This window comes from Hoplias malabaricus, chromosome 6, assembly GCF_029633855.1.
Source record: "Hoplias malabaricus isolate fHopMal1 chromosome 6, fHopMal1.hap1, whole genome shotgun sequence".
In the NCBI taxonomy this organism is placed as follows: Eukaryota; Metazoa; Chordata; class Actinopteri; order Characiformes; family Erythrinidae; genus Hoplias; species Hoplias malabaricus.
Genome location: NC_089805.1, coordinates 42398753 through 42542931, shown reverse-complemented (window position 1 = coordinate 42542931; position 144179 = coordinate 42398753). Strand labels below are relative to the sequence as shown.

Sequence of the window (144179 nt, the reverse complement as noted above, 5' to 3'; positions counted from 1 at the left end):
ATGTAAGAACATAATGATAACATTAAAGTGTAGTTAAATGTAGAGAAAAAACACTTCCATTAGTTTTAGTTTTGCTGCTCTTTGCTAAATTCTTCATACTTTGCTTAATGTTCTTGTTATACTCTATGAGGGGCGGGCGATATGGCCCTAAAACAATATCAGGGTTTTTTTGGTGATAACCATATTATTGGCGATATGAAAAAAACACTGAATATAATTTTATTCATTTAAAGAACACACTATTGCAACAAAATAAATATTAATTATATTAAATTAATAATAGATTTAATTTCTTAATAATTTATTTTAGTACAAATCTAACAAATTAAAACATTCAGAAGAAACAACAAACAAATGTGTAAACATCTGCTTATTTTGTAAACAACCGTAACTTTCCAAGATTCTGACATTGTATAAAAAATATTTATTATACAGTGGAACTTCGGTTAATGACCACAATCCGTTCCAAAGTTGGTCGTAATCCGAAATGTTCGCTATCCGAAATTATTTTTCCCATAAGAATTAAAGGAAATATATATTAGTGAGTCCCCAGGGGCTGGCAATTATTTCTAAGTGTTAAAGGTGATATAGGTATGTTTTTTTTAAATGAGAACAGTTATAATACAGTTCATAAAGAGTTAAATAAACATACTAACATTAAAGAATCCGATACATGCATGCCCCGTTCAAACTTAGACCTTTACTACAGGTACCCTGCTACTAGTATCACTCTTAACCTTCTTTGGAGCCATGATTGAGGGCTAAATAAAGCACTTGAAATCACAAACGAAGTAACACAGAAGGAAGCAGAACGATAACGAACCGAACACAACTGTGTCTCGAGGCGAATGATGCTTGGTTTGAGATGAACGGACGCGCGGGGCTAACGCTATCTGTACGCAACCCGAAATTTTGTTCGCTAACCGGTACAAATTTTTGGTCGTAACCCGATTGGTTCACTAACCTAGGCGTTCGCTAACCGAGGTTCCACTGTATTTATAGTTAATATACAAACCACCTCCAAACGACTGAAGTCACACCTCTCACACCTTTCACAGAGCAAATTTCCACCGTACCCGTCGCTGTGCCTAACTGACTCACGTGATGAATGTAACCACGATATTATTATTTTTTTATCGTTTAAAAACACTTTGCGATATTATTGCACACAACACGATATGGCACAGCCCTACACTCTATGTTATGAATTTTTCTTTGATTATCAAAACTATGGCAGTGTTTTTCTGAATCTAAGTCTCTAGTAAATGTGCTGAAAGCAAAATACCCCAGAAACCACAACTTGTGTTGAATACATTTTGTATATTACACTCTTTCCTCAGTGACTGGAGAAATGTAGAGTAAACTCACCTTTGATGGTTGCACAATGACATTAGTGGATGGGTGTACAGTGTTTGTGAGCTGCATCTTTTGCCTCTGTTCCTCAGGAGTCTCCCCTGGAAAAGCAAGGGGACGCTGGTCAGAGCAGAGCAAAGACATTTTTTTAAGTGCCACCTCTGTGCTGATGAACCTCACCATTTTCAGTATCACAGTTCAAACAGTACACACCACAATAATGCTTAATGCCTACATATGAAAACATATTAGTATTAGTATTAGCAACTGTCATATTATTCAACAAAATATAACCTAAAAATGAAGCAGTTTGAAAATGGTTGAAGAATGACTTATTGGTCACTGAATACTTTATGAATTGCACACATAACAAGGCAAGATCCAGTTTGTTGTTGACTGTCTAAAGTTATACTGCAAGTGATCACTCTCTAAAACCAACATTCTTAAGAGAAATAGAGACCATTTTATGAACATTGTGTGCGCGCTCCTGACACTCAGGCTGTTCCAACTCTTAGATACTTCTGCTGCTACTGAGACACCTTAATCTCGCTGAATTTGGAGGCAGCATCAAACTGTTCCTCAGCCGCGAAGGCAATCCCAGGATGCAACACAAGCACAACTCCCATCTATTTCGCTCTTCCCCCAGAGCAAAAATCGTAATAAAAACAGGAAAACCAGACTCCACAGCGCAGAAACACCGAGGCAATGAAAGCCGCTGAGGTAAGTAAAGTGGGAGGGAAGAAGCCGTGATGCAATTGCTCTCCAACTACAGGGTCTCAATCTGCCTCATGAGGACAGACAACCGTTAGAACGCAGCCGACTTTAACCGCTGTCTATGTAGTCAGTGCCTACTTGGGCAGCCCTCTAAGACCTATAATGTGTATCTCAATCCATGTCTTCAGCACACGGCAAACCAACTGTACGATTGGATTACCTCTGTCCTGCACTTCTCGGTGTTTTTCAATACTTCGGGTGAATTAGAGCAAGGGAAACATTGACGTTTCCAGACCAGGGAGAACTACAGAACTTGGTTTATTTGAGTTTATCGTCCCTTTCAGCTGCAGTAATTAAACATTTCTGCTGGATGTTGTTAGTGGGCTGAGACTTGCCAAATCTGATGCCATTCACAAGAGCGGTTTTATTTTCTCCTTCTGCAACCAGGTCAACAGTGCGGATTATCTTGTGCTTAACAAATGGCAATCTGATCACATTAATGGATTACGAAGCATTAGTTCTCCTGGGTACAACCAGGGTTACAAACACAATTCAATCTGGAGGATAATAGGAAACAGCAGCAATTCCTCATCGCCCATCAGAATGTTCCCATTCCTCCAGCACAGTTCTGTCAGAGGAAAGGTAAACTACACAACCACCATGTTCACACAATGCTCTGGAGGCTTTAATATATCTCATATAAAGTCACCTGGAAGTCCTCTCTTACAATGAAGTAAGAGACTTTAACCCAATAGTGCTCTTCTGTATTTACAGACATGGCTTACTCTCTTCAGCTCCAGACCACTTCTCTCAGCTGATGATTAATTGCTGCAAAGATTTTCCCAGGCACACGTTATCGTTCTGGGGCTCCACACATGGTGACTCAACCCACTGCCCAATTATCTGTGGCGAGGTTTTGTTCACCACAACACCTAACAACCAATAACTGCACTCTCTGGTGTCCACGGTGGCAAACCTGGAGCAAAAAAGCTCCATGGATGAGCCACAGGACCCAAGTGCCTTCCATAAACAGCAGCAAAGGGATCTAATGATGTCCCAGACCACAGCGCTCCAGGATTAGAGGCTCATTTCCTCAAAATCATGTCAGGATGGAGCACACAATGCAAGGTGTGGCAAAAAAATATTCAAGTCACTTTTAAAAACTCCACACACTTTTAAAAACTCCAAAGCCAAATACATGAGCTGGTGTTGAGGGCTGGATTGTTGATAATATCTCGAATAAACAAATACATACACGGTTATATAAACACATACATTGATAAATGATTACTTCTTTTCAAAGTGTATGCTCAATTAATTAAATGTAAAATAAATGAATGAAAATAATAATAATAATACTTATAAAGAATATTCATTAACTCATTTCCAATTTCAAAGTTGGAAACAGCGTTTTTTTTTTTCAAAATGACTTTTCAGGATGAAATGGGAAATGATTCTTGTAAATCCTCATCCTCTGATTATTAAAGGCTAAGCACCAGCTCTATGAAAGTGTCAAACAAATAAATACAGTGGAGTTTGAGTTCCTAACTTGTGTTTATTGATCGTCAGAAAACATGTTATTTCTTACTAATTGAAGGAATAAGGTTTAAAAGACCGTTGGTCCCCCCCCCCCCCCCCCCAACGGTGTTGAGAAACTCTAATAGGCGTCTTGCCTGTGACGTAGATGGTGGACAACAACTCTAGAAGTTGCACTTAATTTAATGCAAAATGACGAAAAGGTGTGTTGTTTTTGTCTGCAATCATTCAATGTACAGTGGGACATCTGTGAACAAATGGCCCAAAGATCCCAAAATATCCAGAAAATGGACTAAATTTGTCAACTTTAAACGGGCACTTTGGAAAGGACCATCCGCTCACTCCGTTATCTGTAGCTCATTTCACTGGCGCTTTTCCAACAATATGGGCATGTAAGGACACCAACGAAAGGTGTTCAAGAGCCTCTGTAACATGGAGGTAAACAGGGTAAGGACACTCACTTCGCCTGTTTTAGTTGGTGTTAGTTAACGTTAGCTTGACTCGCTAAACTCGGTGGCTCAGATTATACGCGGCTACGTAGCTGCATTACGGAGGTTTATAGTGTCGGATGAATTCGAGTTCGACTTCGATCACATTTACAAGAATAACGGTACCTCTACATTTGAGTTTAGCTTATTGCTAGGCTATTGTCATGAATAATGTTGGTTATTTAGCTAGATACTGTCATAACCGTCGGTCATAACGGTGTTTTACCGCGCCGTTGTTCAGCTGTTGTCCACCAGTGACGTCACGGTCGCTTTCAAGAATTTCCGTAGCGAACTCGGGTTTTTCCGTCAATTTAATAAAATTGTCAGTTTTAAAGCAAATTAAGCTGCTATTTTCATTTTAATTCATACTTATATCTGTCAGTAACTACAATAATGTGAAATATTCATGGAGGTGCATTAAGTGGTGCTTAGCCTTTAAACAGCACTAAACAAAGGAGCGTGTTACGTTTGACTAGTACCTCCATTCAAACTAGAATCCAGGAAGTATTATGGGAACACATTCTATATGCAAGTAAACCGAGTAACCAAACCTCTTCTCTCTTATCAGTGATCTGATTTGGCTTCTTAGATAATCACATTAATGTTAATAACAACACTGTCTTGTTACAGATGTCTGAGTGCTTATAAATGAACAGGGCCTTTTTTTCTTTTGTTTCCTTTAACAAGGAAAGCAACTGTGTGATTAATACATAGAAAGAATAACAGTTTTTTTGGTTTAAACCTGAATAGTAAGATGTTAGATAACATTGTTTACACGTCTTGTTCACATGGGCCTGGCTAGGTGTGCATAGTAATGCGTACATAGCAACACGAGCTATTTACATAAACAGTCAGTTGGGTCTCTGTTGGAAACAGTCAATTTTGCCTCAAGCTAATCCAAAATAAACGTCATAACTTTATCAAGACACATAAAACTTCATACAAGATTGATATATGCCTAGAGTTCTTACACTGGGGCTTCCTTCGTTATTAATATGATAATGAAATCACTCCGTGTCCTGCAGTACTTTACAAATCGCAGGTATTTTTTTCAGTAATGCAAAGTTAACAGCAAAGAAGGTTCTAACTCAAAGAGAACGGTATCTGCTGTGTCGATAAATAATGCAATGTAAAGTAAGTCCAGCCTATATTCTCGTCTTTGCATCCTGTCAGCACTTTCAACACAGCCTCGTCTCAGGCCTTAACCACAGAAGACCCAGCAACTGTGTGTCTGTCTGACTTCTTGTGCTGACGTTCGTGCTCTACACAGAGCAGAATTATATAGGGCCAAGACTGCATACTATTTCCTTCCAGTCAGGACACCTACAGATTTTGAAGTGCTAACCAGGAACAGGGTCAAAAATCCAGCTTGGGTCACTGAGCTAATCCACTTAACCCTACGCAGACTGCGTGTAGAGCAGTGGATCATCCAGAGAAATCTCTCTGAACCTTTCCAAATGACACCTCGCTACACCATGGTCCTGAGCACGTACACTTAGCCAGTCAAACACAGACTACCTCAAATGAAAGGAAAAGCATGGCTGTGCTCAGGGATGTGACTCAGATTCACAGTAATCACTCAAAACTGTATTTTGGAAATACAGTCACTGCTTGACCAGCTTCTAAATCCTCAAATTCACTTTATAATCTGAGAGTAGAGATTTTCACTGTTAGAAAAAAGTACACACTTTACAGTGTGTAAAGGTAAAACATTTTCGTTAAATTTACATTTTAAAGGAAGTAGGTTTTTATCATGTGCCAATTGCCATTTTAATATTATACAACATTCAATCATTCATTGTCTGTAACCCTTGTCCAGTTCAGGATCACGGTGGGTCCAGAGCCTGCCCAGAATCACTGGGCAAAATGCAGGAACACACCCTGGAGGGGGCACCAGTCCTTCACAGGGAGACACACTCACACACTCACAATTATGGACACTTTTGAGTCACCGATCCAGCTATCAACGTGTGTTTTTGGACCGTGGGAGAAAACCGGAGCACCACACGGACACAGGGAGAACACACCACACTCCTCACAGACAGTGACCCGGAGGAAACCCACGCAGACACAGGGAGAACACACCACACTCCTCACAGACAGTGACCCGGAGGAAACCCACGCAGACACAGGGAGAACACACCACACTCCTCACAGACAGTCACCCGGAGGAAACCCACGCAGACACAGGGAGAACACACCACACTCCTCACAGACAGTCACCCGGAGGAAACCCACGCAGACACAGCGAGAACACACCACACTCCTCACAGACAGTCACCCGGAGGAAACCCACGCAGACACAGGGAGAACACACCACACTCCTCACAGACAGTCACCCGGAGGAAACCCACGCAGACACAGGGCAAACACACCAACTCCTCACAGACAGTCACCCGGAGGAAACCCACGCAGACACAGCGAGAACACACCACACTCCTCACAGACAGTCACCCGGAGGAAACCCACGCAGACACAGGGAGAACACTCCACACTCCTCACAGACAATTACCCGGAGGAAACCCACGCAGACACAGGGAGAACACACCACACACCTCACAGACAGTCACCCGGAGGAAACCCACTCAGACACAGGGAGAACACACCACACTCCTCACAGACAGTCACCCGGAGGAAACCCACGCAGACACAGGGAGAACACACCACACTCCTCACAGACAGTGACCCGGAGGAAACCCACGCAGACACAGGGAGAACACACCACACTCCTCACAGACAGTCACCCGGAGGAAACCCACGCAGACACAGGGAGAACACACCACACTCCTCACAGACATTCACCCGGAGGAAACCCACGCAGACACAGCGAGAACACACCACACTCCTCACAGACAGTCACCCGGAGGAAACCCACGCAGACACAGGGAGAACACACCACACTCCTCACAGACAGTCACCCGGAGGAAACCCACGCAGACACAGGGCAAACACACCAACTCCTCACAGACAGTCACCCGGAGGAAACCCACGCAGACACAGCGAGAACACACCACACTCCTCACAGACAGTCACCCGGAGGAAACCCACGCAGACACAGGGCAAACACACCAACTCCTCACAGACAGTCACCCGGAGGAAACCCACGCAGACACAGCGAGAACACACCACACTCCTCACAGACAGTCACCCGGAGGAAACCCACGCAGACACAGGGAGAACACTCCACACTCCTCACAGACAATTACCCGGAGGAAACCCACGCAGACACAGGGAGAACACACCACACTCCTCACAGACAGTCACCCGGAGGAAACCCACTCAGACACAGGGAGAACACACCACACTCCTCACAGACAGTCACCCGGAGGAAACCCACGCAGACACAGGGAGAACACACCACACTCCTCACAGACAGTCACCCGGAGGAAACCCACGCAGACACAGCGAGAACACACCACACTCCTCACAGACAGTCACCCGGAGGAAACCCACGCAGACACAGGGAGAACACCCCACACTCCTCACAGACAATTACCCGGAGGAAACCCACGCAGACACAGGGAGAACACACCACACTCCTCACAGACACGAAGCGGGACTCGAACCCACAACCTCCAGGTCCCTGGAGCTGTGTGACAGCGACACTAACTGCTGCGCCACCGCACGTATTATACAACATAAAATGACAAGAGTGTGGGAGAATGTTCATTATATAATTCATTTATTCACCCATCTTCCGCAACTACTTCATGATCAGGGACGTTGTGAGACCAGAATCTACACGGGCTCATTAGGGGCAAGGCAGGAACAAGCCTAGGACAAGGTGTGTGTCCATCACAGTGTTTGGGATGAGAGCAAATTAAAAACTGCAACTGCTACCCAAGTAAAGATAAAGGAATCACCGATAACATTCTTTCTCAACGTGTAGTGTAGTTCAGTAAGACTATGACTGAGGTTAAACCACTAATATATTACTTTATATTAATTTCAAATAAATTTTAAAGCACAAGTGCAATGTTAAAGCCAGCCGTATTAGCAGGCATTTTATTTCCAGCTTACATTATCAACCACGTTGCCACGAATTTTTTTAAGAGGGAACATTTCATCTAATAAAACTAAGCTCACAAACTGCCCAAAGATGAGCTAAACCAATGAGAAGCAACCAAACACCCAAGTGCTGTGACATCGCAAACCACATCTCACTGTTGGTCTGGCACACTATGCTCAGATTCCATGCCTCTAGTCAGAGAAAGTGGATATTCCTGCCTTCTTGGACCTCAATTAACAGAAACCACTCACAACTTAAATTACATCCACAATATTGGCCTTAAAAAAAAAAAGGCTCCATGCCCCAAATCATTTACCCCTTAGTTAAGAGAGAAAGAGTGTGAAGACCCAAATGAAACCTCAGAAGAGACACAGCTCATGCTCATGAGTGTTTGCAGGAGTCATTGCTCTTCAAAGCGACAGCTGCCATCCTGTAGGTTACAAACGACAGTAGGGTGAAAGTCATAAAAGATTTTGCAATGATTACAGAATATAGAAAGTCAAACGTTGCACAATGTATGCTGTGTTTACACTGGTCTGATACGACAATGAACCTAGCTTGTTTAAAGGTGTTACAAGGGCGTTCTTTAATAACTTAATTAGTTTTAACAAATATTTACTTAAGCCAATATTTAACACCCGACATCCAGAGCATCTGTGATTGGTCAGGATAATCACAGCTCACAATAAAAACGTCTGTGATTGGTCAGAGACTCATTTGCACACTACAAACGTCTGCAAGGGCTAAAGCCACAATGACACCGTGCAGCCTTTCTGCTTTTATTAAACTGACGGAAAAACCCGAGCTCCCCACGGAAATTATTGAACGCGACCGTGACGTCACTGGTGGACAACGGCTGAACAACGCCGCGGTAAAACACCGTTATGACGGACTGTTATGACAGTATCTAGCTAAATAACCAACATTATTCATGACAATAGCCGAGCAATAAGCTAAACTCAAATGTAGAGGTACCGTTATTCTTGTAAATGTGATCGAAGTCGAACTCGAATTCATCCGACACTATAAACCTCCGTAATGCAGCTACGTAGCCGAGTATAATCTGAGCCACCGAGTTTAGCGAGTCAAGCTAACGTTAACTAACACCAACTAAAACAGGCGAAGTGAGTGTCCTTACCCTGTTTACCTCCATGTTACAGAGGCTCTTGAACACCTTTCGTTGGTGTCCTTACATGCCCATATTGTTGGAAAAGCGCCAGTGAAATGAGCTACAGATAACGGAGTGAGCGGATGGTCCTTTCCAAAGTGCCCGTTTAAAGTTGACAAATTTAGTCCATTTTCTGGATATTTGGGGATTTTTGGGCCATTTGTGCACAGATGTCCCACTGTACATTGAATGATTGCAGCCAAAAACAACACACCTTTTCGTCATTCTGCATTAAATTAAGTGCAGCTTCTAGAGTGTTGTCCACCATCTACGTCACAGGCAAGACGCCTATTAGAGTTTCCCAACACCGTTGGGGGGGGGGGGGGGGGGGGGGGGGGACTAACGGTCTTTTAAACCTTATTCCTTCAATTAGTAAAAAATAACATGTTTTCTGACTCTCAATAAACACAAGTTAGGAACTCAAACTCCACTGTATTTATTTGTTTGACACTTTCATATCGCTGGTGCTTAGCCTTTAAACTCTCTCCCCTCCCAGGTGCTCGAGTCAAGCCTGTTCACAACATCAATCCAGAGCTGAACGTAATCTGAGATTGAGAAACGCTGGCGATTCAGTGACCTCCAACAGACACGTGTCTAGCAGTTTTTGGATGGATTTCACTGTGGACAACCCCCTAAATAACAAGGTCTAGGTGGAATGGAGAACCACAAGGAAAACTTTATTCCAGACATTCACTCCCTCCCTCCATCCTCTTCATATTCCTGCCCTCTACCTTAACATCGCTCTCCTTTCACAGCAGGAGATCTGGAATCTGCTTGCCTCTCTGAGCCTGCACTCATCTTAACTGTCATTTTGTGGCAAATTAAACCCAGTTGAAATACACATTTGGGTCTGACCTAAATACCATCAACCTGTTATTTAACAGCTAATGAAGGTACAGCAGTTTTATTAACATTTAATTTAACTTTTACACAGATTCAGCTCTGCAGGAGCAACGTGAAGTCCAACATTGTGCAAATAAGCAGCAAGTCGTAAACGCAGAAACGTTATGTGGGACAAAGGGTACTACATTTGGTATGTTTCAGTCTGAATGTATGGCATCGGCTGTATCCACCAGGTCAGCTGATCAGTGGTCCAGTCTTTCTCAACGAGACAGATCACGTCTAGATGCTAGACCAGAAAGTATAGTCCCGCTAGACACGGTGTAATTTAGGCCAAGATTGGGTTTAATCTGTCTCTGGAAAAACATGGCCCAAAATTCCTGTGGGCAAAGTTAGTATGTTGCCTTCATGTGGGAGAAATCTGCTGTGGGAGAAAGAGTCCACAGCTTCAGCCAAAAGACACAAGCAGACCCCCGGCCAGAGCCAGTCGGGTCTGAAGCCGCAGAATGAGAAGTAAATTATGCCACACTTTTAGCGCAGAGGGGGCTGAGGAACTTGGATGCTTGACCCCTATATCAATATTTTCATTATTCGGAGCTTCAAGGAAAATAAGGTGAGCTTCACTTTTACTCCAGGAGGCTCTGGTCTGAAGGTTTAAAACACTGCTGTATTTACAGTACTCCACACACAGGGACCCTCCAGACCCTGAAGGAAATGTGAGAGTTCAGCACCAGTCTATAAAGGAAATGAGGTGAAGGACAACATGCAATAATAGACGTGGAGGAGGAACGGGCTCTCCGAGTGCAAGCACTGAGAAAAATCTGAAAGTTAAAGATCTGATTTCATTTCCAGCATTCGATTACAACAACGGGCTGTGGATTTTCCACTGAATCACAAAGCACTGCTGTATTGCCCTCTAATGGCAGGTCTGTATTACAGAGGTAACACTGTAAACCCGAGGGAGGATCTGCCCTGAAAAGCCCTGAAACTTGTTGATTTTTTGTGGCCATTTTTCCTCAGACGACTTCACAAACCTGTCACAAAATGCCAGCTCTACGCTACAAATACGTGTACTCCAACTGTGAAGAGCTGAGTGTCCCTGACTCCGATTAGACTTTCATTTTCATCATCGCGCTTTCCTCGTGTGGATCATGTGCTCCGTCCGTGTTACTGCTGTCATTCTGTGTTGGGTAATTCACATACACACTTCCTTGACTTCTCCAACACTTCATCTGACGCAGGTTTATTGTGAACCCACAGGATCACTTCCAGCTCAGATGTGAGGGAGTGAGTAGGAAACAAAGAGCTTGATAGAATTTTAAAAACCACTTTAAACTTAATACTCACTTTGATAAGCACATATCCAGAGTACAGACTGTAGCATTTTAATATAAGAACAGATCATTGTCTTCTTGTAGCTTTACATTTGTAAAGACATTGTAGCTACTAAATGGCGGCGTACTTTCCTTGTGTGTGTGTGTGTGTGTGTGTGGACATATAAGACGTTTATAGTGTACAAATGTAAGTCATTTTATTTTCGCCATTTTTCATATTAAATTTACTTCCTTAAAGAACTTAGAGTTGTTATATCACAGTAACAACAACATGTTGATGAAGTATTGGGTTCTTTTCCCATTACAGCTGTTGAACTGTAAGGAGTCGTTGGTCTGTATCACTGCCGCTTGATATGGAGCACCTTGGTCCATGATGTCTAAATAGAGCTGGCTGTGCTGGATCTGAGGTCTCCAAGGTGGTAGATCTCCAGAAGTAGGATTGGGCAGCTCTGGATCATGAAGGCTCCACTGCTATCAGTTGCCGTCAACGCACCTACCACCTTCTGACACAGAGGCTGTGGGGCTCTACCCGTGGCTACAGTGTGCTCAACTGGGCTGTATGCTGTGGTCATGCTGTCTCTTCTAAGTGGGTACAATTGAGCACAAACACACACACACCTGTGGACAGCTTCACACACTGGTCTAACGGCGTTCCCCGTCAACAAGCCCAAACTCACCGATGATGACAAATCCATCTGTCTCTTTTTCGGTGGGAGACTTCTTTGTAGAGTCTTTCCGAAACCCGAAGAAACTCAACATCTTGCTAAAAAATATATAATATATAAAGAGGAATTTAATTACAGGTTTACGGCAAACTTTTAAAAATCTCTTTTAAAACTTTAAAACAGCGCTGAAATGAGTTTAACAACGTTACTGTAATATGTTCCAGAAAATTACAGGCATCATACTTTTATTGTTCTTTAATCTTCGAGGTGTAGTTTTCGAACTAATCCGTTCCACCTTAAATGATTCCGCTCTTATATGTCAACTGCCGCCCCATTTAAGGTGGACCGGAAAACTCGAGAGAGAATTGAACTCCGTATGTACTCACCGCGACGGCTCCTCGCAGAGTCACTGGGAATAACAGCGACAGGAGCTTGGGCCGAAGGAGATATTTCTCTACAGCGCTGTTACTGTCTCTCCGCCCGCGTCTAACGAGGTTTGACCTCAATATTTCACAATTTTCCAAAAAAAAAAAAAGGGAGCTCGGAAAGTTCCTGAAGTATCTTTGTTTACGTTCGGAGCTTTCGGCTTCACCGCATTCACCGTCCGACCAGAAACAACAGAAACAAGCCTCACAGCCCGCCGCTCCGCACTGGAAAATTATATAACGTTTAAAATTACTGCCTGCATTAATCACGCATTGTACGTCTCAAAAACACAAGCTTTTAATCTTTAAAATATTTTTAAAAACATATTCATTTTTCAATCCGTGTTTTATTAAAATATAATTATAAAAATCACACATTATTTACGTCATTACGCATAGTCTATAGATATGTGTGTGTGTGTGTGTGTTTTTTTTTTTTTTTTGATGTTGGGCTTATCTGGCTAAACTAAAAAAATCCTGCATTGTGAAACAGCCCAGATCACTCTTGATTATTAATATATTAAGTGTTTAAAAAGTTAAATCTTCGTGCGAATAACAAATTTAAAGAGCAAAAATACTTTATTAATAATTATATATATATATATATATATATATATATATATATATATATATATATATATATATATATATATATATATATAATAAAATATAAAAAATAAAATATTATCTATATTAATGCTATAATGGTTATTTCGGACACAAAATCTATTAAATAGATTTTTTAAGTATGTGTTTAAACGTGTTTAAATGTTATTTACACTGTTTAAAACATTTCTTAAAATATGTCCAATTCTGCTTGTTGTCGTGGAGGAACTAAAACAGCAAGACACTGGGTGCGTCCTAAACCGCATACTGGTGCACTAAATAGTATGTGTGAAGATAGGGCACCACTGTTAGACTCGCCTCCGCTAGTGCAGTGTATGAAGGAAAGACGTGTGTGTGGTTTGAGATGTAACCGTCGATAATAACGTTTAAAATCTGTTGATGTCTGCTCAGGGAGAGGTGCGTCCCAGATTGCACACTACGTCACTAAATAAGATGTATGTAGAAAGATACATGTTATAGTGTTTAAAGGGCACCCGCTTTAGGTCTGTCTTCTTAACTCTAGGCACAAGTGAAGTTTGTGGTTTGGGACGCAGCCGCTGGTTCACTTCTGCGGAAACACGTCAAGAGAGAAAGTGGGTTCCGAGGAATGACCGAAATTTTGGCGCGTTCGTTGGTCCTCTGATGTTCTTCTCTCTTCTTTGGGTTTTTACGTAGTTTAAGACTTAGTTTCCGTGTTAAAGCTCCGAGATGACGGGAGTTTTCGAGTCTCCGAAGACCAGAATCAGCGCCGAGATGATCTCACAGTTCGTTAATAAACCTGTGTGTTTTGTTGGGCGAGTGGAGAAGGTAAAAACACAAAAAAGCGACACCGTCCGTGTTTTAATGTAGATTAAAGCTATTTAGCGCTTAAAGTCATCTTTATTACTGAGGTCTGAGTGGATTCGTCCCTGGCTGGTGGAGCAATACGGAGTTTAACTTGATGATTCACTCGAATTATCTGTTCCACCTTAAATAAAGAGTCAGACGCTCTACTGTCCCCTGTGCCAGAGCAGCTTCGGCACTATTTAAGGTGGAATCGGAAAATTCCAAAACTATACAAGTGTGTGACCCCCACAATACTTATTTTTACACTTACGATCCACTTTTATCAGCTCCACTGACCTTACAGGTTCACATTGTAGTTCCACAGTGTAGTACAGCTGTTGCTCTGCACACTTTGTTAGCCCACTTTCACTCTGTTCTTCAATGATCAGGACCTCCACATGACCACCACAGAGCAGGTGTGATTTGGGTGGTGGGTCACCCTTAGTGTTAGTGTGTGCTGTCCTGGTACGAGTGGATCAGACACAGCAGTGCTGCTGGAGTTTTTAAACCCTGTGTCCACTCTCTGTCCACTCTGTGAGACACTCCTCCCTCGTTGGTCCACCTTGTAGATGTAAAGTCAGAGACAGTAGCTCTGATCTGTCGCTGCACAGTGTGTGTCGCTCGTCCTCTAGTCCTTCATCAGTGACACAGGACGCTGTCGGCTGGGTGTTTTTGGTCGGTGGACTGTTCTCAGTCCAGACACTGAGGGGTTTAAAAACTCCAGCAGCACTGCTGTGTCTGATCCACTCACACCATCACTACACACTGTCAGCATCACTATGGGACTGAGAATGATCTACCACCACAAATCATGTGGGGGTCCTTACCATTGAAGATCAGGGAGAACGTGGGGTCATTGGACCGGGCAAAATGGACAGTGACTGTAGAAACAACGTTATTGTATTGTTCTGACTCTTGGTGGTATTTTGCAGTGTTTTTTTGCCAGTCAAACACTTTATGATTTAAAATGATGGAGTGGAATATCATCAGATATCGTCTGTGTGTTCATCTCCAAGAGTGTTGAACCGTCCAGTGATACGCTGTTAACAGCAGCTCGTCTGAGCCTGGGAGCCTTGTGCAGTGGGGGGAGACCAAGGTAGTGGAAATGGAGATTAAATAGGCAGAAAATACAGAGTGATAATACCTTAAAAATCCTCTTAAGAAGGACTTGACTGATGGCTTCTCATACATTGTTTCATTAGGTTATTATCAAAGCCTGTGAAACAACATTTTGTAGTCTTGTTTTTGAGTCTGCTAAGCATTGCCACTAGGCGGCGCAAGTGTAGCAGCTACAGAAGCACACTAGGCTTGGTGCAGGAGGGCTTTAGATCCACATGAACCTTCTCCATAAAATGGTAGTGTACTTTTACCAACATCTCTCAGGGTTTTTACTGTACACAGATTTAAAACACGTGAGCTGTTTCCAAGCTGTTATACAATTCTAGTTATACTGTATCTCACTTCATTCACCAATGCTTACAGTTTGCCTTTAGCAGAGAGCTTCAGGTAGTAGCTTTGAAAGAATATTTGGAGTGTCCCTGTCTTTATGAACAAGCGTTGAGATTTGGGAGTCCCTGGTGACATCCCGTGGCGCTTTTTCACTGCATGGTCCCTACTCTACTCAACTCGACTCTAATGCAAAGGCAGGTAGTTACGTTTGGTCCTGATATCTAGAACTGGGTTCTTTTGTAGTACCTGATCTTCTGTGGATCCAAGTGAGTAGAGCACAGACTACATGTGATGTGTAAACCTTACAGTGCTCTGATTGTCCAGAGAGACTTTACAATCTCGGTGAAATGCAGACGTCCAGCACAAACTTGCCATCGGTAAAATCTCCAGCTACAACAGAGATCACGTTCATTTTTATCCAACTCACAACAGCAGCTCGTAACACTACACTGTGGTGTTTTGAAGAGGTTCTAACGATGAAGGAATCCGACAAGAACTCTACTGAACTGATGACGGAGCTGTGTTCAGTTCCAAACCACAACACGCCAATACACCTTGAGAAAACAATGCTTAACTTAACCGCTGGTGGTTGATGTGGTTTCCAGAGCCTGCTGTTCTCATTAGAGACAGGGATTTGTGACTTCAGCAGCTACAGAGAAAGCAGTGGGGAAATGAGACGGGTACCGGGGACCAAAGAGCGAGTAGAGCCAAGCAGCGTAGGTACCACGCAGCGGAAAAGCGCCATTAGCCTCACGTCTGCCGAGTGATTGAGTCTGAGCCTTTACCTGAAATAGAACTGCACATTGTTCCTCTGCCTCACACTCCATCCATTCATTATCTGTAACTCTTATCCAGTTCAGGGTCACGGTGGGTCCAGAGCCTACCTGGAATCATTGGGTGCAAGGCAGGAATACACTCTGGAGGGAGCGCCAGTCCTTCACAGGGCAACACACAGACACAAACCGGAGCACCCGGAGGAAACCCACGCAGACACAGGGAGAACACACCACACTCCTCACAGACAGTCACCTGGAGGAAACCCACACAGACACAGGGAGAACACACCACACTCCTCACAGACAGTCACCCGGAGGAAACCCACGCAGACACAGGGAGAACACACCACACTCCTCACAGACAGTCACCCGGAGGAAACCCACACAGACACAGGGAGAACACACCACACTCCTCACAGACAGTCACCCGGAGGAAACCCACGCAGACACAGGGAGAACACACCACACTCCTCACAGACAGTCACCTGGAGGAAACCCACACAGACACAGGGAGAACACACCACACTCCTCACAGTCACCTGGAGCGGGAATCGAACCCACAATCTCTAGGTCCCTGGAGCTGTGTGACAGCGACACTACCTGCTGCACCACCATGCCGCCTCTGCCTCATGCTGTAATTAATAAACACAGCTCTTTACTCATTCATAATACACTGCTGTCTGTTTATACACTGCCCCAGAGGAGGATGGGTTACCCTTTTGAGTCTTGGTTCCTTTCAGTGGTTCTTCGTCATGCTCTGAGGGAGATTTTCCTGCCACTGTCACATCCGTGGTGCTCACCTGGGACTCAGACCCGGAATTCTGTAAAAGTGCCTGGTATTAACAAGTGATATGTGATATAAGTGATAAACGAAAAAAAAAATTGAACAGATGGAAAAAAAATGCATAATATTTCTGGATATGTGCTGGTTTATGACATTGACAAAACCATTTAACATTTCCCGTGCTGTCAGTGTTGTACGAGCAGAGCCGAGGGGGTGTTAAAACCAAGGGAAGCCTACAGCTGAGGAACATAAACACAGAAATGGAGTTATCCGGGTAATCTATAAAGTCCAGGAGGCGGCCCCACAAAGCAGGAGCTATGACTTTGAGTTGGATAGCTCAAATCCGTAGTTGAGGTCTCTACTTTAGGAATCTCCATCAGCTCTCTTCCGAATGGACACGTATGACCCTGGGGCTAAACTGAGAAATCCTGTTTAGTGGAATATCCACTGGGGGCTCTTCCATAAAGCAGGATTTATGATTCAGCCAGATAAACCTAACCCTCTAAGAATATTGTTCTGCTCTTTTCCTAAAACCGGGAAATCCTGCTTTGTGGAATACCCCTTTTGAGTCAGAGTTGTGTACGGTCCAAAAAAAAGTAACGTTCCTCACCTCTTTTCCTTTGGGACTTATTGGGCTTATCTGGCTAATTGGAGAAACCCTACTTTGTGAAGTGCCTCTTAGATATAAACAATCCAATAAAACAAGCTACGTCAGGTTTAAGACATTCTTTCTGCAGAGCTCTTCATCACTAAGGAAGCAACAGATTACTTACACTGCCATTACTTCCAGCTCCCCACGTCAGATTCACTTTACCTGGCCAAGTGTGTGTCTCTCAGCGGGTACGAGTACGGATAAACCTGAATCCGTGTTGTAGGACACCGCTACAGCCGACGTTAGACCCGCAGAATCCTTCATGAACTCTCACGGGAGTCTGAACTTAAAGCCCTTGTCTCTTCTTCAACAGGTCCTTCCGACGGGAAAGTCCTTCACCTTGTCAGACGGAGATGGGAAGGTCGTGTCTGTGGAGCTTAATGAACCTGTAGGTGGCTTTTCCAAAGGAGTGTCCACTCTGCGCTAAGTTTTAAAGCACTCATTAACTGTGGCTGCTGACTTAGACAGGAGCAGTGTATAGACGGAGCTGCTGTAATCTAGACACCAGAGAGTTGTTAAGATATTTTATTTCTCTGTTGTTTCAGGAACAAATCAATACACAATTATTGCAGATGTATAATTACAGTACATTAAGTTATCTTCAAGTTTTGGCCACCAAACTTTTAGAATCTGAATATTAATTTTATTATACCTTTATTACAGGTTGGTTATAGACTTATCAGTCACTGTAGAGTTATCTACATTTACAGTTTCCCAGTCCTAATTCATGAAATGGCAGCGTATGCTTGTGAATCTAACTTTATTTTTGGTCTTTGATAGCCTCCAGTAGAGAAAGATGAATTGTTTTACACCAGTTTTGGTTGCAAGAGTTTTATATCTAGCCTGTGCTATCGACACTGTCAGAAAACGTGTTTTTAAATTTAACTTCTGTCACAGAGTTCAACCAAATCAGAAACAGCCAATCACCACACTGTGGAAATCGCATCAGTCACAATTAAACGATAGTGTAGCTGTCTACGTTCAGCGCTCAGAGTAAGAGGCAGATCTTGGTCATAAACACAGGCCTGGATATTTAGTCATTGAAAATAAATGCAATTTAAATCACATTTGGAAAAGTGGTGCAAAGTCACAATTAGATAATTTCCCCAACCCCCCTGAGCCTAAAGCTGAGAACGATCAGACGAATCTCCCCTGCCTTTTACCTTTCAGCTGGATGAAGAGTTGAGTGGAGTGGTGGAGGTTATCGGGATGGTGTCCAACAAAGGAACGATCATGGCTACGGCGTACATCTTGTTCAGAGACGAGAAGGGCATTCAGTTCGGTAAGGACCTCAACTTAGCTGTGCTTCCAGACACTTTCTGCACAAGCTATAAACATTCATTCATTCATTTATTCATTCATTCATTATCTGTAACCAGGACAACACACACTCACATAGTCACACACTCACACCTATGGACACTTTTGAGTCGCCAATCCACCTACCAACGTGTGTTTTTGGACCATGGGAGGAAACCGGAGCACCCGGAGGAAACCCATGAGGAGAACACACCACACTCCTCACAGACAGTCACCCGGAGGAAACCCACGCAGACACAGGGAGAACACACCACACTCCTCACAGACAGTCACCCGGAGGAAACCCACACAGACACAGGGAGAACACACCACACTCCTCACAGACAGTCACCCGGAGGAAACCCACGCAGACACAGGGAGAACACACCACACTCCTCACAGACAGTCACCCGGAGGAAACCCACGCAGACACAGTGAGAACACACCACACTCCTCACAGACAGTCACCCGGAGGAAACCCACGCAGACACAGGGAGAACACACCACACTCCTCACAGACAGTCACCCGGAGGAAACCCACGCAGACACAGGGAGAACACACCACACTCCTCACAGACAGTCACCCGGAGGAAACCCACGCAGACACAGGGAGAACACTCCACACTCCTCACAGACAGTCACCCGGAGGAAACCCACGCAGACACAGAGGGAACACACCACACTCCTCACAGACAGTCACCTGGAGGAAACTCACGCAGACACAGGGAGAACACACCACACTCCTCACAGACAGTCACCCAGAGGAAACTCACGCAGACACAGGGAGAACACACCACACTCCTCACAGACAGTCACCCGGAGGAAACCCACGCAGACACAGAGAGAACACACCACACTCCTCACAGACAGTCACCTGGAGGAAACTCACGCAGACACAGGGAGAACACACCACACTCCTCACAGACAGTCACCCAGAGGAAACCCACACAGACACAGGGAGAACACACATCACAGACAGTCACCTGGAGGAAACTCACGCAGACACAGAGAGAACACACCACACTCCTCACAGACCGTCACCCGGAGGAAACCCACGCAGACACAGAGAGAACACACCACACTCCTCACAGACAGTCACCTGGAGGAAACCCACACAGACACAGAGAGAACACACCACACTCCTCACAGACAGTCACCTGGAGGAAACTCACGCAGACACAGGGAGAACACACCACACTCCTCACAGACAGTCACCTGGAGGAAACTCACGCAGACACAGAGAACACACCACACTCCTCACAGACCGTCACCCGGAGGAAACCCACGCAGACACAGAGAGAACACACCACACTCCTCACAGACAGTCACCTGGAGGAAACCCACACAGACACAGAGAGAACACACCACACTCCTCACAGACAGTCACCTGGAGGAAACTCACGCAGACACAGAGAGAACACACCAACTCCTCACAGACAGCCACCCGGAGGAAACCCACGCAGACACAGAGAGAACACACCACACTCCTCACAGACAGCCACCCGGAGGAAACCCACACAGACACAGAGAGAACACACCACACTCCTCACAGACAGCCACCCGGAGGAAACCCACGCAGACACAGAGAGAACACACCACACTCCTCACAGACAGCCACCCGGAGGAAACCCACACAGACACAGAGAGAACACACCACACTCCTCACAGACAGCCACCCGGAGGAAACCCACGTGGTTTTATATATTATACAAAAAAAATTTTGTTCCGTGTAAACTTTTTGGCTTCTCCAGCCTCTGCATAACCCACTGAAATGTTTTCATCCTTCCTTCCTTCCTTCCATGGAGTTGTAGTTTAGTTTCTTTGTTTAGTGGCAGTTTTCTCACTCCTCTCTGAAGAACTAAAGTGTCAGGATTCTTCTTAAAATCAGCTTGATTTCCCCAAAGAAGAAAGTGGTTTCATCACAGGTTTTCACAAGATTTTAAAGCTTTTTGACAAAGTGTGAAGACATTTTCTTATGAAGGGATGGGAATGCAGCTGTACATTGGCAGGCTTTGTATCATATTTTTCAGAAAATCCATCTCATTGTTGTTGTTTTTTTTTCTTCTCTCCTTCCCTCAGATTTACAGCTGTACAATGAGGCCCTGAAAATCATTCACGACTTTCCTCAACATTACCCCTTCGGATCTTCTAGTGGTTAGAAAAAACGATGAATACACACTGTTTTCTTATGTGTATTTTGCCTTTTGTATTTAGTTTTTTCCTGTTTTCTTGGAAACTGTTTAAAAAAATTAAAAACTGTATAAAATGAAAATGTCGGTTTTGTGTTGTTCTTTAGAGACATGGAGTTCACTGTTGATCTGAGGCTCATCACAGTTTTGTTGGTTTACAGATGCGGGACGTTTTAAACTGGATATCAAACCAGAACTGAATTATTTAAATATAGTGTTACTCAGTACTGGTGTTGGGTTTTATCTGTTTTCTTATTTATTTTCTTTCATTCATTCATTCATTAATTATCTGTGACCCTTATCGAGTTCAGGGTGGCGGTGGGTCCAGAGCCTACCTGGAATCATTGGGCGCAAGGCGGGAACACACCCTGGAGGGGGCGCCAGTCCTTCACAGGGCAACACACACACACACATTCACTCACACACACACACCTACGGACACTTTTGAGTCGCCAATCCACCTCTAATTTATTTTATTATTTTTTTATGTTATTATATTTAGCTCTTTGTTCTTCTGATTTAAAGACGAGTCCAACTGTAGTCCCCCCACAGAGCAGGTATGATAACAGGTGGTGGATCGTTCTCAGAGCTGCAGTGACACTGAAGTGGAGGTGGTGTGTGTGTGTGTGTGTGTGTGTGTGTGTGTGTAGTGTGGTGCGGTGCTGTATGGAGTTTTTAAACCCCTCTGTGTCACTGCTGGACTGAGTATAGTCCACCAGCCAAAAACATCCAGCTGACAACTTCCTGTGTCACCAATGAAGGACTAGAGGACGACCGACACACACTGTGCAGCGATAAGGTGGACCAATGAGGTAGGAGGGTCTCACAGAGTAGTTATAGCTATCAATAACCACCTTACGCTGCAGCTGCTCCCCATTTTTGACTTCACATGTATCTGCCCACAGTTGTGCAGTTACGAGTTCCTTCGTGGAAAATAGTGCTGCAAAAGCATCTGCATTGATTTATGTTCTTACACTCTCAGAAAAAGTGTCACTGGTGGCACCATCAAGGGTTAATTTATTTTGTTCCATATTCTACAATGACTACATCAGTTGTGTTGATTTCATACGCCCCATTACATGTACAGAACTTGTATATATACATTTCTATAATGAAAATGTGTGTGTGTATATATATATATATATATACACACACACACCCTCTTCCAAATAAAGGGAAGAAACCTGAGCGTTAACACTATTGTTGCACCTTTAAAAGGTACATTTACACTGTACCTTTAGAAACAATAACATACAGGGGTTGGACAATGAAAGTGAAACACCTGGTTTTAGACCACAGTAATTTATTAGTGTGGTGTAGAGCTTCCTTTTGCGGCCGATAGAGCGTCAGTTCGTCTTGGGAATGACATACACAAGTCCTGCACAGTGGTCAGAGGGATTTGAAGCCATTCTTCTTGCAGGATAGTGGCCAGGTCTCTACGTGATGCTGGTGGAGGAAAACGTTTCCTGACTCGCTCCTCCAAAACACCCCAAAGTGGCTCAATAATATTTAGATCTGGTGACTGTGCAGGCCATGGGAGATGTTCAACTTCACTTTCATGTTCATCAAACCCATCTGTCACCAGTCTTGCTGTGTGTATTGGTGCATTGTCGTCCTGATACACAGCACCGCCTTCAGGACACAGTGTTTGAACCATTGGATGCACGTGGTCTTACTGGTGCAGTGTGGAGTTAATGAAGATTAGCCTCCAGGCTGCTCCAGTTTAGCCCTGAAACCTCCCACACCACAATGACAGGTGTTTCACTTTCACTGTCTAACCCCTGTATCTGTAGGGTAAAGGTTTTTCTGAGAGTGTGTGTGTGAGTTTTGGTTTAGAGGATTTAACGACAGCGATTTCAATGCAGCGTATTAATACACAATTTTTGTTATATTTTTTTGTTTAATAAAATGTGGTCATTTTTAATAATAAACAGTAAACAAAGTGACAGAGCGGGAGTGTGTCTGAATTTTTTATTACAAATTTTTATTTGTACACGTATTATAATCTCCATGGAAAAGCATTGACCAATAACGGATTATTCCAGCATCTTTAGCTGACTTCGCCCATGCTCACATGGCTGAATTCCATCACATCCTCACAGCAATGTTCCAGCATCTACTCCAAAGACTGTAAGGCAGAGAAGTTGATGGCCTTACTACTCCAGAAGTGTCGAATGAGCAGGTGTCCACATACTGTGGCAGGTCAAACACAGCCTGTTAGTAGCTCCAGAGAGAGATTTCCATCACTCCTCAACCTTGGTATGCTGGGAAAAACCTAATGAATTTTTTAAGTACATCCATCACCCGACATGACAAAGCACCTGGTGGAGACGAGGAGCCCAAATACTTTCTTCTGAAGCTTCAGTTGAGTCCTCATGTTCCCCTTTCCCCCTCTGATGAGACAAATTGCCTTTGACTGATAGAATCACTCTGTTAAACAAAGTGCTGAAGGATCCAGTGTGTTTTAATGGCGGTGTTTGGCGTTCTGTAACGCCAGGAGAAAGTGTTACTCTGAGAGGTTCTAATCGGGGAGAGGTACCCCCAGGCCCAGCAGCTGCCATGTTCCTGCAAGTCCAGGCCTAATGCTACTGTCATTGCTTGTGGGAAGAGTGTAGAGGAACGATACTCTTCTAACAATGTGCTTCTCACATCAACCTCAGCGTCTGTAGGTAATTTGTCAGCATAATTAAATCTGTGTAACAGGAAACAGCCTCAACTTTTATGGTTTTACAGTTTGCTCAGTTCACAGTGTTAAAACATTTCCCTGATGCAAACAACCAAGTAGGGTTCCATCTGTAGGACGTATATTTTAAATTCATGGTCTTTAATATACACTTCTATCCAGTGCAACACAAATTCTAGTCCTGTTACGGATGTAGGCTAATGCTGTGAAATATGTGGTGGCTAATAATTGGTGATGCATACAGTTGTCCATTTTGGTGTGTTTAGCTAACAAAGGGAACAATTGTAGTGGTTGCCAGAGACTGGGCAGGGATGGGACTCAGAGGGGAGCTCCCAGCATGCACTGCAGCTCCTCCATTTGTTGTTTAGGGGTTGTCTTTGGTGTTTTAGTTGGTGTTTAGTGAGATTTGAGATTGACCTGTTGTTGGATGAGGGCTCACAGACGGCGTGAATGGTGTCCACTGGTGTGTGGTGCCCATGGATCTCACTACACAACCAAAACCAAATACTGCCTGTTCCCTTAGATGACCGGACCTCTGGATGGACAGCCTTGTTTTTCAGCTCAGTCTTCTGTACTGTGCAACGCTTGTATGACGCTTACTAGTCCTCTTTCTTGGAGCTAACTACTTAAACATATGACTTTGGATTCATTTTATATTTTGTTTTTGGATCACACAAATGTAAGAACACTTCATATTATAGGTTTCAGCACTATATGACATTGTAGTTAATCTACAAGCTACTGCAGGTGTTCTCTCGCAGCGTATTTTCAATAAGGAGTAAGTACAGCATGGAGAAATAAGTGGAATCGTGCATTAACCTTACAGAAGGATGAGCAGATATGACACCCACCAATGCCCCATCCCCACTTTAATCCTCTGTCCTCTTTATTCAGGTCATGGAAGAGGCTAACCTACTGTTCCCTTGCTTCCTTTCTCTCTTGTGCCCTTTTAAGGGCTCAGTAAATGTCACTTGTTTGCAGAATAGCTGTGTCTCTATTAAGCCATAATCTGCTCAGAGTGTTTAATTAAAAAGTTATTCTTATCACAGCTGTAATTAGCCTTTCCTCCATTTTGGATCTACAGCACTGCTGTGGAAAGCTATGCTAGTCACGCTAATGGTCAAGGACTGCCTGTGTTCTCTAGCCTTGAACTTGGCATAGTTCATTCATTCATTGTCTGTAACCCTTACCCAGTTCAGGGTCGCGGTGCATCCTTACAGACAGTCGCCCGCCCGGAGCTGTGCTCGAACCCACAACCCCAGGACCCTTATTTGTTTGTACAATGTATTCTACACAGACATGTGCATGACGAAATCTCTTGTGAAAGGGAAGAATGGGATTTTATTTGTGTTTCACTGCGGCTTTAGGAGTCTTGCCCAAGGACATTTATTGGTGTAGTGTTTTAAAAAGCCACAAACTCCTTCCCAGACAGCGAGCATATATCAGTCCACTGGCGTAAAATGGCTGTCACACCACTGACTGTAGACCACTGCTGGTCCACCATCGGAGCACTCAGATTACTGTCCTGTACAGGATATAACTCATTTATAATCTCCTCACACAGATTTTACATTCACAGAGACTTTTATTTTGGAAAACACACTAATACAAATATTACCAACAACTATGAGAGATATAATAATGAGTATAAGCCTGATATAAAATGATTAAATGATGAAAATGTTGACACTGCGCTGGACCCAATGAACTGAACCTAATGAAGGTAAAAAATGTAAATTGGACTGTGAATGCAAAAGTGCTAAAATGTGGCATTTTGTCTAAAATTCTGTTTAATCACCAGTGGTCCGCCCAGAAAACGCTGTGTAAAACACTAGTGGACCTCCAACTTTGCCCTCAGTCACCAACAGTGGTCGCAGTCACCTTGCTCTCAACCAAGAGGCACATAAAGGCTTTTACATTTAAATTTATGGCATTTAGCAGACGCTCTTATCCAGAGAGACTTACAAAAGTGCTTTGTGTTTGGTCAGAGTTTGTATTCTAGCTCAAACAAGTAGGTTAAAAACTAAAATACCCTTGTGCTCAGACAATGCCAGTGCTGACACCTAGAATGAGTAACAGAAAATCAAACACAACACAAGTGCGATACCTAGTCAGTGTTTATACCTGTCAGTGCACATAGAGTTAAGTCCATCATACATTCATTTGAATAAATACTTTTTATATATTTTACACCTTACAAACACCTTAATAACCCCTGGTTATTAATAATGTTTTAAGCACTGATGAGTTGAAAGTGGAACAAGTTGAACGACCAACTTACGTCTGGTAAAAACAAGGTGGAGTGGTCTGTACCGAACAGGGACCGAACTCCCCACTGAATGGAAAAGGTAATCCCTGGCTGTATATCCGTTCAGGGAAACAAGCTCTAGAAACATTATAGATGCTACCCCACAGAAACATTTTATTGCACATAGGTTGCTCTGTAATGGCTCAGGACTTTCTCCTAAAATTCCTCCTAAAGTAAAAGAAGCATGAGACACAATAGGGAGATGATCATGGAGATAAAGGGGAGTGTAGGGTTTAGTACATCTGGCAAATCTAAGCACACTGAGATTTGACTGAGGTCTCCATTAAAACTCAAGGGGAGACATGTGTGAGATTGCTGAGGACTAAGTCTCAGGAGACACGTTTGAGCAGTAAGAGACTCTCCTTTGTTTTTCCATCTGATCTCACTGTTGTCTACGAGAAACTACAGAGACGTTAAAAAGATCTCTGTTTGATTCTTCTTTCCTCTGGGACTGGACTACAGTGTCTGTAGAACTGAAGAGTGTCACATTGGAAGCTCTGGAGCAGCTACATACAATCCTTACATTACTGTGCTCAGTGTGATAGAGGGGTGTAAATCCCCCAGCACTGGAACTGTGTTCTCTGGAGTGTAATCGTTTGGTCGATTTGTGGTCCAGTGGTGTTTGTGGTGCAGTACTAATCAGTCAACATCAGTACCTGACCTTACCAATGTTTTCAAGGCCTAATACAATCAAACCCTACCAGGAATATTGCCTGGTTTCTTACCCTCCCCAAAAAGTTACATAGTGTGGTTTCTGCAGTGCTCTATTCTTCTTATTACAGCTCCTTGGAGCATCACAATGATTTTGAAGCTAAGTATTTTAGGTAAAACTATATTACCTAGTTTTCCTTTTATACCTTCAGTTGATGAACAGATGTGCAGAACCCTTTGGGTCTATAGTATACTTTATGACCTGAAGCCTCTTTTATTATCCACCCAGACCCAACAAAAGTCACTACAGTTTCTGCACTGTTCGGTGAGGTGTGTGGCCTCCTCTCTGACCTGTGACACAGGGATCCCATCCCTCTTTCTCTGACAAGTTTAACAGGCAATGCAGTTCAGCTAAAGCCCTTCCCTGAGGGTCAGGAACACGGGAAGGAGAAGTAAAACTGTCTCCTAGTTTTACACTGCTGCAGATATATGCCGTACCTTGAAGTCAAGTGCTGTGTGAATACAACGCACCGGGAAATCAGAACGAGGTCAGTGTAATAGTGTGAGGGTCAAGCTGCCACACTTGGTGTATGTACTTGCCCCAAGGCACGGGACGGGTAAAAGAAAGGTCACTGCGGCAGAATGTGCCCTGACGTCTCTCTGGATGAAGCGCCCTGGGCTCTGATTCTGAGGAATTTACGCAGGATCAGGATTCTTCTATGTGCCATTCCTAAAACATTTCTGAGCAGGAAGACCTTAAAAAAGATCCAGTTATGTGCTTTAAAACTAAGAAAGCCCAGCTCATAAAAGATATGGCTGAATCCAGGTGTGTGAAGGCCCTGACCTCTCTCAAAGGCAGTAAGCCATTCTTGGTAGTTAACCATGAAAGTGGGAGCTGATTCTTTAAACAAGGACAAAAACTCGACTCGGCACGGCTCTTTTGCTTTACCACTGGCCAAATCTGGTACCTGCTCCCTGGTTTTCAGTTCCAGCTCGCTCCGGGTTCCATCCGAGCCGAGTAGGTACTAAATGATGAGGTGTTAAGCCCGCAGATCCAGCACAAACCACTGCTTGTAAAATCTCTTAAGTTACAGCAGCTTTCACATTTATTTTTATCGGATTCACAACGGCAGCTCGTACCTTTACCTCGAGGTGTTTTGAAAAGATTTAAACGCTCCTTGGGCTGGTCGGCGACAAAAATTTCCAGTGAAAGCCGAATGTGCAACAAGTAAAACTGATCTGTGAGAACTGGGTGCGGAGCCGTGTTCAGTCCAAAAAACAAAAACAACACACGAATACACAATGAGCAAACAGCACTTAATTTACCAATTGTAATGCCATTGTTGTGGTTTTCAAAGTCAGCAACTCCTGTTAGAGACAGGGTTTTGTGACATCACTGGCTCCAATTCACACGGGAGCCCTGCCAGTGGAAAAGTGCCAAGCTTTAAGCGTGCTGAGTCGGGTCGGGTCTTGTAGAACCGGTCCCATGCGGTGGAAAAGCACCAAAAGGGCCTTTGGTGCAAAGCCCTGAATACCACACACCTTGTGGAGCAGTTCCTCAATGTGATTGTGTACGTGAATTAAAAACCAGTTTTTAAGTGATCAGCATCTAAAAAAATTTAAATATATAAAGAAAAAACAATATAAACTGAATTATATTATTGCATTACTGTGTGTTTTGAAGCATCTTCTACTAAGCATGTGATAAATAATAATCTGAGTGTTCACTGGGTGAGTGTGAGCAGATAACTGGATGGACAACCACATCAGAAGCTTACTGCCTCTTACCCTCTTTCTGCTGCTCACAGAAAGACTTTGCTCCCAGAGAAAATCTCACCAGCAAAAAAAAAAAAAGGTCCCACCACTGGCCCGAAGCTGCTGTCCAGCTCTGTTGGTTTAACACAGACCCACCTCCAGAGCACAAAGCCCAGCCAGGGCTTTACCAAAGACAGGGCTTATGTCCTGAATCAACACTGTGGCGTTTATGGTATTACAGTTTTACACCATAAGAATTTAACAAACACAGTTCTGAAATACTTATCAACTGCAGGCTGATGTGTCCGACTCTGGTATGGAGGGTATAGATCAAACTGAATCTACTGTGAGTAATATACATCAGTTCGGAGCAAAATCTTTGGAAAGATTTGGTCAAAAGATTCAAAAGTACTGAGAAATACTGGATAGAAATACTGGTGTTCCTAAACCAGGATCAGAAATGTTACATATATCATAGGATCCTAGTCCATAGGTTTAGTTCCTAGGATGACATTTTAAGTACAGTTTAGAAAAGGGATACAATTTTACAGTGCTATATGTATTTCTTTGAAGCAAAATGATATTAGTGATCTAAATAAACTTAAGTATCATTACACGGTGGCGCAGCAGGTTAGTGTCGCAGTCACACAGCTCCAGGGACCTGAAGGTTCTGGGTTCGAGTCCCGCTCCGGGTGACTGTCTGTGAGGAGTGTGGTGTGTTCTCTCTGTGTCTGCGTGGGTTTCCTCCGGGTGACTGTCTGTGAGGAGTGTGGTGTGTTCTCCCTGTGTCTGCGTGGGTTTCCTCCGGGTGACTGTCTGTGAGGAGTGTGGTGTGTTCTCCCTGTGTCTGCGTGGGTTTCCTCCGGGTGACTGTCTGTGAGGAGTTGGTGTGTTCTCTCTGTGTCTGCGTGGGTTTCCTCCGGGTGACTGTCTGTGAGGAGTGTGGTGTGTTCTCTCTGTGTCTGCGTGGGTTTCCTCCAGGTGACTGTCTGTGAGGAGTGTGGTGTGTTCTCCCTGTGTCTGCGTGGGTTTCCTCCGGGTGTCTGTCTGTGAGGAGTGTGGTGTGTTCTCTCTGTGTCTGTGTGGGTTTCCTCCGGGTGCTTCGGTTTCCTCCCACAGTCCAAAAACACATGTTGGTAGGTGGATTGGTGACTCAAAAGTGTCCGTAGGTGTGAGTGTGTGAGTGAATGTGTGAGTGTGTGTGTGTTGCCCTGTGAAGGACTGGCGCCTCCTCCAGGGTGTGTTCCAGCCTTGCACCCAATGATTCCAGGTAGGCTCTGGACCCACCGCGACCCTGAACTGGATAAGGGTTACAGACAATGAATGAATGAGAATACAGAGAGAATGAAAGAGGTTTAAGAAGTTTGACTTCACAATCAAAGGAAGAAAGAAAAAACCATGGGGTAATATTTGGCTCCAGTTAAAGTTTTAAATCTCATATTCACAGGGTAACATTGTATAAAAGAAGAGAAGGTGACATGGATGTTATAGATCCTAGTGGCCTTATAACACACATACGGTTAAGGCATTGCCACCTACTTGTGGCATCTCTAACCAAGTTTATGGGCAGCCGTGGCCTAATGGTAAGAGAAGTGCTGCTCCCTGGGCACCAGGGATGGCTGCCTGCCGCTCTGGGTGTGTGTGCACTAGTGTGTGTGTGTGTGTGTCCACTGCCACAGATGGGTTAAATGTGGAAGACATTTGAGACGTTTTAAGTGTTGTGATATATGTAATTACTTATGTTTCTTAGTGCAATACCTGTTAAGGCTGCTCTTGTGAATGTCATGTGTACAGAACTCATATTTATAGACCCTCCTCAATTTTAATACATTAAGGTTCAGAGCATTGTTGTACCACGTTTATTTTTACTTCTACATCCCTGCTCTATTTATGGTTCCACCATCTTGCTTAGAGAAAGCTTTGTGGGCTGTGCCAGTTTCATTGGGGAGCGCAAAAAAAATGTTGGTAGGGCCCAAGTTTCCTGAGGCAGAGACTATACGCCGTCCTTAGGGTGAAAACAGGGCCTTGAGAACTGCAAAGCAGAGCAGTGTGTGGCTTCTTTCTCCGCTCCTGATGCTTTAACACCACCACACCTTTACATCGGAGCGAGTCGTTTAATGATGTATAAATGTGTAAAATCTCAAATCTTCTCTCAAGCTGCAAGATGCTGAGAAGCTGATTGATGCTTTTGTTTTTTCACGACTGGGTGATTGTAGGGTGTTTTTCACTAGAAAACACAAAAACCACAGTTGACAGACTCCAGCTTGTTCAGAACCCTGCAGCTAGAGTCCTCACACACACACACACACACACACACACACACACACACACACACACACACGAGAGTGCATATTTACAACTGTTTTAGCTTCATTACACTGGGTGTCTGTCTCCTTTAGAATAAAAAATTTGCATTCAAATTTAACCGCGACCCTGAAATGGATGAGTGGTTACAGACAGTGGTTACATGAATGAATGAATGAATATTTAAATATATTGGAATCTTCCCAGAGTTTTCTGATTTTCTTCACACACAGATCTGGATCTCAGACATCACCTGTTACCAGTTTAAAAAGTAAAAGCAGCTGGAAACAATTTTTAGCTTAGCGTATTCTTAATAACTGCTTTTAATCAGACGTGTCTCTTATTGATTATACATTTATGATTCATGTAGTGATCTGTTTTTTAGTTAAAATGTCCTTATATAAAGTTCTTTCTTTTAATAAAATTCTGAGAATGTGTCCTCACCATGTTATGGTTACGTGCTTGAAACTGGTCTAATGTGTTTATGAAGTCCCAGTATAGAAAAGATGAGGATATTGGTCTATTCCTGCTCTGTGGGTGGGTAATATTGACTTTGTTTGCTGTTTTGGATCAGTAAAGGTGGACTCCAAATTCAGGAGGTGGCTAATTGCATTAGTGAAAGTGCTACAAAACTAAACAACTCGAGTTACAAATGATTTTTTTGGGAATTCAAACTGTAAAGAAAACTTACAGACAAGTTCATTTTCAGCCACGGACAAACATTGTTATTTTTCACTCAAACACAACATTCCACCTTTAAAGACTTAAAAGAACTTAGAGCTGCATTTCCCCACAATTGTAGATGTTCAGTTTAATTCAGAGCCAAAAAAAGTTTAGGCTGTTATTCACTTCTTGTGTGAAGTGACTTTTTTGGTGACGTAAGGTTCTGCATTAAAACATCCACTGTGTACCTTTTATTTATTCATTCCCCTTTAACTGTGTCAGCCTGAACAGGGCAGGGGTGTGTCCAAAGCCTACCTACAATAATTGGGCACAAGACGTGAATAAACCCTGAACAGAGCACCAGGACATCACACACTCACCCAGTCACTCACACACTAACACCTGTGGACAGTTTCACACACTCACCCAGTCACTCACACACACTCACACCTGTGGACAGTTTCACACACTCACCCAGTCCCTCACACACTCACACCTGTGTAGTTTCACACACTCACCCAGTCACTCACACACTCACAACTGTGGACAGTTTCACACACTCACCCAGTCATTCACACACTCACCCAGTCATTCACACACACACACACCTGTGGACAGTTTCACACACTCACCCAGTCCCTCACACACTCACACCTGTTGACAGTTTCACACACTCACCCAGTCATTCACACACTCACCCAGTCATTCACACACACACACCTGTGGACAGTTTCACACACTCACCCAGTCCCTCACACACTCACACTTGTTGACAGTTTCACACACTCACCCAGTCATTCACACACTCACCCAGTCATTCACACACACACACCTGTGGACAGTTTCACACACTCACCCAGTCCCTCACACACTCACACCTGTGGACAGTTTCACACACTCACCCATTCACTCACACACTCACACCTATGGACAGTTTCACACACTCACCCAGTCCCTCACACACTCACACCTGTGGACAGTTTCACTCACTCACCCAGTCCCTCACACACTCACACCTGTGGACAGTTTCACACACTCACCCAGTCACTCACACACTCACACCTGTGGACAGTTTCACACACTCACCCAGTCCCTCACACACTCACACCTGTGGACAGTTTCACTCACTCACCCAGTCCCTCACACACTCACACCTGTGTAGTTTCACACACTCACCCAGTCACTCACACACTCACAACTGTGGACAGTTTCACACACTCACCCAGTCATTCACACACTCACCCAGTCATTCACACACACACACACCTGTGGACAGTTTCACACACTCACCCAGTCCCTCACACACTCACACCTGTTGACAGTTTCACACACTCACCCAGTCATTCACACACTCACCCAGTCATTCACACACACACACCTGTGGACAGTTTCACACACTCACCCAGTCCCTCACACACTCACACTTGTTGACAGTTTCACACACTCACCCAGTCATTCACACACTCACCCAGTCATTCACACACACACACCTGTGGACAGTTTCACACACTCACCCAGTCCCTCACACACTCACACCTGTGGACAGTTTCACACACTCACCCATTCACTCACACACTCACACCTATGGACAGTTTCAAACACTCACCCAGTCCCTCACACACTCACACCTGTGGACAGTTTCACTCACTCACCCAGTCCCTCACACACTCACACCTGTGGACAGTTTCACACACTCACCCAGTCACTCACACACTCACACCTGTGGACAGTTTCACACACTCACCCAGTCCCTCACACACTCACACCTGTGGACAGTTTCACTCACTCACCCAGTCCCTCACACACTCACACCTGTGGACAGTTTCACACACTCACCCAGTCCCTCACACACTCACACCTGTGGACAGTTTCACTCACTCACCCAGTCACTCACACACTCACACCTGTGGACAGTTTCACACACTCACCCAGTCACTCACACACTCACACCTGTGGACAGTTTCACACACTCACCCAGTCACTCACACACTCACACCTGTGGACAGTTTCACACACTCAACCAGTCACTCACACACTCACACCTGTGGACAGTTTCACACACTCACCCAGTCACTCACACACTCACACCTGTGGACAGTTTCACACACTCACCCAGTCACTCACACACTCACACCTGTGGACAGTTTCACACACTCACCCAGTCACTCACACACTCACACCTGTGGACAGTTTCACACACTCACACCTGTGGACAGTTTCACACACTCACCCAGTCACTCACACACTCACACCTGTGGACAGTTTCACACACTCAACCAGTCACTCACACACTCACACCTGTGGACAGTTTCACACACTCACCCAGTCACTCACACACTCACACCTGTGGACAGTTTCACACACTCACCCAGTCACTCACACACTCACACCTGTGGACAGTTTCACACACTCACCCAGTCACTCACACACTCACACCTGTGGACAGTTTCACACACTCACCCAGTCACTCACACACTCACACCTGTGGACAGTTTCACACACTCAACCAGTCACTCACACACTCACACCTGTGGACAGTTTCACACACTCTCCCAGTCACTCACACACTCACACCTGTGGACAGTTTCACACACTCACCCAGTCACTCACACACTCACACCTGTGGACAGTTTCACACACTCACACCTGTGTAGTTTCACACACTCACCCAGTCACTCACACACTCACACCTGTGGACAGTTTCACACACTCACCCAGTCACTCACACACTCACACCTGTGGACAGTTTCACACACTCACACCTGTGTAGTTTCACACACTCACCCAGTCATTCACACACACTCACACCTGTGGACAGTTTCACACACTCACCCAGTCACTCACACACTCACCCAGTCACTCACACACTCACACCTGTGGACAGTTTCACTAACTCACACCTGTGTAGTTTCACACACTCACCCAGTCATTCACACACACTCACACCTGTGGACAGTTTCACACACTCACACCTGTGTAGTTTCACACACTCACCCAGTCATTCACACACACTCACACCTGTGGACAGTTTCACACACTCACACCTGTGTAGTTTCACACACTCACCCAGTCATTCACACACACTCACACCTGTGTAGTTTCACACACTCACCCAGTCATTCACACACACTCACACCTGTGGACAGTTTCACACACTCACACCTGTGTAGTTTCACACACTCACCCAGTCACTCACACACACTCACACCTGTGGACAGTTTCACACACTCACCCAGTCACTCACACACTCACACCTGTGGACAGTTTCACACACTCAACCAGTCACTCACACACTCACACCTGTGGACAGTTTCACACACTCTCCCAGTCACTCACACACTCACACCTGTGGACAGTTTCACACACTCACCCAGTCACTCACACACTCACACCTGTGGACAGTTTCACACACTCACCCAGTCACTCACACACTCACACCTGTGGACAGTTTCACACACTCACCCAGTCACTCACACACTCACACCTGTGGACAGTTTCACACACTCAACCAGTCACTCACACACTCACACCTGTGGACAGTTTCACACACTCACCCAGTCACTCACGCACTCACACCTGTGGACAGTTTCACACACTCACCCAGTCACTCACACACTCACACCTGTGGACAGTTTCACACACTCACCCAGTCACTCACACACTCACACCTGTGGACAGTTTCACACACTCACCCAGTCACTCACACACTCACACCTGTGGACAGTTTCACACACTCAACCAGTCACTCACACACTCACACCTGTGGACAGTTTCACACACTCTCACAGTCACTCACACACTCACACCTGTGGACAGTTTCACACACTCTCCCAGTCACTCACACACTCACACCTGTGGACAGTTTCACACACTCACACCTGTGTAGTTTCACACACTCACCCAGTCACTCACACACTCACACCTGTGGACAGTTTCACACACTCACCCAGTCACTCACACACTCACACCTGTGGACAGTTTCACACACTCACACCTGTGTAGTTTCACACACTCACCCAGTCATTCACTCACACCTGTGGACAGTTTCACACACTCACCCAGTCACTCACACACTCACACCTGTGGATAGTTTCACTAACTCACACCTGTGTAGTTTCACACACTCTCCCAGTCACTCACACACTCACACCTGTGGACAGTTTCACTCACTCACCCAGTCCCTCACACACTCACACCTGTGGACAGTTTCACACACTCACACCTGTGTAGTTTCACACACTCACCCAGTCACTCACACACACTCACACCTGTGGACAGTTTCACTCACTCACCCAGTCCCTCACACACTCACACCTGTGGACAGTTTCACACACTCACCCAGTCCCTCACACACTCACACCTGTGGACAGTTTCATTCACTCACCCAGTCACTCACACACTCACACCTGTGGACAGTTTCACACACTCACCCAGTCACTCACACACTCACACCTGTGGACAGTTTCACACACTCACCCAGTCACTCACACACTCACACCTGTGGACAGTTTCACACACTCAACCAGTCACTCACACACTCACACCTGTGGACAGTTTCACACACTCACCCAGTCACTCACACACTCACACCTGTGGACAGTTTCACACACTCACCCAGTCACTCACACACTCACACCTGTGGACAGTTTCACACACTCACCCAGTCACTCACACACTCACACCTGTGGACAGTTTCACACACTCACCCAGTCACTCACACACTCACACCTGTGGACAGTTTCACACACTCAACCAGTCACTCACACACTCACACCTGTGGACAGTTTCACACACTCACCCAGTCACTCACACACTCACACCTGTGGACAGTTTCACACACTCACCCAGTCACTCACACACTCACACCTGTGGACAGTTTCACACACTCACCCAGTCACTCACAGACTCACACCTGTGGACAGTTTCACACACTCACCCAGTCACTCACACACTCACACCTGTGGACAGTTTCACACACTCAACCAGTCACTCACACACTCACACCTGTGGACAGTTTCACACACTCTCCCAGTCACTCACACACTCACACCTGTGGACAGTTTCACACACTCTCCCAGTCACTCACACACTCACACCTGTGGACAGTTTCACACACTCACACCTGTGTAGTTTCACACACTCACCCAGTCACTCACACACTCACACCTGTGGACAGTTTCACACACTCACCCAGTCACTCACACACTCACACCTGTGGACAGTTTCACACACTCACACCTGTGTAGTTTCACACACTCACCCAGTCATTCACACACACTCACACCTGTGGACAGTTTCACACACTCACCCAGTCACTCACACACTCACCCAGTCACTCACACACTCACACCTGTGGACAGTTTCACTAACTCACACCTGTGTAGTTTCACACACTCACCCAGTCATTCACACACACTCACACCTGTGGACAGTTTCACACACTCACACCTGTGTAGTTTCACACACTCACCCAGTCATTCACACACACTCACACCTGTGGACAGTTTCACACACTCACACCTGTGTAGTTTCACACACTCACCCAGTCACTCACACACACTCACACCTGTGGACAGTTTCACACACTCACCCAGTCACTCACACACTCACACCTGTGGACAGTTTCACACACTCAACCAGTCACTCACACACTCACACCTGTGGACAGTTTCACACACTCTCCCAGTCACTCACACACTCACACCTGTGGACAGTTTCACACACTCACCCAGTCACTCACACACTCACACCTGTGGACAGTTTCACACACTCACCCAGTCACTCACACACTCACACCTGTGGACAGTTTCACACACTCACCCAGTCACTCACACACTCACACCTGTGGACAGTTTCACACACTCAACCAGTCACTCACACACTCACACCTGTGGACAGTTTCACACACTCACCCAGTCACTCACGCACTCACACCTGTGGACAGTTTCACACACTCAACCAGTCACTCACACACTCACACCTGTGGACAGTTTCACACACTCACACCTGTGTAGTTTCACACACTCACCCAGTCACTCACACACACTCACACCTGTGGACAGTTTCACACACTCACCCAGTCACTCACACACTCACACCTGTGGACAGTTTCACACACTCACCCAGTCACTCACACACTCACACCTGTGGACAGTTTCACACACTCAACCAGTCACTCACACACTCACACCTGTGGACAGTTTCACACACTCTCACAGTCACTCACACACTCACACCTGTGGACAGTTTCACACACTCTCCCAGTCACTCACACACTCACACCTGTGGACAGTTTCACACACTCACACCTGTGTAGTTTCACACACTCACCCAGTCACTCACACACTCACACCTGTGGACAGTTTCACACACTCACCCAGTCACTCACACACTCACACCTGTGGACAGTTTCACACACTCACACCTGTGTAGTTTCACACACTCACCCAGTCATTCACTCACACCTGTGGACAGTTTCACACACTCACCCAGTCACTCACACACTCACACCTGTGGATAGTTTCACTAACTCACACCTGTGTAGTTTCACACACTCACCCAGTCATTCACACACACTCACACCTGTGGACAGTTTCACACACTCACACCTGTGTAGTTTCACACACTCACCCAGTCATTCACACACACTCACACATGTGCAGTTTCACACACTCACCCAGTCATTCACACACACTCACACCTGTGGACAGTTTCACACACTCTCCCAGTCACTCACACACTCACACCTGTGGACAGTTTCACACACACACTCACCTGTGCAGTTTCACACACACTCACACCTGTGTAGTTTCACACACTCACCCAGTCATTCACACACACTCACACCTGTGGACAGTTTCACACACTCACACCTGTGTAGTTTCACACACTCACCCAGTCATTCACACACACTCACACCTGTGGACAGTTTCACACACTCACACCTGTGTAGTTTCACACACTCACCCAGTCACTCACACACTCACACCTGTGGACAGTTTCACACACTCACCCAGTCACTCACACACTCACACCTGTGGACAGTTTCACACACTCACACCTGTGTAGTTTCACACACTCACCCAGTCATTCACACACACACTCACACCTGTGGACAGTTTCACACACTCACCCAGTCACTCACACACTCACCCAGTCACTCACACACTCACACCTGTGGACAGTTTCACTAACTCACCCAGTTATTCACACACACTCACACCTGTGTAGTTTCACACACTCTCCCAGTCACTCACACACTCACACCTGTGGACAGTTTCACACACTCACACCTGTGTAGTTTCACACACTCTCCCAGTCACTCACACACTCACACCTGTGGACAGTTTCACACACTCACACCTGTGTAGTTTCACACACTCACCCAGTCACTCACACACTCACACCTGTGGACAGTTTCACACACTCACCCAGTCACTCACACACTCACACCTGTGGACAGTTTCACACACTCACACCTGTGTAGTTTCACACACTCACCCAGTCATTCACACACACTCACACCTGTGGACAGTTTCACACACTCACCCAGTCACTCACACACTCACCCAGTCACTCACACACTCACACCTGTGGACAGTTTCACTAACTCACACCTGTGTAGTTTCACACACTCACCCAGTCATTCACACACACTCACACCTGTGGACAGTTTCACACACTCACCCAGTCACTCACACACACTCACACTTGTGTAGTTTCACACACTCACCCAGTTATTCACACACACTCACACCTGTGGACAGTTTCACACACTCTCCCAGTCACTCACACACTCACACCTGTGGACAGTTTCACACACTCACACCTGTGTAGTTTCACACACTCACCCAGTCACTCACACACTCACACCTGTGGACAGTTTCACACACACACTCACCTGTGCAGTTTCACACACACTCACACCTGTGTAGTTTCACACACTCACCCAGTCACTCACACACACTCACACCTGTGGACAGTTTCACACACTCACCCAGTCACTCACACACACTCACACTTGTGTAGTTTCACACACTCACCCAGTTATTCACACACACTCACACCTGTGGACAGTTTCACACACTCTCCCAGTCACTCACACACTCACACCTGTGGACAGTTTCACACACTCACACCTGTGTAGTTTCACACACTCACCCAGTCACTCACACACTCACACCTGTGGACAGTTTCACACACTCACCCAGTCACTCACACACTCACACCTGTGGACAGTTTCACACACTCTCACAGTCACTCACACACTCACACCTGTGGACAGTTTCACACACTCTCCCAGTCACTCACACACTCACACCTGTGGACAGTTTCACACACTCACACCTGTGTAGTTTCACACACTCACCCAGTCACTCACACACTCACACCTGTGGACAGTTTCACACACTCACACCTGTGTAGTTTCACACACTCTCCCAGTCACTCACACACTCACACCTGTGGACAGTTTCACACACTCACCCAGTCACTCACACTATTACACCTGTGAATCATTTTGTGTGTGGCAGTTACATGTAGCAGAACTGTGTCATGTACATGTACCTTTGCCATGAATTCTACTGTAAACTACACTCTCAGACATCATTTATCATTCAGAACCATTTTTATCCATATTTATCAACAATTTTATAGCTTTCGGAAGCACATGTCTGGCTCCATTCACCACCTCCGCCATCAGGCCAAATACAGAAGTAGGCGGAGTAGCCCTGTGTCAGGGCTGTGGGCAGACAGTTCCCGCTTTGATCACTAGGGGCGCTGCTCTATGGCTGTTTCTATTCACCAACTCCGTCATCAGGCCAAATGCAGAAGTAGGGGGAGTAGCCCCTTCTCTCTCTCTCTCTCTCTCTCTCTCTAATAACCTTTTCTCTCCCTCTCCTCCTCTTTTCAATGGCACCTCAATCACTGTCTCTCACTTCTTCTCTGTGGACTGACCCTCAGGATTATCACTGACCTGAACTTTCTGGACACAGATTAGAGAGTTATCCAAGGTACAACCCTTTTCTCTGAGACTGTAGGTAAGTTTCCATCTAATTCCATAGCAGTTATAGCAGGTGGTGAGAAGTGTTTGAACTTGGTCGTGTTGATAATGGTTTAAAACATGTGTCCAGATGTGTGACTAAAATTCCACAGCCTCATAAAGTGTTAATTGACTTCAGTTCTCAGTAATAGCTCTAGTGTTGGGTTGAATGTTATTCTACTCTTCATTGTTGCATGTAGTCCCTATATAATCAGCTGTGAGGGTATATTTCCAGCAAAAATTTCTATTTGACTAATGTCTAATTTTCATAGCTGTTGATTGATGTTGCAGAACAAGGCAATAATAAATGCAGAGATGTCCCTCATCATAACTAGTCTGAAAGGGTTAGGGATCTCAGTTATATTTAATATATAACAAACACTATAATATATGGACAGTTTTTGCATAACTTTATGCTTTAGAGGAGTTAAACTGACTCTTATAACCTATGTATGTGAAAATATACACACTAGAGCGCCCTCTAGTGATGGTCCACTGTTCAGAGACTTTTCCCCTGGATTACACTGGTAATGTGTGTAGTGTGTATAGTGTATTTACCCAAGCGAAGAATCCAAACCCAGCCTAGCACTTCAGGGGGCAGCGTTGTCACCCGCTACTCTTAAAAACATTGTTTAAGTCTCAAAGCTTGTCCGAGGCGCCTGACCGAACGTAGTTACAGTAACTAAGCAGCAATTGGATCAATATTTAAAGGAACACTATGTAATAATTGACCTGTAGAGGAGAGAATAGAGCCTCTGTCTGGCCTCAGCACTACAGAAACTGCACTGTGTAACTTTTGGAGGAGGGTAGGAAACCACCCTCCCCCTCCCCCACTCTATTAATTATAGTACTGTGCTGTAACAATTAATTACACTAGGGGGAGCCCCAGGACCAAACAAAACAAAACAAAACAATAACAACAACAACAAATAATCTTACCCAGTTTTCCTTTAACTGAGGGATTTACTGAAAGATGTGCTGTCATTGGCTTTATTCGTTTATTTTTTAGAGAAAAAAGCTTCATAAATTTTAATGAAAGTCTCAGTATTTTAAAAATGTGGTATTTTGCTGTGAATAGAAGTCAAAATATAAAGGAAATACTGTACACCACTCTTTATTTGTTTACTTTAAACTGAAGGGATCAGGAGAAAGTGCACATCACTCTCCAGTTAAAAAAATGTATCTCACAAAACAGTAACTTCACATGAAAAACTTTACTTTCAGTGGAAATGAAGGTAAAAACATTTAGTTCCAAAGAATTTTGGAGCATTTCTATTGGGCCATTGATCATGACATTTTCACACAGTGTGAAGAACAGCTGCTGGGTCCAAGTGATGTAGTAAAATAAACATCTACAAAAATGGAGATACAGGTTTTGAATTGGAGAGCGACGATATGCATCAGTATGATTACATGTTTTGTAATGAAATGTGACCAAACTAATTATAGAATATCTTGTTTTTTCTGTAGGTTTTGTGTGTGTGTGTGTGTGTGTGTGTGTCTGTCTGTGTGTGTGTGTGTGTCTGTGTGTGTCTGTCTGTGTGTGTGTGTGTGTGTGTGTGAGAGAGAGAGAGAGAGAGAGAGAGAGAGAGGGAGGACAGGATGCAGTGCAGCATTTTGCTGTGTTTTTTTCTGCTGATTTTCTCGGAGAGAGCGAGAGGTCAGAGCAGACGGAAAGGCAAACCGAAGGCTGGAAATCTGGTCGTCCCAAACGAAGTCAAAAGTAAGAGTGTTTTAATCCTAAATACTGTGTAGAAAGCTCCTAGAAAATACTGCTTTCTCTATCTGATTTATTCCATGTTTGTTTGATAGCTCTTAATAAACCCCACATACAAAGGGCTTGCCAAGGACAGAAAAAGGTTCACTTCATGTGTCCCCTGTAATAAATGTAGGTTGGTTTAGTGTGTCTTCTCTGCAGAAAACTAGGGATCATTACATGATCAGGTAGTCACACCACACTACCTTTAATGTATGTGAAGACTTATAGGGGCAGTATTTGGTGTTTTTCTCCTAGGCTCCGCCTAAAGTTGCAGAGTGTAGTTCATTTTTCAGCGCTGTCCTGAAACCCAGGTGAAATCACCTCCTCCAAATGTTCCACAGTGCAGTTTTATAGTGAATCACAATGATTTTGTAGCTGTAATTTCGAAGTAAAAACGCTACCTGTTGTTGTTCTAATGATATCTATAGTTGGTACAGTGGATAACACCACTGCCTTCTAGGCTGGAGACTACCCAGTAAACATTTAGCCGTTGATTCAACGTTGAAATAACGTAATGACTGCCGTCTAATCAACGTTCTCTTAAGGTTGAAAAAGAAAGTTGAAAAGACGTCCAAACACAGACATTGAAAAGACGACTATTAGACGTATTTTGGACGTCCACTGACGTTATTAATTGGTCCCGAAATAAATTACTTGTATAAAACGTCTTTTGGACGTCCACTGACGTTATCGATTGTCACCACTTAGCTAACTTATTAAGATGGAATTTGGACGTCCATTGACGTTTAAAATATGTCATTGACGGACAGACTACTTTTAGACCTATTTGAAACGTCCAGGGACGTTCCTTGTTTACTGGGTAGGTTTTGATTCCTTGCCCGTGTAACAACAACATACAATACCAGTTGGAGCCCCTGGGCAGGACTCTCAACATTTAGCTAAACGATCATTATATGACATACTGTAGATTATTATACAAACTTAGCGGCATCGCTGAAAAAAGAATGACAACAAATGTTATTAATTCAAGCACAATAGCACCCCTGCTGTGCTCAACTGTAAACATGAGTGAGTGAGTATGTATGAGTGAGTTATAAGTTAGCTTTATGAGGTGCTTTGGATCTGAAAACACCTAATATCTGAGGTGTCAGTTGGTCACACCTGACCTGTGCAGTTTTCTGAGGTAATGGCCAGAGGATTACCGACAGATCCAGTTAAAATTTTGGTGCTGTTAGTTAGCTTTGCGGTGAATTAACATCTTAGCTGAGATTAGAGTATGGCAGTGACAATGAGGAAACATTGAAAAGAGAATCAGTAGCTTTTCTTTGTGTCTTGGGTAAAAGACTATGTATCTACAGTACTTTGTATCTACAGTCAAAGCAGCAACGCTTTTGGTCGAGGAAGTGAAATTGCATGTCACCAAACTCCCTCACTCGCTCACACACTCCCTCACTCACATCTAGCAGTTTAAATTTGTCCACAAGGGGCGCCATAAACACTGTATCCTTGTTTCTTTTTTGCCCAGCTCTCATCTGTCCAGTGGAGTTGGCCTTTCTGGTGGACAGTTCAGAGAAGGCCAAGACTCTGCTGTTTGAGAAACAGCGGGAGTTTGTGACGCGTTTTGCGGTGCATCTGCTGCAGCTGCAGGCATCCGGCTGGCGCCTGCGTCTGCGTCTGGCTGTGCTGCAGTACAGCAGCAGTGTCTCCATGGAGCACAACTTCCGTGACTGGCAGGACGTGGACGTGTTCCAGAGCAGAGTTGCCAGCATGTCCTACATCGGACATGGCACCTACTCAGCATTCGCCATCTCCAACGCCACGCAGCTGTTCTTGCGAGAGACTGCGGCCAGCAGCCTTAGGATCGCTCTGCTGCTGACTGACGGAGTGGACCACCCTCGCAGCCCCAGTGCAGTCGCTGCTGCAGCAGAAGCCAAACACAACAACATTCGCATCTTTGCCATAGGCCTCTCACCTCCCACAAGGGATGGACAGAGCTACGCACGACTGAGGCTACTCGCCAGCGCCCCCGCACAGCAGAACGTCTTTAACCTCGCTGACGCAGAATTGGACGACAAACTTCTCACTGAACTGGTGAGTGTTTAAAATCACTGACATTTTGATACCTTTTTCATCTAGTCACAAATAGGCGGAGTGAGGTCCCAGTCCGGACCCAGAGGCCGTCCTATTCGAACCTGGACCTGTAACTGATAAACTATTAAGAGCTGTTTAACTTTGAACTTTGAACGTTACGGTTAAGGTTTAGCGCTCCAGGAAACTCAGACTAATCACATGGTTTTCTGCATATCACATTTGAGGATACTCAGCCAATCAGATTTGTGCATTATAATGAGCACTGTGACTCAAATGAGTGATACACAGGGCAGGGCACCACAGGGGCCAGAAAAAATAGCCCAAAGGACGTGATAAAAGCTCTTTTGGGACACGTTGCTATGACTACAAGGTTATTTTAATGTACAGAATATGTCACTGATCATAATTCAGGTTATACATTAGGTTCCGGACCTAGGCTAATTAATTACCCCAGAGCTAGTATTTCATGGTACTCTCTGTGGGTTGGTGGCAGTTTTCAGTGTTTTCAGCACACACAAACCGTGGGGATGGGAATTGAACCAAGGACTTTCTGGATCTACTATGTCAGCTAACAGATGCCTGGGATGGCTGGCACTGTGCTGAGTGATTGGGGAATAGAGAGGGTCATCCTACCCACCCAGGGAGAGAGTGAGGGCAGTTACAGGGGGTGGGCTTATTATGACCAACTTATTATTATTAAAATTATACCATTATAATTACGATTATCGGGGGGTGTGGGTGTAACCACACATTGCCTCTGTAGCTTTCACCTCAGCAAAGCAGCACTACACATGCTTTTTTATGTCTATAACACAGTGCTCTTCCCTTTTTCAGACAGCAGCTGTTGACAGATCGGTGAGTACATTTCTCCATAACCTTCTCAGAGGTCTCTCCTCAGGCTTAGTGTCCAGTCTCACTCAGTTTGGTCATATCTGGATTTTATTACTTAAAACTTATAATCATTTATTACGGTTCATTTCTATGGCCTCTGTTGCAGTGTCCATCGCCCAAATCCTGTCAGTGTGATAAAGGAGAAAGAGGACCACCTGGAAACCCAGTGAGTGAAACACTCCAGTTCCCACCAAGTAGATTGACTTCTGATCTCATCGTAAATCTCATCTAAAGACTTGTAGCTACCTGTGATTGTATTTCCAAAACATCCATCTTACAAGAGATGGAAAAAGATGCCTAACCTTTAAATAGTTTATTAAATACTTTTGATGTTGGGTGATTGGTTGTTGATCACAAGCTCCTCTCAAGCTCCTCTCAAAGGTATTGGATGGAGATAGTTTGCCCCTGAGAACACAGTTCCACTGCAACTCAGCCCAATACTGGAGGGCTTTACACCTCTAGCACACAGTTGGCATTGAGAATGGAGAAAATAAGCTCATGTGCCGCTGCTCCACACTATTGGATTTCATTCATTCATTCATTATCCAGTTCAGGGTCATGGTGGGGCCGGAGCATACCCAGAATCACTGGGCACAAGGCAGGAATACACCCTGGAGGGGGCGCTAGTCGTTCACAGGGTAACTCCTCACAGACAGTCACCCGGAGGAAACCCACACGGACACAGAGAGAACACACCACACTCCTCACAGACAGTCACCCGGAGGAAACCCACTCCGACACAGGGAGAACACACCACACTCCTCACAGACAGTCACCCGGAGGAAACCCACGCAGACACTGGGAGAACACACCACACTCCTCACAGACAGTCACCCGGAGGAAACCCACGCAGACACTGGGAGAACACACCACACTCCTCACAGACAGTCACCCGGAGGAAACCCACGCAGACACAGGGAGAACACACCACACTCCTCACAGACAGTCACCCGGAGGAAATCCACGCAGACACAGAGAGAACACACCACACTGCTCACAGACAGTCACCCGGAGGAAATCCACGCAGACACAGAGAGAACACAGCAACTCCTCACAGACAGTCACCCGGAGCAGGACTTGAACCCACAACCGCCAGGTCCCTGGAGCTGTGTGACTGCGACAACTACCTGCTGAGCCACCATGCCTTTACTGTAGAGATTGTACAAAAAAGCTGAGCCCACTGATTTAAAGGGGTATCTTCAAATGTTTGGACATATACCATCATCAAAGTCTGAGAAAAGCAGCAGTGCAGCGTTGTTCTCGGGAAGGACAGTGTACCATCCAAGACCTTCGGGATGAGCTGGAGTGCGATTTGTGATCCAGAACTAATCTGACCATAAAATCCCACTCTGTTTCTAGGCTCTATGGAAGGGTTAAGCGTGTGTAAAAGAAAGCGTTACGGTCAGAATGTTTCTGACCTCGTCTGTGTGTGAAAGGGCAGTAATCTTGGCTCTGAGCTGGAGTTGGGTTTGGCTGGAGAAGAAAGCCAGATGTTGTGTGATCTCTTCTCTGTTCTGAGGCTGTAGGTTTGGACTGGAGCAGGTGGGTTCAGTGTGGACAGGAGAGAGTGTTTCCCACACCGTAAGTGTAGCAGGTGCTGAGGAACATAAAGACCCTATTTTCTGGGCCTGTGCTTCCAGAGAATTTCAGAATGAAGATCCTGGGTGTGTGGGAACCTGAGGTCAGAGGTCAAGGACAGAAGATTAGGCTTGGACTAACAAATCCGGGATGAGAGCTTAGGAAGATACCTTCATGTCTGCAGTCAGTTTTCTCTTCATTTCTGCTCAGTTCAGTAATATACTATAGATCCACCATAACATTATGACCACTTGCTTGTTTCTACACCCATTTTCTCGATTCCACTGACCACACAGGAGTCCTTTTGTAGTTCAACAGCTGCAGAATGGAGTCCATCTGCTGCCCTGTAAACATTGTTTGCCCCAGGTATGATGTGGTGGTGGATCATTCTCAGCGCTGCAGTGACACTGACGTGGTGGTGGTGGTGGTGTTAGTGTGTGTTGTGCTGGTGTAGAGTGGATCAGACACAGCAGTGCTGCTGGAGTTTTTAAACCCTGTGTCCACTCACTGTCCACTCTGTGAGACACTCCTTCCTCGTTGGTCCACCTTGTAGATGTAGAGTCAGAGACAGTAGCTCATCTGCACAGTGTGTGTCGGTCGTCCTCTAGTCCTTCATCAGTGGAGACAGGACGCCGTTGCCTGGATGGTCAAAGTGCTCCTGTGTGGTCTGTAGAGCTGATAGGTAGGGGTTCCTAATGCAGTGATCATTCCGTGTATATAGCAGCACTGAGAGTGTAATGAGATCAGGTACTTGTGTTGGAGGATTAGTTCTGAATAACAAACACCACTTCATCCATCCATTTCATCCAAAATATGATGAAGGGATGGAGCTCCATCACTTCAGAGAATAGTTTACTTTCAGAATCAACAGCACATGTTTGACAGGGTGTGTTACACATGGTCTAATGCGCTTATTCTCTCTTGTCCTTTCTAATTAAGGGTAAACCTGGCAATCCAGGCCTTGCAGGAGCTCCTGGACCAAAGGGAACCAGGGTGAGTCCAGTTTTGACCCCCATCAAATGCAGTAAGACAGATATAAATATTTCTTTCAGGTTTAGAACTGTGTTGACAAAGGTGTCTCCGATGTTGTTCCTGCAGGGTGAACCCGGATTGAACGGACGGCCAGGAATAGAAGGTGATGCGGTAAGAGTTGAAGAGGGCGATGTTACGATGTATGTCTATATATTATTGTGTAATGTCATATTCATGTGTGGATTTGGAGAGATAACCCTGCTGTTGTTTACTGGGTTACAGGGAAGACCAGGAGCCAAAGGGGAAAAGGTGAGGTCTTTCTTCTCGTTTATAGATGATTGTTAAAAGGAATGTATTGAAAATATCACAGTTTGTTTAATACCTCAGGCCCTGAACACAGTGTATCCAAAACCTCATATCTCCATTTTTATTTTGGTTTATACATATTCGAGATATAAGATTCTGCTGATCCAGTGTTTCTTTGGTTAGAAAACGGGCTTCATCTGATAATTAAAGTGGGAGTTACTGTTACAGGCTCTGGAAACTTTATCAAAGCTGAAAGTGTGAATTATTACATTCATAATCACAACTGATACAATTTTTCTCACTGCTTTGCTCTTTATATAACCCTCTCTGTTTCTCTCTCTCTCTCTTTCTTTCTATCTCTCTCTCTATCTCTCTCGATCTCTCTCTTTCTCTCTCTCTATCTCTCTCTCTCTCTCTTTCTCTATCTCTCTCTCTATCTATCTATCTCTCTCTCTATCTCTCTAACTCTCTCTCTCTCTCTCTCTCTCTATCTCGCTCTATCTATCTCTCTCTCCCTCTCTATCTCTCTAACTCTCTCTCTCTCTCTCTCTTTCTTTCTATCTCTCTCTCTCTATCTATCTATCTCTCTCTCTATCTATCTATCTATCTATCTATCTCTCTCTCTCTCTCTCTCTCTCTCTCTCTCTATCTACCTCTCTCTCTATCTCTCTTGATCTCTCTTCTCTTTCTCTCTATCTATCTCTCTCTCTCTTTCTCTCTCTTTCTCTCTCTATCTATCTATCTCCCTCTCTATCTCTCTAACTCTCTCTCTCTCTCTCTCTCTCTCTATCTATCTATCTCTCTCTCTCTCTATTTCTCTATCTCTCTCTAACTCTCTCTCTCTCTATCTCTCTCTCTCACACACACTCTATCTCTTTCTCTTTATCTCTTTCTCTAACTCTCTCTATCTCTCTCTCTCTCTAACTCTCTCTCTCTCTCACTCTCTCTCTCTCTCTCTCTCTCTCTCTTTCTCTATCTCTCTCTGTAACTCTCTCTCTCTCTCTCTCTCTCTCTCTCTCTCTCTCTCTGTGCTGCAGGGCGAGAGAGGAGAGTGTGGCGCCCCGGGGATGAAGGGAGATCAAGTAGGTTTTGTGAATTGGGATAGATGAATGTTGCTCTAGCACTTAGTGTGATGATGATGATGATGATGATGATGAAGATGATAATGGTGATAGTGAAGCTGAAGACAATTAAGATGATGGTAATGAGGAGAATGATGATGAAGAAGATGGTGGTACTATTGTCTCTTCCTGCAGGGTGGAGATGGACCTCCTGGACCTCGTGGACCTCCTGGAGAACAGGTGACCTTCTGCATTTCATACGTGAAAACATTCATGTCTGCCATCATGGCCAAAAGTCTGTGGACATTCGGTCATCCCATATCGGTTCTAAAATGAGGGGTGTTTATTAGTAGTGTATCCCTCATTTTCTGCAGTAAGAGACTCTACTCGTCTGAGAAGGCTTTACACTACATATTGGAACTGTTTCTGTGAGGATTTGATGGCATTCACCAAAGAGAACATAAGTAAGGTCAGGTGCTGGTGTGGCATGATAGTTTTGGATCAGAAAACAACACTCCAGCTGACACCAAGGGTATTAGATAGGGCTCCATCACTAAAGAGAACACCGTTCCACTGTTCCACATTCCACAGACATAAGTGCTTGGGTCCACAGGGGTCTGTAAGATCCTAATTTCACGTCTCAAGCCACTATACTGTACAGAAAAATTAAGAATCCATTATAACTTTCCTTTCACCAGTGCAAACCTGATAATCCCAGAGATGTGATGTGCTTATTTTGTGTTTAATCAATTCTTCTTGTGTGCTTAGTGCGCACGATTTATGTTTGCATCCTGCATGGATTTTTAGTTTGTGACGTCAACATCAGGCAAAAATTTCTGAGAACCAAAAAACCCTGTATCCATAAACAAGAAAACAGTTTGAGAACAGAAGCACATTCATTTAAGTCCAATCCATAGGTTGTCACTGTGTATAGTAACGGCATTATTGGAGACCTACTGAAACACCCAACTCAAAGTCATTCATTCATTCATTAATTGTCTGTAACCCTTATCCAGTTCAGGGTTGCAGTGGGTCCAGAGCCTACCTGGAATCATTGGGCGCAAGGCGGGAATACACCCTGGAGGGGGCGCCAGTCCTTCACAGGGCAACACAGACACACTCACACCTACGGACACTTTTGAGTCGTGGTGAGAACACACCACACTCCTCACAGACAGTCACCCGGAGGAAACCCACACAGACACAGGGAGAACACACCACACTCCTCACAGACAGTCACCCGGAGGAAACCCACACAGACACAGAGAGAACACACCACACTCCTCACAGACATTCACCCGGAGGAAACCCACGCAGACACAGGGAGAACACACCACACTCCTCACAGACAGTCACCCGGAGAAAACCCACGCAGACACAGGGAGAACACACCACACTCCTCACAGACAGTTACCCGGAGGAAACCCACACAGACACAGAGAGAACACACCACACTCCTCACAGACAGTCACCCGGAGGAAACCCACACAGACACAGAGAGAACACACCACACTCCTCACAGACATTCACCCGAAGGAAACCCACGCAGACACAGGGAGAACACACCACACTCCTCACAGACAGTCACCCGGAGGAAACCCACACAGACACAGAGAGAACACACCACACTCCTCACAGACATTCACCCGAAGGAAACCCACGCAGACACAGGGAGAACACACCACACTCCTCACAGACAGTCACCCGGAGGAAACCCACACAGACACAGGGAGAACACACCACACTCCTCACAGACATTCACCCGGAGGAAACCTGCAGCTGCAGTGCTGAGCCCAGAGTCGCCACAGCCCAGTTACAGCTCAGTGGAGCATCACAGTGATTTTAAGGCAGTAATTTTAAGGTAAAAATCCTACCTAATGTTCCTTTAAAGTAGCCATATCAAAAGCAACCTCTTTACCATGGAATTCAGCCACATAATGTGCAGCTGCTTTCTTCTCCACCTGAACACAAGCTCAGTTCCCACGTACTGAAATCATGTATTTAAAGTGGTATCTACAAACCTTTGGAAAAAGTGGCGCCCATAACCCCTGCAGCAACGAGGAAATGATCATGAAAATGTGGAAATGATACCAAAGCCTGAACAACTCTCCTGTGTCTGCACTAATGGAATGTGAACCTGGGATTAGATGTGATCCTGATGCTAATGTAGCGTAGCTAAAGCTGTGGACTCCAGCCTAAAATGTATTGTTCTGCTCTGGGGGCACACTTTGTCCAGCAGGATTAGCATGAGCACAAGTGTCCCTTCTCCCTCAGTATGTGCCCCTCTGGAACTGGCATGATGAAGGGTCTGCTTGATTCTGACAGGATCTGGATTTAGATCGGCTTGATCCTGCTTCCATTTCCCCCACACACACACACACATTTAATTACATAGGTTTGCAAAACATCGCTCTTCAATTTAAAACACGTGTCTCCTTTTTTGTCTTTTCAGTTTACATTCATTTCATGGATTTTCATAACTTTAACCATAATTACTACTTGCTTTACCCTAACTTGAAAATTATTATTTTACCTTAATATGTAAGAAGACAAAGAAGTCCTCAAATAATGTGAGTGAATAGATTTTGTTTTTGTGTGATACATTTCTAGTATCATACAGCTCCCAGTGCTTAAGAAAAACCTAAAACCTTGTGGTTTCTCACAGCGAATCTGGGATGAAAAGACCATCCCAGTAAACAAGGAACGTCCCTGGACGTTCAAAATAGGTCTAAAAGTAGTCTGTTCGTCAAGGACATATTTTAAACGTCAATGGACGTCCAAAATCCATCTTAATAAGTTAGTTAAGTGGTGACCAATCGATAACGTCAGTGGACGTCCAAAATGCGTTTTATACAAGTAATTTATTTCGGGACCAATTAATAACGTCAATGGACGTCCAAAATACGTCTAATAGTCGTCTTTTCAATGTCTGTGTTTGAACGTCTTTTCAACTTTCATTTCAACCTTAAGAGAACGTTGATTACACGGCAGTCATTACGTTATTTCAACGTTGAATCAACGGCTAAATGTTTACTGGGATAGTCTCTTAAATATATAAGTGGCTTTGAAACCCATTAAACTCATTAATTCGCTTTTCAGCAGTTCAGCTGTTTGACATTTCTCCAACAGAGGGCACTGTTAGCATAAATGTCCGTGCTGGGTGTGGATTTACAGAGTGTTAGCATACACACTTTTAGCTTTTAGCCTTATCCTTAAAAATGAAGTGGAGACACTTTTTAATCAGTGCTGTTTATAGTGCTATTTTGTTCATTATTATGTTATTAGAGACTTTCCTGAAATTGATTAATTGCAAAGAAGAGCATGTCTTAAACGATATGAAAAGATGACACCTTTAATATGAAAAGACAAAAACCTTGTTGCAAGATAAGGTGTCAAAATATTTTGTGGGTTCATGGACTGTTATTCTGTAGATTGTAAACTACCGTGTACCGACACGGTTTAAATGAGCGAATGCACTATTAGGTCTTTTAAAGTGCTCCCGTCACTGAAACCCATATTAGTGTAAATGGACAGTTTGAGATGGCCTACCTACCCAGGCCTCCATAAGGACTGGGAGGAAGTAAGTATAAGGAAGCCTTCCCCCATAATATCCCTGTTCCTGCTAGTAGTAACACACATAATAAATTATATCAGTGTTATCTGGTGTATCTGATGATAATTAGGCCCAGTTACAGTGTGGCAAAGCTGTTATGTGTTATTTTTTTCAGGGTCCTCTTGGTGGTCCTGGAGATGCTGGTCCAGAGGGTCCATCGGGACCTAAGGTAAGACTCAGCTACTGCAGCTGAACTCTGAGAGGATTTTGGTTTATTTGACACATAATGGAGGTTGGGTAATTTATGTATTTTTTGTTTGTTTGTTTGTTTGTTGTTTAAATAGGGTGACCGTGGACCCACTGGAGTTTCAGGTCCTCCAGGGGATGCAGGAGTTGGTTTCCCCGGCCCAAAGGTTAGAAAATTATTTTAAAAGTTCAGCCTGGCACTTTTATTATTAAAGGGCCAGTATCACTGAAATCTTTAATATGTAACCAATTTTAAAGTATCACCTTCCAGATCCATACATTCCGTATATGGAAACAAAGTTCCTATTTTTTTGCCGTTTTTGTGATGTCACAAAAAGCAGAATTTACATATTACATATACTGCCTATAGCAGTTTAACCCCACTGGAGTTATAAGGGGTGTTTCTGCCCGGACAGCTCTCTCTGTGAGGAAAAATACAAAGCAACCTCTAAGAACAAAGCTCATTTACATATTCCAATGTTGAACTTATAGAAACCTAAATGACCTTGTTAATTATACGGATCAGAGAGCAATTGGAAAGCGGTCATGTAACATGAATTATAAATTTATTTCTAGGGAGATAAAGGGATCCAGGGAAGACCTGGCCCACCCGGCCCTGTCGGCGTAGGAGAACCAGGATTACCTGTGAGTGGAAGGGATTTTTTTCAAGTGTGAGTGTGTCCAGTATGTGTCCAGTAGAGGGAGGTATATTCACTGCTTCCTGATGCTCACTATATTTTATAAATGATCCACGTTGGTTATTTATATCACTTACAGAATGAGAGTTTGGATTAATGACTGAACCCATGTTAAACCAACGAAGGGATACATTCATGTCTTGTTATTAATGCTAATATTAATGTGTTTTTAAGGGGCAACCAGGACCATCAGGAGTGCAAGGAAACCAGGGATTTCCAGGTGAAGGTTTACCAGGACAGAAAGTAAGTACTTTATATTTGTTAAAGCATTCTTGGTTTCTCTCCACAAAATGAATGTGTCTTATATGTACACGACATACTGTAACTCTTTCTGTTGTCCATTTGTTTCAGGGGGACAGAGGCTACGAAGGTCCAAAAGGTGTCCGTGGCCCTCCAGGGTTAGGCATTAAGGGGGACAAGGTATGAACGTTTAATATTCTGTAAAAACAGTGATTAGTCAGAATATATAAGATCCCTTTAGATTTCCCTGATCTCAGGGAAGTCTCCGTCTGCTTGTAAACCATTTTTCCACAAATATAAAAAAAAAGACTGATACCCAACGGACAGTGATTGTTTTTTTTAAAGGAAATGTTTCATCCAAAAAGGTCAAAAATAAACCTTTATTTCAGCCATGACTGAAAGAGAAAAGTAGGCTTGGGACTGAAACTTTGCTGTCTCCTCCCTCAACCTCCACAGCTGAAGTGCCCTTGAGGAAGGGACAGCTATATGACAGGACACTGACATGGCATTCTGCTGCTCTGAGTGTGTGAGTGTGTGCTCACTGACCCTGGAGCAGAAGCGGTCTGACTGAAGCTGTTTTAAATGCGTCACTAGTGTGTTTACACATTTAAACTTTATGTAGATAATCTCTATCTGTAAAGATAAAACCAGAGAACAGAATTTAGTGAGCAGCTAAAATACTGGTGAAAATTTTTCTTATGTAAACAAACACACAGGTAAACACACTATTAAAATCAGAAAAAATATATTTAAGAAAAGTCTGTATGTTGTCAGATTCGTTCATTCATTATCTGTAACTGGAATCATTGGGCGCAAGGCGGGAATACACCCTGGAGGGGGCGCCAGTCCTTCACAGGGCAACACACACACGCGCACACACACACACACACACTCACACATTCACACCTACGGACACTTTTGAGTCGCCAATCCACCTACCAACGTGTGTTTTTGGACTGTGAAAGGAAACCAGAGCACCCGGAGGAAACCCACGCAGACACAGGGAGAACACACCACACTCCTCACAGACATTCACCCGTAGGAAACCCACGCAGACACAGGGAGAACACACCACACTCCTCACAGACAGTCACCCGGAGGAAACCCACGCAGACACAGGGAGAACACACCACACTCCTCACAGACAGTCACCCGGAGGAAACACACACAGACACAGGGAGAACACAGCAACTCCTCACAGACAGTCACCCGGAGGAAACCCACGCAGACACAGGGAGAAAACAGCAACTCCTCACAGACAGTCACCCGGAGGAAACACACACAGACACAGGGAGAACACACTACACTCCTCACAGACAGTCACCCGGAGGAAACCCACGCAGACACAGGGAGAACACAACACACTCCTCACAGACAGTCACCTGGAGGAAACACACACAGACACAGGGAGAACACACCACAATCCTCACAGACAGTCACCCGGAGGAAACCCACGCAGACACAGGGAGAACACACCACACTCCTCACAGACAGTCACCCGGAGGAAACACACACAGACACAGGGAGAACACACTACACTCCTCACAGACAGTCACCCGGAGGAAACACACACAGACACAGGGAGAACACACCACACTCCTCACAGACAGTCACCCTGAGGAAACACACACAGACACAGGGAGAACACACTACACTCCTCACAGACAGTCACCCGGAGGAAACCCACACAGACACAGGGAGAACACACCACACTCCTCACACACAGTCACCTGAAGGAAACCCACGCAGACACAGGGAGAACACAGCAACTCCTCACAGAGAGTCACCCAGAGGAAACCCATGCAGACACAGGGAGAACACACCACACTCCTCACAGACAGTCACCCGGAGGAAACCCACGCAGACATGGGGAGAACACACCACACTACTCACAGACAGTCACCCGGAGGAAACCCATGCAGACACGGGGAGAACACACTACACTCCTCACAGACTGTCACCCGGAGAAAACCCACACAGACACAGAGAGAACACAGCAACTCCTCACAGAGAGTCACCCAGAGGAAACCCACGCAGACACAGGGAGAACACACCACACTCCTCACAGACAGTCACCCGGAGGAAACCCATGCAGACACAGGGAGAACACACCACACTCCTCACAGACAGTCACCCTGAGGAAACACACACAGACACAGGGAGAACACACTACACTCCTCACAGACAGTCACCCGGAGGAAACCCACACAGACACAGGGAGAACACACCACACTCCTCACACACAGTCACCTGAAGGAAACCCACGCAGACACAGGGAGAACACAGCAACTCCTCACAGAGAGTCACCCAGAGGAAACCCATGCAGACACAGGGAGAACACACCACACTCCTCACAGACAGTCACCCGGAGGAAACCCACGCAGACATGGGGAGAACACACCACACTACTCACAGACAGTCACCCGGAGGAAACCCATGCAGACACGGGGAGAACACACTACACTCCTCACAGACTGTCACCCGGAGAAAACCCACACAGACACAGAGAGAACACAGCAACTCCTCACAGAGAGTCACCCAGAGGAAACCCACGCAGACACAGGGAGAACACACCACACTCCTCACAGACAGTCACCCGGAGGAAACCCATGCAGACTCGGGGAGAACACACTACACTCCTCACAGACAGTCACCCGGAGGAAACACACACAGACACAGGGAGAACACACTACACTCCTCACAGACAGTCACCCGGAGGAATCACACACAGACACAGGGAGAACACACTACACTCCTCACAGACAGTCACCCGGAGGAAACACACACAGACACAGGGAGAACACACCACACTCCTCAGAGACAGTCACCCGGAGGAAACACACACAGACACAGGGAGAACACACCACACTCCTCACAGACAGTCACCCGGAGGAAACACACACAGACACAGGGAGAACACACCACACTCCTCAGAGACAGTCACCCGGAGGAAACACACACAGACACAGGGAGAACACACTACACTCCTCACAGACAGTCACCCGGAGGAAACCCATGCAGACACGGGGAGAACACACTACACTCCTCACAGACTGTCACCCGGAGGAAACCCACACAGACACAGGGAGAACACACCACACTCCTCACAGACAGTCACCCGGAGGAAACCCATGCAGACACGGGGAGAACACACTACACTCCTCACAGACAGTCACCCGGAGGAAACACACACAGACACAGGGAGAACACACTACACTCCTCACAGACAGTCACCCGGAGGAAACACACACAGACACAGGGAGAACACACTACACTCCTCACAGACAGTCACCCGGAGGAAACACACACAGACACAGGGAGAACACACCACACTCCTCAGAGACAGTCACCCGGAGGAAACACACACAGACACAGGGAGAACACACCACACTCCTCACAGACAGTCACCCGGAGGAAACACACACAGACACAGGGAGAACACACCACACTCCTCACAGACAGTCACCCGGAGGAAACACACACAGACACAGGGAGAACACACTACACTCCTCACAGACAGTCACCCGGAGGAAACACACACAGAAACAGGGAGAACACACTACACTCCTCACAGACAGTCACCCGGAGGAAACACACACAGACACAGGGAGAACACAGCAACTCCTCGCAGACAGTCACCCGGAGGAAACACACACAGACACAGGGAGAACACACTACACTCCTCACAGACCGTCACCCGGAGAAAACACACACAGACACAGGGAGAACACACCACACTCCTCACACACAGTCACCTGAAGGAAATCCACGCAGACACAGGGAGAACACAGCAACTCCTCACAGAGAGTCACCCAGAGGAAACCCACGCAGACACAGGGAGAACACAGCAACTCCTCACAGAGAGTCACCCAGAGGAAACCCACGCAGACACAGGGAGAACACACCACACTCCTCATAGACAGTCACCCGGAGGAAACCCACACAGACACAGGGAGAACACACCACACTCCTCACAGACAGTCACCCGGAGCGGGAATCGAACCCACAACCTCCAGGTCCCTGGAGCTGTGTGACTGCGACACTACCTGCTGAGTCAGATACAGTACATCGATAATATAATTATTGCCACAGGGCTGGTTAGAATCTCCTTCATGTTTAAGCTGATTACTTGTTGACAGAGGACCAGGGATTTGTTCAGTGCTTTTCACTTTGCAGATGCACAGTGTTGTCTCAGACTATTACTTTGTGATTTGTGGCCATTTATTTCACTCCTTGTTCTGCACTGTTGGACAAGCTGTATTTAAGATGGCCATTTAAATATACATATAAACAAGACGAGAAAGGTGTATCAACTCCCAAAATCCAAATGCATCCTCTAACACTGTTTAAATATAAAATTGCCCCCTTGCGATCTATATTCAACCCTGAGCTACTGTTGTTACTGACCATCGGGCAACATCCTTAATACCACCATCAATATTTGTGGGAATCCTCAAAAACTCTGAGCTCTCTTTTAATGTCTATTGATTCTGTCCTTAAGGGGAACACAGGAGCTCCTGGGTTGCCAGGTCCAGTGGGATTTCCTGGAGCTGGGATTCAGGGAGAGAAGGTAGTAGAGCTTTACTGTATTTCTGACTTTACCTCACACGCTCCTACACCATCAACTACTCACAGGCTCTTATTTAAATCTCAGATGTGGCTATTTTACTTATTAGATTTAATATCTAAAATAACATTCTTTAATGCAGGGCGACCAAGGTCCAGCTGGACCCCCAGGCCCCAGAGGAGCCCCTGGTGTGGGCATAATGGGGTCAAAGGTAAGTGCTGAGAATGAGAAACTATTGGCATAAATATTTAGATTGAGAGAAAACAGAAAAGTGAGATGAATGTAAATAGAATGAAAGGAATAAGTAAATTTGCAAAAGTCAGTTATTTCCACACAGGGGGACCAGGGCTTTCCTGGTGAACATGGACCACCTGGAGAAAGAGGTGTTGGAGAACCTGGACCAAAGGTAAGGACTGTTGGACTTGAATTTAGCTCTTGATCACAGCTCACATTAAGCAAGGCACTTCCATTGTAAAGTGAGCAGTAACTACACATTTCTTTTTCACATTGATGTACATCCTGTGGAAGATATTTACGGGATAGTCATGTGTCTTTCAGGGAGAACCAGGACCAGATGGAGCTCCAGGTATTCCTGGCATCCCAGGAGAAGATGGAGCTGTGGGGCCAAAGGTATGCATTGATAAGTTGTATGCATTAATATGCATTCAAATGTTATATTTCTAAATGATACCAGAAAGTTTGAACAGTATTTTTGAGCTGGATTATCAAAAAGATGCACTGGTACATATTTAGACCCAAGAGGGCTATGGAAGTGTTGTTAAGAAGGTGTTGTTTAAGGAGGCACTATTAAGAAAATCTTGTCCTAAGGCTGTGTAAATGACATGTTTTTGTAGAATAATTATTTGTCATTTAAGTGATTAACTGTTTGTTACCCTACAGATATTCGAATATTGAATACCATAAATAATCTGAATTAATGTTTTTTGTATATCATTACTGTTCAATGAAAAATAGTATTTTTATAGGGAAAAAAACTTCTTAACTTGCAAAAGTTAATGTATTATTATTATGCCATTGTGGCATTCTACTGGGGCAGCCTTGGACTTATGGTTAGGGGACCGGGTTTGGTACCTGAAGGTTGCAGGTTAATCCCCAGGACCGGCAGGAACATCTATGGCTAAAAGCTCCCTGGGTGCCGGGGATGGCTGCTTGTTGCTCTGGGTGTGTGTTCACAGCCCCTAGTGTGTGTTCAATGCTACAGATGGGTTAAATGCGGAAGACACTTTTTGTTTTACATTGTACAATGACAAATAATTGCACATTATTATTAACATTATCATGGATCAGCTGCTGTGTTCAAATGATGCACTAAAATAAATATCCCAAAAAACAGATATTTTTCATTGGACAGAGACAATAAATACGTTTAATAGAAAAGGCCCCAGAATTGAGCCTTGGGGAACATTTCAGCAGATTTTGAAAAACATATTTGTAAATTCCAGATTTGTAAAGTATCTGATTAACAGTAGTCAGATAATGGGCTCCAAACTTATTTAAATAGTTTAATAAAGAAGACAGGGAATCAGCTGGTCCACCGAAATGCACTAAAGAGCGCCACAGGAGGTCATTCCTACCTGTGGCCATCAAACTCTATAACTCCTCCCTCAATGTGCGAAACTATGGTTCATCTGTGCAATACTCAATACCACTTTATACTGTTCATATGTGCAATAACAATAATAACGTAATCCATTTTTCTTAATTATGTGTGAAATAATTCACAGGTGCTTTAGAAAGTGTATTCGACATTTATTATTACAGCCACTGCCACTTTACTGTATTTTTAAGAATTTAAATGTGTACATATTGCAAACTTCTCTTTTTTTGTTTTAAATTATTAATAGTGTTTATATTTTTACACAAACGGCTACAACTGTAATAACAGCAATTTCCCTCTGGGATCAATAAAGTATTTCTGATTCTGATTCTGAACCCCCAGTCCATGAAGTCAAGGGCTCATCACCGTTTTCATTGCGTTGAATGAGCGGTGTGAAATGCTGTAGTAGTGATAAAGCATTAACTCAGTCCCAGCTGGAGACTGGAGTATCACAGAGAGAGGGTGTGAAGTTGTAGAGTGAATTTTATCAGCAGTAAGATAACCCTATATCTGTACTCTTATTGTATTGGTTTGTTTGAGCAGATTGATATTACAAGTGTTATAACAATATAACAAAAAATATGACATAATAGAAGTCATATTTACAACATTAACCATTTGTAGCACATGACATGACCGGATTAAAGGCTTGGCCATTTGCCGGGACAGATTCTTGCTGTATAGGTTTAAAGTGTTCAGCAGATATTCAGCAGATATCATTTGCAAGGTTGTACATATGGAAATTAAACCACTAATGGAAATGTAAGCAAAAATATATATCAAGTCCTGCACTATGCTGAGAATTTAGTGGAATTTAGCCACACAAACAGTAGTGAGATCAGGCACTGGACGATTAGCTCTGGATCACAAACTCCACTCCTACTCATCTTGGAGGTATAAGATGGAGCACCATCACTCCAGAGAACACGGTTCCACTGCTCCACTTTCAGCTCTGTCCTAGCTGATGCTTGGTTAGTGATACAGTAGATTAATTAACCAACTAGAAAGGTTGATGGGATATTGTGGCATATATAGTGTACACTAGAGGATCTCAGCTTTTGGGTTGTGAACCTGAAATGTGTCACAGACTGGTTCTGAGTCTTGGTTGAGTTGCATGGACAAAATAGTCCAAAATTTAAATGCTTAGCTAGCTGAAATTGGACTTTTATTTTGACAGATGTGCAGCAAAACTTGCCATTGCCATGGTAACTTCGAAATTTGATTTAAATTTGCTTTGTTTAATGTTTCTCTAGAAAAACGGGGCTTTTCACTTCCCTATTCACTATATAGTGTACTATTTTGTAGTGGTGTCTGAAAGCACCCCACAATGCACTGCAATAAGTAGTGTACAACTGATGTTTACTAGTGCATACAGTTTGTTTGGTAAAAGCCCATGAGGTAGGGTCAGAAATCAATAACTGCCTGAACTTCTGAATTCACTATAGTTGTGCACTGTGTAGTGAGTAATGCAGGGAATAGTGTGCAGGGAGCCATTTTGAACACAGCTTGATGATACTACCCTCAAAAGAATTTCTGCTACAAAGAGCACAGAGCTAGGGCAGACACCTTGTGGCCCCCTCCTGGACAGGGGTGAATAAAGAGGCAGCTGTACTCAATTACATCAATTACAGCCATGGGAAAATGTCTAAAAGTGAGATTTGAAAACCACTGGTGCATGTCTATCTTATAAATACTGACTGGATGAAAAAGAACTCCCTGTGATGGACTGGATCTGTCCAGTGTGTGTTCCTACTTTGCGACCTATGATTCCCTACCATTGCCCTGACCAAGATAAAGTTGTTACAGAAGATGAATGAATGAATGAATGAATGAATTAACAGATGTAATAAAACAAACAATACGTTACAGTGCAGTTTTTGTAATGGCTTGTGTTTCTGTTTTTCTTTCTGTGGTTGTATGATAAACATTAGGGTGAGATGGGCATGCTGGGCTTACGAGGTTCAGACGGTGCACCAGGAAAAGGACTTCCAGGAGAAAAGGTACATTTCCCATATCCGTCGTTTCACAAGTTTTGGCAGTGCCACATCAGACCAGACGTCCTTCATGGTGTAAATCAGTGGTTCTCAATCCTGGTCCTAGTGGCCCAATGCCAGGCACAGTTTAGAAATTTCAGCTATGCAGCTATGAGCTAATTAACAACACTTTCTGAAGCTTAAGTGTGGGTGATACTGAGCAAGGGGAAAGCTACAACATAAAGGGTATTGACCCACCAGGAGCAGGACGGAGAACCTCTGGTGTAAATTAACATTAGTTTTCAAGTAAGTGCCTGTTCCCAACCACCACTGGAAATAAATGAGGAGCTCTGCATCAGAACAACAGCAAACACTTTTCAACACGTGTCCCGATGGATATCCTGATCCCTTTCCTAACAACGATGACTCATACGCACCTGTCTGCGCACCTCACACGTCACAATCCCTGAGTCAGTGTTTGCACTTCTTCCAGTGGGAAGTTGAGTATTAAAAGGTGAGTTGAGTCATAAAAGGTGAACAGGTGTTTTTCAGAATGCATGATAAAGCTAACGTATACAGAGATAGGCAAAGCTTGTACAGGGTGGGCCGTTTATATGGATACACCTTAATAAAATGGGAATGGTTGGTGATATTAACTTCCTGTTTGTGGCACATTAGTTTATTGGAGGGGGGAAACTTTTCAAGATGGGTGGTGACAATGGCGGCCATTTTGAAGTCAGCCATTTTGGATCCAACTTTTGTTTTTTCAGTGGGAAGAGGGTCATGTGACACATCAAACTTATTGGGATTTTTGACATTTGGTCATACATTAGTCATTAAAAAGTCATCTCTGTCACAACATGTCTCTGGTTCCAAACATTGCCACACAACTCTATGAATAGAGCTTGTGAATATGAACTTCGGTGTGTGTGTATGTTACTGTAGGGTGATCGAGGTGACCGTGGTCTTCGGGGTCTTGCTGGATCTCCTGGACCTGCGGGACCACCAGGAGCTAAAGTAAGACCATTTTCTTGGCCTTATTGTCCTCTGAGAAAATGTTTGTCATGTTCAACAATGCCTTTATACCACAATTATTCCTCACCACAAAACCGTATTTGCAGAGGACTGGCGTCTTTCCATTTTTAATATTGGTGGGTTTTTGTAACAATGGTGTAATTTTGTTTAATCTACATTTCGATTTAAAATAAAAATCAGTTTAAAAATGTTTTCTCTTTCACAAGTTTTTTATTCGAATTTTTGTTCCACCTTAAATGCTAGAGAACGTCCATTCTGGTGCCTACCTTCTACCACTTACAATTTTTGTGTCTCTATTCCACACTAAATAGTACAGCACTAACATAATGGTATCTCTGTTCCACCTTAAATGGTACAGCAGTTCGTTCTTTTGCATTCCAGTGCCTCTATTATACCTTATATGGTACAGAAGTTACACCTTAGATTGTGCAGCATCTACACTCTGGTGCTTCCTTTGTACTGTTTATAGACTCTGGTGACTCTGGTACCTCCATTTCACCTTAAAAGATACAGAAGTTATATTTCGTGACTCTGATCCATGTTAAAACGCTGTATCATATACAGAATGTATGTATTAATTAGTTACATTCTGGTATCTCTGTGATTTATTTGCACCGAGGCTGCTTTATAATGTCACTGTTTTACCGTACGTTCTTTAGGCTCTATTTGGTAAAGTTAAGTCATTCCAGTGCCTCTGTGACATCTTATGTGGTGCAGCAGTTACATTCTTGTGCCCGCATTCCACCTTAAATTGTGCAGAAGGTACATTCTGGCATTAGAATACAAATATTGCACCATTACCCCACCAAGGTTTACATGGCTGCATATTTAAATATAATATGATTATCTGTGTCTCTAAGAAACATATAGTTCCTCTGTTGTCTCATTGTTTCTTCGAGGCGGACCGGACAGGGGTCAGATGAAGGATGTTTGCACAAGGAACTGGTGAAGGAAGAGTAGAAATCCATCCATCCATCCATTATCTGTAACCGCTTATCCAATTTAGGGTCGGGGGGGGTCCAGAGCCTTCCTGGAATCATTGGGCGCAAGGCGGGAATACACCCTGGAGGGGACGCCAGTCCTTCACAGGGCGAAGAGTAGAAATGTGAAAAATAAAAAGAGTGTATGTTTGATTTGTGCTGTTTGTTTTAGGGAGAGCGTGGGAGTCTGGGGATGATGGGGATGCCTGGCCCCCCTGGCCGTGGACTGCCAGGTTCGAAGGTAAATGAAATAAAATTGAATCACTTTTGCCTTATCAATGGCCCAGTGAGTCTTACAAACCTTATCTTTGTGATTATCTTCTGCAGAAGGACCTGAAAATGAGATAAGACCTGGACAAATATATGTAGATCCTCATTTAAATGAACTATAACAGTGTATTCTCAGTGTATTTTTACATGGAAGATACCTGCCTGTGTTCATATTTGTTGCATGTAATAACTGATGAACAAAAGCTATTCTCCACAACATCAGCATCAAGCTAGAGTCCCTATCAGTGGCTCCCACCAAGGCTGTAAGAAACCTAGGTTGATGACCAGCTGACCTTCGCAGATCACGTTACCCCTGTAGCTCCATCGTGCCGCTTCTCCCTATTCAACATAAGGAAGATTATGCCATACCTAACTCAACATGCAACACAGCTCCTTGTTCAGACGTTAGTAATCTCCCGTCTTGACTATTGCAATGCCCTCCTGACAGGTCTTCCGGCCTGTGCTGTGAGACCGCTACAGATGATCCAGAATGCTGCAGCACGCCTGGTTTTGAACCAGCCTAAAAGAGCACATGTCACGCCCCTATTAGTTGAGCTGCATTGGCTACCCTTAGCTGCTCGCATCAAATTTAAATCACTAATGATGGCCTTCAGAGTATTCACTGGCTCTGCTCCCATCTTCCTCAATAGACTCTTAAAACCATACGTTAGCGCCCGCCCTCTCCGTTCCTCAAAGGAGCGCCAACTAACACGGCCAACCCCCTGTACAGGTCAGTCGAGGCTATTCTCATCTCTGGTACCACGCTGGTGGAACGAGCTTCCAAGCACCATCAGAGCCACAGGAACCCTCTCCGCATTCAAGAAATCATTGAAAACCCAGCTCTTCCGAGAGTATCTCTTGCACTGAAAGTCTTTCTTTAATGCACTTATTACTTCCTGGCATATTGCACTCAATGTAAGGTAATTTGAATAATTTACAATTGCATAAATGTAAATGTAAATCACACACAGGGCCACCATGGGATAAGTGAAGCTCCACTGCTTCTTTTCAAGCTGTTTCAAACACAAACCCCACTGGACAGCTCAACACACGTGGAGAAGAGTTTTAACTCCCCACCTTAGTCAAATGAACTAACAGACACCTGCCTTAGATAGTATTGAGCTTATAATGAGAGGTGAGGGAGGGGCATCCTTGTTTCTGCTGTTTGGGAAAGGAGCTGGTTACTTTACCTTTTAAAGCTCCTAGTGTGAAACCTGGCCCTAGCTTTTAGTGTAAGGAACTGTCAGAGTAAGTCTGAACACATAATAACACTTCCCACCTTTTGTGTACACATATAGACATTAGCCTTGAATCCTTTGTCTATTTACAGTGTGATACTTTAGCAAACACAGATGACATTTCACCACAAGGTCTGCCTTTCAATAGTGTTTTTGTGGGTTTGAGTGTTTATAATGGAATCAGTCATAACAGTATGTCCATTATGTTCATTTCCAGGGTGAACCGGGCCCCACGGGTCCTCCAGGAACAGTAGGAGAGCCTGGTATTGGGATAGCAGGGCCTAAGGTATCATCCTCTTGACCAAGCATCATGTTCCGATATATTAGTATACTTACTGGGCATGTTTTTATATGTGTACTTTTAAATTATATTTAAATTCAGGGTGACAGAGGACCGCCTGGACCACCTGGACCACAAGGGTTAAAGGGAGATGGCTTCCCTGGGCCTCAGGTGAGTATTTAAGCAATAAACGGTGAGAGGTTGATTTTTATTTTTATTTTTTACAGGTAAGGGGTGTGGTCAGACATGACACAAAGTGGCAGAGGGTTGATTTAGCTTATCTGTGCTCATCAAACAATGTTTATTAATATTATCATTAATATATTAAATTAAACATGATTTTGCCCAATAGTCTCACTCTTATTAGTAGTCTAAGGTTGCCAAGTAACAGCCCAAAGTATTTAATAACTTTGGTGCATCACAGGATTGTTTATAGATTCTCGTGCAAATGTCAGACTGGGGTCCTAAAGTCCAAGGTATTTAAGATAAGATAAGATAGGCAAGGCAAAGCAAGGCAAGTTTATTTATAGAGCACCTTTCATCCAAGAGCAATTCAAGAACACTGGGATGTTCTCAGAAATATTATTTTCTATTTCTACAAAGTAGTTCCTGCCTTCCAGGTATGAAACCAACCACTTCAGGACTGTTCTTGAGAGTCCAGCCCAGTTTGCGAGTCTATCAATAAGAATCTTATGGTCAATGATATCAAAGGCAGCACTGAGGAGAAGAAGTAATAGAAGAGATACCTTTCCAACCTCTGTATTTAAGTGAATGTCATTAATTACCTTAATTAGAGCAGTCTCAGTGATGTGATTAGATCAGAACCTGGACTGGAATGTGTCTAGGCTGCAAATTACACAACCCACACACTGACATAGTGTTTTAGTTTATTGTACGGTCCTTTGGCATTGCACCAATATACACCGATCAGCTATAAAATTAATACCACCTCCCTGTTTTTACACTCACCGCCCACTGATTGTCAGCTCCGCTGACCATACAGGTGCACTCCTTTAATTCTTCTATGTTCAGGACTGCCACAGGAAACTCCAGCAACACTGCTGTGTCTGATCCACTCGTACCAGCACAACACACACTAACACACCACCGTCACATCAGCGACACTGCGGCTGAGTATGATCCACCTCCCAAATCACACCTGCTCTGTGGGGATCCTATATCAACATTTATATTTACAACATCAAAGAGAAATGATGCAAATAATCTCCATATTCGATTTCATCTTGTTTTTGTCTGTTATTAGGGACCTCCGGGTTTACAGGGGCCCACTGGGGAGATGGGGCCAGAGGGAAAGGGAATACCAGGACCTAAGGTATCGAAACATCACTGAACTATAGATAAACATGATGTGAACCACGTTATCAGAACTTTCAATACCTTCATGTTTTATATTTACAGGGCGACAGAGGTTCACCTGGGGTTTCAGGACCACCCGGTGCAACTGGGATTGGGCTTTTAGGACCTAAGGTCAGTCAGCACAGGATTAGAAATGTCAGATGATTCCAAGCTTTAACTGAGCAGTGATGTATGACGGTATGGATGGGTTCTGCACCCCTGGTCAAATGTCAGAGTCTAAATATTTTAAACATAAACCTATCTAAAAAAAATGTTAATTACGTCCATGTTTCTACATTTATTGCCCACCACCATGACAGTGAATTGGGTCATTCATGCTTTTTGTGGTGTTCTAGGGGGCTACTGGTCAGCCAGGCCCTGCTGGTCCTCAAGGTCTGCCCGGAGAAGGTATTCAGGGTCCAAAGGTAAGAAAATGTAAAATATGGAGAATATGGGATTTAGTTGTTTTTTACTTAGAAACGTCAGTGGTGCTAAATTCTGTTCTCAAATTTCAGGGGGAGCCAGGGTTTCCAGGACCACAAGGCCCCAGAGGACCCTCAGGAGAAGGCCTCCCTGGAGAGAAGGTGCTAGAAACATGGGGTTTAATGTATTGTGCCAAAACAATACAACATATTAATATACCTAGTATATAACACACCCACTTTCCATCTTTCTTTTGAAGCTCCACATTGCTGGGGTTCATTGGCTTGCACTAGCAAGACACACACCCACACACACAAACACTACCATGACAGTGTCACTCATTTGCTGGGCTGCCACACCATTAATATTCATACATCAGCACATCCTGGGTGATACACTTCTGTACTGAGCCTGTGAAGTTTCTAATAAAGTGGCCAGAGAGTAAGTTCAAGGTCAGTGTTTCTAATAAAGTGGCCAGTGATGGTATCTATTATGGAACACTATCATAACGCTTGATTATTCAAGCTGAAGTTGCTGAAATGCTGAATACATTCATTGGCTTTAGGGTGACAGAGGCCTAAATGGTGAACGTGGGAGAAAAGGAGACCGAGGGGATTTCGGACCGCCCGGACAAACAGGACCAGGGGTATAAACTCAGTTCTGCTCAAACATCGTCATGTCATTAACTGTCAGAACCATGTACTCACATTCATGAGTAGGTGTGTTGGGAGAGTGAGTGTGTGTGTGAATGCATGAGTATGTATGTGGGTAGGTTAGTGAGTGTGTGTGTGTGTGTGTGAGTACATATTGGAGGGAGTGGGATTGTGTGTGTGTGTAAATGTGTACGTGTATGAGTGAGGGAGTTTGCAAGTGGCTGAGTGAGTGAATGAGTGAGTGAGTATGTGGATGAGTTAGTATGTAAGTGAGTGAGTGAACGAGTGAGTGAGTATGTGGATGAGTTAGTATGTAAGTGAGTGAGTGAACGAGTGAGTGAGTATGTGGATGAGTTAGTATGTAAGTGAGAGAGTGAATGATTGAGTGAGTGAGTGAATGTGTATGTAAGTCAGAGTGGGAGTAAGAGGCTATGTGGGTGAGTTAGCGAATATGTGTTAAGTGTGTACGTATATGACGGAGTATGTGTGAGTGGGTGAGTGAGTGAATGAGTGAGTGAATGTGTATGTAAGTCAGAGTGGGAGTAAGAGGCTATGTGGGTGGGTTAGCGAATATGTGTGTTAAGTGTGTACGTATATGACTGAGTGTGTTTGTGAGTGACGGAGTATGTGTGAGTGGGTGAGTGAGTGAGTTAAAAGCCAGTTCCATGAGGTGCTTCACATCTAAACAGGAGGTGAAATCTCACACTGTTGCTCTTTTAAGGGAAACCCTGGGCAGAAGGGGGAGCCTGGCCTCTCGGTAAGTGGTGGTCATGATTTTGGAGATCATTATTTTTCCATATTTACTGAAATTATAAAATCAAAGCTGAAATAAAATTGAAATCCCAATCAAAGCTGATGTCTTTGGTTTTACCCACAGAGAGAAGAGGTGATCAAAATTATCAGAGAAATCTGTGGTAAATACAAACACCCCCCCGTCTTACAAACCCCAATTCCAAAGATGTAGGACTGTGTGTGTGTGTGTGTGAGTGGATCAGACACAGCAGTGCTGCTGGAGTTTTTAAACACTCTCTGTCCACTCTGTGAGACACTCCTCCCTCGTTGGTCCACCTTGTAGATGTAGAGTCAGAGACAGTGTGTGTTGGTCGTCCTCTAGTCCTTCGTCAGAAAACACAGGACGCTGTCAACTGGATGTTTTTGGTCGGTGGACTATTCTCAGTTGAGCAGTGACACTAAGGGCCTTAAAACTCCAGCAGCACTGCTGTGTCTGATCCACTCGCACCAGCACAACACACACTAACACACCACCACCATATCAGTGTTATGCATGCTACATGGTGATCATGTAGCATTCCTAAGCTTTGAAGATACTGGTGAAAGAAGGTTACAAATGTACGCAGTGGTACAGACAGCCTACAGTCTGTAATAATTATAGAGCAAAAAAAAAAAGTATACAGTTAGCTCTGAGAAGAAAAATATGTATAATGTGATTTATTTTTATATCGACTTCTTTAAACTGTGAATGTTTTGCATGCGTTTGTCTCCAGGCTGTGGTCTGAAATGCCGGGAGAGTCCTCTGGAGCTGGTGTTTGTGATCGACAGCTCTGAGAGCGTAGGCCCAGAGAACTTCGAGCTGGTGAAGGACTTTGTGAACGCTCTGATCGACCGCGTGTCTGTGGACAGGGTGACCACACGGGTGGGCGTGGTGCTCTACAGCCACGTGGATATGACGGTGGTCAGTCTCCAGCAGCTGCTCGACCAGGCGGCCGTGAAGGCGGCCGTGAGGGGGATGCCGTACCTGGGCGAGGGCACCTTCACGGGCAGCGCCCTCCTCCGTGCCACGCGGCTGTTCCAGGCCTCGCGACCCAACGCCAGGAAGGTGGCCATTCTGCTGACCGACGGCCTGGCGGATAGACGGGACTCCGTCCAGCTGGAGGACGCCTCCGAGGAGGCCCACGCCGCCGGCATTGAGATATTTATCATCGGAGTGGTCAACCACAGGGACCCCCTTTACAGCGAGTTCCAGAATGAGATGAGCTTCCTGGCGTCAGATCCGCGAGAGGAACACGTTCACCTGATCGACGACTTCATCACTCTGCACAGTGTGTGGCTTAATACACTAAAGATTTGGCTTACTGTTCAGTTATTATTAAATATTAATGTTGTTTACTAATCCCCACAACTTCATTAAGAGAAGGATGGGTGATGTTGTAAGATAAGACATTAAATCACAATACATGAAGAGTAACAGACGGTCCACAAACAAAACAGCAGAGCCATATTTAACCCCTGAAATCCCAGGCTTATTACATCCTAACACATATTATCCCATAGATACATAGTCTTCAATACATTGATGATTACATTAAAAATACAGATTGTAAATCATTGTGATGATCCACTGAGCCTCTGTAGTTGCTAATCAGGACTCAGTTTGGCAGAAACTGCACTATGTAACACTTGGAGAAGGGTAGGGTCCCCTCCCCCAGTCCCTCCCTCTTGATTTCAGGACAGTGTTCCTTTAAATGCCACCTGACAATTATTATTATCTACAACAAAAACTACTCACGTGGTTCTATGTGTAAGTAGGTTATAATCCGTTATGGGCTGTTTACACAGTACGTAATACTCACTGGAGTAGAATATGCCTTTATGTATTGTGATTAAATATTTAGGTGTCATGTGGGTGCTGCTCATAAAGAACCACCAGCCGTGTGTAAACCTAAACCTACATTTCTTGTTTTCCCAGCTTTGGAAAGTGCAATACTGAGTCAGATCTGTGAGCAGGATGCCGGTGTGTTTTTCAGACCAGATCGGAACCATCTATACCCGCTTCGCCCTGGGCCTGAGACAGTGGGCCCAGAGACGTCCACTTATGACGATAGCTTCCGTACGACTGGCAGAGAGGTGAGGGGAATGTATTTATTACCCTATGCCCGTGCTGCATTCATTCAAAGCATTTGGGTCGCCTCTCCCTCCTCAAAAATTACAGCTTGTGAGTGTTATTAGAGCGTCATCATCATCATTAATAGTTATTACAGTGGAAATCATAAGCAGTTATTCACGATCATTGCATTCCCTCACTTCTTTCTGGTCACCTCTCTATGTGGTGTATGCAGCAATCACTAGCTTTTCTCAGTGTTCATCGGGTAAGCACCTCCGCTCTTCGTTTTTTTTTTTATTATTATTATTTTCAATACCACAATCGCATGTATTCCCTTTTCCCCCTTTTCACCAGTCCCCCCTCCCTTCTTTTCTGTCAACTCACCCTCCCCCCAGTCTTCAACCTGTGAACATACATGTAAACAATTAAGCAAAAATATTAAATCAGTATTAACCCTAAAGATAAACGTAACAATATTGTTGGATAATAAAAATAAATTAAATAATAATAATAATTCAGGGCGGCACAGTGTGGTGTGTTCTCCCTGTGTCTGCGTGGGTTTCCTCCGGGTGACTGTCTGTGAGGAGTGTGGTGTGTTCTCCCTGTGTCTGCGTGGGTTTCCTCCGGGTGACTGTCTGTGAGGAGTGTGGTGTGTTCTCCCTGTGTCTGCGTGGGTTTCCTCCGGGTGACTGTCTGCGAGGAGTGTGGTGTGTTCTCGCTGTGTCTGCGTGGGTTTCCTCCGGGTGACTGTCTGTGAGGAGTGTGGTGTGTTCTCCCTGTGTCTACGTGGGTTTCCTCCGGGTGACTGTCTGTGAGGAGTGTGGTGTGTTCTCCCTGTGTCTGCGTGGGTTTCCTCCGGGATGACCGTCTGTGAGGAGTGTGGTGTGTTCTTCCTCCGGGTGCTCCGGTTTCCACCCATGGTCCAAAAACACATGTTGGTAGGTGGATTGGCGACTCAAAAGTGTCCGTAGGTGTGTGTGTGTCTGTGTTGCCCTGTGAAGGACTGGCGCCCCCTCCAGGATGTGTTCCTGACTTAAGGGTTACAGAGAATGGATGGATGGAAGCCCCTGGAGGGGGCGCCAGTCCTTCATAGGGCAACACAGACACACACACACATTCACACCTACGGACACTTTTGAGTGTGTTTTTGGACCGTGGAAGGAAACCGGAGCACCCGGAGGAAGCCCACGCAGACACGGGGAGAACACACCAACTCCTCACAGACAGTCACCTGGAGCGGGAAATCGAACCCACCACCTCCAGGTCCTTCCAGGAGGGACAGGAGACAGGAGACAGGAGTAACAGGAGAAGTATAACCCTTTCTGGTCACACTTCTTACACTTCTCCTGTTACTTTGGGGTACCTCAAGGATCAGTACTTGGGCCCTTTCTTTTCATTGTATACATGCTTCCCCTTGGACATATCTTGCGTCATTTTAATCTAAACTTTCACTGCTATGCGGATGACATCCAGATTTATTTTAGTACTAAATCCATTAATGAACTGTTTTCTGTCAGTTAGATATGATGTGAAGTAATCCAGGGTCATCAACGCCCACTGTTTCAAAAGCTGAACTCAGATCTAACAGTAATAGGACACAGAGAGAGCCAGAATCCACAAGATCATTCCGTATTTTTACTAAGGGTCGTTTCAGTGCTGTGGAAGGGACGGAATCCGGACTGGAATGGTTCGAAGAGATTGTTAGTTTTAAGCTAGTTTTGAAGTTGACTAACAACAATACGTTTGAAGACTTTGGCCAGAAAAGGAAGGTTAGAAATGGGCCTGAAGTTAACTAGAGCCAGAGGATCCAAGCCGGGTTTTTTAAGTAGAGGAGTGACTGCAGCAATTTTGTAGATAGATGGAACCAGACCAGTACGCAGTGATTAATTAGTAAGAGTTGTGAGCTGAGGGACCAGGGCAGAGTGATAGGCTTTAGCTAAAGATGAAGGGACAGAGTCTAGTGAACAAGTTGTAGCTTTCGATTTCATTAAAATATTAGCAATGAAAGAGGAGTCAACAGTTGAAGTGAAAAGTGAAGAGTCATTAGGAGCGGAAGACACAAGATCACTCTTGACCTTTGCAACTTTAGATTCAAAGAAATGTAGAAATGAATCACAAAGAGCCGGAGAAGCAGCTATAGCACTGTCAGGAGGTTTAAATAGTTTGGTGACTGTTGAAAAAAATGCAGAGTATTTGTATTAGCATTGTTAATAAGGCTGGACAGATAGGATGATGATTGGCAGCATGTAAGGCATCTCTGTAGGCAGCAAGGTACTGCTAATAGGCCTCAGCATGAACTAAAAGTTTAGATTTCCTGCAGAGTCTCTCCAGCTGATGGCCAATCTGCTTCATGGTGCGTAATTCATTAGTGTACCAGGGAGAAGAAGAAATAAAAGTCACCGTTCTAGATTTCACAGGGGCTAATGTATTAAGAGACTCAAAGAGTGCAGAATGTAACAGTGTGACATGTTCCTCAGGCGAATTATTTTGTTATTCATCAAAAACTGTTTATATACAATTCCACTATAAATGACCTTCAAAAAGTCATCATCTAATAAAAGAGGGCACAAACTTCCTCTTCCAGTGGATCAGTGTACGCTTTGCGGCGTCTGATTATGGAGGAATACCCAAATAGTAAGTATGTCCAAAGCAGTGGCGGATGCTGGTCTTTCAAGGAGGGGAAGCTCAATTTCGGCCTTCATCATAAAATGTGTGGGTTTATTTATACGTAAATTCTACCCTCCGTTCCTTTTCAAGAAAATTATCTGTGACCCTGTCGTACCAACAAGGCGTCTTTTCCAGGGACTTGACTAGTGTCCTCTCATGTGAAGTGTGTCCGCCTGTGAGTGCTTTGTGACGGTGGAGGGGCTCAGCAGCACCCGCTGGACAGAAACTGCAATAGAAGTCAGAAAGAGTGATAGAAGTCAGTCTCCAAACACAAGCAGCTACAAAAAACCCACCAGAAATAGAAGCTCGATTTGTCGCTAGTCGTTTTTAGCAAAGAAAATGGCACTAAGAGGTTTAAGAAAGTCTCCGGTTCAACTCAGAACAGAATGAAAATTTAATTCTCCCACGGATCTTTACACCAAAGGATCGCTGATTCGCTCATTTCGCTGTCAATCAAAAAGGGATTCAGCCTCAGACAGATCATCCAATCATCATGCAGAAGCTGAGCGTCCGAGCCAGCCGAGGCCAGCCCACTGCCCCATAGACCCCCAGAGACGCTGCGCATCCGATGGGCGGGACAAAGCCCAGCATTTATCCAATGACTCGTCTCGTTTCGCTGCACTTCGCTGCTTCGCTATTGAACTCTGTGGACGCTCAGCGTCCTCACTGTTTAAAGCACTGTGAGGCTGCGGGAATGATTGAGAGGAAAGCCGCGTCTTTACCAGTGATAAGAAGCTGATTCTGAACAAAAGTTGAGCGCGTTGTAGTGCATATTTATTCAATGACATGTACACACAACAGTATATATTTGATCACTTATTTGACATTTTAGGGGAAGCTGAGCTTCCCTCACAGTCTTAGAGCAATCGCCTCTGGTCCAAAGTATTTGACCTTTATCATAGTCAGTAACCTCTGAGATTGACTTTATTCAAACATTTCTGACCTGTTCGTTAAGATGATTGCTCGTCGCAAAACCTCTGCGCAGCATCTGTACTTTCAAAGACTCTGGCCACTCCATTCACTATCACTCGGAGTGTAGCAGGGTAAAGAAGCGTGAAGCGGATTCCTCTCTGAAATAAGGCCGCCTCGACTGAACACCGCTCGTCTACGAGAGAGCTCTATGCTGTAATCAGGAAAAATTCGTAGGCTATGGCCCTTGTATATAATCTCATCTTTGCCTGAGCCTTGTCTTGAAAGCTATGGAATAGAACTATCATAACCCGGGGTCTTCCTCCAGCATCCGGCGGCAACCGAACGACCGATACGATGAGCCCTTTCAATGATCGGCTGATTCTGAAATAGACTGGAGCTGAATAGCTCTTTGAGTAGCTCCGTTACAAACCCGGTTCGGTTGAAGTGTTTCTCTATTTAAAGGTCTAATTCTTCACTGAATTTGGCTTAGAACCAGCCCTCTCTCTCAGATTTCTTGGTATTGTTAATGCCGCCATTAAACTGGAAGCACCCCTCCTCAGGGTTTTGTTGAATGAATCCCCTGACACCTCCGGAAGGCTCAACAGTAAAGTCCGGTGTCCCAGACCCACCCACTCTGAGCAAGTCAGCGTTCTTGTGTTCTGAAGCCCAAAAACATGGGACACAACAAGCCATTCTGATTTTGTTCGTTCCATTCCCCGCAGCCTGAACCTCCGTTGGAACCCGAGACTCCTACTCAGCCTCCTGAAGAAGAGGGCAGCGCTGATAATGACGTTGACAATGGCAGAGAGAGGTCATTTTTCGAGGGGTCGGAGAATGAGCTCAGTGAGCTTACTGCAGCTTCGACTGGGAGCAGCGCTAACCTTCAGTCCCCTGTTGTGTCCGTAATGGGACCCCGGAACCCTGCTAACTGGGTGCGCGACCTGAAACACAGCCCACCTCTACATCCACCACCTCAGACAGAGGGGTTTATACCAGGTAACACTTCCACTGCTCCACAGCCAGAGTAGCCGAAACTAAAATGATAGTACAGGTGTTTTTTCATCGTCCTATATCTCCTGTGTTCATTTTCAGGAGTGGACTGTAGACAGAACCTGGACCCTGGACCTTGCAGGAACTACGAGGTGAAGTGGTATTATGACCCCGAGGCTAACGCCTGCGCCCAGTTCTGGTTCGGCGGTTGCAACGGCAACAGCAACCGATTCGAAACCCACGAGAGCTGCAGGAGAACTTGTGTACGAACGTAACTGAGCCCTCACCCGGGTTCATAATGGCTCAGATTCTTGCAGTAACTGATAACACTTGACTGTAGCCATGATGACATCTACAGGAGCCTACGTCACCATCTCTAAAGGCTCACTGCTCCAACCAGCATCAGTTGTCAGAACATTGTTTTTAACAGGAGCTTTTATGACAACGACTGCTTTTTTGGAACATGTCTTTATAGTTGGGTATGTAGGCTTACGTTAGTTGCCGTGAAAGGCTTATGTAGGTGTTACGTTGCAACCAACATTGAAATGTAACTCAGTAATTCAGCAGTTTGCTTTTGGTTTATACTGATTTGCTTGAAAGCACTGTCTAGAACATTGAGCTGCTTAGTTCACTTCCCTTTTCACAGCCTATAGTTTAAAAATATGGACTAAAATAGTCTCAGAATTTTTAATATGTATTCATTAACACATATATTAGTATTGATAGAGTCTACGACTAGATCCATTAGGCTAGTTGTTTAGAACAGTGTAATATTGTTTACAAGGTGCTAACAATAACCCATTGGCCTTAAACAGTGTAAATATTTATGTCCTTCTTCAGTGCTTTATCTTATACCTTTTTTATCAGGAATATGCCATTTACTGTGACTGCAGATGTATGGTAAATATGTGTAGAATACTTAGCTTTAGCCTGTAAACCTCTGTAAAATATCTTCCCCCAAAAATGAAGGTGCTTTTCTGTTTTTCAGACACAGCTTACATTTAAAGCCTGTCACTGTAAAGAAGTTTTTCAATGAAGAATCCTTAGTTCTAATTCTAGGTTGAAACCCAGACTAGACTCAGTCAACATCCTGAAAGCCATCCCCAGGCTCCTGTCTTAACAACAGTAGTCTTAAATTGTGGGATACACTGTATTTTCCGTTTTCTGTCCTAAGGTAAACCACACGACCAAACGTTTGTAAAGATGTTTGGGATGAGTTAGAGTGGTGTCTGTGATCCAGAACTAATCGTCCAACATCTGTACCTGATCCCACAGGTCGAACTGACTTTTAATGAGCTCAGTTTCACAGGAAGTGTAGGATGATGGACTTTGGCACATAGTGTATACAAGTATTGTAAAGATGTGAGACACAGTAACATTAACTTTTACTGTAATGTCTGTTTAATGGGTTAAATATCATTCATTAACAAAATAGGCCTTACCTTCATAACTTACAGTAACACAAGAAGAGACACATTCTGTAGTCCTGTCTCAGCCAGCACACCTTAGTGGCTTGAACATGGGTCAGCTGGGTTAAAGGTGTGCAAGGGCTCGGGGTGGGAACCGGCTGGGCTGCCTAAATTAAAATAAATATGGGCAGCCCACTAAATCTCTATATATGGTAATGCAAGGCAAATTTACTTATAGAGCAACATGTACAGCACCTTACTTATAGAACAACAGTAAAAAGCAATTTATCAAGAATACAAAAGTAAAAATATAAAAGATATTAACAGAAATAAAACATTTAAAGCATTAAATGACCCTGAGATCTGGCACCTCAAAAAAAATGTTTTGCATGAAAAGATACTATTTTTAAAAAAAGTACAGCAAAACAAAGGCAAAAAATTATAATAAAAAATAGAATAAATGCAAGAAGTAAAGTGCAGTTACAGAAAAAAACAAGTGAACAGTATTTTAAAGTGAGCTGTGAGCTGCTAAAATAGGAACCTTTTCAGCCTGGATTTAAAGAGTCTAAAATATGGGCTCTTCTAATGTTCTTTGTCAACTAGTTCCACGTAACTGTGTTTTCAGATGAGCTGCCCTTTTCGGCCCAATGTTTAAAACAGTCTGGCTCCATCACTGACCCTGGAGGGCATCCATATATGGGGCTAACATACATGGATATAACCCTGGTGCACAGGTGGACTGCCCACTTGGGCCACACATGTTTGTGTGTGTGTGTGTGTGTTGGCTGGAGTGATGGTTTTGTCTCTCTTTAAGCAGTAATTGTAACCTGTGCTAACACAGTTTTCTAGACAGTAGGCCACTGTTTGTGCTCGTTGTAAAATGTGTTTTATTGTGTATTGCAGAGATATAGAGAGAACACATAATTTAATTTTTTTGAATAGGCTTAAATAGTGAATGTAGACATTGTTATATGTATTTTTAAATATAAATGTTGACAGAATGTGTTGTAAATCAAGTTATGGAAATTATAAAGTGACTACAAATATACCCTGTTAGTCAATGTTATAAATAAATAAAAACAAATACATTATATGGCATTTAGATGTATCATTATTACATTATCAATGCGTAACAAAACGTTCTTCACTGAAGAACTGTTATAGGGTTTGGTTATTTAAAGCAGTCTCTGGGTAAAACCTGTACTTGTATCCGTAGGGACGGAGATGGTAGGTGAAGTACTCCAGCGTGTACATTTCCACAGACTGAATATAATGAAAGGAAACAGCTAAACCTGAGCAGCACCCGGGACCCTGGAAAAAAACAAAACCAAAGCATTAAAGTCATATTTTTTTTCAATAAATGTCACAATCCTCTGAATTACAAGGCTGTTAAAGGGTCAAAATATGCACTTTGCTACATGCTAACAAGCCAACCATATTGCAAACTAAACTACCAACATAAGACTGGAAAACATATCAAAATATGCCAAATGCTATGTAGCAAAAATCACATTCTGTTTCCTTATCAACTTTATAACACAGAGGATCTGGTGAAATTCAGAAATTAACATTACCTCAGAGATCAGACGAAGATCATAAAATAAACACATGGCAGTTGTGTGTATTATTACATGGCAATGTTTAAAGCTGAAACTTTTAAGCAGCCTAGATATGTCCATTAGCCTGCACTACAATAATGCTAACTAGCACTAGCTTCTCTATCCACCCAGAAACATTAAAATGACCTCCTTGTTTTTGTAGTCATTGTCTATACTTTCTCCCCCACTTACCACTTGTGCTCTTACAATTACAGACTCCAGTTGAGCTTTTGCTCTGCATGCTATCAGTGTTTTTTGATTTATAGTGTTTACAAGGTGCTAAAAATAACCTCCGCTAATAAGTGTCACTGCAGCACTGAGAGTGGTCTACCACCCAAATCATACCTGCTCTGTGGTGGTTTTATGGGGGTCCTAAACATTGAAGAACAGGGGCAATTGTGGATTTACAATGTATGCAGAGAAACAGATGGACTACAGTGTGTAATTATAGAACTGCTAACATGCTCCGGTATGGTCAAGTTCATTTTATGGATGATCTGTGTGTACTGTCACTTTAGGATACAATCTTTCATTCTTGACATTTTTATTTCTTTTCCATTTACACTGGGATTTACATTTTATAAAAATGTCATGATGAATTGACCAGATGCATTCCCAAAAAGGACCTTAAAACCTTTCATCTTGACCACAGTGCATTAAAAACAGAAGGAAATGCTAACAACGTGAGAGTCCTGGAGGCTCCGTTGCACTCTGAACAACCAGCCCTTCTCCCAACACGCCTCATTCCAGTGGTATTTTAATGATCAAACACGCCCTTTCAAAGTCGCAGTGGGTGTGCACACATTTCCAGTACTGACCAGCCAGGTGAGTTTACACTTTTAATGTACCTACTTGTCTCAGACCATGCCCTCCTCGAGCAGGAAATGCAAATGGTTGGCATTTCTTTAGATGGAACTTCCTCATAGCCAAGTTAAAAGGCTCCCACAAAAACCAGATGTCATATGAACATTGTTTTTGGGCTAAATCTGGTCTGTCCACCGTGGCCTTTATTCAGCCCAGTAATAGAAATAGGGCTGGTTTTTTCAGACCATTGACCACATTTCAATACGTTTTAAGGCATAGAGGGACATTGTTTCACCTTTAATTTTCAACCAAATACAGAAAACTACTGTTCAGTTGCCTGCTCGTGTACTGTATAAGTAGGAGTCCTTGGGCAAGACCCCTAACACTGTTTTGAAAAGGAGCTGTAAGAGGATTAGAATCGTAAATTGTTTTGGATAACTACCCCATACCATAAATGTAACTGAAAGCTAAAGCCCAATACCCTTCATTGTGAACAAGAGAGTGGAAAACATGCTCATATTTACCACGACAGGGGGGTAGTATTCATACAGTAGGTATCCAGGCAGGGGTGTGAGCTGCTGCCTGGGCAGGTAATAATGTGGACTGAAAGGATGAAAAGTTTGTCTCTTTTCCTCATCTCTGGAGTCAGCTGCTGTGACCTTCATGGTCTGTAGGCACCGTCCCAGGGCCATGTCCTCAATGTCTGTGAAGTGTGTGCAGTTTCCCTCTGCGTGGCCCCTCACAAACCTCCGTAAGGCCTCTTTGCTGAGGACATATCCGGCTCCTCCGCTCATGTAGCCCTGCTCCACGAAAGGCCTGAACCTGCGGCCTAAATACACCGGGTCTTCGGAGTTATGTTTGGACAGGAGATGGCGAAGGTTCTCGAGAACCACAAAAGTGTCGTCGTCCGCTTTGAGAAACCAGTCTGCCTCGTCCAGGTGGTGTTTATAAATGTACTGAAACGCCCTGATGGTCTTCCAGTAGAGATTATGCCGTCCCTCAGTCACGTTCAGCTTCACGGTGGGGAAGTCAGACTCCTCCGAGCTCATGTACAGCATCTTATCGCAGCGTCTGCCCCAGGTGGCTTGGACATGTCTGGTTCTAGACTCCAGGTACTGGGGACCAGTTAAAACCCAGCACAAGAGTCTCACACTCTGGCTCAGATTTGTTGCCATGCTTCTGCCTTGAAAGGGAATGCAGTAACAGAGATTTCACACAAAGGAAACAGACAAGAGCCTCTAATAGATTTATATTCACAGCGTTGGGCAGACACTTGTATCCAGTGAGGCGTACAGAAACCTGGTACATTAGGACCTTGCCCAAGGACTCTTATGGCACTTTTCCAATTAATGACCCCCATAGGACTTGCCTTGGCTCCACTTGGCTCTTTCGCTTTTGGTCTATCTGGTACCTGGTATGTGGAACCGAGTTCTTTTTAAATACCTGCTCTCTCGTGGTTCCAAACGAGCCAAGTATGGACTAAACGATGTAAACATGTAAACCTTGCAGAGTGCTGACTGGCTGGAGAGACCCGTCATTCACGATGAAATGCAGATGTCTAGCACCAACTCGCCATTTGTAAAAGCTTCATTTGTTTTTATCCGACTGACAACAGCAGCGCTTACAATTACGCTGTTGTCGTTTAAAGAGGTTCATAGTGGTTTTAATGGAACCAGGTGAGTAGAGCTGTGTAGAGTCATGTAGAGTAGGTACCATACAGTGGAAAAGTGCCACTACTACTCGTATACTCTAGGGTTCTTGCTCGCTTGAGTGGGAAACTGAACCCCATCTTACTGTGTGTAGGGGCACTGTTGCAGTGTTGTTACCCCTACACTACACTAACAGGTGATAACACCATCATTTACAATGAACAATACGTTTTAACATGCATCCCTTTACTCGGAGTTTGAATTAACCTGCATCTTACCTAGCTCCGGTTTCACAGACATCTTGGTGAAGCTGCTCTTATGGGGAATTAAGTTGACATTGGTTTTAAAGTTGAGGGAGATGTTGAGTATGAAGAATCCAATTGCTGTTCCACTGACGAAGAGCAAATGAGAGCGCAAGTCTTTCATTGTTCTTCTCCAGGAACCTGAAACAACCACAAATGAAACATTTAGGTCAGATCCCTCCTAGAGGGATGCAGGCAGCCATCGCCCCTGAACGTCAGAACATGCAAATCCACTGAAGCTCATCAGGGTTCGGTCAGTACTTGGCTGGGACCTCAAAGGAAGGCTTGGAGTACCCGCAGTAATCAGCACAGGGCACTCTCCCTGTGGTCTGTGTGGATCCCAATGACTGACAGCAATGAAAGGGACACCTTACTGAATAAATTTCTCCATATTTCTCCTTAATTTGGATTTCTTTTCATCAATTTAAACACAGCAACTGACAATTCCAATGTACAAACATGTCCTGAATAATGCACCAATAGAAATGCTGCAAAATGAATTAGAATGGATTCCTTTAAGGTTTAGATAGTTTACTTTCATAGTGTGTTCCTTCTCCTGTAAATGTACCAAGGTCTGACAGTGAGAACATCCAGACCAAACGAGATAGACTCTAACACTCTCTCTGAAGACTACTGCTGTGTGCAAGGAGACTTACCTGGAATTGTGAGGTGTGTAGAAGTATGTGTCCCAGTGAGCAGGTGTGTGTAAACTGACTGAGCTCTGCAGCTAGAGATACAATCAAACCCTATAGAGCAAATACAGGGAAGTGTGTATCGACGTCACATTTCACCAATTAAATAATGATCCCAAAGGTCATGTATGGGAAGAATAAAAGAAGAAATCATAAACACTGTTGTGAATTATTCATTAGATGATCTCTGTTGGAACAAAAACTTATATCTCCATGTCTGATATTTTTGACATAATTGACAAAAATTCATAATGAATGCCCCAACAGAAATACTCAATAATGACTTAATAAATCAATAAATTTGACAGTAATTTACAATAAATTGAAACGTTCATAGGCATGATTACAAAGTCTGTAGATGTGTGCAGAAGTGAAGGGGATATAAGTTAACTTCTCATTGGCTAGGGCTCCTGTAATTACAGAGAGATCCAAAGATATTTTACATGGGCTAGCTGTGTCCAGATCGACTCTATATATTACCTATACAGGTCCAATCACGGACTGTGGGGCTAACAAACAACCGCTGGACAAAACATGCTTGTACAGCTGTGCAGTCCATGGGTGTGTTGACTGGGTTTTAAAATACCCTACAAATAATAAATGTTCTTAAGGGAACCAACCGTTTTTATTGTTGTAATGTTTTTTAAGAGAATGGCTCTCACACACTTGTTCTGGATAAACTGCTGGGGAAGGAACAATATGGTTTTGTAAACCTCAGGAGTGAACACAAGAGGGCAATAGCGCTCTAACGGGTTACTGAGTTAAACCACCACCGTAGAAACAAACGCTACTTTTCCCACCCGTATTCTGACAACTCCTGCCCTCTCTCTCTCTGAATGGCCAGTTTTGTCCCGCCTGCCACGCTGTGATTGGCTATTCTCAGAATGTTTAACAGCTCCGTCCAATCAGAGAGTGTTTGAAAAGCATTGACGTTACCACGGATCTGGCCGTTACCAACATAAGTATGAACGTTATAAATAGTATTTCTATATATTTTTGTCTATGTAGGAATTTTGAATAAATTATATAAATATATATTATTTAGTTTTACGTTTTGCTTAATGAACTTTTTCTGTCATAAAAATGACTTAGCTTGGGTGTGAACTAAGTAGCCAATCACAACACAGGAGGCGGGACTTGTTGGAAAACGGGCGGGAAAAATATCACTATGAGTACAGAGCAAGGACAGGAGTTAAGAGGGAAATTTGTGTGTAGTCCGAAATATATCATGTTTTCCACGTTCTAAATGAGTTGTACGGTATTAATTCTGGTTTTAATTGAATATTATAATGTTTAAAAAGCTGCAGAGGCATCAAAAAAGGTATTTAGTTTCAAGCTAACGTATATAATTATTAAACAATTATAAACTTTTTTTACATGTTACACCTGTGGTTGGTGTTTGGTTAGAGCTTACAAACCCTTGCTTGAGTTTCTTAAAAATAATATTTTTTACAGGTTATAACTAGATTTCTTTCATTTCAGCTAACATCAGCGGATACGAGCCGTCTCTGTGTACATTTACATTTCCCACTGCTATGGCCAGCTCAGCTCATATCTCCAGGGTAAGGTCGCTCTATAAGAGAATTTTACTCCTACATCGGTTTATGCCCATTGACCTGAGAGTCCTCGGAGACCAGTACGTGAAAGACGAGTTTCGCAGACACAAATCTGCAGGTCCAGAAGAAGTCACAATATTCATGAAGGAATGGGAGGTAAGGTTATGTTGCGTATTGGAGTTCTAGCTTTTTTGAGATTTTCTTTTGTGTCTGAACCAATAACTAAACAGAGAAACACCTGTTTCACCAAAATGAGGCAGTGTGTGAAATGTGAAATTATACAATTCTATATAAAACCATGCACATCTGTGTCCACAATGGATATAACGTAGGTAAAGGCATGCGGTGTTAGGGGTCTAGCCCAAAGACTAAAGGTTGAGGTGTTGCTGCCCAAACTGGGATTCGAACCCTACATAGAGGGCAACAGTGCTATATACTAATATATTTAAGTAGTACATTTATCATTCATTGGCCCCCTTTCACTCTGTTCTTCAATGATGGGGGACCCTCATAGGACCACAGGTGTGTTAGTGTGTGTTGTGCTGGTGTAGAGTGGATCAGACACAGCAGTCACTGCTGGAGTTTTTAAACCCTGTGTCCACTCTCTGTCCACTCTGAGACACTCCTCCCTCGTTGGTCCACCTTGTAGATGTAGAGTCAGAGACAGTAGCTCATCTGTCGCTGCACAGTGTGTGTCGGTCGTCCTCTAGTCCTTCATCGGTGACACAGGACGCTGTCGGCTGGGTGTTTTTGGTCGGTGGACTGTTCTCAGTCCAGCAGTGACACTAAGGGCTTTAAAAACTCCAGCAGCACTGCTGTGTCTGATCCACTCGTACCAACACAACACACACTAACAGACCACCACCACGTTAGTGTCACTGCAGCACTGAGAATTATATTACAACCCATATAATAAATGTAGTATAGTGGTCTTGTGAGGGTCCTGACCAACCACATGGTGTCAGCATGCACCACACGATGAGCTTCAAAAACTTTCCTTACGCTGCTACGTATCTGTGCTACATTTATAATTTGTCTTGAAATGTACAAAGAGCCAGGTCCTTATTTTACCAGCATTTTGTAGGAATTTTCCATTCCAACTTATCAAACAGTGGCATAATCACAGATTTGAATTAGTGTATTTACAGCCATAAAAGTTCACTAGGGGTACACATCCAACTGGGGCTGGCTTTACTTTGTTTAATTGTGTAGTGTTTGCAAAATCACATACTGAGCATCTAAAGACGACATGAAGCCGAGGATGTCACTCAGTCATGAGCAGAAAGATAGTGAGATTAGAAAAATATATCTCTATTTTTTGTCGGTTTTTAGTTTACTACAACTGTGCTTCATATTGTGTGAAAATGTCATTATGAATGAACCAATAGGAATGCTAAAATATGACTTGGTATAAAAGCTTTTTACATTGGTTTCCGGTGAAAGTTAAGAAGGTTTATTCTCCTGTAAAGTTACTATTTTGGAAATACGTTTGTTTTTAGAGAGTGATGACATTTTGAATCAATCAATCACTCGGTGGAACATTGCTTATATTGCACTGTTCAAACTCATAACACTATATTTCAGAAATCAAAAATAAAATAAGCGATTGTTAATAATAAATCACGTTAATGAACACACAAGACTCAAGAGGTTTTCACTTTTCAGCATCAGGGAAAAACCACAGGAAAGTCTCAACAGCCTTTAATATTTCTCTTTATTTACCACATCCTCTCTTTTTACTTTCACCAGTTCTGAAAGACTCACTTTGTTTTTCGTCTGCAGCGATATTCCTCCACCCCTCACTGGTTGAGATTTAGAAGTCGGTGCCACTTTCTCAACATCCAAGAAATCCCAAGCACGTTCAGTTACATTGAAGTCTCAGTCCTTTTCTGAGAAACACCAGCAGCTGCTTTGTTTGACTTCTTTTGTGTCAGTTTCCTTTTCTGTTTCACCATTTCCATCAGTGCTGGGTTGTTCTTCTAAAAAGTGGAAGTATGGACACAAACAGCTGTGGATTTTGTTGAGATCTGAAGCGAGTGGGTTGCTAAAACCTTAAAGGCAGTTTATCTGATGAGGATGGATCCGGTCTTGCACGGTTGTTAGGAGTTCCCAGTTTCTTTGTAGCTTTTAATATTTCTTAGCCTTGGGCAAGAAAACTCAATTATTTACTTGCAATTTCCCCCTTAATTATAAATTATCCAATGTCTTCAGAAATAGCTCCTGAAAAGTGTATCGCTTAATGGCCATTTTAGCTGGAAATTACAGATTAAGGGTGGTCTCTCATTTACGCACTTTACTCTAAGGCTGTTGCAGCTTATGACCTTGATTCTGCAGCGTCAGTGGTGGCAGAAAACAGAAATGGCCCACCTGTTCTTAATTACACTAATGAAGGTGTTTGATTAAAAGAAGAGTCATGGAGATTGGCCCTCACGGCCTCTGTCACTATAAATGGAGAGGAGGCAGCAAGGGAGGAACTTTTCAGTTTTCCACTCAATTTCATCCATTAGTTTCACAGTTGGGCACGTAAATAGCCGCTTGTGACAATCTGCTCGACAGTCATTGTTCGCGTCTCGGTGACGGAGGCTTTGTCTGAGGAGGGCACAGCGGTTTAAATCTGTATTTGGTTAGATTTTCAGAGCCAGTGTGTTACATAGAGAGGGTCAGGAGATGTTAAATATACAGGCTGCAATTATAGAGCTAATGTGGTCTGTTTATATAAACCTTAGCCACGTGCGTTTTTACAATTACTGACATTTAATCCTAGTGCTCTGACCTAGTCCTTAGCTCAGTTAGGGGCTCTGCTGTAGTGATATGTCAGAAGTACTAGCGACAATCATTTTTTATTTTTGTTTGTTCAGCTTAACACGGCTAATACATTTCGTCACGCTCCCAGTGGCTCAGAAGTTTACGTATATAGGTAGTATTTGGTAGCACTGTCTTTCACAAGCCTCTCACATTACGTTTCAGGAATGTTTGCCTCTGCCTCCTGACGGATGGATCTTCCTGGCTCATGTTTTTTCAGGTCTGCCCTGAAATGTTCTGTGGGTTTGAGGTCCATTACCTTGTCCCCAAGCCTTGGGGTCATTGTTCATTTAGAGGTCCCTGAGCTCGCTACGGAAATTCTTGAACGCGACCGTGACGTCACTGGTGGACAACAGCTGAACAACGCCGCGGTAAAACACCGTTATGACAGTATCTAGCTAAATAACCAACATTATTCATGACAATAGCCTAGCAATAAGCTAAACTCAAATGTAGAGGGACCGTTATTCTTGTAAATGTGATCGAAGTCGAACTCGAATTCATCCGACACTATAAACCTCCGTAATGCAGCTACGTAGTCGAGTATAATCTGAGACACCGAGTTTAGCGAGTCAAGCTAACGTTAACTAACACCAACTAAAACAGGCGAAGTGAGTGTCCTTACCCTGTTTACCTCCATGTTACAGAGGCTCTTGAACCCCTTTCGTTGGTGTCCTTACATGCCCATATTGTTGGAAAAGCGCCAGTGAAATGAGCTACAGATAACGGAGTGAGCGGAGGGTCCTTTCCAAAGTGCCCGTTTAAAGTGGACAAATTTAGTCCATTTTCTGGATATTTTGGGATCTTTGGGCCATTTGTGCACAGATGTCCCACTGTACATTGAATGATTGCAGCCAAAAACAACACACCTTTTCGTCATTTTGCATTAAATTAAGTGCAGCTTCTAGAGTTGTTGTCCACCATCTACGTCACAGACAAGACGCCTATTAGAGTTTCCCAACACCGTTTGGGGGGGGGGGGGACCAACGGTCTTTTAAACCTTATTCCTTCAATTAGTAAGAAATAACATGTTTTCTGACAATCAATAAACACAAGTTAGGAACTCAAACTCCACTGTATTTATTTGTTTGACACTTTCATATCGCTGGTGCTTAGCCTTTAACATAGTTTTGTACCTGTTTCCTCTTACAACTTCACAATGATAGTTGCTGTTGTTCTTGGATTGATCTGTATTTTTCACACCGAAGTACGTTCAACTTCTGGTATTTGAATATTGCTCACAAATATGTTGCGGATGTCCACAGTTAATATTCTGACTTCTGGGCTGTTTTGTTTTGATTTTTGCTTATGATGTCAAGCAAATAGACAAGTAGGCGTTTAAAGGTAGGTCTTAAAATATTTTCTAAGCACAATTTGAATGTAAATTTCGGAACCCTTGGACGTTTGATATAGTGAATTATAGGTGGAATGAAAAGTTCAGGTCCTATACAACCTGTTAACTATGATTTGTTGAAGTGGAATCGGTGGAGGGGATAACCATGAGTTTAAATGACTTCAGCCCAAACTAAAGTATCGGGCTAACTCCTAAATGCTGCTGTCTGAAATTCTACAGATGTTATTAAGGAGGAGAAATGTCATTGGTTTAAAGCAGTTGGGAAACGATTAACTTAATTAAGGCCTGTAAACAAAATGTCACAAGTGTAAGAAGCCCTCCAGCGCCGTGGAGATATGCTAATGCACAGTGAACAGAGCACGAAACCAAACCTATAAACTATTCATGTCGATTCTGGCAGAATTCACCAGGCTTCGAAATATTAGACTAGCTTTAATTTTGTGTGTAAATATCGCTCCTCATTCAAAGAGATAAGAGCCTGTTTGAGAGATAAAAAAACGGCCAAGAGACTTACAGTGGCTTTCGCAAAAACCTCTCTGAACTGTTAGCATCTGTAAATGGACAATGGAAGGGGATTCATGCCAAGAATAATTGTAGTAAGGGTCGGGTGCACTGGCCACTTCCATTGGTTCATTAAGGAGTGGGTGAATCACCACTCCATCTCAACTTGCAGAGCACTCCACAGTAAAAGAAAGAGGGGGAAAGAAAGGAAAGGGAAGAGTGTACGGAAGGGCGGTGGAGCCAGGAGCAGACGTAGAGCGAGTCTGGAAATGTGATTAGGAGCACTGAGTGTTCGCTCTAATCCAGTTACTGTAGAGGGCCCATGGGACTTCTCCTCGCCTAATAAATCGGCCACATTGCAGTGGACAAGCTTCCCCCAGGGAAAAAGAGAGAGGGGGAGCGTGAGAGCAAGAACAGTGAAGAGGAGAGAAAGTTGGAGTGAGGGATGTCAAGAAAGAGAGAGCGATGTTGATCAGAGAGAGAGAGGTAAAGGGAAAGGCAGGACCATCTCCTTGGACACTAATGTAGGAGTAGGGCTGGGGTCATGTGAAATGGAGCTGGGTGACTGACTACATTACTGCCTCCGACAATCAGAAGGAACATTAGCTGATTGGCTCTAAATGGGTTCTAATCCACTGCAGCAAAAGGCCCATAGCTCAAACTATGCTCAAAGCTTAAAAAATTCTAGCAGCAGACGACTAGGGAAGCTCATGTCTAGGGGTGAGGGGGTGGGTGTCGGGCCTGGAGGTTGTGGGTTCGAGTTCCGCTCCGGGTGACTGTCTGTGAGGAGTGTGGTGTGTTCTCCCTGTGTCTGCGTGGGTTTCCTCCGGGTGACTGTCTGTGAGGAGTGTGGTGTGTTCTCCCTGTGTCTGCGTGGGTTTCCTCCGGGTGACTGTCTGTAAGGAGTGTGGTGTGTTCTCCCTGTGTCTGTGTGGGTCTCTGTTGTGCTATTGTTTAGTCGTACCCCTGGTCAAATGACATGTTTGGTGGATTGTTTTTGTCAATGTACACTGATCAGCCCTAGCATTAAAATGACCATCTTGTTTCTACACTCATTGTCCATTTTATCAGCTTCACTGGCCAAATTTTTTCATGTTGTAGTTCTACAATTACAGACTGTAGTTCACCTGTTGCTCTGCATACTTTGTTAGGCCCTTTCATCCTCTGCAGTGGTGAGGATCTCCAAAGGACCACCAACATGTTGATATGATTCGGGCGATGGATCGTTCTCAGCGCTGCAGTGACACTGACGTAATGGTGGTGTGTTAGTGTGGTGTTTTTTTTGTTTTTTTTTCTTTAGAGAAGCAGTTCTTTAATTATCTGAGCAAACAAAGCTCTCCTGAAGCTCTAGGATGCAGAACCAGTAAAAAGCTCCTGAGCATCATTATCTACAACATCATGTCAGATGTTAGTAAAGCAGCACAGCGTCTCTTCAGTAGATGGCCCTTTGCTGTTTGTGTTTATAGTGGAGGGTGTGGACTTGAAAGAGCTGTTTAAGTACTTTGCCCTTGGGAAAGCCAGTGTACTCCAGACAAGAACAAAATGGGCTGTTTGATTACATCACGACAAACACAGATCCTTTATATTCAGTTCATGAACTGCACCGGAGAGAGCCTGCCTTTGAGCAATCCCTTCAATTCTTAAAATATAGCTGCTTGGCAAATGTTCAGTGTAATTACATTATGTAGGGAAGGAAGACTCTCAGACAAATGGCTTGTTGCTTCCAGAATTGAATTGCATCCAAATCTGAAGATGTTCAATGAATGGCCAGATGGATGACTTCAGGGTTTTCTTTTTGTTATTTTTATGAATGAGCTCATTGTACCTTTCCTTTCATAATTCCTCTGTAGTTTTGATTCGTCTGTATCTGTTTGTCTGCTGAGGTTTTATTGAAAGAGCCTGTGCTGACTTATGAAGTGTCCGATGAGATTCGATTTTTAAGTTTTAAAACTCCAGGAGCACTGCATGTGTCTGATCCACTTGTACCAGCACAACACACACTAACACACCACAGCCACGTCCTTTATTAGTTGGGCTGCTATTAACTTTAAATCAAATTTATACACGTTTTTATTTGTTGAATTAAGGAAATAACCACGTTTTACTGTTGTTAATATCTACAAGATTCACACTAAAGTTTTTCACCTTTATTTTGATGTAGGTAGCTGGCTTACAGCCACAACAGTGACTCTATAAATATGACACATTTGGATATTCTTCTTCTTTAAAATTAAGAATAAAACTTTGAATCAGCCTGAAATGTTGGTCTGAGCAGAACACACACTGAGATCTTCCTGTTCAAGTCTGACTCTCAAGATTTTATTCCATAATGCTTTCCAAGACCAAGAAATTCTGTCTGAAACAAGTTATCAATGTTAACTTGTGCACAGGGGCTTAGTGGATAGCACGTTCGCCTCCCAGCGCTGGGATCTTGGGTTCAAGTCCCGTCTGGGTGGAGTTTCCATGTTCTCCCGGTGTCTGCGTGGGTTTCCTCCGGGGGCTCTGGTTTCCTCCCACAGTCCAAAAACATGGAGAGTAGGTGAATTGGCTTCTTTAATAAAAAAATGTCCTGGTGTGTGAGTGAATGTGTATGAGCCCAGATATGGATTGGCGCTCTGTCCTGGGTGAAACCCTAGTGCCCGACGCAGGCCTCCAGGTGGACGGTCGTTCCTGATCGAGAGTGCGGTGTGTGTTTGGCTGCTGCTTCTTGCCAGTGTGTGTGTGTGGATTGAGCGTTCTGAGCAGTGTGGATTGTAAAGCGTCCTTGGGTGTCTAGAAAGGCGCTATGTAAGTGTAATGAAAAAAGACTTTTGATAGAAATAACCATGGCTAGATGGCAAATTAAAATTAATCTAAAATAATACAATAAAATGAACAGATATCCAGCACTAAGTTTAAACTCCTCTTTCACGAATATGGTCATCTGGATTTGTGTGATGTTTTTTTTAGCATTTGGTCTGCTCTGTGTGTTTTTATGAGGATTGACGTCAGCGTTGAATCATGAGTGCGTAGCGGGTGTGTGTGTGTTACTGAAATATGTGGATTAGGGTAATGCTGTTTTTTATGAATTTTGGTTTTAAGGGAATGAAAGTAGAGAGGAAGCGTGAAGTACCAAGAAAAAAAAAAAAAAACCAGCGGAAAACACCATAAAAACTGATTAAAGTAGGAGTGGACTGTGAGAGCCAGGCCACGTTTCACACACATCTGATGTGATCAGCAGGGACACATTTCAGGCTTTTATTTAAATCAGTTGCTTAGCTTCCGAATGCATAAAAAAAACCTCAGTGAATTGATGATGTCCATTGATTCCTCCTGCAAAAATGGAGCCAGAGATGTTATACAGCAGGAGACAGCCCACTCGTGAAATGACTGAGAAAGCTTACACTAAATACGGTGTCTGTATTTAGGGAAGGTCCTGTCTTTAAATCATAAACAGCTCATAGATGAAACAGGAAGTGAGAAAAGCCCTGTCTCTCAGTGGAGATATTCAGTAACTAGAGCTAACCAATGTGTTATTTGAGCCGATTTTAACAGCGATTCAGATTTGCCTTTGAAACATTACTATGGCTTTTATATGTCTCTCCCCTTTCAAAGAGACAAGAGCCTAGTCTTGTACGGGTGGAAATAACAGCCCCGTGTCTTTGCAGTGGACAGACCCTGGTAAAGAGATGCTCTTCTGCTTGTAGTGTTGTTCTGATTGGGAGGAGAAGTGCTTGCCGTGCTCTGTAAGGCGTGTGTAGATGTGGGGACTCGTGGGCAGTGATTGCTCTATTGAGGAAGCAATTTAAGCTCGTGACATGAGAGGAGTGGGTCACATTTGGGTTCTGACCTCCATTATGCCTTAACGAACCCCCACAACCCCGCCCCATCTCTGCTTGACCTTCAAGCCCCGCAATGTCTTGCTGCACTTCATGGCAATCAGTAAAATCTTTGAACAGCAAATAAATAAATAAATAAATATCCCAGGGATCTTTAATGGTAAATCAATTCTGATTCAGTGAGATGGATTCTCCCGGGTGTCCGTGACATGTTTGTAAGAGTGTGTGTCCAGCAGTGGCACTCAGCACTGGCATATTTAAGTGATGACCATCTATCAAGCCTTGTTCTTATTCCTTCTGAAAGAAGCTCTATTGCACCATTACAGCTGAGTGCTGTTTTTTTTTCTGTGTTTCACTCCAAAGCAAGGGGTGGGCAATAGGACTATGAATTAAAGTTATTGTGATAAATTACCATTTTTCTGAGTATTATCAGCACTACTTACACAAGTAACAGCTTCATGGGTCATAAAGACAGATTGGGACTGGTTATAAAGAGCCTGTTATCAACAACGGCCAATAACAACTGTAAGAACTGCATAGAAACTAATAGCCGATAGGGTAACAATACCCTATTACCCTGACCAGTCACAAGGTTATAGCCACGCCTCCTCAGTCGAAGAGACTGGTGAGCAAAAGCTTAGGAGCTGTTAGTGAGCGAGCTAGCAAACCAGCTATTCACCAAGCGATGGGGAGGGAGTGAAAGACATAAACAGAGCAAACACAGAACACAAAACAATACAGAACGAGCCTGAATGGATTAAAAACTGCAGTTGTAAAGCCTCTTTTTAAAAAAAAATAATTTAGAAAGTAGTTTTCAGGCAAATCACTAGCTTCTTTTCCTTAAACAGCAGTCTAGACAAATTCCAGTCCGGGTTCTGATCTAATCACAGCACTGAGGCTGCTCTAATTAAGGTAATTAATGACATTCGCTTAAGTACAGAGGCTGGAAATATACCTCTTTTATTAGTTCATGACCTCAGTGCTGCCTTTTATACCATTGACCATAAGATTCTTACAGACAGAGTTGGAAACTGGGCTGGACTCTCAGGAACAGTCCTGAAGTGGTTGGTTTCATACTTGGGAGGCAGGAACTACTTTGTAGAAATAGATAATAATATTTCTGAGAACATGCCAGTGACCTGTGGTGTCCCCCAGGGTTCTATTCTTGGTCCACTTTTATTTAATTTATACATGCTTCCTCCAGGACTATGGGCTGTTTCTATCACAGCTGTGCAGATCATACTCAGATTTACATGGCCCTGTCCCCAAACGACTCTGGCCCAGTTGACTCATTAAGCAAGTGCCTTAAACATATCACTAACTGGATGGGACACAACTTTCTGAAGCCGAATAAAATACAATTGAGATTATTCTATTTGGGAACAGCACTGAGAGACAAAGATTGTCTACGTATCTGGACTCGAGAGCCCTCAAATCTAAAGAACTGGCTCGCAACCTTGGTGTATTAATGGACTCAGATCTCAGTTTTAGTCTCATGTTAAAACAGTTACTAGATCAGCATTTTACCGTCTTAAGAACATCAGTAAGAGTTTTTCTGACTAAACCAGAGCTGGAGAAACTTATCCATGCCTTTATTTCTAGCAGTGATTGATTACTGTGATGGTCTCTTAGCTGGACGTCCACAAAAGACCATTAAACAACTTCAGCTGATTCAAAATACAACTGCCAGAGTCTCACTCGGAGCAAAATAAGAGATCACATCACCCCCCCATCCTCAGATCCTTACACTGGAGACCAGTCTGTTACAGAATAGACTTTAAGGTGTTATTACTGCTCTATAAATGTCTAAATGGGGTAGGACCAGTGTATTTATCAGATCTGCTACAGAGATATGAGCCGAGCAGAGCTCTCAGATCTTTAGGAACTAGAGTTAGTCCTGCCTCAGGTCAAAACTAAACATGGAGAAGCAGCGTTTAGCTCCGGCGCTGCTCTTAAATGGAACCAGACTGAGAACATTAGAAGAGCCCTGACTTTAGACACTTTTAAATCAAGACTGAAAACATTCCTGTTTGAGCAGCTACAGCTCGGTTTAAAACACTCTGCACTTTTTATTCTGTAACGGCACTTTAGTTCTTTTATCGTATCATTTTAAATAGTTTTAATCATTTTTATCTTGTTTTCTTTTACTCTGTAAAACACTTTGAATTGCTCTTGTATGAAAGGTGCTCTATAAATAAACTTGCCTTGCCTTGATCCAATGAAGAACAGGGTAAAAGGCTGTAAGCAGTGTATGCACAGCAACAGGTGGACTACATTCTGTAGTTGCAGAACTACAAAGTGCTCCTGTCTGGTCAGTGGCGCTGATCAAACGAACAGAGTGGAGATACAAAGTCATTTTAATGTAAACCGGACAAACTCTGGTTTAGGAACACCTTCCTTGTTTTTATACTCACTGTCCATTCTCTCAGCTCCACTGTCCACAGCAGCACTTTGTAGTTCTACAGATACAGACTGTTGTCAACCCATTGCTCTGCATACTTTCTTATTCCCATTTCATCCAGCTCTTCAATGGTCAGAACCACCACAGAGCAGGTTTGATTCGGGTGGTGGATGGTTCTCAGTGCTTCAGGGACACTGAAGGGGTGGGGATGTATGAATGTGTGTTGCTCTGGTACGAGTGGATCAGACACAGCAGTGCAGTTGGAGTTTTTTCTTTTCCAGTTACTTTGAGAGTTACACTGTGTTGAAATTTCACGACGAACTACGAGGATTTCTGTAGACAGTGGTAATATATTTATTGAAAGGTCTGGACCTGCCACTGGCTCAAAGATGTAATATAATTAATGTGACTTTTGGGACAAAACCGTGTGTATCTTAAGTGATAACCCAGGAGAAAAGGTTTGATCCTTGTGGTGTTTTGAACAAAGCAGGTCACAGATTCAAAATTGTGTTCCTTTATGGAAAAGGGGAGGGTATTGCAATAACTCAGGTATCACTCACTTTTATTCCCATTTCCCTTTTTACAGAGTTACAGGGACACACTACAGACTCAGGTGCTGGAAGCAGTGGGAAACGAGAAGCTTGCGCTTGGGGCTGATCTTCCCGAACAGAAGCTCAGACACTTCCAGGATGAGCAGATTGGACAGCTGTATGAACTGATGCTGGAGTCCACCAAACCCAACAGACAGTTCCACATTCAAGAAGACAGTCCACAGAAGTGAGGATTGGTGTATAATGTCTTATGATGAATATATTACAGTTACAATCTGCAAAAACTCTGTTCATGTCCTAGGTTTTATTCATTTGGGAATAGAGTGGACATTTTACTGTGCAGCAGAAGCAGGGGGAAAGTGGCGAGGAGGCTGCGCATCATCTCTGAAATCATCCCACTGGGACATGCGGGGACTTAAATATTGTATTTCTCCCCACACCAGCTGCTATTGAGGAGTAGTTATATTAGTCCTCTGACATGTGCTGAGTTCAAGGCCCCTCTCTGGATTCTCTTTTTCTCCTGATCAATTACAGTCCTTCCATTTTAAACAGTGCAACCACTGGTGAAGTCTTTGGGTGACAGAAGAGCACTGAACATATTTCTCTATATAATTTATTACACTTCTCATTTACAGTATTATTATTATTGTTTATTATTATCATTATGTCTAGGTAGGATCTTTTTGAGAACGTTTTGAGGGCTGTTCAGTGTTGACTTTAGCAGCAGACATCACTGCAAACTGACACGCCTCCTTTTATAAACCCCACAAATATGTCTAAGTTGTTTATGATTCATGGCGGTAGACTACTTTAAAATGTGAAACCTTTTAAAACCATAATATTTAGTGTTCACTTTGATCTTGCAAACTGTTTCCATCTGTTATTGCAGGGGATGCAACTGGACTTTATTGTGATAGCCAGCTAGATACAATGCTAATAGCTACATTGCTAACAAAAACAAAAAGAAAGTTGATAGCTCACAGTTGTAAAACAACAGCAGGCCTGAGGCTCTTTTATGCCTTATGGCTCCTTCTGTCCTTACTTTGGGTTAATTTTGTCTGTATTTGTGCACATTCTTTGAAAGTTTAAAGTTATGGACAGGACGAATAGTACCAATGGAAATCATGGGGACAGTGCAGGCTTTAGTTCAAGCGCAAAAAATAAGGGAGAAGATGACTGTCTACATGAGGCAAAGTGTTTAAAGGCTAAGCACCACTTAATGGACCTCCATGAGTATTTCACATTATTGTAGTTACTGACAGATATAAGTAAGAATTAAAATGAAAATAGCTGCTTAATTTGCTTTAAAACTGACAATTTTATTAAATTGACGGAAAAACCCCGAGCTCGCTACGGAAATTCTTGAACGCAACCGTGACGTCACTGGTGGACAACAGCTGAACAACGGCGCGGTAAAACACCGTTATGGCTGACTGTTATGACAGTATCTAGCTAAATAACCAACATTATTCATGACAATAGCCTAGCAATAAGCTAAACTCAAATGTAGAGGTACCGTTATTCTTGTAAATGTGATCGAAGTCGAACTCGAATTCATCCGACACTATAAACCTCCGTAATGCAGCTACGTAGCCGAGTATAATCTGAGCCACCGAGTTTAGCGAGTCAAGCTAACGTTAACTAACACCAACTAAAACAGGCGAAGTGAGTGTCCTTACCCTGTTTACCTCCATGTTACAGAGGCTCTTGAACACCTTTCGTTGGTGTCCTTACATGCCCATATTTTTGGAAAAGCGCCAGTGAAACGAGCTACAGATAACGGAGTGAGCGGATGGTCCTTTCCAAAGTGCCCGTTTAAAGTGGACAAATTTAGTCCATTTTCTGGATATTTTGGGATCTTTGGGCCATTTGTGCACAGATGTCCCACTGTACATTGAATGATTGCAGCCAAAAACAACACACCTTTTCATCATTTTGCATTAAATTAAGTGCAGCTTCTAGAGTTGTTGTCCACCATCTACGGAGGGGGGGACAACGGTCTTTTAAACCTTATTCCTTGAATTAGTAAGAAATAACATGTTTTCTGACGATCAATAAACACAAGTTAGGAACTCAAATTCCACTGTATTTATTTGTTTGACACTTTCATATCGCTGGTGCTTAGCCTTTAAGGGCCTCACAGACCACCGCCATTTCAAACCGCTGCCTCTTTCACCTTTTTATGTAGTAAGTAATGTTATATTATTAGCACCACCTCAGCTGTCGCCATGTTTGTTGTTGTTGTCAGAAGCTTTTGACTCTGAACCGCCCTCTAGTGGAAGTATTGTTTAACATCCATGCCAAAGTAAAGGACACACAGATGTATATGAGCAGTGAGGCCTACAACTTTTGAAACAAATGTATTCCGTATGTAAAGGGAGTATAAATGAACCTGTAGAGGTAGATAAAACACTTATTTACAAATGTTGCATATTGTGCTCCAGCATTGTTAGCTGATTGGTTTGCTGAAACTAGTCCAGGGCGAGTGCGTTGCAAGTCACTCTTCATAGTTCCCTCCTCCCCCAGCTGTGAATGGCCACTTGTGTGATGCAGAATTGAGTGGTGAGTCAGTTAGTGAGAGTCACTCGGTCAATCAGTCACTCAGTGAGTATCCTGCATCCACACACACAAGACACGGTCCTGATTATTATTAATGTTATTAATACTACTGTTTTTATTATGAATACTGTTCTGCATTTCTGGGACAGATGGGAAACATATGGCTTTATTCACCATGTGACTTTCCAGGAAATGTTTGCAGACAGGTTAACAGTTAACACTGATGTCAGGAGGTATTTAACAATCTCCAGGGAGGCGAAAAAACTAAAAGCTTAAGTCAATAATGTGTCTTTACCTTTAACAGAATTATTAGAGTGCCTGAAAAGGGAAACCTAGTTAGGCACTGACGATGCCTAAGCTTTGCCTATAAACTCACTGCTCTCAGAGCTTTACCGTGTTCGAGGCGTCAGGCACAATCAGAGGAAACGTTTCCTCTGAACTGAGCGTTCATCAACACTGCATTAAACACCACTGTGGCAAACACACCAACCTGGCTGTGTTCATGCTAATGCAAATTGGTCGTCAGGGTTGTTTCTTTTTGTGTGAGTGTGTGTGTGTATGCATACACAGAAGATTCAGCATACGCTCCATTGCGCAGTATGATTCACACAGTATGATACCACAGTGATTACCGATGTGACTGCGGCCCCACGCAGATAATAGGCTCCACTTTAAATGGTACACGAAGCAGAATTATGTCGTTATGTTGAATAGAGGCACTTACATGGGGAGGTGGTTGAGTTTTGTTGATAACAATTCAGTGTTCATACTTTTGCTTGGCTCTTAACATCTCCAGTAAAATGATAATGATCTGTGTAGGTGAGAGAGCAGCCGGCTGCAACAACAAGCTTCCATTCTCCATCGCAGCAGCCAAACACCTGTTCAAGTTCACTTCACGGAAAGAGCCTTAAATTAATACTCCAGTGGATTTTCAGCTGAATATTTCTCTGCCACATCTGTGTTGTGCCACTACGGGATGGTACATGGGTGGTACAGAGCAGTGGGTAAGTGCAGAAAGCAGTGCCACGGTTTGTTTTCCAGCTCGGGCACACACGCTACACCAATAAGAGTCCTTGGGCAATACTCCCAAAGAAGCCAACACGGGCACAAGCAACAACAAGATACAAGGAGACAAAGTTTGCAGCTTTCTTACTAGATTTTATGAGACATGACACTTTATAAATGGAGTTGTGCAAATGATCTATGTGTGCAATTGTGACAGGGATGTACAAATATTACAATATTATTATGTCCAATACAAATATTACAAACAGTATCTCAGATGTGCAAGTTAGGCGAAAGTTTGGGACACTGCCATTTGAATTAATTCAACGTTTATTTGTCACAAACATAGTCATGTACAACTAACAGTGAAATGCTTTATTTTAATATTAAATATACAGAGATAATAACATAACTATGGAACAATTTGTAAAATAATGGTGTAAAATAGAGACCTGATAAAAACAGAACTTATAGAGCGTTTAGAAAGGAAGGACATTTTAAAAATAAACAATAAATAATGATTATAAACATAGGAATGATTATAAACAGAAAATAAAACATTGCTATGGAAAAAGAGGCAAAGAAAGATATCAGACTGTACTGAGTAATTCCATGTTAACGGTGGCGTTCAAAATGTGCATAAACCAGCAGGTGGTATTTATGGTTTACCATGAAGAATTGTTGGAAAAAAACGACTTTACACTGCACTGTTTCTTGACTAAATTTGTTTTGTGTGGTGAGTTGGTGTGAGATTTGTCATTCAGAACTAATCCTCCAGCTAATGTTTCTGTAAAAAGAACGATAACAAAATCCTCACAGAAATGATCCCAGGTCTAGTGTAAAGCCTTTCTAGATAAGTTAAGTAGAAAGGGGAGCAAACTCCCAATCAATACCCTTGACTGCCCGATAAATGTTGAATGTACACATGCGTTTGGCCGCAGTATAAGACAATGCAACAGAAAATCGATAAAGTGAGTCACTGTGAGAACAGCAGCAGTTTTCTTTCAGTCCTGTGGAAAAAACATCATATCCACAGGGATTCAGAGGAAAAGCAGAAATAATCCCCACATTTCTGTCTCGGGACATGAGCGCAGAGAGATAAAACACCAGGCCTTGTGTAGTAACCTTTTAGCCACTCCTTTCACAGCTGAGACGAATGGAACGTAGAGAGGGAAAAGGACAAGAATCGACGGCCAAAGAGCAGTGTCCAATGTCTTTTTTTTTTACGGACTAGAATACAAAGAAATATCCTCCGTTAATCAGTGGTGGTCCATTGATGCTGAGGAATGATGGAACGTGTAAAGATGAACAGATTTTTCAGTAACTCTTGGTGTAACCTTGTGGTGAAGATTTTTAACATGGTATTCAACAAATTCAATTTAAATTCCACAGATTTCTGAAACTGGCTGAAAAATTACATGCACAAATCATTCAACGTGTTGTAGTGTGAAATGGTTGCAGAGAAACATACCAACCGTGATTTCTTTTCAGTGTTGGTGAGAGGGATGTTGAAGATGGTAATAACGTGATAAATCGAAAAAAAGTGCATTTGTTTGGGAAAAGCCAGCAGTGGATTTTACAAATACAGTGGAACCTCTACCTACGAACTTGATCCGTTCCGTGACCCGGTTCGTAAGTGTTAAAGTTCATTTCTCGAGTCAATTTTCCTCATTTAAAATAACGGAAAAGCAATTAATGCGTTCCAGCCCCCGCCCCAAAGTCACCCTTTTTGCACTGATATATGTTTACAACACTCTCAAATTAGTAAAAAAATACATGTAGCGTTACTAAAAATAAAAGAAATACAGTGGTAACAGTAATAAAAAGAAATAAAGTTTGAAGTGGTTACACATCGCTACCTTGAAGACGTGACGACTGGCTGGAGGAGTAACACAGGCACTGACTGTATGACGGGGGGTGGGGGTGGAATAATGGAGAGTAGGTGGGTGAATGTGGGGAGACGAAGCGTCGATACGGCTTAGATACGTAGAACTTAGCACGAATTTCGATGTCTGATATTTACACTAATGCTAAATTGCTAAAGCTACAATTTGCTAATCTTAAAAGCTCACTCAAGTCTGGGCGCTGGGAGACTTGCCTATTGGGGTCAGTGGCCATTTCCAGCCGCCGGCTCGGTGGAGCCTCGGGTTCGTTTCTAGAGTCGTGGTTCGTTGGTGGAGGCAAAAAATATTCAAATGCCCGGTTCGTATCTTGGAAAGTTCGTTAGTAGATGCGTTCGTTAGTAGAGGCTCCACTGTATACAAATCCCATTCTCAGAAAAGTTGGGATATAACTGTACACCTTGGATTGCATTCAGTACGTGCAGATAGTCCTCACATCAATCTCCACCCACAGTGGTATTGGTATTGGTTTTCTTAGGTTTGTGATGTAAGAAACCCTGGCTGTCTTGAACACAAAGACTGTTATTTGGGACACTGCCGTTTGAAAGCAGACACGTTGCCATAGTTTCAACTGATTATTTCACTCATGATACGACTTCCAGCATTAAACACTTGATTTTCACTTTAAAGTTAAAGGTACCCTTATGTTAAAGTACATGAGGCTGTGAGGGATTCCTCATCAGTAGCACGTGTCATGTACAGAACACTAATACAGACCAAACGAGGGTAAACCTAAGAACAACACAACGACTTATATTCATCCCGACACAGCCCTGTGCAAACGTCAGAGACCACCCATGGTTACACCTCTAATAAAATAATGCAGGTATGTGCATGTTAGGGTTTAGTTACTCAGTACTCTAAATGACACTTTAAAGTTTGAAGTCTTTTTCCTTTTTTCTCCAGTGCAATTAAACTAATTTGTTCATCATGAAAAACGTACCTTTTCAGAGAGTCTCTTTGTGCAGCACAAAGCCGCTGCTCTAACTGTACGCCGGGTAATTGCAGGGCTGTCTAAGGCATTTTTATTGAATTAAAATGGACATGGATTGACACGGCTATCAGTTTGATGCATTAATTGGACCTTCTTGATATATTCTCGAAGTCAGAGCATTTTAAGAATGACAGAGAGACACTGGGTGGTCTGATGAAAACGTCTCGGGTCATTTGAGGACGGACAGGAGAGCATGCTTCTTACAAATCAGTTCTCATCTGTTGTAATGTTCCATTATTCATGAGGTTATTCGACGTCTCGTTCAGGAAAAACAAGCCTCCATCCAACACCTGGGCACAACGCCGGACGATTCCACTTGTTTAAAATTGATTAAAGCTGAATTGGATTCTGTGAATGTCTCACAAATAGTTTATTTTTAGAAATGTGTTGTACTCCAAAAAGTAAACCTGTTTTCTCTGTAATGAATTCAATGAGGTGCATAGCTTCACTCACAAAACTAAAGCTTCCTAGATGGGTTCTTACTGATGAAACATCTGTAACTTCTTTGAACTCTGTTCTCATAAACAACAACAGACTTGAAGGATCACAGTAACTTCCCACATATGTTCATTCAAATTTCACTTACACACCAATGAGCGTTGGTCTGTGGTGGTAGTGTGTGTTGGTACGAGTGGATCAGACACAGCAGTCACTGCTGGAGTTTTTAACCTCCTTAGTGTCACCTGCTGGACTGAGAGTAGGTCATAAACCAAATACTTCCAGCCCACAGCGTCCTGTTTCCACTGATAGAGGACATTAAAGAATGGGGGAAAGGGGCTAATGAAAGTATGTACAGCAAGAAATGAACTACAGGCTATAATTCTAGAACTACAAAATGCTCCTATATTGACAGTGGAGCTGATAAAATGGACAGATGGCTGATAGAGATGATAAACAAGTAGTGTGCAACACATTGCAATAGCAACTTATAATTAGTAGCAGTGTGTAGTACACTGTTCATGTTTATTAGATTTATTATTAAAGATTATTTATTTAGGGCGGCACAGTGGTGCAGCAGTTAGTGTCGCAGTCACACAGCTCCAGGGACGTGGAGGTTGTGGGTTCGGTTCCCGCTCTGGGTGACTGTGAGGAGTGTGGTGTGTTCTCTCTGTGTCTGTGTGGGTTTCCTCCAGGTGACTGTCTGTGAGAAGTGTGGTGTGTTCTCCCTGTGTCTGCGTGGGTTTCCTCCAGGTGACTGAGGAGTGTGGTGTGTTCTCCCTGTGTCTGCGTGGGTTTCCTCCGGGTGACTGTCTGTGAGGAGTGTGGTGTGTTCTCCCCGTGTGTGCGTGGGTTTCCTCTGGATGACTGTCTGTGAGGAGTGCGGTGTGTTCTCCCTGTGTCTGCGTGGGTTTCCTCCGGGTGACTGTCTGTGAGGAGTGTGGTGTGTTCTCCCTGTGTCTGCGTGGGTTTCCTCCAGGTGACTGAGGAGTGTGGTGTGTTCTCCCTGTGTCTGCGTGGGTTTCCTCCAGGTGACTGAGGAGTGTGGTGTGTTCTCTCTGTGTCTGTGTGGGTTTCCTCCGGGTGACTGTCTGTGAGGAGTGTGGTGTGTTCTCCCTGTGTCTGCGTGGGTTTCCTCCGGGTGACTGTCTGTGAGGAGTGTGGTGTGTTCTCCCTGTGTCTGCGTGAGTTTCCTCTGGATGACTGTCTGTGAGGAGTGTGGTGTGTTCTCCCTGTGTCTGCGTGGGTTTCCTCCGGGTGACTGTCTGTGAGCAGTGTGGTGTGTTCTCCCCGTGTGTGCGTGGGTTTCCTCTGGATGACTGTCTGTGAGGAGTGCGGTGTGTTCTCCCTGTGTCTGCGTGGGTTTCCTCCGGGTGACTGTCTGTGAGGAGTGTGGTGTGTTCTCCCTGTGTCTGCGTGGGTTTCCTCCAGGTGACTGAGGAGTGTGGTGTGTTCTCCCTGTGTCTGTGTGGGTTTCCTCCGGGTGACTGTCTGTGAGGAGTGTGGTGTGTTCTCCCTGTGTCTGCGTGAGTTTCCTCTGGATGACTGTCTGTGAGGAGTGTGGTGTGTTCTCCCTGTGTCTGCGTGGGTTTCCTCCGGGTGACTGTCTGTGAGGAGTGTGGTGTGTTCTCCCTGTGTCTGCGTGGGTTTCCTCCGGGTGACTGTCTGTGAGCAGTGTGGTGTGTTCTCCCCGTGTGTGCATGGGTTTCCTCTGGATGACTGTCTGTGAGGAGTGCGGTGTGTTCTCCCGGTGTCTGCGTGGGTTTCCTCCGGGTGACTGTCTGTGAGGAGTGTGGTGTGTTCTCCCTGTGTCTGCGTGGGTTTCCTCCGGATGACTGTCTGTGAGGAGTGCGGTGTGTTCTCCCTGTGTCTGCGTGGGTTTCCTCCGGATGACTGTCTGTGAGGAGTGCGGTGTGTTCTCCCTGTGTCTGCGTGGGTTTCCTCCGGATGACTGTCTGTGAGGAGTGCGGTGTGTTCTCCCTGTGTCTGCGTGGGTTTCCTCCGGGTGCTCCAGTTTCCTCCCACAGTCCAAAAACATACGTTGATAGGTGGATTGGCGACTCAAAAGTGTTCGTAGGTGTGAGTGTGTGTGTGTTGCTCTGTGAAGGACTGGCACCCCTCCAGGGTGTATTCCCGCCTTGCGCCCAATGATTCCAGGTAGGCTCTGGACCCACCGTGACGCTGAACTGGATAAGGCCTTACAGATAATGGATGGATGGATTATTTATTTATTTATGCATTAGATTTCAGGTTTCTAAGCACCAGAGTCATTAATGAGCTTTATTTCCAACTGTTTTCAGGCCTAAGATGGTTTCAAGTCGCTTTAAAAAGTAGCTTTATTTATTCATTTATGTATGTTTTTAAATGACTGGTGTGACCATGACTACTCTCCAAGCACTCGAGCTCTATTCATTTTTAGTAAATAGCAGGGAAACACAAGCTGACTCCTGCTGAAGAGGAGGATGAACCGCTGTGGAGTTTAACTCTGTGGAGCGCGAGTGAAGGGCACAACGCTGAGATGACTCACTCTGAACATTGTTCCAAGAACACGATGTCAAGCCTTCACACTTACATTCGATGTGCTGTGCAGATTTTGTGATTCTCAAGCCTTATCTGGATTACTGTCACATGGGGAGGTGGGGTGATGCCATGGTGCGTTATGAAAGCTGTATTTATAAAGTCTTATAGTCTAAGTGTCAAGCATGTCTTTTCATCACAGGACATCTGCATTACTGAAGTCATAAAGGTTTACAAGGCGTATATAAGGTATTGTATGACACAGGCTGTATAATAAAGCCTGGTGTAACCTCCCTGCGTTAAAGGAGCGTGAATGACATCATGAAGTAAAGATATATATCGCTTTATAATCTTTATAACAATTTAAAAGTAGATTTGATCAATCCAGGTGCTCTTGTTCTATAGGCTCAACACACACTGTGCAGCAACAGATGAGCTACTGTCTCTGACTTTACATCTTCAAGGTGGACCACCGAGGTAGGAGTGTCTCAGAGAGTGTGTGTTGGTCGTCTTCTAGTCCTTCATTAGTGACATGAGAAACTTTTGGGTGGACTACTTTCAGTGCAGCTGTGACACTGAGGGGTTTAAAAACTCCAGCAGCACTGCTGTGTCTGATCCACTCTACACCAGCACAACACACACTAACACACCACCACCACGTCAGTGTCACTGCAGCGCTGAGAATGATCCACCACCTATCTCATAGTGCTCCTGTAGTGGTGCTGATCAAATAGACAGAGCATAACAATACGTCTAATGCATTGGCTGATTAGTATAAATCAGAGGATATTTCTACACCAGGAATAAGATGATTGAAACTTCTCTGATGGCCGTCCATAAAAAAACTGACATTGTGTTTTCAGACGGGACTGAAATCACTTAATGTGACATTTAAATGGCTGCCACTTTTCATGTAAAAATGAATCCTGTCCAAACAGGAACATTAGGTAATTTTTTTGCTCCTGGACTTTCCATACAGGTTCTACCTTCCTCTAAAAGTTACATAGTGCAGTGTCTGCAGTGATGGACCCTGGAGTAGCAACGACAGGCCGTATTCTCTCTATTACAGCCCAGTGAAGGTTTTGAAGTAAAAACACTACCAAGTATTACTTTACTTTACGTAAACTCATAATCTTGGGTACAGTTAGCCCTGTAGATATGAAAAGTGCAATGTGTGTGATTTATTTGTTTTCATGTTTGATTTTCTGCTTTGTTCCATTCATCACTTATCTGTATCACATCACTGATCTGTCACATCAGTCCAGATGAGCCATACAAAGTGACATGTAAAATGTATTATTCACTGGATTTTCTACCCTGAAAGAATCAAGAAAAAAGAGACGACTTGTAACTAAAAGGTTATAAATAACTAATGAGCCCAGACTTCGTGAAGCTATTTATATAGGATCCAAAACGGGGAAGCACTACAACCCTGTGAAATTGCTCTCTTACCGTCACATCAGACACAGAGCACAATTCAGCCTGCTTTGAGTTCAGAATTACTGGCCCAAAGTTTGTGGCCACTTGCTCAATCAATGCTGCTTATGCTACAGAGGATATTAGTAGGTGGTTTGTAGCTTTCTTTGCAGCAGTACAACTAAAGAAGGCTTTACTGTAGATCTGTAACACTGCAGTGAGAATTTGATGGTGGACATGGGGATCATGTCTGAAAATATATTAAATAATAGTAATAAAAATTAAAAGCAAACTATGGCATTGGGCACAGTGAGAGCGAATAGTCCAGAGTATACCATGCACTATAGGTGTGATCAATGACCATTAAAACTCCACTGTTAAGTCCTTAGAAGGAGTGTGGAAACACTTGTGGCTATATACTGTGTATGTGCCTGTGTGTGCAGTTAATGTTTACTCTCATACCTATGTACAAAACCATTAATCTCTCTCTCTCTGTCTCTTTCTCTCTCTCTCTCTGTCTCTCTCTCTTTCTCTCTCTCTCTCTCTCTCTTTCTCTGTCTCTCTCTATCGCTGTCTCTCTTTCTTTCTCTCTCTCTGTCTCTCTCTTTCTCCCTCTCGCTGTCTCTCTTTCTCTCTCGCTGTCTCTCTCTCTCTCTCTCGCTGTCTCTCTCTCTCTCTGTCTCGCTGTCTCTCTGTCTCTCTCTCTCTCTCTCTCTCTTTCTTTCTCTCTCTCTGTCTGTCTCTCTCTCTCTCTCTTTCTCTCTGTCTCTCTCTCTTGCTGTCTTTCTTTCTCTCTCTTTCTCCCTCTCGCTGTCTCTCTCTCTCTCTCTCTCTCTCTCTCTCTCTCTCTCTCTCTCTCTCTCTTTCTCTCTCTCTGTCTCTCTCTCTCTGTGTCTCTCTCTCTCTCTCTCTCTCTCTCTCTCTCTGTCTCTCTCTCTTTCTCTCTCTCTCTCGCTGTCTCTCTTTCTTTCTCTCTCTCTGTCTCTCTCTTTCTCTCTCTCTGTCTCTCTCTCTCTTTCTCTCTCTCTGTGTGTCTCTCTTCATCTTTCTTTCTCTATCTCTCTGAATGTCCAGCTTTAGTTTTTGTTCTGAGCAATGTTCATACATTTCTCTCTCGTTCCCAGTACACAGACAGTACAGAGATTCATAAAAAAGGTGGCAGACACATTAATGATTCAAACCTAATTACTTAACTGTGGTCTTCAGAGGAGCGGCTGCTCTAATGTGCTCACCATTCAGGCCTCTGATGTTAAACGCACTGTAGGGCCACTGAAAAATAATTTTGAAGATTGTTCTGTGGAAGTGGTCAGAGGAAATTGAACGTGAATGTTAAGTCATTTTAAAATTAAAGTAAAACACAATTCACGTGTAACTCATGTAGACACCGGACACAAGCAGGACCTGCCTGGTTCTGGACGGAACATTAACAGAATACAGATATTTTTATGTGTGCTTTAATTCCAGGCTTTAACTCCCTGCAAACTCGAATCCTTATTAATGCGCTAAAATGGCCAAAGGTTTGTAGACGCTCTCACACAATTCTCTTCTAAAATGAAGAACATTTACCAGATCAGGAAGTCATGTTGGGTGATTAGTTCTGGATCTGAGGTCGCTCAGGATATTACACCAGGACCCTGTGAAAATGTAATCCCATCTGAACAGAGCTGTAGATCCTTGATGCTATAAATCTCAAATTCTGAGGTCACCTGAGTATTGCATGGTCCAGCTGTTGTGACATTTCCACACAGAGTTAAATACAGCTGTTGACCTAATGCTGTAAAATTAATATAGGAAAGAGGTGCAGGGATAAACACCAATATCATCACTCTCCAAAGAAAACAATGTATCTGTAAATAGGTAAAAGGCTGATTATATACAATTTCGTATCATCTGCGTAACAGTGAAAGTTAATGTCATGGTTTCTTACAACTGTGACTAGCGGTAACATGAATAATGTAAATAACAATGGTCCTAAAATAGAGCCTTGTGGAATTCAAAATAATTTGAAGATAAATGGTTTATTTTTACAAACTGATAATGTTTGTTTACAAAGAACTGAACCACGATAGGGCTGTCCCTGTGATTCCAGCCTTGTTTTCTAACCTTTCTAGGAGAATATTGTGGTCTATCGTATCGAAAGCTGCGCTGAGGTCAAGAAGCACCAGCAGGGAAACGTGGCCTTGTTCAGAGAAGAAGAAGATTGTTTGTTATCTTGACTAAAGCTGTCTCAGTGCTATGATGTGGATTGGAATTTTTCATATACATGATTCTTATGGGGGCGGCACGGTGGCGCAGCAGTTAGTGTCGCAATCACACAGCTCCAGGGGCCTGGAGGTTGTGGGTTTGATTCCCGCTCCAGGTGACTGTCTGTGAGGAGTGTGGTGTGTTCTCCCTGTGTCTGCATGGGTTTCCTCTGGGTGACTGTCTGTAAGGAGTGTGGTGTGTTCTCCCTGTGTCTGCGTGGGTTTCCTCCAGGTGAGTGTCTGTAAGGAGTTTGGTGTGTTCTCCCTGTGTCTGCGTGGGTTTCCTCCAGGTGACTGTCTGTAAGGAGTGTGGTGTGTTCTCCCTGTGTCTGCGTGGGTTTCCTCCGGGTGACTGTCTGTGAGGAGTGCAGTGTGTTCTCCCTGTGTCTGCGTGGGTTTCCTCTGGGTGACTGTCTGTGAGGAGTTTGGTGTGTTCTCCCTGTGTCTGCGTGGGTTTCCTCCGGGTGACTGTCTGTGAGGAGTTTGGTGTGTTCTCCCTGTGTCTGCGTGGGTTTCCTCCAGGTGACTGTCTGTGAGGAGTGTGGTGTGTTCTCCCTGTGTCTGCATGGGTTTCCTCCAGGTGACTGTCTGTGAGAAGTGTGGTGTGTTCTCCCTGTGTCTGCGTGAGTTTCCTCCAGGTGACTGTCTGTGAGGAGTGTGGTGTGTTCTCCCTGTGTCTGCGTGGGTTTCCTCCGGGTGACTCTCTGTGAAGAGTGCGGTGTGTTCTCCCTGTGTCTGCGTGGGTTTCCTCCGGGTGACTGTCTTCGAGGAGTGTGGTGTGTTCTCCCGGTGTCTGCATGGGTTTCCTCTGGGTGACTGTCTTCGAGGAGTGTGGTGTGTTCTCCCGGTGTCTGCATGGGTTTCCTCCGGGTGACTATCTGTGAGGAGTGTGGTGTGTTCTCCCTGTGTCTGCGTAGGTTTCCTCCAGGTGCTCCGGTTTCCTCCCACAGTCCAAAAACAAACGTTGGTAGGTGGATTGGCGACTCAAAAGTGTCCATAGGTGTGAGTGTGTGAGTGAATGTGTGTGTTTTCCCGCCTTGTGCCCAATGATTCCAGGTAGGCTCTGGACCCACCGCGACCCTGCACTGGATAAGTGTTACAGATAATGAATGAATGAATGAATGATTCTTATGTTGATATGAACTAAGTTGTTGGGCCACTGCTTTTTCTAAGATCTTAGAATTAAATGGTAGATTAGAAATAGGCCTGTAATTAGACGATATGCTAGCATCAGGAATTGGTTTCTTGATCATAGATTTAATAACTGCTAGTTTAAAAGCTGGTTTTATTGAGTCTTGTACGGTGACTCTAATGTCACCTTCTCCTCCTCAGAGACTTGTTCTCCTTGTGTCCTGGAGGGTATCGAGCCCCTCGGGTTAGTGAGAACTGACCTCTGGAGAGAGAGCTGCAAATCAATCAGAGCTCCACTAATCAGGAGCTTAATGCAAGTAGGCAGTGTGGAGAATGGAGTCGCTCCTTTGACTGACATGCCAATGAGTGGCTGTGACATCCCTGCCTGATATCTCTCTCTCACACACACGCAGCAGGCAATACTGTAAGCAGCTGCACAGATTCAGTCAAACCTACTGTAGGACACATTCACATATGGATATTCTAAATGGTGATGCTGCTTGATTCTGTGTGTGGACACATCTCACCGTGACTGGATTTAGCTGCATTAACAGTACTGTTTGTATAATCTCCTTAGAAATTACTCAAATTAAATGGGATGCTCTAGAGCAGCTGCACATGAGCCTAAGCTCAACATGTCCAATACCAGCTGCTGGCTACAGGCGTATAAAGCCCCACAGTGACAGGAGTTGCAGAAGTGAAGGATATCCATCCAGTACCATTAGGATGAATAATGTACACTGTTCCCATGCTGTAGGCCTTCAAATTCCAAGACCAATCGTGGATGAGCAGCCCGGCTAAGTATATGGCCAGTTAAAACAGGCAAGTGAATGCACTACCTTTAATTTAAACAAAGAACAAATAAATCAGTTATAATCAAAACAGACTTATAATAGAAGAAAGTGTCTACTGCCTCAGCTTTGTCCCGTTGGCTTCTTTTAAAGACTTCAATGCCTTGCTTCCCACACTAGTTTAGGAGATAACACACTGAAACATCTGTGATTGCTCTGGCTATGTCTGCCCCCAAATCTTATAGAAAAATATATCTAACCTACATTTGTACGTATCGCATTAGAATAAGTCTGTCTTTATAAAGGGTTATTAATGGTCTAAAATCAGTTTGTTAATGGTTATTAATTAGGTTTTAAACACTATAAAATTCATTAATAATTAGTTGTAACCCATGGCTTGAAAGGGAAGTGGTGTTCTTTGCCAAATAGTGAACCATACATCTACACTGTTAAACATCCGATCTTGCCAAATACACACCTTTCTTTGTCTTCTCCATCAGTTAACATTAAGCCTGTAAATTTCATTAAGGGGAACCATTTAACCACCAAGTTTAATGAGTCAACCACCAACAGAATGCCTTTTTGCACCTTACATAAATAAAAGCTACACAAATGAATGAGGTACATGTGACTTAACTGCACTCCAAAATTGATTTGTTTATGAATGTGAAGTTTTACGGTGAATTATACACTTTATTTGTTACTTTTTAAATTCAACACAATACGAAGAAAAGGTACCTCTGGAGCAGTTCATCTGTTTTTTATTTAGTAACAATACCCTTATAATATCAGTCATTCTAATTATATTTTAATACTCTATATTTATAATTATTTATTCATTCATTCATTATCTGTAACCCTTATCCAATTCAGGGCCGCGGTGGGTCCAGAGCCTACCTGGAATCATTGGGCGCAAGGCGGGAATACATCCTAGAGGGGGCGCCAGTCCTTCACAGGGCAACCCAGACACACACTCACACATTCACTCACACCTACGGACACTTTTGAGTCGCCAATCCACCTACCTAAGTGTGTTTTTGGACTGCGGGAAGAAACCGGAGCACCTAGACGAAACCCACACAGACAGAGGGAGAACACACCACACTCCTCACAGACAGTCACCCGGAGGAAACCCACGCAGACACAGGGAGAACACACCACACTCCTCACAGACAATCACTCAGAGGAAACCCATGCAGACACAGGGAGAACACACCACACTCCTCACAGACAGTCACCCGGAGGAAACCCATGCAGACACAGGGAGAACACACCATACTCCTCACAGACAGTCACCCGGAGGAAACCCACGCAGACACAGGGAGAACACACCACACTCCTCACAGACAGTCACCCGGAGGAAACCCACACAGACACAGGGAGAACACACCACACTCCTCACAGACAGTCACCCGGAGGAAACCCACACAGACACAGGGAGAACACACCACACTCCTCACAGAGAGTCACCCGGAGGAAACCCACGCAGACACGGGGAGAATACACCACACTCCTCACAGACAGTCACCCGGAGGAAACCCACACAGACACAGGGAGAACACACCACACTCCTCACAGACAGTCACCTGGAGGAAACCCACGCAGACACAGGGAGAACACACCACACTCCTCACAGACAGTCACCCGGAGCGGGAATCGAACCCACAACCTCTAGGTCCCTGGAGCTGTGTGACTGTGACACTACCTGCTGCACCACCGTGCCACCCATTTTTGGCTAATATTTCCCACAATGTGTGCACTTTAAAGTAGCTGAATACATTACATTTTAAAGCATGTCTACAAACTTTTGGGCATAATTTATAAGTTTTTTTAAATCAGCATCTGCTCTGAAGAGTTTAATCCTAGGCAAGTCACATAGAAGTGTTTATTATTATTTCGAGTGAGAAATGACAGCCCTGACGTCCCTCTGTGACCGCTGCTCTGACAGCCCAAATTCACACTGAATTTTCATTAAATCTCCACCATCTTCTGCTCGTCTCCAGGGTCCACGATGATCAGGACACAGCGTCTTCCTTTATTTCTAATACAGCTCTCATAGTCTCCTGATGAAAGGCCAATTTCAAAACACCCAATCACAGCACTGCTTTCCATCCAGTGTATTGGCATGAAGGAGCAATTCCTCTTTATGAATATTCATGTGTGTTTGCAAATTAATCTATTACGCTTTGAAAAATAATGTCATTAGCAGTTGTTAATTACAGCTGTGCGCATTACTCCTGTACAGCTGTGTGTGTGTGTGTGTGTGTGTGTGTGTGTGTGTGTGGGTGTGTTCAAACCCCAATACACAGTGTTTGTTTATTATCTCTCTTTATCACTCTCTCTCTCTCTCTCTCTCTCTCTCTCTCCCCTGTGTAAATATATATGTATATATATATTAGCACAAGCCAGTCTGCTCTGAACTCACAAATAAACCACAGTGTACTCATGTGTTCTTTATCGAACCCAGTTTTTACCAGCACTAGAAACATTTCATTTTTAAATATATCCATTCATCTGTTGTTTACTGTTTTTTTTTTTCATGCAACATGGCTAACTAACAAATAATGCACTTTAATATAGTGCAGTCGGTGGCACAGCAGATAGGTGTCGCAGTCACACAGCTCCAGGGGCCTGGAGGTTGTGGGTTCGATTCCTGCTCCGGGTGACTGTCTGTGAGGAGTGTGGTGTGTTCTCTTTGTGTCTGCGTGTGTTTCCTCCGGGTGACTGTCTGTGAGGAGTGTGGTGTGTTCTCCCTGTGTCTGTGTGGGTTTCCTCCGGGTGACTGTCTGTGAGGAGTGTGGTGTGTTCTCCCTGTGTCTGCGTGGGTATCCTCCGGGTGACTGTCTGTGAGGAGTGTGGTGTGTTCTCTTTGTGTCTGCGTGTGTTTCCTCCGGGTGACTGTCTGTGAGGAGTGTGGTGTGTTCTCCCTGTGTCTGCGTGGGTTTCCTCCGGGTGACTGTCTGTGAGGAGTATGGTGTGTTCTCCCTGTGTCTGCATGGGTTTCCTCCGGGTGACTGTCTGTGAGGAGTGTGGTGTGTTCTCCCTGTGTCTGCATGGGTTTCCTCCGGGTGACTGTCTGTGAGGAGTGTGGTGTGTTCTCCCTGTGTCTGCATGGGTTTCCTCCGGGTGACTGTCTGTGAGGAGTGTGGTGTGTTCTCCCTGTGTCTGCGTGGGTTTCCTCCGGGTGACTGTCTGTGAGGAGTGTGGTGTGTTCTCCCTGTGTCTGCGTGGGTATCCTCCGGGTGACTGACTGTGAGGAGTGTGGTGTGTTCTCTTTGTGTCTGCGTGTGTTTCCTCCGGGTGACTGTCTGTGAGGAGTGTGGTGTGTTCTCCCTGTGTCTGTGTGGGTTTCCTCCGGGTGACTGTCTGTGAGGAGTGTGGTGTGTTCTCCCTGTGTCTGCATGGGTATCCTCCGGGTGACTGTCTGTGAGGAGTGTAGTGTGTTCTCTTTGTGTCTGCGTGTGTTTCCTCCGGGTGACTGTCTGTGAGGAGTGTGGTGTGTTCTCCCTGTGTCTGCGTGGGTTTCCTCCGGGTGACTGTCTGTGAGGAGTATGGTGTGTTCTCCCTGTGTCTGCATGGGTTTCCTCCGGGTGACTGTCTGTGAAGAGTGTGGTGTGTTCTCCCTGTGTCTGCATGGGTTTCCTCCGGGTGACTGTCTGTGAGGAGTGTGGTGTGTTCTCCCTGTGTCTGCATGGGTTTCCTCCGGGTGACTGTCTGTGAGGAGTGTGGTGTGTTCTCCCTGTGTCTGCGTGGGTTTCCTCCAGGTGACTGTCTGTGAGGAGTGTGGTGTGTTCTCCCTGTGTCTGCGTGGGTATCCTCCGGGTGACTGTCTGTGAGGAGTGTGGTGTGTTCTCTTTGTGTCTGCGTGTGTTTCCTCCGGGTGACTGTCTGTGAGGAGTGTGGTGTGTTCTTCCTGTGTCTGTGTGGGTTTCCTCCGGGTGACTGTCTGTGAGGAGTGTGGTGTGTTCTCCCTGTGTCTGCGTGGGTATCCTCCGGGTGACTGTCTGTGAGGAGTGTGGTGTGTTCTCTTTGTGTCTGCGTGTGTTTCCTCCGGGTGACTGTCTGTGAGGAGTGTGGTGTGTTCTCCCTGTGTCTGCGTGGGTTTCCTCCGGGTGACTGTCTGTGAGGAGTGTGGTGTGTTCTCCCTGTGTCTGCGTGGGTATCCTCCGGGTGACTGTCTGTGAGGAGTGTGGTGTGTTCTCCCTGTGTCTGTGTGGGTTTCCTCCGGGTGACTGTCTGTGAGGAGTGTGGTGTGTTCTCCCTGTGTCTGTGTGGGTTTCCTCCGGGTGACTGTCTGTGAGGAGTGTGGTGTGTTCTCCCTGTGTCTGCGTGGGTATCCTCCGGGTGACTGTCTGTGAGGAGTGTGGTGTGTTCTCTTTGTGTCTGCGTGTGTTTCCTCCGGGTGACTGTCTGTGAGGAGTGTGGTGTGTTCTCCCTGTGTCTGCGTGTGTTTCCTCCGGGTGACTGTCTGTGAGGAGTGTGGTGTGTTCTCCCTGTGTCTGTGTGGGTTTCCTCCGGGTGAATGTCCGTGAGGAGTGTGGTGTGTTCTCCCTGTGTCTGCGTGGGTATCCTCCGGGTGACTGTCTGTGAGGAGTGTGGTGTGTTCTCTTTGTGTCTGCGTGTGTTTCCTCCGGGTGACTGTCTGTGAGGAGTGTGGTGTGTTCTCCCTGTGTCTGCGTGGGTTTCCTCCGGGTGACTGTCTGTGAGGAGTGTGGTGTGTTCTCCCTGTGTCTGCGTGGGTATCCTCCGGGTGACTGTCTGTGAGGAGTGTGGTGTGTTCTCCCTGTGTCTGTGTGGGTTTCCTCCGGGTGACTGTCTGTGAGGAGTGTGGTGTGTTCTCCCTGTGTCTGTGTGGGTTTCCTCCGGGTGACTGTCTGTGAGGAGTGTGGTGTGTTCTCCCTGTGTCTGCGTGGGTATCCTCCGGGTGACTGTCTGTGAGGAGTGTGGTGTGTTCTCTTTGTGTCTGCGTGTGTTTCCTCCGGGTGACTGTCTGTGAGGAGTGTGGTGTGTTCTCCCTGTGTCTGCGTGTGTTTCCTCCGGGTGACTGTCTGTGAGGAGTGTGGTGTGTTCTCCCTGTGTCTGTGTGGGTTTCCTCCGGGTGAATGTCCGTGAGGAGTGTGGTGTGTTCTCCCTGTGTCTGCGTGGGTATCCTCCGGGTGACTGTCTGTGAGGAGTGTGGTGTGTTCTCTTTGTGTCTGCGTGTGTTTCCTCCGGGTGACTGTCTGTGAGGAGTGTGGTGTGTTCTCCCTGTGTCTGCGTGTGTTTCCTCCGGGTGACTGTCTGTGAGGAGTGTGGTGTGTTCTCCCTGTGTCTGTGTGGGTTTCCTCCGGGTGAATGTCCGTGAGGAGTGTGGTGTGTTCTCCCTGTGTCTGCGTGGGTATCCTCCGGGTGACTGTCTGTGAGGAGTGTGGTGTGTTCTCTTTGTGTCTGCGTGTGTTTCCTCCGGGTGACTGTCTGTGAGGAGTGTGGTGTGTTCTCCCTGTGTATGCGTGGGTTTCCTCCGGGTGACTGTCTGTGAGGAGTATGGTGTGTTCTCCCTGTGTCTGTGTGGGTATCCTCCGGGTGACTGTCTGTGAGGAGTGTGGTGTGTTCTCCCTGTGTCTGTGTGGGTTTCCTCCGGGTGACTGTCTGTGAGGAGTGTGGTGTGTTCTCCCTGTGTCTGCGTGGGTATCCTCCGGGTGACTGTCTGTGAGGAGTGTGGTGTGTTCTCTTTGTGTCTGCGTGTGTTTCCTCCGGGTGACTGTCTGTGAGGAGTGTGGTGTGTTCTCCCTGTGTCTGCGTGGGTTTCCTCCGGGTGACTGTCTGTGAGGAGTGTGGTGTGTTCTCCCTGTGTCTGCGTGGGTTTCCTCCGGGTGACTGTCTGTGAGGAGTGTGGTGTGTTCTCCCTGTGTCTGCGTGGGTTTCCTCCGGGTGACTGTCTGTGAGGATTGTGGTGTGTTCTCCCTGTGTCTGCGTGGGTTTCCTCCGGGTGACTGTCTGTGAGGAGTGTGGTGTGTTCTCCGTGTGTCTGCGTGTGTTTCCTCCGGGTGACTGTCTGTGAGGAGTGTGGTGTGTTCTCCCTGTGTCTGTGTGGGTTTCCTCTGGGTGACTGTCTGTGAGGAGTGTGGTGTTTTCTCTCTGTGTCTGCGTGGGTTTCCTCCGGGTGACTGTCTGTGAGGAGTGTGGTGTGTTCTCTCTGTGTCTGCGTGGGTTTCCTCCGGGTGACTGTCTGTGAGGAGTGTGGTGTGTTCTCCCTGTGTCTGTGTGGGTTTCCTCCGGGTGAATGTCCGTGAGGAGTGTGGTGTGTTCTCCCTGTGTCTGCGTGGGTATCCTCCGGGTGACTGTCTGTGAGGAGTGTGGTGTGTTCTCTTTGTGTCTGCGTGTGTTTCCTCCGGGTGACTGTCTGTGAGGAGTGTGGTGTGTTCTCCCTGTTTAGGCGTGGGTTTCCTCCGGGTGACTGTCTGTGAGGAGTATGGTGTGTTCTCCCTGTGTCTGTGTGGGTATCCTCCGGGTGACTGTCTGTGAGGAGTGTGGTGTGTTCTCCCTGTGTCTGTGTGGGTTTCCTCCGGGTGACTGTCTGTGAGGAGTGTGGTGTGTTCTCCCTGTGTCTGCGTGGGTATCCTCCGGGTGACTGTCTGTGAGGAGTGTGGTGTGTTCTCTTTGTGTCTGCGTGTGTTTCCTCCGGGTGACTGTCTGTGAGGAGTGTGGTGTGTTCTCCCTGTGTCTGCGTGGGTTTCCTCCGGGTGACTGTGTGTGAGGAGTGTGGTGTGTTCTCCCTGTGTCTGCGTGGGTTTCCTCCGGGTGACTGTCTGTGAGGAGTGTGGTGTGTTCTCCCTGTGTCTGCGTGGGTTTCCTCCGGGTGACTGTCTGTGAGGATTGTGGTGTGTTCTCCCTGTGTCTGCGTGGGTTTCCTCCGGGTGACTGTCTGTGAGGAGTGTGGTGTGTTCTCCGTGTGTCTGCGTGTGTTTCCTCCGGGTGACGGTCTGTGAGGAGTGTGGTGTGTTCTCCCTGTGTCTGTGTGGGTTTCCTCTGGGTGACTGTCTGTGAGGAGTGTGGTGTTTTCTCTCTGTGTCTGCGTGGGTTTCCTCCGGGTGACTGTCTGTGAGGAGTGTGGTGTGTTCTCTCTGTGTCTGCGTGGGTTTCCTCCGGGTGACTGTCTGTGAGGAGTGTGGTGTGTTCTCCCTGTGTTTGCGTGGATTTCCTCCGGGTGACTGTCTGTGAGGAGTGTGGTGTGTTCTCCCTGTGTCTGCGTGGGTTTCCTCCGGGTGACTGTCTGTGAGGAATGTTGTGTGTTCTCCCTGTATCCGCGTGGGTTTCCTCCGGGTGACTGTCTGTGAGGAGTGTGGTGTGTTCTCCATGTGTCTGTGTGGGTTTCCTCCGGGTGACTGTCTGTGAGGAGTGTGGTGTGTTCTCCCTGTGTCAGTGTGGGTTTCCTCCGGGTGCTCCGGTTTCCTCCCACAGTCCAAAAACACATGTTGGTAGGTGGATTGGTGACTCAAAAGTGTCCGTATGTGTGAGTGTGTGAGTGAATGTGTGTCTGTGTTGCCCTGTGAGGGTGTGCTCCCCCCTTGCGCATAGTGACCCCAAGTAGGCTCTGGACCCACCGTGACCCTGAACTGGATAAGGGTTACAGATAATGAATGAATGAATTATTATTTTTTTTTGCTTCTGTTACTGTTTTCATCCAAATTATAAATATATTTAAATAAAACACTAATACTGTTTTGTCACTGAGGCAACAGTAAACACCCTGGCCACTTCATTGTGAACGTGTTCCACAATCAGTAAGACCAGCCTTCATAAAGGAACCAGATGAGTTCCATTTAGCACAGGACTGTCCTTTAATGAGTGTCCATGTAGACAGCAGTAGATATTTTTAATAATATCTGCTGAAATATTAAGACAGGAACAATTCCCAAACCCTTGTGGGGGCCCCAGCACTAATCCAGAAGGAGGTCACATTTAAAGGTCTCCAGAAAATCGATCTGTTTGTTTAACAGGAAAAAAAAGTCATAAGGTGATGTTACTCCAAAGGGAATTCAACATACACCAAAGCACTCTCAGGTTTAAGTCACAGTGATCCTACAAACCCCAGAAGTATTTTTGGAAGAACAAAGATATGCAGGACCACAGCCCTGTTCACTTAAACACGCATGGCACTTGTAAGCCTTAGATTATTAGTGTAATATTTTTAAGGCTGCTGTGGGCTTTCTTCCACTTTAACAGTGCTATACTCTTGTCTGCTCAGGTCTGCACTTCTTGCAATGCATAACTATGGCCAAAAGTTGTTACATTACGTTTTTATGCCTCTTGCTTTGTGCACAGGGGCACAGAAACACTGCAGCAGGAAAGGGCCTTCTCCAACTCTCAGATTGTTGCCACACAAAGTTAGAAGCATGTAATTATCTATAATGTTGTTGTTCTTTCCATGTCTGCAGGTGTTCTGGTTTCCTCTCACAGTCCAAACACACGTCGACAGGTGGACTGGCTATGAGAAAATGTCCACGGGTGTGTTTGAGTGACTGGGTGAGTGTATGGAACTGTCCACAGGTGTGTGTGTGTGTGACTACGTTAGTGTGTGATGCCCAGAGATCGACTGGTGTCCTGTTCAGGGTGATTCTGCGTAGGCTACGGACCCATGGCTACCCTGAACAGGATTAAGCCATTACAGAGATACTGAATGAATAAATGTCTTTGTACACAGTACTATTCACATTGCCCCTCACAGGAATTCTGAAAAACTGCCCCAGACTCCTCCACTAAACTTTACCAGTGCCTTGTGCATTCCAGTCCTAGTGGTATTTATCTTTCATTTTACAAAACCAGTTTCATCCTTTAGACTGCAAGATACTGAAGTGTGATGTGACTATATAACGTATAGTGAAACAGATGAATTAATAAAGGTTTCAGATTCCTGTAACATGTAAAACAGATCAGTCTGGTCTCAGTAGTTTGGTGTGAGTGAAACAGAAGTTGTGACATTAGGTCTGGTGAGATTAATTACCACTTGCTCATCTGAGAAATCTTTACTTTCCCCGTCAACAGCATGACTTTAAGAGCTCTGAGAATTCCACAATAAGCTTCTTCTTTTTTTATTGACTTCTTTCACATCACATAATAAACGCACACAAATACAAGGCGGGAAAACAACGCCACTGTGGATATTCTGCCGCTGACAGCAGTACACAGCTGGGAAATATCTCTCAATACCACTGTGAATTAACGCTCTGGATGTGAAATTACTTCTACATTAATTTAAACTTACAAACTCCTCCGTTGTGATGAAGTATTATAATTTGTAAACTGTTGCTCTGAACAGTCTTCTTTCCAAACAGGACATTTTTGAGGAATCAATTAACTTGATGACATTTCATGCAAAGAAAAAAAAATTGTATACAGCGATCCCTCGTTTTTCGCGGGGGATGCGTTCCAAGACCACCCATGAAAAACGAATTTCCGCGAAGTAGAGGAAAGATATATTTTTTTTATGTATTTAACGAGTATTTGGACTTTTAAAACCCTCCCTGTTACTGTTCACAACCCACCCTTTGCATTAAACAGTCGTTCTATAATGTTTTTCAGCTGGAACTACATGTGATATCCCACCAGTTTCTTTAATAGAGTCATTCCTAAGCTGTGATTTAGCGTCAGTAAATTTCACTCGGATGTGGACATGAACAGTACATGTACTGTACGTAAGAAACACTTGTAAATGATATATTGTGTCACCTACAGGCCTAGTCTAATACATGTAAATATGTAAAAAAAATACTTTTAATTTACACACCATAAGAAAATGATATTTTTAGGCACCTAGTCTATTCATCTTTCAGCACGTTTTTCCTAGATTTTCCCACAATATCCGTGATATAGCGGCCATAAGCCCCCTTGAAAAAACCTGTGTAGTAGCGAGGGATTACTGTATATTTAACGGGAGCTGAGGATATTAATTATTTAAGTATTGGAAGAGAAATTGTTCTTATTCTCTGCTTTATACACCATTAGAAAAATGGTCACTGTTTTTAATTAGGGAACATAACTGTACATTATGCTATTATATAATTGTAGATTTTGAATTTGAGTTGATGTCATACGCCTTATTTCTTCTCCAGGACTTAGAATATGTTCTTTAAATTTACACAGATCTGTAATTAAAGGTTACAAATGTAAGAGAATGTACTGTACCTTTAATGAACACAACTGGACTTTAATTTCTTTGCTGTACTTTTAAAGCTACATTTATAATGTTTGTACCTTTAATGAACAATAATATGCCTCTACAGTACCTTTTTTCTGAGAGTGTACAAGACAGGACAATCTGTTTCCATGGTTTTCTGATTCATGATGCACCTGACTGTGGCTATAATTATCAGAGTAGTATGACAGTTTCTCATGCAATGCTGTCTGAGGGCTCAAAGGTCACAGACCTTCATTAGCTGTTTCTGCCCTACACAGATTTCACTGCATTTCTCATTTCACAAATTTCTGTCACCTGTTGCCAATGTACATCGGAGTGTGTTGCAGTCATCAAACTATTTTCCTTTATATTAATAAAGTTTGTAGATATTTGTCGTAGTTTTAGGTGGATTATATTATCTTCATTTTAAAACAACGGACACAGATTCAATCAGATTCAACGTTTTACTATTTTACTGTAAGTCATTCTTCACGAGGCTACAAGAACTGGCAAGAAATAAGTAAGAATCTCCAAATACAACCTGAGTTGACCAAAGTGCACATGATGTGAACATCCAGGACACGCTGGGATAAAACAATATATCAAATAAAATAGAAAGAGATAAGTAAAAGGAGCTTAAAAACACAAATACACAGAGAAAATAGATAACAAGAACATAAAACACACACATACACACCAAAGGAAACTAACAGCACCTAACATCACTACAGATATATGCTTATTCCAATAAGCATCAATCATCATAACACTTTTTAAGTAGAACCTAGGCTTTAACACTGAAACTGACTAGTATCCAATATGACTTTCAAATTCCATGTGTGTGAGATGAATTTAGATTATACCAATTTAACATGAATGAACTGATCATTAATGCTGCAGTTTGGTGTTTGTCCACTTTCAGTAACCTGACGGAAGGGTGTAATTACAGGAAGCTGAGGCAGGTGTGTGAGAGCAGGACCCTGAATGGGACCTACACTATTACAAATAAAAGGTGCTAAAAGACATTCTTGAAAATCCACTTGTAGCTCCAAAATCGTTCAATGGCTCTTTACCTCTCTCTGTCTTTTCCACGACAAATCTCCAGCCTCTGTTTACCCGATAATACACAGGCGGTTTTTGACACTGTGTCATTAAAACTTGTGTATGTAAAGCCTGGGTCACCAATCTTATCCACAAAGGGCCGGTGTGGCTGCAGGTTTTAGTTCCAGTTCAGCAGCGCACACCTGATTCTACTTGTTTAATCACCTAGTCTCCTTTCTAAACAGCTAAACCGTGTGGGCTTCTGTTTGGTTAGAATGAAAACCTGCAGCCACACCGGCCCTTTGTGGATAAGATTGGTGACCCCTGATGTACATGACCTCTGCTTTGAGTGGATGCCCTGTATGGTGTGAGAGGGAAGGACCGCTTTTAGAAAGAAAACCGTTCTTCTCCAATTAAAGTTGGTTTTTCAAAGACCACGTTTAACTGAAGAACCATTTAGGAACCTTTACTGTGAGGAGTGTGCTTCATTGTTATTTATTGTGTAGTGACATCTAACATTCTACATTCTTCTGAGATTGTGATATTAATATTTTGCCCCACTACAGTAACAGCCTTTACCTTTCAAAGGTGGGTTCTGACTATATGCTGAAACATGGCTGTGAACATTTGGTGGCATTTAGACATAAGAATATCAGGGATGATGGGTACTGGTGTTAGATGAATAATTCTGGATCACAAAGACCACTCCAAGTCATCACAAAGGTGAATGGAACTGAATGGAGCTCCATCACTCCAGAGAACACAGTTCCACTGCTCCACACACCAATGCTGAGGAGCTCTAAACTTTTCTAGCTGAAACCCTAGCTTAAGCTGTGTCCCAATTGCACACGTAATACTAACTCTAACTAGTGCTGAGTATGTGTAGATACAAGAGTCAAAGTTGAATGTACTAAATCCACAGTTTGGAACCAGTCCATTTATGAGTATGGATTAGTAAAGATTAGTCTCAGTGACAGACGCTCTGCCCACGGAGGGTCTCATGCATTCAGTGTGTTAATCTGGCCTCTGCCAGTGGCATTCTGATTGGCTAACTTCCTCCTTCTACACGTCATGCCAAAATAGCAGACTTCTGATTGGTCCTTTTGTCAGATTTCTTTTCCTGCAGTAGTAGTCAGTTCTTGGCCACGTTAAGAGAGAGTCTGGCAATGCAAGATTTAGGAAAGATGGATGCTATTGTCCCACAATCCAATGAGAAACAGAAAGGAAGGAGATTTTTATTGCATCTGGAGAATTTTGGTTCTGTTCCAAACAGTGCCCTAGTCCCTACATAGTGCACTTCACAGATTAAAAATCTAATACTACAACACAGAGTGCATTAAATATTAGAAAGAGAAATTGAACATATTGAATATTTATGATTGTGGATTCATTATCTGACATACGATGCACTATTTTAGTGCAGAAACGGTTATTTTATGACTTTCACTGTGCACTACGCAGTGTGGAGGGAAATAAGAGGTTCAGCCTTTGAAAAAATTGGCAGAGAGTGCTGTAGCTGCAGCTTGGTATGAGATGCATTGTCATAGCAACCGTTCATCACATACTGCTGTTAAAAAATGCTGTGGTATGTTAATGCTGTTTGCACTAGCTTCCCAAATTCACACTATTGAGATTAGTACATAGTATATTCTGTGTAGAAATAGTGTGCAGTGCACCATTGGAATTGTATTTAACAACAGAAAGGGTTCTGTTTTTGTTACAAACCATAGAACCTTTACTTGATTCTGCATAGAACCATTCATTCTTCAGTGTATACATGAGAAACGAGCTTAGCACTTCCTTCCATCAATCTATAGCTATCCATCCATTCGTCTATCCATTCGTCTATCCATCCTGTTGTTGTGATCACGGTGGGTCCAGAGCCCACCCAGAGTGAGCCCTGACCAACGACAGGAACACACCCTGGACTTCATGTGCTGTGCTCTTTATTGTTGCTGTACTTTGATTCTCAGCTTTAGCAGAGAGCAACCCCAATACGTAATCATAAACACAGATATAAAACCGAACTATTACACGTTAAATATTACCGCCGTGTTGCTGCAGCCCTCACTCTGTGGTTAAACGGCTGATTTGGACGGTATTTGCCACTGTATGAGCAGTGAGGCTGGAGAGGCGGGTGTTTTTATGTGGAGAGAGTGAAGGGCTCACTGTGAACACTGAGGTGGAGAGTAGAGCAGATTGTGGAGGGAGGTGCGGGTCATTTCACCTGTGGCTCTCCTCTCCTGGCCGATGAGGATTAGAGGAGTGTGTGGAATCCTAAGCAGGAGCACTCCATTGATCAGTTCAGGAAGCTTCGCTCAGAGTGGTTTGCTGAGGAAAGGAGCCCGTTATGGTCCAAGATAGTGCTATTTAAGCTGATTAGAAGCACACTGCGTGAAAACCTACACTACACGTCATGACTAGGTTCTTTTGTTTTCCACTGTTTCCACTAATTAAAAATCTGATGCAGTGTTAATAGACGTGTGTTTGTTTTCAAAACTTGATGTGGGTTTTTTTTTTGTCCATAAAAAAAGAGTGAAAAGGCCGTAACACCAGAAAAATATTCAAACAGTTCTAATGCAGAGGTATTTCTAACAGCTCCGGTGTGGGGTTAAAATAGCTGTAGGAATAATAGAGAGAGAGAGAGAGAGAGAGAGAGAGAGAGAAAGACAGACAGAGAGAGAGAAAGAGACAGAGACGGAGAGAGAGAGAGACAGAGAGAGAGAAAGAGACAGAGAGGGAGAGAAAGTGACAGAGACAGAGAGAAATAGACAGAGACGGAGAGAGAGAGACAGAGAGAAATAGAGAAAGAGACAGAGACAGACAGAGAGAGAGACAGAGGGAGAGAAAGAGACAGAGATGGAGAGAGAGAGACAGAGGGAGAGAAAGAGACAGAGATGGAGAGAGAGAGACAGAGGGAGAGAAAGAGACCGGGGGAGAGAAAGAGACAGAGAGAGAGAGAGAGAGAGAGAAACAAATGGTCACAAAGCAAAAGTCACAACGAGACAATTCTCAGTCCCTCTTATAAGCCCCTACCAACTATATTTGCGACACATTGTGACATAAAACCCCTCCCACTGCAGTGACATTTCCCCACTCACCAGTTAAGGGCACAGAGGGGTGTCACACTTAGCGAGGTAACGTCATGATGTCGAAATGCTTCGTTCTGTATCATAAACAACACCCCAACTTCCCAAAAATATTCTAAATGTTGCTCCATGATTCAGAGAGCACTATTCCAAACCACTCTAGTCCACACTTGGTATTGAGCTTTGTGAATTTAGGCTCATGTGCAGCTATTCTCTTCATCTGATTTCTGCATAATTAAATACTGAAGGTGTCTTCATATTCTGTCACTGCTTTGTCCTGGTCAGGGTTTCAGTAACACCAGAGCCCACCTGGAATCACTGGAGAAAGGTCTGACTGCAGAGCCACAGAACCACGGCTTTATGCCAGCAGTTGAACTCCAGCAGTTTCAGACCAGTGGCGTTGAAAGCACGAGCAGTAGGACAGCGTGACTCTGCCATGAAGACACTGGCTGTTTGTGCTGTCAGGCATATATATATATATATATATATATACAGGTGTATACTGTTGCCCATGCACATGCTAAAGGCCACATAAGCTAAAGTGTGTGTTACATTTACCCTGTGAATGTCTATATGCATTGGAAAAGAACCTAGGTTTCAACCTAAAGCTTAATATCGTTCTCAATGTAAACCTATTTGAGCTTTATTCCTGCACAGATAGCGTAAGTGTGAACACAAAGCCTCCAACTACTAAACTTGAGGCAAAAATATTTAGAGAAATATTGTGAGGATAATTATTTCAGCATGAAATATTGAAGACAACCATCACTGGCTTGAACCCCCTGGAGTGGTGTAAATCTGCAGTGGTAGGAACATGGTAGGAACGCACTCTGGACGGGGGCCCAGTCGATTACAGGGTTAGAAAAGTTTAAACCTCTTAATGGTTCTATTTTTTATGTTTTATTTTGGACCAGGAGGAATTCCTCGTTACATCTAGGAGCTGGTGAATAAAGTTTCTGATTCAGACGTGGGTGAGTCGATCTTAGTTTGGAAACAATTAAACACTCCTTCACCAGCAGGGTGTTTAAAATTCAGAGGAGAAAGGGACTTTAACCAGAGCCCAACTTAAAATTGTCTTGTTGACTTTTAAAATTGTCTTGTCCGTGTGGGCTTCTATTTTCGCTGCTGCGAGTTTAAAGGAGTCAGGAAACTGTCTGCTCTGTTAAAGCAGATCCTACTTTCACTGATTCGTGATGATGCTCTTCACAGGTTCATGGTGGATTAGTTCATAAATGTTGATGGGACTTGTGTGGGTGGGTGGATGGTTGGTGTGTGTGTGTGAGAGATGTGGGTCGAGTGATTGTGTTTGTGTGGTGCATGTGTGTCTACGTGGTTCATAGACAAACCCAGTCATTAACGATCTGCTAAAAGGCCGTTCCTGCACTTCGTATGGACAACAAGAAGAGGGCAAATTAAAGCTTTCGTTTCCAAAGAGACACGAGCAGTAATTATTCGGTCAGATTCCCAGCTGGTGACCATGTGACCAACACACAGAAAGTGACAAAGATGAACCCAGAATAGCATGGGGATGACAAAATGTATAGGTCCAAGCCTGAATCCCCTCAACGTTGAGCTAAAAGCTAAATGGGCTCGTTTAATTAAAACGGACTGGAAGCTTACGGTAGTCCCTTCTGGCTCCAAGTGCGGAGTTCCCTTCCCCTATCCCTGGGATCAGCACGTACCTTGTGGTTTGTAACTCATGTGATCAAACAGCCAGTCACCCGGAGGAAACCCACGCAGACACAGGGAGAACACACCACACTCCTCACAGACAGTCACCCGGAGGAAACCCACGCAGACACAGGGAGAACACACCACACTCCTCACAGACAGTCACCCGGAGGAAACCCACGCAGACACAGAGAGAACACACCACACTCCTCACAGACAGTCACCCAGAGGAAACCCACGCAGACACAGGGAGAACACACCACACTCCTCACAGACAGTCACCCGGAGGAAACCCACGCAGACACAGGGAGAACACACCACACTCCTCACAGACAGTCACCCGGAGGAAACCCACGCAGACACAGAGAGAACACACCACACTCCTCACAGACAGTCACCCAGAGGAAACCCACGCAGACACAGGGAGAACACACCACACTCCTCACAGACAGTCACCCGGAGGAAACCCACGCAGACACAGGGAGAACACACCACACTCCTCACAGACAGTCACCCGGAGGAAACCCACGCAGACACAGGGAGAACACACCACACTCCTCACAGACAGTCACCCGGAGGAAACCCACGCAGACACAGGGAGAACACACCACACTCCTCACAGACAGTCACCCGGAGGAAACCCACGCAGACACAGGGAGAACACACCACACTCCTCACAGACAGTCACCCGGAGGAAACCCACGCAGACACAGAGAGAACACACCACACTCCTCACAGACAGTCACCCGGAGGAAACCCACGCAGACACAGGGAGAACACACCACACTCCTCACAGACAGTCACCCGGAGGAAACCCACGCAGACACAGAGAGAACACACCACACTCCTCACAGACAGTCACCCGGAGGAAACCCACGCAGACACAGGGAGAACACACCACACTCCTCACAGACAGTCACCCGGAGGAAACCCACGCAGACACACCTTAAAGTGTAATTATTTACATTGTACAGCTGGTCCACACAAGGAAGACAAGTCCCCACGTGAGGATATATTCCTGGCACATACACACACACAATACCAGGTCAGTGTCACTGCTGTGCTGAGTGATCCACCACCCCAGTGATATTCAGCAGTGGTCCTGTGGTCAGAAAATGCCCAGAGATGAATGTGATTGAGGGGGCTGATTATTTCTGTATCTACAGGTGGTCAGTAAGTGTACACAGTGTGTATATGTGGGTGTTATAACACACACGTGTCTGATGATGTGGCTCACAAGGGGAAGAACAAGTTTGTTGTTTCTGATAAAGTAGCCAATGAATAATTAATAAAGGTTATAGTCTCTAATAGAAGCAAATGTTTTCTGCTGAAGTCTTTCAATTATTTCTGAACTTCCCGTCTGTCTTTTGAACAGCCCATCCTTTGTTCTTTTTAATAAGACCTTGACACAAAAGTGCAACTTCTGACGAGGCCTTCCTGTTGTCTTTCCCGACAATGACTGGGTTAAGGCCACGTGCGTCAGTGTATCAAGAAGAGAAAGGATTCTGATAAAAGAAAAAAAAGGCTATTTTCATCAGTGAGGCATCAGTATTGAGGAGAAACACAGCCTCCCTGTCTCTGCTTTAAAGCTGTGTTTACGTGGATGTAACTTAAATTTCTGTAAGTAATTCCTGTCGTAAGGAGCATGTGCTGTGAGTCATAAGGACGGCTGGGTCACTGTAACATTTAATGTGGTTTACTTCTGCAGTTTTGGTCCTGGGGGGTGGGGTGGGGGTTAACGGGGCTTAGACGAGTGTGTTTCAGGCAGGTTGCCAGGTCTGAGCCCAAACCTAATGATATTTTCCTGCTGAAGAACAAAGTTAATGCACGTTTTAAACTGCAGTGTGATGTCAGCACCATACATCTTACAAATGGCCCTAATGTTTCTCCCCATACACCTGATTCAATCTCCATCGCTGATCTAATCACGACGTGCTTCGCTGAAATACTCATATTTATGAAATACTGTAATCTTAAATTTTTCTTCTCTCTTCTTGGCTAAACGTGATTTCTCTACATCTTCACAGCAGACGTGTTGAAAACCAGAACACTGAATACCTGCTTTCCTCCAAGACGTCTAAAGCTAGATACCCTTTCCTTACCTCGTTGTTTCCTGCCACCCCCAGCTAAGAGGGTGAGGCTAATTATGCGGTCTTGTTCTCTTTGTGCTTTTTCATCAAATGGATTCTGGTTCTTAAACTGGATCCGTTCCTGATTCTTGGAACCTTGGGTAAACCGAGACCCCGTTTTCCACCAGTTTAGATGGGACCAAGGTTAAAAAGAGTCCTTTATTAAAAGAAAAAAATGTTCCCATGTAGGCACTACAGGGTGGCGCTGCAGGTAGTGTCACAGTCATACAGCTGCAGAGTCACGCTCCGTGTGGGTTTCCTCTGGGTGACTGTCTGTGAGGAGTGTGGAGTGTTCTCCCTGTGTCTGCGTGGGTTTCCTCCGGGTGACTGTCTGTGAGGAGTGTGGTGTGTTCTCCCTGTGTCTGCGTGGGTTTCCTCCGGGTGACTGTCTGTGAGGAGTGTGGTGTGTTCTCCCTGTGTCTGCGTGGGTTTCCTCCGGGTGACTGTCTGTGAGGAGTGTGGAGTGTTCTCCCTGTGTCTGCGTGGGTTTCCTCCGGGTGACTGTCTGTGAGGAGTGTGGAGTGTTCTCCCTGTGTCTGCGTGGGTTTCCTCCGGGTGACTGTCTGTGAGGAGTGTGGTGTGTTCTCCCTGTGTCTGCGTGGGTTTCCTCCGGGTGACTGTCTGTGAGGAGTGTGGAGTGTTCTCCCTGTGTCTGCGTGGGTTTCCTCCGGGTGACTGTCTGTGAGGAGTGTGGTGTGTTCTCCCTGTGTCTGCGTGGGTTTCCTCCGGGTGACTGTCGGTGAGGAGTGTGGTGTGTTCTCCCTGTGTCTGCGTGGGTTTCCTCCGGGTGACTGTCGGTGAGGAGTGTGGTGTGTTCTCCCTGTGTCTGCGTGGGTTTCCTCCGGGTGACTGTCTGTGAGGAGTGTGGAGTGTTCTCCCTGTGTCTGCGTGGGTTTCCTCCGGGTGACTGTCTGTGAGGAGTGTGGTGTGTTCTCCCTGTGTCTGCGTGGGTTTCCTCCGGGTGACTTGTCTGTGAGGAGTGTGGAGTGTTCTCCCTGTGTCTGCGTGGGTTTCCTCCGGGTGACTTGTCTGTGAGGAGTGTGGAGTGTTCTCCCTGTGTCTGCGTGGGTTTCCTCCGGGTGACTGTCTGTGAGGAGTGTGGTGTGTTCTCCCTGTGTCTGCGTGGGTTTCCTCCGGGTGACTGTCTGTGAGGAGTGTGGTGTGTTCTTCCTGTGTCTGCGTGGGTTTCCTCTGGGTGACTGTCTGTGAGGAGTGTGGTGTGTTCTCCCTGTGTCTGCGTGGGTTTCCTCCGGGTGACTGTCTGTGAGGAATGTGGTGTGTTCTTCCTGTGTCTGCGTGGGTTTCCTCCGGGTGACTGTCTGTGAGGAGTGTGGTGTGTTCTCCATGTGTCTGCGTGGGTTTCCGGTTCTATACGACACCAACAAGTGTTCTTCTACTGTTACAATGTCAAGTTTGTTACAATAGAGAACCATTATTGGGGCCTTTCCTAAAATGTGCTCTATAGAACCATTTATAGCACATTCTCCATCAATCTGAAAAACACTCTCATGATGCAAAGAACCCTTTAATCATCCCAAAAGTCATTCAAGTGTTCAAGGTTCTATATAGAACCATTCTCTTTACCAAATAACCCTTACTGGACCATCATTTTTAAGTGTGAGCTGAATGCAAAGTCATTTTTATTCTTTGGTTTTGTCGAGTTCAGATCATACTGATATATGATACACGTGTGTAAAGGTTCCCAAATTCCGCACCGTCCTGAAAAGCTTGTGAACAGTGAAGAAAAGTAGCCAAGTGTGTCGTTCTAACCCCAGCCCCAGAAAACACACAAATGCAGCACATTCTTGTTTCCTTTCCTGTTATTTATTTATATAACACACTGTAAATGACGACTTTCAGCTCCACTGTGTGATAACGGTTAATACATGGGTAGGCCTTTTTTAGTATGCACTTATTTTCACTGTGTGGTTTTTATCGGACCTGTTACTAGACCTACCACTGCTGTCACTATGGTCCTTAGTCATTGTTTATTTCTTGATAGTTTTACTACATCATATTTTTATTTGTATAAAAACAGTTATGCTGTCATTGTCAACGCCACATACATACTTTATTTATGTACATAGTCATATCTCAGTGTTGTTGTCTTCGTAATATCTATATTAGTGTGATACACACCGAAACTGTTCTTGTGAATGTCATGTACAACTTCATAAACGTATACAGACATGTCTTCTGTTATTCTATGGTAAATGTCCGCCCTTGTGTAACAGTTAAAGTGTAGTAAACCCTGCAGTTTCCTTAGAGTTGTTCCCTTCAAATAAAGGGTTAGATTGAATAAAATGATTGACCAATTAAAAGCCATTCATTAAATCCTGTTACACTTAAAAGGGATGTCTACGATTTTGGGGAAACGCAGCTCTAAGCTCCACGTCGTGCAGTTAGCGTCTACAAAATCTGGAGAAATTTCCACCTTAAGTGATCCAAAACAGCAAAAGTTTGTGAATATCACCCACCTATGGAGCAGTAATTGAGCAATCCTCATTTCGGTTCCTGGTTTTCAATGATTGGAGTCCTCTCCATTGTCTGTAAACACCTCTAAAAGCCTCTGCCACAAGCAGAGAGAGATAAAGCCTAGCATAACTGACTGAGCCACTTTGATTTTCATTCTTTTACAGACACTGGAGCTTCGTAAACACATTAGACCAGTTTCGAGCCACAAACCGACTGGAGACTTAGCAAATGGTGAGGAAAGATCTTTGTGAAGTGCGCCTTTGGTGCTCGAAATATCAGTTTGGCTTCTTAGATATATTTATATATACAATTTAATGCACCAACATCAGTTTGATGGAAAAGAGCGAATAAAGGCGACCATGCATCATCTGGCACCAAACCAGACCAGAACGAACGTAGAGGTGTTTTAGAAGGTTCTCCCAGGGCTACCAAATGAATAACTAAATCACAATGGTCTGATGCCTTCATGAGCAGTTTGCTTTCTGTGCCAGAAATGCATTAAACAGTAGTCTCTGGTGACACGCACCTGATGAATTCATCATTCACGCTAAATCTCAGCCTCTCTCAGGGAGCCGACTAATGGCATCTCAGACCCACCCCCAAAAGAGACAGGAGTGTCCCTCTCCATTAGGATCTGAAGCTGTTCTTCTACTCTGTGCCACTGATAGGAGATGAGATTTCACACTGACAGGATGAATATGGATTGCATTGCATTGTATTTGTATAGCAGGAGATAATCTCTTCTAACGAAGCATAAACTCCCTTTTATCACATGACTGCACTCGATATTTATGGTTCGGTTTAACAACTTAAATTTTATTTCAAGTAAAACTACTCAAATCCATGTATGTCCTGACTGCCGTGGGGACGCCTCCTAAGCAACTCAGGACAGAAAATCGCTGATTAATAGAACATACACACCACAGCAATAGGTTCTGCTGCAGTGGAACAGTGTTCTCCGGGTTCTCCGAGTGTTTAAAACTATTGGGGTGCATTGGAATGGTGTTTGTGATCTAGAACAAATCATTCAACATCAGTACCTGAACGCACCCATGCTTATATAGTCCATCAAATCCTCACAGCAATGTTCCAGCATTTGGCATAGAACCTTTTCATTAAACTAGAAACTGTGACGGCAGTAACATATTAATAACAAAAAAGGCTCCGTAAACCTTTATTTGTAAATGTGTATAACAAGTTACTTTAAATACATTTAATCACTAAAAGGAACTACTTACTGTACATGGAAGGACAATTAATATTTCTTCTTATTCCACAGCCATTCGTGGTCTATAATAGGAATCAAGGAGTTCATTTAGTCCAGAACGGCACAGCAAGGTATTCCTGAAGTCTTTAAGTAACTTAGAAGAAGAAAATAAAATTTCCCTCTTATCTTCTAAAGAATGCCTGGCTTATTCTTGAAGTATGGCTAAAACAGATGTACTTACTCTTCATGAGTCACTGTAAACAGAACAGCTAGCAATTCACAGGCAGTAAAGGCTAATTATCTTTCAACTTCATAAGTTTTGAGTTGTAGAACTTGCACAGAGTCACTTTGTTAAAGACATTCGATCTTCCCTTCAACTCAACTGTCCTTTTGGTTGATAATGACTGATCAGATGATAAGAACTTGTAGCTAGTAAACTAGCGAGTTAGCTGCTTTGCTATGTGCAGGGTGTCAACTAAGCGTTGGGATTAGCTAGCTGAACTGCTTTCTGTAGCCAAGCTAGCGATTCTAGCTAAGTAACTTTAGCCAAATTTGAACATTTCCACCATCTCCTTAAATCCAGCTGACCCTGTAATATGAGCAGACATATTTTCTGTGGAGGCTATCGGAGGCTAACAATTACACAGGCAGCCAAGGCCTACTGGTCAGAAATGTGGGCTTGGGAATGGAAGGTGCACAGTTCAATGTCCTCCATGGGCAGGAAAATTGCGGGTGGAGGGAGGGATGGAACAGTGCCGTCTCCTCCCCCCAACAACCATGGCTAATGCCCAACTGCTCCCCGAGCATTAGGATGGATGGCTCCCTGCTGCTCCAGCTGTGTGTGCATGTGCTCTAATTATGAGAGTGTTCTGACACCTGGATCACTCCATCGTCCCATCTACAGGAGAAAGGGAACACCTGCAGGAAGACAGAAGTGTGGACAGTAGGTCTCCTGGGCTGAGAGCTGCTGCTGCTGAGTGTTGAGACTCAGACGACGAAAAGGAGATAACTCATCTGTGACGGCACAATGTGCTACATCTTTTAACAAAAAATGTCTATACATTAATTTGTAAAATGAGCCATAAACATGTCGGTAAATATAATAGGGCAGGGTAGGGCGGATTAATATGATCAATTTAATAAGAAGAAGGGTGGAATATAGTGGCTCACTGTTCGAGGAAGTGGGCCTTTACACCACTTTCAGAAAACACTTTGTGCTGGTTAAACAGGTTTATTACAGTTTTCAGGTCATACAGTGTGTATTAGTGTTATCACAGCCATATATTCATATGCTTTATGGATGCTACGATGCTAGGTTAAGTGTCCAGTGAATCTAGCCTTGTGTCAGTGTCCTTCACACAAACTCCAGCTGAAAGGAAGCTTAACTCTGTAGTAAACGTTATTAAACGGTGCTTTGTGCTCACGGTTTAAGTCGTATTGAGCCACCAACCCTTTACGTTTTAAGATCTTTGACTTGTTGTCCAACAAAAGCTTTAAAGGCAATAGAAAAGGCTGTGTACTAAATCCTACTGATATATCTTAACCCTGCTCTAAAAGTGAATTGAATGTTCTTTACACATAAAGAAAATCCCTCTGAAATAAACACCATTCCCCAGAGACCATTTCAGACGTGTTATTACAGCCCTACCACAGAATCAGTCTCCCAGTGAGCCCCCCAAACATCCCATAAACACTCTGAGCAGCGAGCCTGATGAGAGATATGGCGAGGAATCATGATCACGTTCAGTTCAGTGGACGCCAGATTCAGAATTAAAAGGGACATATTACAAAAATCATAATCTGGACCCTACCAACCCACAAACTGTGAAACAAGAGCACCCACATTTTGTGGGCATCCCCCTCAGAAACCAAAAACAGCTAAAACATGAGCCCAGAAGGGAGAGCAGAGCTAAAACAAGAACAAGCGCTGAAACTGGCTGTTCTGAACAGGGCTGTTTAAACAGGGGGATGCTGCTGTGGTGTTCGATCTTTGTGGTATATTGACCAAAGCAGGTTAACAACACTGAATTACGACAGAACTGTGTTCACTTGTGGAAAATTTGTAAACTATATCACATCTGAGGCAACAATAAAGATTCTGAAGAAGTGCTCTCTCTTAATATTAAGAAGCTCCATGTCTTTTAAGGTGGAATGGTATGTTTGGAGTTTAACTTGAATGTAAGTGTTTATTAGTTGTTTGACCTCAGAAACTCATTTGTTACCCGATTTGTTTAGTTATGTAGCACTTGTCTGTTTACTGGTCTGTGTTTACTTTCATGCCGCTAGTGGCCTCAGGTATTTGGAGACAGTTCCACCTTATGAGATCCAAAACAACAAAAGTAAGTAAATGTTACCCATCTATGGAGCAGGAATAAAGCAACATCCTCGTGTCAGTTTGTGTTTTTTAGTATTTGGAGTTCTCTTCATTGTCTAAAATCTCCAGATGCTGTTTTGCTGCCACAAGCAGAGAGAGAAAGCCTAGCATACTGGACTTAGCCAGTTTGTTTTTTACCCATTTACAGACACCGGGGCTTTGTAGAAACAAATCAAGCACGCAGAGCAAATCCTCAAAATGTTCTAAAAAAAGTGTTTTTTGACTAAAATACTGAAAGTCACTTCCAAGTCAAATTCATTCATTCATTCATTATCTGTAAGCGCTTATCCAGTTCAGGGTCGCAGTGGGTCCAGAGCCTAACTGGAATCATTGGGCACAAGGCCGGAATACACCCTGGAGGGGGCGCCAGTCTTTCACAGGGCAACATACACACACTCACTCACACCTACGGACACTTTTGAGTCACCAATCCACCTACCAACGTGTGTTTTTGGACTGTGGGAGGAAACTGGAGCACCCGGAGGAAACCCACGCAGACACAGGGAGAACACACCACACTCCTCACAGACAGTCACCCGGAGGAAACCCACGCAGACACAGGGAGAACACACCACACTCCTCACAGACAGTCACCCGGAGGAAACCCACGCAGACACAGAGAGAACACACCACACTCCTCACAGACAGTCACCCGGAGGAAACCCACACAGACACAGGGAGAACACACCACACTCCTCACAGACAGTCACCTGGAGGAAACCCACACAGACACAGGGAGAACACACCACACTCCTCACAGACAGTCACCCGGAGGAAACCCACACAGACACAGGGAGAACACACCACACTCCTCACAGACAGTCACCCGGAGGAAACCCACACAGACACAGAGAGAACACACCACACTCCTCACAGACAGTCACCCGGAGGAAACCCACACAGACACAGGGAGAACACACCACACTCCTCACAGACAGTCACCCGGAGGAAACCCACGCAGACACAGAGAGAACACACCACACTCCTCACAGACAGTCACCCGGAGGAAACCCACGCAGACACAGGGAGAACACACCACACTCCTCACAGACAGTCACCCGGAGGAAACCCACACAGACACAGGGAGAACACACCACACTCCTCACAGACAGTCACCCGGAGGAAACCCACACAGACACAGGGAGAACACACCACACTCCTCACAGACAGTCACCCGGAGGAAACCCACACAGACACAGAGAGAACACACCACACTCCTCACAGACAGTCACCCGGAGGAAACCCACACAGACACAGGGAGAACACACCACACTCCTCACAGACAGTCACCAGGAGCAGGAATCGAACCCACAACCTCCAGGTCCCTGGTGTGACACTACTTGCTGCGCCACTGTGCCGCTCCTCTCCAAGTCACAGTTTGTAACAATCGCTCCCAGAATCAGTTAAATGGACTTATTCGGTGTATAACTGATGCAAACTGTGACTGTGCATTTCCTTTAATGTACAGAAACGCTGCAGTTCTAGAAAGGCTTTGCACTAGACGTTAGAACATTACTGTGAGGATTTGATGTCATTCAGCCACCAGAGCTTTAGTGAGGTCAGGTACAAAGTGGTTGGACGTATACCTCTGGATCACAAACAACACTCCGGCTACACCCAGGGACACCAAACGGAGCTCCGTCACTCCAGAGAACACAGCTCTACTGCTCCACTGCTCCTCAGATCCACAGCTGATCGTATATGTCCACAATGGGATCATATCTGAGTCGCTGAACTGAGTTCATATAATGTGTGTTCCTGAAACAACGGCCACTGAGTGAATGTAGAAGATAAGTGTTATACTGTGATATACTGCTGAGTTTAAGTGCCACCCAGCAGCTCTGAGAGATAAACAGTGATAATATCCAGCGGGGAGAGTCCGTTTGAGAGCTGCACTGTCTGAATCTCGATCACCCAAACCCTAGCTTCACCTGCTATTAAAGTGTTTCTCCACAGAGCATCTTGGGAGTCTCTGGGGGTTGGACGCTTCATAACACCACTGTAAACATTGAGCATCTTCATCTCAAACAGACAGGCTTTTGAGTGTGTGTTTGAGCTGTTGTTTGGGCAAATGGCTCGGTAATAACTGGAGCTTAAAAAGTATGAATTATCATTGTTATTCCAGAGTGTGGAGCGCACGCGGATGAACAAGGAGAAAAACAATCACATCTTCAATCATGTGAGTGAAATTCTAACAGTTTAAAAGCTTTATACATCTTAGGGAAGTGTAAGCAGAAGAAGTTGTCTGGATGAAAGCACAACAAAGTGTGTGTGTGTGTGTACAAGAAATGAATAATTTCATAATGTAATTACCCTGTAGAGGAGAGAGATGGTATTTGATGCTAATGGAGCCATTGACTCTGTATCCCTCTGGAACACACACACACACACACACACACACACACACACACACACACACACAGAGAGATCGAGAGAGAGAAAGAAATTACATATTTCTGCATAATCACCCTCATCTTCATATCAGAGGGATGTCTATTTGTTTATTGCTGGCAAATAAATTCACAGAGACTTTTAAATCATGTGGCTTCAGGACAGCGAGTTCCCTCAATGAAGCTTGCATTATTAAAAGTGTTCTTGTCTTCTGGACTTTAGAAGGTTAGAAACATTATTTTCTCACTTTGTTCCAGTTGTAAAAGTCATTAGCTGCCACAGAAGCCAAGGAAACCTGGGGGAGAAGTCCCTTATCAAAACATGCGCAGCTGCCCATTTCCCGTGCTTCTGAGCGACAATAATGAGTCACTTCAGTGAGGAAGAGGCAGCTGTGAGGCGTCCATGTTAAGTAATGAGAATTCACCCACTCACTCTCCAAACACGGCTTAAAAATAATAATTAAAAAAAAAGATTTACGCTGAACAGTGTTTGATATACACGAGCTTGAGGAAGAGAAGGATGTAAAAAAAACCACTCATGCCCAATGAGCCAGGTCCTTCGCAAAGTGCTGCAGGAATTAGATTATGTGGGAGCTGTGCAAACTGGATTAAAAATAGTGAAATGGTTACGTGACTAAGTAGCGTCGACTTTAGGATGGACATGGAATTAGGCTTTTGTTAGAGCAAACTTCCAGGAAACGCCAGCTGTAGAGGCATGTTCATAATAACAGGACTGTTCACTCACTGTCCAGAGGTACCCTAGAAGTTCTAATTACTGACTTCTGATTGATGACATAGGTGTGGTGTAGAAAAACATAGCCCAAAGATTAGTGCCATTTTCACACATGCAGTTTTTGGTCCAGTTAAATCGAGTGCTACAATCACAAACGTGTAAACATGTTGACAGTAAAGTGCAGGGTTAGGTTCAGGAGTCAGGAGGAGGAGGCAGTGGGGAAGAAAGAGTTCTTTAACCTAGTGGTCTTGCATCTGACACTTCTGTACCTCCGGCCTGAGGGCAGAGGTGTGAACAGTCCATGCTGGGGGTGGATGGGGTCTTTAAGGATGGAGGCAGCTCTCCTGCGGACGCTCTGGTGGTAGATGCTTTGCAGAGAAGGTAGTGGAGTGATGGTGATCTTCTCAGCAGTCTTCACCACTGTCTGCAAGCGTTTTTGGTCCATCACAGTCGTGCTTCCAGACCACATGGTGATACAGATACAGTGAACGAAGTAATGGTAAAGGTGAACCATAACGAGGCCCTCCAGAGGAGGTCGCCTCTGTCACATCTCATTCGAACTCTGGTGCAGTTCATTTGTGATGAGAACACGATCTGACCTTGATCCGACCCAACTATCAGCCGTACGGAACAGGTCCGAGCGAAACGGCTCCTCTAGCCTAGGAGGCCATTGCAGGTGAACAGAGAACTGGGTAAAGGTTTTGCCGCTAATCTGTGAAACATAACAGAAACATGCACTACTCCAGAACACAGGAGCTTTCTCCTGTGTTTACTTTCACTGCAAACCAAGTGAAATGCCTGCGGTAAATAATGATTTCTCTTCTGTCTTAGAGGAGGGGCAAGGCAGTCTTTAATGGATTGGCCAGACTTTTATACGTGCTCAACTGCTCTGGTCTTCTCTCAGTGAAGAGTAAAGTCTCTGATGCATTTTGGTGCACTTGGATTTTTCCCTGTGTGTAAACAAACCAAACCAAACCAAACCAAACAGAAAAATGCTCCAAGGTTACACATTTCTTAACAGATTTGGTCCTTAACAGGAAATGGTCTACAGGTGTGAAAACACCCTAAGGCACAGGAGAAGGTCCCACATGTCAACATACACAAAGGCATGTGTCAGCTAAAATGGTTTAAAACATCCAACTATTGGCTTATGGAACTGCGCTAATAATGGAACAGACACATGACAGGTCCTGGATGAGTTTTAGGTCACTATACCCAATGCAATGTGTCAGCTAGAAGGGTTAAAAACCCCCAAGCATTGGTAGGTGGATTGGCGACTCAAAAATGTCCGTAAGTGTGAGTGAATGTGTGAGTGTGTGTCACTCTGTGAAGGACTGGCGCCCCCTCCAGGGTGTGTTCCTGCTGAGCGCCCATAAGCGCTTACAGACAATGAATGAACGTATGAATAATTGGGTGACCACAAACTTTTGGCCATATAGACAACAAGTCTAAATTAGAAATCTGCTTCAACAAAAACCCAAAGACCAGACCAGTTGAGTGCATGTAAAAGTCTGGCTAATCCATTAAAGATCCCTCCTCTAAGAGAGAAATCATTATTTACAGCAGCAATCCATCAGAGCAACACCATTTAATTAACAAAGTGATGGAGGTTCAATCAAGGGTAGGATCAACAGCATATGATTGGCATTATCTAAATCTATCTATGCACTGAATACTAATGTTACAAAGACAAAGCTCCTGCTGACACAGGTCTATTAGCTCTGGGCAGTCCAGACCAGAATAAGAAAAATCACAGGGTTACTGTGTCGTTAGGGATTTCCTCCATTTGTAAAGGCTTGAGTGAGTGACAGACTATTGAATGGCTCTGTCACATCAATACATTCCTCGAAAATAAAATGGAGAAGCTATAGGGTCACCTGGGTACATTTAGTGTGAGGGGTCAAGGACAAATTGTTTCTTTTGTCACAGGATGTAAAATGTAAAGCATTTTTTGATCAAATGTCAGCCTTGTGGTAAACGTGGACAATACCCACTAAATACCATTGGATCCTCTGAAGGTCAGTTAGCTGCTGGGATATGAACAATGCTACATCTATTCAAGCGAGCACTGAAATAAAGTTTAACAGCACTGTATCACACAAGCACCTCAAACCTTACACTGCTACAGCTACAGCAACAACACTGGACAATACCTGCTGATCAGTGTGGGGTGCTGTGGTGAGGTTTATTAGTTTCTGATCAATTCAGATTCAATTCAGTGGCCAGTAGTGTTTGGAGACAGGTAACAAGACACCCATTTTGACCTCTTAAGGACCTTAATTCAGAAAGACATTCAGGGAAAACATCTGGACTGTTTCCAAATAATTTAAAGCCCAGTTTTTTAAATTGCTGCCATTTCGAGAAAAGTAAAAAAAAAAGGAATTGGGGATTTAATTATCTACAGCACATAGTATCTTTAAAAGAAATCGGAGAAATCTCTAGATGCAAGAGACAAGGCCCAAAACCGGTATTAGCGGGCTGCGGCTAAATATCGGAAATGTAAACAGCTGGACTCTTAGCACCAGTGAGTGACTTGACTTTAGCTGTTTGACCCTCGGTGACCCCTTACAAAACACACCGCTCCGCAAAAATCTGGCAACTTCAGTTACATCCAGAAAATTGGCATTTGTTTAATACTTTTTTTAACTAAACGGATGTTATTTGATGCACACGCAGCACTAAATAAATGTTCGACTGAAACAGAGGTGTTATATCTTGATTAAGGAGGGAAAACACTTTGCTGAGACTTTAAATATATGATACTCACTTTTGGCCTGACGCTAATCAATGACCGACTTATATTTAATGCCCCCTTTAACTGGAAATTGATTACATGAAATGCTGGTCTCTTTTGCACAGAATGGTATCTCATTAACCTGACGCTGCTAAGCTTCACTAAGCATTGGCTGCAGTAAATCACTGTTTAGCTACTTTACTAACACACAGCTACTACAATTACAGTCAACGTCACTTAAAAGCACTCACTCTGCACACCTGTAATTCTCAGGGAAGTAAAACTGGCCCTACATTAAACCAGGGAAATATGATGCATGTTTGTTTGTGTTTACATGCTAATGCTGACAGCCAAAGTGCTGCAACTGTCATTCAGAACATATTCCATAAACAAGAGGGACAGCAGGTGTCCAGATCCAGCACAGGCATAATATCTCAGCTCCACGGAGACGTCATCATTTCTGCTCTAATCTGAATCTTTAATTAGAGTTAATGCCCAACAGAGTTTTTGTCCATCAAGCGAGAACAAGAATTAGAGTTATGAATTTTCATATGAAAAAAAAGTTACCAGGAAACTGTGGCCAGAACTTTCCCAGAAAATGTTGATCTCACAGTCTTCAGAAAAAGAAAGATTCCTGTAGATGTCCTCTCTGTTTGGGTCACATTTGATGATTAAATGAACATTTCTCTGACGCACTTCCCAAGCCCTTTTAGCCCTCAGTCTCACAAATTTGGTTATTCTGTAAACAACGTCTACCGTCCTTCTAGTGTATATGCTACCCCTCCTCTGTCAGCTGTCCATTATTGCTGTATTATATCAAGTGCCTTAAAGGCTAAGCACCACTTAATGGACCTCCGTGAGTATTTCACATTATTGTAGTTACTGACATATATAAGTATGAATTAAAATGAAAATAGCAGCTTAATTTGCTTTAAAACTGACAATTTTATTAAATTGACGGAAAAACCCGAGCTCGCTACGGAAATTCTTGAACGCATCCGTGACGTCACTGGTGGACAACAGCTGAACAACGCCGCGGTAAAACACCGTTATGACTGACTTGGAATGCAAATTTTCTAGTGCTGGTTCTTCAGATTTCAATGACATTCCGACACTATAAACCTCCGTAATGCAGCTACGTAGCCGAGTATAATCTGAGACACCGAGTTTAGCGAGTCAAGCTAACGTTAACTAACACCAACTAAAACAGGCGAAGTGAGTGTCCTTACCCTGTTTACCTCCATGTTACAGAGGCTCTTGAACACCTTTCGTTGGTGTCCTTACATGCCCATATTGTTGGAAAAGCGCCAGTGAAATGAGCTACAGATAACGGAGTGAGCGGAGGGTCCTTTCCAAAGTGCCCGTTTAAAGTTGACAAATTTAGTCCATTTTCTGGATATTTTGGGATCTTTGGGCCATTTGTTCACAGATGTCCCACTGTACATTGAATGATTGCAGCCAAAAACAACACACCTTTCCGTCATTTTGCATTAAATTAAGTGCAACTTCTAGAGTTGTTGTCCACCGTCTACGTCACAGGCAAGACGCCTATTAGAGTTTCCGAACACCTCTGGGGGGGGGCAACGGTCTTTTAAACCTTATTCCTTGAATTAGTAAGAAATAACATGTTTTCTGACGATCAATAAACACAAGTTAGGAACTATTTGTTTGACACTTTCATATCGCTGGTGCTTAGCCTTTAACAGGCAGTCCTTATCAACAGGTGCCTCAAAAAATTAGATGTCTTTCTGGGTCACTCTTCATTTATTTATTTATTTAAATATTTATTACCTTTATTTAACCGTGAAAAACATCTCACTGAGTTTTAAAATCTCATTCACAGGAGAGTGTTGGTGGCAGTACAAAAAGTGTTCCAAAGCCTACCCAAAATCACTGGGCGCAAGGCAGGAAGACACCCTGGAAAGGGTGCCCATCCTTCACAGGGCGACACACACTCACACCTATAGACACTCCTGAGTCGCCAATTCACCTACAAACGTGTGTTTTTGGACCGTGGGAGGTAACCAGAGGAAACCCATGTGGACACGGGGAGAATACATGGGGAGGACCCCGTGCACCACCATGCCACCCACTCAACTATGAACCCTCCATATTTCATTTAAGACACTGACAAAATGTTTTACCCACTTGCACTGTCTGTTTTTAAAATTATTTAATGATAGCTCCTTTTGCTAATACTGAGGGAATCTTCAGGAGATGAGTATTTTTGCAAACGCAGACCATAATCACCATAATTTCCTTTTTTATACATAAAATTACATAAATAAAAAGGTAATAAACCTGTAGATTGAATTAAAATTTACCAGGGAATCAGTTTACAAGTAATTAATGAAGGCAAAGTTGTTCTTCCATAAAGAACACAGTGGTGAGTAAACAAGGGACAGTTAGTAATAAATTTTAAGGTACCATGATAAAGTGTCTAATGAGTGTAAACAATATAAAGGTGTGTGCATATTAATAATATTTCCACAATCAATTACTGGAGAAAAAAAGCAGAAACAAGCCTGTTATTAGATTCAAAGGAAATAAATTATTTATTAAATCCCAATTTCTTTAACAGATGTATAATGTGAAGCTTAAATATCAACTAATGTACACTATCTATCACTAAACCAACATATCTGTATGTACATATATTTTCAACCAATTTCCATTTAAACTGGTGAGTGACTGAGGTTTTAATGGCATTCTCTGGAAGAAGGACATTTGTAAACAACATTGTTTTACTTTTGTTAACATTTAAAACTAAAAATCGTATATTTAATTCTGTAAAAGCATGCTGTACATTGAAACAAACTTGGTTTGTGTAGGTGCTGAACAATAGATGACAGTATCATCCTCATAATAATGAAGGTTTGCATTTGGCAAGTTACAACAAAGACTATTAATATAAACCGTAAAAAGCAGAGGCCCTAAGAATGAACCTTGGGGTACACCCTTAGCTCTAATCAAGAGAAGACCTAAATCCCTCAGCCAGCACACACTTCTACCAGATAAGTAATTCTCAAACCACAAAATGGTTTCTTCAGATAATCCAATATTCATGAATCTAGATTTCATTACTGAATGATCCACTGTGTCAAAAGCCTTTGATAAATCAATTAAACAAACTGTGCAATGATGGCCTTTATCTAACAAAGCAATTATATCATTTATTACGTTCAAAGCTGCTGTGTTTGTGCTGATTTCTTTTTAACAGATAAAATATTGTTCACTGTTAAGAATTCCTTCAGCTGCTCACTCATAAAACATTATAACATTTTACTAAGATTGAAAATTTAGAAATGGGCCTGTAATTGTTTAAAATTGTAGGATCTCCTCCTTTTAACAAAGGAACCACAAACAGATTTCCAGATATAAATAAATTCATATGTAACTAATGAAAGATTAAAAATATAGTTAAATGTAAGGCAATAATATCAGCTGTTTTTTTTTTTTTTTTTTGAAACAATGGCTCTTAATGATCAGGTCCACTGTAGTCATTTAAAACAGCCTGTCTCAGCATTATAAAATACCTACAGGCCAAACCAAGTCCCAGCTTCACTGCAACTAAACTGTCATAATCAAGATTATCACAAATTAAATTAAACTTTGAAGCGAACTGTTGGAAGGTTATGAACTCTTGCTGCTGCTTGAAGACAACACTGATGGCTGAGAAACTGTAGAAAGGTGATTTATTTATCTTTTATATTTATTGGTTCGCTGTGGTATATCTGCTGTATTTTCATGTAACCGATATTTTTTTCTTAACATTTCTTGGTTGCACAATCAAGTCCCGCCCCCTATCGCCAGCCAGCCAATCAGGCTTCAGTATGTTTGACTGACATGCAACACTGCCAATTATGCATCACTATTATAGTGCTTCCTGTAAAGGGAAAATAAACCTCAAAAACGTTTTTCATTTTTTAAATTATATTCTTATATATGATTATTTTAACATGTTTTTTTATAACTTTTTTAAAATCAAAAATGTTATATTTTGAAATGTTGTTTCAAGGTGAGTAAGAGGTGAAATGTAGACTTTTAATGTGTTTGAGTCATAGGGGTATCT

At 44.0% G+C, this 144179-nt stretch overlaps 5 protein-coding genes and 1 non-coding gene across 8 annotated transcripts in view; 4 read left to right on the top strand and 2 right to left on the bottom strand.

The window, feature by feature from the left end:
- umad1 (UBAP1-MVB12-associated (UMA) domain containing 1) overlaps nucleotides 1-12719 on the bottom strand; it is a 22886-nt gene extending 10167 nt beyond the window's left edge. Inside the window, exons 1-3 of the mRNA XM_066675103.1 lie at nucleotides 12494-12719; nucleotides 12120-12205; nucleotides 1369-1454 (exon numbers count right to left, since the gene is read on the bottom strand). Coding sequence (XP_066531200.1) covers nucleotides 1369-1454; nucleotides 12120-12201 — 168 coding nt within the window. The 5' untranslated portion in view covers nucleotides 12202-12205; nucleotides 12494-12719. The remainder of the gene's footprint in view (nucleotides 1-1368; nucleotides 1455-12119; nucleotides 12206-12493) is intronic.
- Nucleotides 12720-13567: 848 nt separating this feature from the next.
- Nucleotides 13568-21161, top strand: rpa3 (replication protein A3). The gene is made up of 4 exons (XM_066675105.1): nucleotides 13568-13945; nucleotides 17938-18012; nucleotides 18795-18906; nucleotides 21003-21161. Exons 1-4 carry the CDS (start codon nucleotides 13847-13849, stop codon nucleotides 21080-21082), a joined length of 366 nt encoding a protein of 121 aa, XP_066531202.1. The 5' UTR covers nucleotides 13568-13846; the 3' UTR covers nucleotides 21083-21161.
- An 8799-nt stretch (nucleotides 21162-29960) lies between these two features.
- On the top strand, nucleotides 29961-30075 carry LOC136700574 (U6atac minor spliceosomal RNA). The gene has a single exon (XR_010803789.1). It is a non-coding gene; the product is annotated as a U6atac minor spliceosomal RNA (small nuclear RNA).
- A 12043-nt stretch (nucleotides 30076-42118) lies between these two features.
- Nucleotides 42119-78102, top strand: col28a1a (collagen, type XXVIII, alpha 1a). The gene is made up of 34 exons (XM_066674890.1): nucleotides 42119-42239; nucleotides 43762-44327; nucleotides 45162-45182; nucleotides 45325-45384; nucleotides 47736-47789; nucleotides 47895-47945; nucleotides 48051-48077; nucleotides 49112-49156; nucleotides 49331-49375; nucleotides 52864-52917; nucleotides 53033-53101; nucleotides 53511-53579; nucleotides 53807-53875; nucleotides 53984-54052; nucleotides 58374-58442; nucleotides 58582-58650; nucleotides 58777-58845; nucleotides 58998-59069; nucleotides 61989-62057; nucleotides 62976-63047; nucleotides 64218-64286; nucleotides 65771-65839; nucleotides 65936-66004; nucleotides 67098-67166; nucleotides 67253-67321; nucleotides 67546-67614; nucleotides 67705-67773; nucleotides 68178-68258; nucleotides 68987-69022; nucleotides 69143-69179; nucleotides 69771-70325; nucleotides 70973-71130; nucleotides 75409-75682; nucleotides 75779-78102. Exons 1-34 carry the CDS (start codon nucleotides 42119-42121, stop codon nucleotides 75949-75951), a joined length of 3537 nt encoding a protein of 1178 aa, XP_066530987.1. The 3' UTR covers nucleotides 75952-78102.
- Nucleotides 78103-78243: 141 nt separating this feature from the next.
- On the bottom strand, nucleotides 78244-81512 carry c1galt1a (core 1 synthase, glycoprotein-N-acetylgalactosamine 3-beta-galactosyltransferase 1a). Its single transcript, XM_066675498.1, has 3 exons — nucleotides 81415-81512; nucleotides 80012-80670; nucleotides 78244-78396 (listed from the first exon to the last, which is right to left on the bottom strand). Exons 1-3 carry the CDS (start codon nucleotides 81434-81436, stop codon nucleotides 78244-78246), a joined length of 834 nt encoding a protein of 277 aa, XP_066531595.1. The 5' UTR covers nucleotides 81437-81512.
- A 1766-nt stretch (nucleotides 81513-83278) lies between these two features.
- sdhaf3 (succinate dehydrogenase complex assembly factor 3) lies at nucleotides 83279-98805 on the top strand. Of its 3 annotated transcripts, none has more exons than XM_066675369.1 (4): nucleotides 83279-83451; nucleotides 83613-83842; nucleotides 95149-95339; nucleotides 95415-96421. In XM_066675369.1, exons 2-4 carry the CDS (start codon nucleotides 83666-83668, stop codon nucleotides 95530-95532), a joined length of 486 nt encoding a protein of 161 aa, XP_066531466.1. In that variant the 5' UTR covers nucleotides 83279-83451; nucleotides 83613-83665; the 3' UTR covers nucleotides 95533-96421. The 3 variants fall into 3 exon arrangements, with proteins under 3 accessions (XP_066531466.1, XP_066531468.1, XP_066531467.1); XM_066675371.1 differs by lacking the exon at nucleotides 95415-96421 and adding an exon at nucleotides 98492-98805 and having other exon boundaries at nucleotides 83284-83451; XM_066675370.1 differs by having other exon boundaries at nucleotides 83286-83451; nucleotides 95149-96421.
- The last annotated feature ends 45374 nt before the right edge of the window (nucleotides 98806-144179 follow it).

Coding starts and splice junctions, on each gene's coding strand:
- col28a1a (XM_066674890.1), top strand. CDS start 42,119: ATGCAGTGCAGCATTTTGCTGTGTTTTTTTCTGCTGATTTTCTCGGAG. Junction 45,385..47,735: donor GAGGACCACCTGGAAACCCA/GTGAGTGAAACA, acceptor TTTCTAATTAAG/GGTAAACCTGGCAATCCAGG. Junction 58,651..58,776: donor TGGGCATAATGGGGTCAAAG/GTAAGTGCTGAG, acceptor ATTTCCACACAG/GGGGACCAGGGCTTTCCTGG.
- rpa3 (XM_066675105.1), top strand. CDS start 13,847: ATGACGGGAGTTTTCGAGTCTCCGAAGACCAGAATCAGCGCCGAGATG. Junction 18,013..18,794: donor CTGTGGAGCTTAATGAACCT/GTAGGTGGCTTT, acceptor TTTACCTTTCAG/CTGGATGAAGAGTTGAGTGG. Junction 18,907..21,002: donor CGAGAAGGGCATTCAGTTCG/GTAAGGACCTCA, acceptor TCCTTCCCTCAG/ATTTACAGCTGTACAATGAG.
- c1galt1a (XM_066675498.1), bottom strand. CDS start 81,436: ATGTCTGTGAAACCGGAGCTAG. Junction 80,671..81,414: donor GTCTGTGAAACCGGAGCTAG/GTAAGATGCAGG, acceptor TTCCCTTTCAAG/GCAGAAGCATGGCAACAAAT. Junction 78,397..80,011: donor AATACTACCCCCCTGTCGTG/GTAAATATGAGC, acceptor GTTTTTTTCCAG/GGTCCCGGGTGCTGCTCAGG.
- sdhaf3 (XM_066675369.1), top strand. CDS start 83,666: ATGGCCAGCTCAGCTCATATCTCCAGGGTAAGGTCGCTCTATAAGAGA. Junction 83,843..95,148: donor TATTCATGAAGGAATGGGAG/GTAAGGTTATGT, acceptor CCCTTTTTACAG/AGTTACAGGGACACACTACA. Junction 95,340..95,414: donor CAAGAAGACAGTCCACAGAA/GTGAGGATTGGT, acceptor TTCATGTCCTAG/GTTTTATTCATTTGGGAATA.